This window comes from Lycium barbarum, chromosome 11 (genome assembly GCF_019175385.1).
Source record: "Lycium barbarum isolate Lr01 chromosome 11, ASM1917538v2, whole genome shotgun sequence".
Lineage (NCBI taxonomy): Eukaryota > Viridiplantae > Streptophyta > Magnoliopsida > Solanales > Solanaceae > Lycium > Lycium barbarum.
In genome coordinates, this window is record NC_083347.1 from 102,719,898 (window position 1) to 102,864,076 (window position 144,179).

The 144,179-nt window shown below is 37.8% G+C and overlaps 1 protein-coding gene and 2 pseudogenes across 4 annotated transcripts; all 3 read left to right on the forward strand.

Annotated features, from left to right (window-relative positions):
- The first annotated feature begins 13,157 nt into the window (after positions 1–13,157).
- On the forward strand, positions 13,158–57,120 carry LOC132620035 (RNA-dependent RNA polymerase 1-like; annotated as a pseudogene).
- LOC132620617 (small nucleolar RNA R71) lies at positions 17,184–17,277 on the forward strand (annotated as a pseudogene).
- A 15,996-nt stretch (positions 57,121–73,116) lies between the features above and the next one.
- Positions 73,117–87,932, forward strand: LOC132619057 (probable RNA-dependent RNA polymerase 1). Of its 4 annotated transcripts, none has more exons than XR_009574490.1 (6): positions 73,117–73,279; positions 74,900–75,442; positions 82,392–84,256; positions 85,484–85,634; positions 86,684–87,693; positions 87,846–87,932. XR_009574490.1 is itself a non-coding variant. In XM_060334034.1 (5 exons), exons 1-5 carry the CDS (start codon positions 73,357–73,359, stop codon positions 87,500–87,502), a joined length of 3,408 nt encoding a protein of 1,135 aa, XP_060190017.1. In that variant the 5' UTR covers positions 73,342–73,356; the 3' UTR covers positions 87,503–87,932. The 4 variants fall into 4 exon arrangements, 1 of the variants encoding a protein (XP_060190017.1); XR_009574489.1 differs by lacking the exon at positions 73,117–73,279 and adding an exon at positions 73,342–73,386; XM_060334034.1 differs by lacking the exon at positions 73,117–73,279 and adding an exon at positions 73,342–73,386 and having other exon boundaries at positions 86,684–87,932.
- Positions 87,933–144,179: the final 56,247 nt, after the last annotated feature.

The following is a 144,179-nucleotide window of genomic DNA, read 5'->3' on the forward strand; positions in this document are numbered from 1 at the left end:
AACTTCTTTTATCTATAACTGTCATGGCATGTGTGCATGGCAACTCGTCAGTTTGGAACTCCAAGCAGTCACCACTCATTTTCTTCAGGTCTACCTTGTATTGATATCCTTCGTCTTTCACGACATATTTGACCGAAGTGATGTTTTTTACCTGTGGAAAGTGGTAATATAAATTAGTGATATTTTTGTGGAAATTTTCTTGTCCGACATATAAACTCAGATTATGTTAGAGTTTTCAAAGTTTTTCCTTGTCCGACATATTTTGTATGTAGTTAAAAGTAAACAAATCCCCTTTGTTCTTTTGTAAGTTTGCCTCCAATGGCAGACTTTGTACTTTTTTGTAAACTGAAGTTCTGCCCCTTACGGCAGACCTTAAATCAGCAATTAGACAAAATCAGCAACAAACACAATCTTATGTATAAAAATAGTGTCATAGTTCTGCCTTTGTCTGACATAACTTGTTTGTGTAGTTAAACTTAAACTATGCCTTGTTCGGCAAATGATAGAGAAGCAGTAAGGGAAAATGATAGGGAAACAGTAAGAGTCAAGTGTTGTTGGTAAAATGCACTTACTTTCTTTGTGAAGCCTTTACTTATTTTTTCAAGAAGAATCTTTTTAGCCCAACGTGTGAGGATCATGGGACGGTTCTGTTGCATCCAACCTTCTCGTGTAAAACCAATTTTGCAGCTTGTTTTGTATGTAATCTATACAAGCCATTATTGATAGCTCCCTTGCTTTCCTCAACATTGAATTCATTGTCTCAACATTATTTGTTGTGAGCATATTGCAACACCTAATAGTGTGAAACAAACGTGCCCATCTTCTGATGGTTCTTCTTCTATGTATTTTGCAGCTTTTGGGTCGATTTGTTGTATTTGTGACATGTAGCTATGAAACTCTACTTGTTTGTAGGTAGTTGCTGCATTGTAGAACAGTGATAGGATTGCTTCGAATGGAAAATATTTCTGTAAGTTTTTCTCCGTGTGGTAGATGCATATTCCATGTTGGCAATCTAGATACACTTGTTAACTGGGTGGTGATCAGAAATAATTGATAGGTCTTCTCGTGTGCCAAACACTAACTTTAAATGGCTAAAGAACTACCTGTAGGATTCATTGTTCTCAGAGTCTACAATTCCAAATGCGAGAGGGAATATGCTGTTGTTGCCATCCTTTGCTACTGCTATCATGAGGACACCACGGTATTTTGATTTTAAGAACGTTGCATCCACCATCATTACTGATCTGCAGTGTTTCCAACCGTCAATGGATGCTCCATAAGCGAAGAAATCATACATAAATTTATTTTTATCGTCCCATTTGATGTTAACAAATGTACCAGGATTTCTTTGTTTCTTCATGTGAAGATATTGTGGTAGAAGTTTTTAGCTATTTTCTGGGCTCCCTCTTATCACATAGTTTGTAGCTATTTTCTGGGCTCCCTCTTATCACATTGTAAGTTTGTTAGAGGGAACACCATGCTTTATGGTAACCAATGTGCAACCTATATCTGCTTCTCATTTCTTCAATCATAAATTTGGGTGTTATCTCTTGTAATGTATGGCGTACTAGGTTTGTAATGTACTCCGATATGACTTTTGATGTTGCATTCCTCATGTCAGAGGTGATGAAATCAATTGAACAACTATGTCTCTTTTCAAAGTTAACCACTTTGAAAAGTTCTGATCCTTTCAACCTTGAACTATGGAAACACCAAATGCAGTTTGAGTCAAGACATCAGATGTAATACTGTTGTGTGCATGACTTTTCTACCTTGTACTGTTGATGACGTGTAATGGCAATGTTATTCATGCACTTCTTCACAACATCTTTGTCTTTGGAAAAAATACCAACTTGTATTTCATCCATGGGTGCACTAGGTGTCAAAAATTTTGTTTCATTTTGTAACCTCTTCCTCTTTACTGTCTTTCTTTATTTGGATGACTGTATTTGTGTTTCTTCAACTAACGGACTCGGAGTAAGCGATACAATATTCATTGAAGTTGGATGCTGGGAAGTGTGTTGGTCATTGTTTACAACTTGTGCAATGTTGGATGGTTGTGTTTGTGGTTGTTCAGGTGTTTGGTTTGGAGTTAGCAGTTCACTCTGGTAATGTGGAATTCCAAGGTTTTGTTCAATAGGGCTGGGTTATTCCTCATTAAAGCCACCTACAAACATGTCTTCTTCATAAGCAATGCAGAGTTGTCTGATAATTTTTCTATGGTTTGCCCTTCCATCATTTGGACAAAGTTGTTATGATGTTCTTGTAATGGGTTGTGCTCCGCATCAGCTGTATTGAACTCTACTATGAAACGAGAATTTTTGAAGTTCTTGTTATTGTTGACCAAGTACAAGAAAGTGTAATGATCCTTGTCGTTTGTTACCCGCATTCCTTTGGATGTTTTATCACTAGTGTCAAACCATATGTTGGCCTCTTTGTGCTGAGTATGTTGTGTATGTGCCTAAAATGTCTGTTGAATGAATTCGTGAAAAGTTACACCATCGGTGACCAGTATTAGCTTGGTCTCAGGATTGACATAGTTGTAGGTGGCGTCCCATTTTTCGTTGAAAGCTACGTAGATGCATCTTGGCGCCATTTTTGTTAAAATTCTTGCATAAAGAGAAGAAAAAAATCAATTGACTTATTAGTCAAACAGGTGCAAGGAATAATTTGCTCAAAACTGTGTAGGTTCAAAACTCTGGTTGATCTGCCTTATCAGGCAGAGTTTATGTTTTTGGAAACTTAAGTTGTGCCCCTTCTGGAAGACTTTACTAGGTTTGACACAAAAGAAAGCTTGCCTCCAACGGCATGCTTGGTTCTTTTTGTTAACCTAAGTTCTGCCCCTTCCGGCAGACAATGTTGTTCTTAACACTTATGTACTTTTTTATTTTGCTTATGAAAATGAAATTTTATTACTTTGTTGTTTTGTAAACTTAAGATGTGCCCCTTCCGACAGACTTTCTAGTAGTTAATACAGACTTTCTAGTAGTTAACACTGTGTGTACTCTTTCGTTTTGCTTATGAAAATGAAAGTTTGCCTCTAACAACATGCTCTGTTACTTTGTTCATTTGTAAACTAAAGTTCTGCCCCTTCCGATAGACATCAAAATGGAATAACTATTTTTGCTAAAAAAAAAAGAACAAAAAATAAAGGAAAACGAAAAAGTGACTATTCTTCCAATTACACTCTAGTAGGTGCAACAGTTACTCCAATTCAAAATGCAATAACTGTTTTTGGTTTAAAAAAAACTACTTATATTCTCATACAATTGAAAAACCGAAAAACTACCTATATTCTCATCCAATTGAAATCCAATCGGTGCAACACTTGCTCCAATTCAAAATGGAGTAATTAAAACATCCATATAAAGCAACACAACTTTTGAAAAAAGAAAAAAAAACACTTTACATTCTGAAAACAAGATATACTCATCTACAAAATGTCAAATCAACATATTGTACATGCTAATGGTGGGCAAGCACATGAACATCCCGTTTTAATTATCATAATGGGCAAGCACATGAACAAGCCCATTTTAACCCTAATACTGCATATCTCCAAATGACTCAAGAAATTGCTGATCTGAAAAGAGGCGTGGATCTTCTAACGGCTCTTTACGGTGCTCTCAGCGGAGATAATGATGATCTACGAAGAGAACTTCGATTTGTGAGGCAGAAGTTGTTTCAGCACAGTGGCCAAATTGATGATGGGGCAACATATAATGGGTACATGTGAAGATAGTATTGATGATGGTGGCTCGGTACTTTTGAAGTTAGTGTTTATAGGTGGTGGCTTGTGTGGTTGTTATTATGTTTTTTTTTTGGTATGTTTTTGTGGACATTGATATTAGATGCATATTTGTAATGAAGTTTCAGTTTGTTTAATTTTTAATCTGTTCTTGTTATGAATTTTCATATTGTAATGAAGTTTCAGCTTGAACAACCTCTGCCAAGTAAGACTGAGATAAACGTACCAAACTTTCTCAAAACTCTGCCTGATTTGGCTTTTCAGATATAAACTAATCAAATCAGATATCAGCAGTAGATGTGATCAATTCTACGCAATAAGCATTGTATACTAATCCAAAGATATGTATAAACTAATCAAAATTAGAAAACTTTGTTAACACTCTATGTACTTTTTGTTTTGGTTATGAAAAATGAAAGTTTGCCTCTCACGGCATACTTTGTAATTTTGTAAACTGAAATTTTTTCCCTTCCGACAGACTTTTCTAGTTCTTAACACTTGCATAAATTTTTGTTTTGCTCGTGAAAATGAAAGTTTGCCTCTAACAGTATACTTTGTTCTTTTGTAAAGTGAACTTCTGCCTCCTCCGGCAGACTTGTCTAGTTCTTAACACTTGTGTACTTTTTTATTTTGCCTATGAAAATGAAAGTTGCCTCTAACAGCATACTTTGTTCTTTTGTAAAGTGAACTTTTGCCTCCTCTGGCATACTTTTCTAGTTCTTAACACTTGTATACTTTTATGTTTTGCTTATGAAAATGAAAGTTAGACTCTATCGGCATACTTTGTTCTTTTGCAAGGTGAACTTCTGCCTCCTCCGGCATACTTGTTCAGAACTTTGCCTGATTATTTTTTGTCAACTGAAGTTACTATAATTTCAAGTCTAAGTCATTGAGCATTGTATACTAATCAAATGGAACGTATAAACTAATCAAAATCAGAACAAAGCAATAAATTTGATCAATTCTATGTTGTTGAGTAAAATTATGATTCGCAATGTTGAATCTCAACTGAATATCAGTTGTTTAGTTCATAGAAGATGATTTGTTGTTATTTTCAAATATTAACAAATCTAAACTTAATAAAGCATCAAATTGAGTTGAATTACGTTCAATTGAAATGCTATATATTATGTATTTACCTTTTCCGACGTGGTAGCAGCAAAATCAATGGAGATTTCTCCGGTGAAATGTTGGAACGATGGAACGATTGAAAGGTTTGTTGTTGGAATGATGGATAGGTTTAATTGGATGTTTGGGGTTCGTTACAGACTTTCAGGCTTTTATATGTTATGGGTAGGGGTAGTAACGTCTTTTTCTTATTATCTTTTAGCTCGGAAGGGAAAATATTAAAGACGACGCATTACAGGGGCAAAAATTAAAGACTAGCGCATTTGAAGGGCATTCGCACCAATTGCCCAAGTCTCATTACATCAGCAAACATTTAAACGAATCGAAAGTTTTCACAATTGAATCATTGTACCTTGTTGAGAAACAAAGAGAAACTATTATTGTAGGGTCATTGGCACTTCTGTCCCTATTTTGTGCTGATCTTTAATTTTTGTCCCCCGTAACAAACGTTTTTTTTTTTGCGAGTCCGAAACCTAAATGAGCCAAGAAAAAATCAAAGGAATAAAAATATCCCAATTAAAAAAATGTATAAAACTATGTTTAACGCAACAAATTGTTGCGTTAAAGGAGTTAACTGTAACTGTTACGTTAAAGGAGTTAACCGTAACTGTTGCGTTAAAGGAGTTAACCGTAACGGCACGGTTAACACTTTAACGCAGTTGCATTAAAGGTCCTTCAACGCAGGAAGGAGTTATAAATTTTCCAACACATAGTTCCCTAATCGTCTATATTTTCACTATTTTTTCAACACGTAGTACCCTGATCGTCTATATTTTCACTATTTTTTCATACTTTGGTCAAAGATTAGTCATGTATAAAGACTCCGGAACGTCAATATTATATATGGAATTCGTTATCTTTTTGTGCGAACAATAATGTAAGGCAAAAGTTTATATGTTTACATAATAATAAGGAAACATTTCAATAATGTACAATCCAGCATAAGAAATTACATCCACAATAGCCATATTTTAAATTTACATCTGCATAGCCACTTTATCATGGTATGCGATATTATACAACCATATACAACTTTATACACCTGAAGTAAAAAAATGTATCAACGTTATATAAAAATGTATATACAATATTATACAATAGTATACAACTATACAGACTTACTGTAGATAATGTATCTATTATAAGTGTATAATAGATGTTTATACATACTTTTACACAGTTATACAAAAATTGATTTTCTCGCCCACGAACTTCAACTACGAAATTCCATCCGGAATCGGTCAAATCTTTTGGGAATAGCTTCAAATCTACATATATCCTTAAAAAAAATACCATCTCTACAAATCTGAATATAAGAATCATTAAAAAGGAAAAGGGAAAAAGAAGTAGCACTAAAGATCTTTCGCCGGAGTTACACCGGAGTTTTGGCAAGGACGCAATAATCATTTTTCTGCAATCTTTACTTCGATCTCACATTTCACGAATCCAAAGTTCAAATTTTTATTGAATTTTGTGATTTGCAGGTTCAACAATGAATTTCATGAAGGTCTTCGATGAAACCGTACGCGAATTGTAAGCCCTTTTAATATCGCGTGTTCTTTTTTTTTTGGGGGGGGGGGGGGGGAGGGGGGCGGGGACGGGGATGGGTAATTATTTTTCCCTAACTGACATAGAGTGTAAAAATCCCGAATAATAATCCACAAGTTATGTCCTATGTGCTTAAAAAACTTGTGCCACGCTAGGCATAAAGTTCTACCACTAAAGGGCAAAATTTAAAGACTAGCTTATTTGAAGGATGAAAATTAATAATCAATCCAGTTGAAGAGCAAATCGTACAATTTCTTCAAAAAAGAGAACTGCAATTATTGTACCCTGTTCGATTTAATACTTTGAAAGCAACCTAATATGTAAAGAGAAATATTCTTTACTTGAAAAGAGGTAATTTCATATGCATATTGTTTATGTTGGGCATTGAAGGGTTGAAAAGAGGTCAAACATAGAGCCAAAGTTTATTTGTGGAAATTTGCAGGATTGCCCTTCGCTGGGGGTGGTCTTTAATTTTTGCCCCTTCGCTGGGGGTGGTCTTTAATTTTTTCCCTTCGCTAAAAGCCTCTCGATTTTGGGTTCGAACCTCCGCTTAGTTAAAAATTAAAAAAAATAAATCGCAAGGGATAAGTTGGGATTCACAGGGCATAAGTTTGACCCCAACTTAAATGCATAAGTTGGGTATCAAACTCTGCCTTAAGGCAAAAAACAAATTGCTGGAATTTTGCAAACCCAAAGTTAGGCCTTAAGGCAAAGATTTGCCTTAAGGCCTAATTTTAGGTAAAAGTTTGCCTTAACGATTAAGTTGGGGTCCAACTTATACCTTGCGAATCCCAACTTCTGCCCTGCGAATCTCAACTTATGTCTTGCGAATCACAACTTTTGTCCTGCGAATCCCAACTTATGTCTTGCAAATTTATTTATTTATTTTTACTGAGCCTGAGTTTGAACCCAGGACCTCTGAGTGTTAAGCGAAGGGTAAATATTAAAGACCACCAATTTGAAGGGCAAAAACTAAAGACCCCCCCCCCCCCCCCCCCCCCCAAAATAAGGGCAATCCGCGCAAAAAAAAAATGTTAAGTAATTAATCATTTTCTTATTGGGTGGGTTAAATGGGTATAGTGGATACGAGGTAAATGAATTTTATATTAAAAAATAGATTTTATCTTTACAAAAAGGTTTTAAATATGACATGACCCGTTAAATAGGCATTTTTTATTTTCTGAGTCAAATAATAATAGTTGGGTGATTTCGATAAAGAATTAACTCCGATTATATAGAGGGTGAATCGACGTTGCAATAAAATTGTTCCAATAAAAGTGGTCGTTGAAGAGAGAGTAGAAGAACTAGTCGTTGCAAAGAAAGTGTAAAAAATTAAATAACGTGGAGGATATTTTTGTAAACAACCAATTTGTTTGAGAAATTATGCAATATATGTTATTTTTAACAGAAAAGGGCCAAAACTACCCTCGAACTATTCGAAATAGACCACATATACCCTCCGTTTGGTTTTATTTTTTCATCTAAGAGCTTTTGATGTGCAATATATATCATAATAATCTAGCAGATGCACAAAGATGAATTCCCTAAAGAGGATATGAAATATATGTTAATTTTTCTAACATAAGGGGGAGAGAATAAGCAGCTGAGAAATATGTTATGAATTATCATTAGTATAATCTTTATTCATAAAATAATTCAAGTCAAATGCTAGAAGCATTTGCTGACCCAAAATTAATTCTAATTTCAGCTGTAAAATGCTCCTATTAAATTCATGTCCCTGAAGGACAAGAGTCTACAGCATGCATGAAGCGGGGTAGACTAATCGGTTCCAAACACAATAATCATTGAAAAGAAAGAGGACCAAATGATCAATGATCATTATAAGGAGGCAATATGCTCTTGAAGAGCCTACGACATAACACTTCATGAAACCTCATGAGAGGTTTAGGTACCTAAAAATAATGGAAGTGATGAGATCTCAATAAGTTATGTCCTATTGCAGACCGATACAAGATAATATATCGTAGACGATATTTTTGATACAATATAGCGTGCAATATTGTAAAATACTGTGATGATCTAACTTCTACGTCTATTAAAGCATGCTAGCGTAGAAATTATTATCAAGTAAAATGATGCAACTTGGTAAGCGTAAAGATTATTGGACCTGCTGTCCAGACACCAGAAGATGTCACATCATTTAAATAAAAATGGATGTTGTCACAGCCTATATGAATTACTTGACAAAATTCATATGAAAATTCTTGAAGAAATTTAAATGCCTGAAGTATTTACAAGTTCTAGAAATTTGTTCATAATTCTTATATGAATTAAACCAAGCAAGGTGAATGCGATTTAATTACCTTAATGAATATTCATTAACTAAGGGTCTATTTATCCTTACATCTTTGTTGAAATCAAAATCTGTCATATTGTTGGTGCAAGTTGATGACTTGAATATTATTGAAACTCTTGAAGAGTTCTGAAAAGCAGTATATTATCTGCTGAAAGAAGTTGAAATGAGAAACTTACAAAATTCTTTGGTCCTGAAGTGTCATATTTTTATGCAATTGATGCATTTATATATTTTGCTATGATTATGAGGGATTACAATCATACGATATTGTTCTACGTGACAGTCAAATCATATAAAGATAACATTTGCTTATAAAGCAAGTCAAGAATGCACTTAGAGTGATTTCAGTAATATTATATGCCGATGCAACTCTATCCAAAGACTGAAGATGCAGCAACACACATAGCCCCAACTAAAGAGAGGATTCATAAAAGGACAAATCATATTTCACTAAAGGTGTTCTTCATACACGATCTCCAAAAGAATGGTGATATCAACGCGCAACGGATTCATTCATGTGATAATATAGTTGATTTGTTCGCCCAGTCTCTACCAACTACAACTTTCAAGAAGATGGCGCAAAAAGATTGGGATGCGAAGATTCAAGTTTTGGATTGATGTTCTCATCAGGGGGAGTTAATATGCGTTGTAGTCTTTTTCCCTTAACTAAGGTTTTGTCCCAATTGGATTTTTCTGGTAAGGTTTTTAATGAGGCAGCCAAAATGCTTATTATTAGAAATGTGTATTCTTTTTCTTTCATTAGAATGAGTTTTTTCTAGTAAGATTTTAATGAAGCACATTATCTATCAAATAGACATTCAAAGGGAAGCGTTATAAATATTAGTTATTATTATGGATGTCTATTTTTAGGAGAAAATAGATTATAGTAATCTTAGGTGACTTAATCGATTGGATGTCTTATGTAAGTCTCAATACATGCGCAAACATCTTAATAAATCTCAAAGTTTTTGCAATTGAATCATTGTACCTTGTTGAGAAAAAAAAAAAGACAATTCACAGTTATTGGACCCTGTTCAATTTAATACTTTGAAAGCAACCTACATAATATAAAGACACAAAAAGAAATACTCCCTCCATTCCAAAATAAGTGTCTCTTGTAGCTCATTGTCATGTCCCAAAATACCCCCTAGACGTGATTGGCACCCAACACACACCACCGGCCAAGCGAATCACATTTTCATATCTTAACCATACTTTTGCAGCATTAACCAAATTAAATAAACACTCAAATAATATAATAATTAATTACGGATAATTAGTGTCTCAAAATGTTAACCAAATACTCTTGCTCAAATCTCACACTAGACCATGGAGCATCTAAGAGAATTACAAAAGACTCGGGTTTGTAAATCCCAAAAGAAAAAAAAAACATTAATAAATAAATGATAAAGACACTTTTGGTAGCCTCCACGAACAAAGCAGCGGTTCACCTCAACCAATAGATTAACTCTAGCAAACTCGTGAGCTACTAGCTTCGTCGTCACCAATAGTATCTGCATTGACATGCAGGTAAGGAGTGAGCAATACCCCTTGAACATGTGTTAGAAAATATAACCCAATAAGATCCTCGACCCACCACTCTAAATACCCCTTGAACAAGTGTTAGAAAATACAAACACACAACAAGCACTTTATATTATGCACAAGAATTATATTGTAATATAAGACAAGGTCCAAACAATCGTTTATCAAGAATAGTATATATCTCAACACAATTTACGCTAAGGACCTGTCATAATAGCAGTTAAAGAATTTATCAACACCATGAATCCACAACAACATACACAATGTGTCAACAATGATCAAGAAGCATACACAATGCCTCAATAAAATCAAGAAGCATACACAATGCTAAGGGGAGCATACACAATGCCCAATAAAATTAAGAAGCATACACAATGCCAAAGGGAAGCATGCACAATGCCTCAATCTCATGGCTCACAACCTTATCACATTATGAAACAATTTATAAAGAGAGTTTTAGAGTATTTGAAAATAAAGTATATGCGACTGGCCTGAAGGACCACCGATTCTGTCAAGCACACGCTCGTCCCAATACATAGACCAGGCAGACAAAACATATTTTTAAAATGGGTTTTGAAAAGCAAGTATCCAAAACTTAAAGTCTCACTTACCTCAAATTCACAATTCAAGCACACTTCCAATAAATCAAAACTGCTTTCTCGACTCTCCGGATTGCCTCAAACTACACAAAAACCGTTTAGAATGGTCAAAACCCTTAGGGTAAATCGCTTCTATATTTTTAGAGGCTAAAACGGTTAAAGCCAAATTTTAAAGGACGAAAACGTCCTCTGGTCAATGTTTTCAGAACCTGACAAGACATATGTTTTCGGGAAGGCCTTAACGAGAGGATTCTAACGATATATAGAAGTCTAAAATCCGATACTATTTGCCTTATCAAATCAATGATTTTGATTGAATAATCCCAGAGCTAAACTTTCTCAACTCTTCAAAATATCTCCATGTTTTCACCATAAAGATTCATTCATAATTATGTAATAAACTTAAATTAAAAAATTAGAGTCATTACCTTGATGATTCGGGATAAAAAATCTTATTTTTATCCTTTCTTTTTCTCCCTTTCTTGTCTTTTCTTCTACTAGTTTTTCCCTTCTCTGTTTGCACGTTCCCCTTTTTTTTTTTTTTTTGTTCCTTTCAGATTGTTTCACGTCTGATGGTTCATCGGAATTTTAAAGTCTTCTTTTTTTCCTTTTCCTTTTTCTTTTCCTTTTTGGGCTTGACCCGCTAACTTCTTTCTTTTTTATTTTCTTTTTAATTCTTTTTAGCTAAAATTATCAAATAAACTCTTATTTAAAAATTGAGTTATTACATTTATACACAGTTTTAAAAAAATTACTCACTCTTAGAAAATTTTAAATGTTTTTATCAACTTATTTCTAATTAATGCTTAGAAAAAAAACTTATTTAATGATTCTTAATAATAAATAAGGATAATTTTGAATGAATAAAATTAATTTATTCTTTAAAATTCTAAAGTGTCACTTATTTTGGAACAAAATAAAAAGTGAAGAAGCCACTTATTTTGAAATGGAGGGAGTATTCTTTACTCAGGAAACAATTGACTATAAAATTGACCATCACTCCCCAAAGAACTGTTGTGCTTCAGTTTCTACAACTACTAGTAGGATAGTTAAGCTTGTATAGTAAGTCTCTTCAAATACCCTTGTAGAATTTAGCTTTGACTCAGTTCTTGATCATCATCATTGTTATTGTTATTGTTATTGTTATTATGTGTTGTTTATGTGTTTGAAGTATGTTATATATTGTTGGGTGAGTGTTTTCTTGATTGTTTCTTGGGCCTTCTTTTTTGTTTTTCTTGTTTGAATATTTTTCAGGGTTTTGTGAGTGATATGATCATGGGTGGTAAAATTTTAGTAAAAGTCCTTAATGGAAGAATAAAGAAGCAAAAGTGATCTTGAAAAAAGAAAAGAAAAAACTAGACTATGGGTGTGTTTAGTAGGAAAATGTTTTCTTGGAAACTATTTTCTAGGAAAATAAGTGGGTTTATTACTTATTTTTTAGTGCTTGGTGAATAAGCAACAAAATATTTCAAAACACTGTGGAGGTGGGATAGGGTGGGGAGTGGGGATTCGGAGTTGCCGGGGGGAGGGTGTTGGGGGCATTGAGTGGCTGGGAAAGACACAATGAACTTGAAATGTCACTTATTAAACTTGTCTTTCAAAACATTTTGACCAACCAAAACTATGTTGAAAAAAACTATGTTGCTCGGACTCTCTAAAAATGTTGCTGCACTCGTGTCGGATTCTCCAAAAATGCACTACTTTGGAGAATCCCACACGCACCCGTCGACATTTTTGAAGATCCGAGCAACATACCAAATATGAGAAAATTGGAATATACTTTCTGGAAAATGTAAGCACACCTTATGTCATCTGTGCAAAAAGCAGTATAAAAGAGTGTGTAAAAGTACTAGATATTGTTAGTTTATATGATAAGGCAGTAATTTGCTAGACAGGAAAAAGTAAAACACCCGCCATTTAGCCAGATGATTGACTGAAATTGAGCAAAAAATATCTCTATTTAATTAGGTTGATTTCCCTCGATTCTTCTTCTCTGATGTGACCTATTTGGTTAGATTACAGATAAACAAGCATAGCAAATGCACTGAACACTTGACAACTACATTAACATCTTACTGTATTAGTAGTATAAGAACCTACATTTTTCATGTCTCACAATATAGGTTTGTTCTCCATAATCCTGCATATATATTGTTTTACCCAGTAGCAGTTTTACCTTAGTGTTGTTATTTTATTCTTATGTTCTTTGTTCTTTACAAGTAGTCTTACTTGTGTGTAGACTTCAGAGGCTTTGAGAGTTGAATTTGGCTAAATGGGAAAGACAATTCAGGTTTTTTGGATTCCCTTATCTTGTGTCAGCAGAAGCAGTCAAGTTATTCTTAAAGATGGAACTGTGTATGCATTGGAGGTTAAACAGTCGAAAGGAGGACCTAGAGCATTTGCCAGAGTTCAATTTACCAACAGCAGAAACGTGGATATTATCATCAATTTGGCTAGTACAAGGCTGTATTTTGGCTCTTCTTATTTGAAGGCTTGGGAAATGAAAACTGATATTGTCCAACCGAGGACGTATGTGCAGCAGACGGATGGCATAACTTTGAATTTTGGATGTCAGATATCAGACGACAAGTTTGCAGTGTTGGGAAGTAATATAGAAGTTTCAATTAAATTTGGTGTTGGATTGAAGAGAGTGTACTTCCTTTTATCTTGTGGTTCAGTTGATTATAAACTTCAGCTTTCATATGAAAATATATGGCAGATCGTGCTTCGTCATCCATATGGTCAGAATGCTCAGTTTCTCCTATAAGGTAATTATTCCGAACCTTTAGCTATTCTTTTCATCCCTGCTGGTCTTTGTGACTATTTGATTGTTGGTTGAATGGTACACAATTCTTTGTCATGTATTGTTTTTGGTCCACAGCAAAATCATTTCTGTATACCTGTTATGCATGCAAAAGTTAGATGCGTACCAGCTTTGCACATAAGGCTGCGTAGTGTTTTAGAACTTTCTAGCAGATGATGACTCTGAGTATGGGCCTATATTATTTGCAATCTGTATGTGGTTCACTATAATATCTCTGCAGCCTCTTGATTTCCTTTACGGGAGAAGGCCTCAGTCCCCAAACATATCCTTGTAAAAAGGCGGTGGTCAGAAAAGCCAAAGATTTCCCTGGTTAATGAATAATCATAGAATATATGCTAAACATTGGCTTCAGACACAAAGATCTAAACTCTAACAAGTTCTCTATCCCAAAATAAAAAGATCTAACAAGCCTCTATGACGCAGCAAGAATTTGCAGCTATTTCTTGAGCTTTGATATTGTGCTATTTAAAGTCTGAAAGTGTAGGAAATTGATAGTTTCAATCTAGGCCAAATATGCAGATAACCACTCAAAGTTGGCACGAAATGTCAATTAGACGCTAAAACTTTACTAGTGTCCAGATATCAGACGGAAGAGTCATAAAAGGCTGTGCCTTCAGTCAAAATCATGTGCTTTTATTTTCTCTGTTTAGCTTAGGAGGGTGTTTTCTGTAATTTTGTATTCGTTGTCCTTCCTCTTTGGTGGATATAGATGGGTTGCTGTAGTTTCTTTCTAAATTTTTGATGTGTTGACTGTTTTATCCTCTTTGGTTTGCAGTACTTGTAATTTATTTGTACTGAGGAATTGCCACATTGCATTAGCTGCATCACGACACAGAATGCAGCAACTCATATACCTATCGGTGAATCATAAATGAAAGCAGCCACTGCTAGTAACCATATAAAAGGCAACTAAAACTCTGTTAATTTCGTTGGGAGTAATGTGCTTTGTCCAAATTTACCATATTGTGTTCTTTTAGTGTTCGATCAGTACTTGGAGTTTAGCTTTGCAAGTAATTTTTTTTAATTTTTTTAATTTGGTGGTTAGTGATATTTGGTACAAATATCTAGATTTAGTGTCATTTGCACTTCACTTCTTAGCACTTTAATCGCAGTTTTTAATGCAAATTGATTGTAGCCAGAGTAACCATCCAGAAAACAATAAAACTCTTGCCCGGCTAACCTGTCTAGCATTTGATCTATGAAGGGAATAGGATAGTGATCCTTTCTGGTTGCCTCGTTCAGCCTGCGATAATCCATGCAGATTCTCCATCCAGTGATTGTTCTAGTAGGAATGAGCTCGTTTTTGTCATTTGTCACAATTGTCATCCCTCCTTTCTTCGGGAAGCATTGCACCGAGCTCACCCACTTACTGTCCGAACTGGGAAAAATAATGTCTGAATCTAACCACTTGATTACCTCTTTCTTGACAACCTCCTTCATCACAAGGTTTAGTCTCTGTTGATGCTATGCGCTAGGCTTATGATCATCCTCCATGAGTATCTTGTGCATGCACAGCGCGGGGCTAATTCCCTGAATATCAGATACTGCCACCCCCAATGCTCTTTTGTGGGACTTCAATACTTTGAGACAAATATTAACCTCTTCGGTGGTCAACTCTGCTTCCAATATCACTGGCAAGGTATCCCCCTCACCTAAGAATGCATATTTAAGATGGGCGGGCAGGGGCTTCAATTCCAACTTCGGAGGCTCTTCAATTGATAACTTCGGAGCTACTCACATTGTCCTGTCTAAGTGCTCAAACTCGCATGCCCGAATATAAATACTCGCCATATCCAGACTCTGCACCATCTCAAATGTCGCTGTGTCACCAAAAATATCATCCCCCACCAAGGCTCTCTTCAAAGGATCATGAGAAGTGATGAGTGGCCTTCGTGTATCATCATTCAGAACAGTAATAGCGGACAGCTCCTCATAGATTGCAGGCATCTTCAGAGCTTGGTATACATTGAAGACCTCTACTTTATCATGTACTCGCATGGTAAGCAGCCCAACAGCTACATCAATAAGTGCTCTCCCTGTGGCCAAGAACGGACGCCCCAAAATAAATGGGACTTCCGGGTCTGGCTCGAATCCAATATCACAAAGTCAGCAGGAATTATCAACAACCCTACTTGTACCAATACATCTTCAATAATGTCTTCGGGTCTTGCTAACGATATGTCTGCCAGTTGAAGAATTATAGTGGTTGGTCTGGGCACTCCCAAACCTAGCTTCCGGAAGATAGACGAAGGCATTAGATTTATACTTGCACCTAGGTCACCAAGTGCTCGAGCAACAACCTGTGTCCCAATAGAAATCTCAATAGTGAAACTTCCAGGATCCTTCAATTTTGTGGGCAACTTGTTCTGAATACGAGAAGCGCACTCCTCAGTAAGTGCAACCGTGGCATACTCTGTGAAACGGCTCTTGTTTGCAACAATATCTTTGATGTACTTAGCATACTTTGGAATACCCTGCAGCATATCGACCAAGGGGACGTTCACGTGTACCTGCTTAAGCAAATCAAGAAACTTCTTATAAGTAGCCTCTTCTTTCTGTCTCGCCAGACGTTGAGGGAATGGAGGCGGTGGCTTTGCAACCACGGCCTGTGGCTGCTTTGCCACTGGTGCCTCGACTGCCTTCTCTTTTTCAGCCACTACTCGACCAGTTTTCTTTGAAGTCACTTCCTCTAGTTCTCGCCCATTTCGCAGAGTTACAGCATTGCAAGGCTTGGGATTCACATCTGTGTCACTTGGAAGTCCTCCAGGTAGTCTAGTATTTTGTGCACCAGCTATCTGTCCCATCTGCCTCTTTAAATTCCACACAGCCAAATCGCGATTCTGATTATCTGCTATCAACTTCTGCTGGTCTATCATCATCTTCTGCATGTCACCCATCATCTTTTTCATCATCTCTTCCATACTGTTTGTGGGAGCTTGAGGAGCAGGTGCTGACTGATAGTTCTGCTTCTAATTACCTGAGTTGTCACTCCACCTGAAATTCGGGTGGTTCCTCCAATTTGGGTTGTAGAAATTTCCGTATTGATTGTTGTTTCCTTGCCCCTTGCCTACATTACCCACAAAGTATATGGATGCGGGATTTGCAGGGCATTCATCATTGTTGTGACCCTCTCCGCAGACATCACAAAAGGCTATGGCTTGCTGCACTGCATGCACCTGTGGTGGCGCTTGCGACGCAGCTAACTTCCTGAGTTCGGTGCGCATGGCATCAATCTGTGCTGATAATGTTGTAAAATTATCTACTTCAAAGATGCCCGGTGCTTTCCTAACTAAACTGCTAGCTGCATTATTCTGCCAGTCTGGCGTGCTCTGAGTAAACCTGTTCAATAATGTGAATAGTTCTTCATAGCTTAGATCAAGAGCCTGCCCTCCTGCAGCAGTGTCTAGTGATGACTTATGTTGGGCATCCAGACTCTCAATAAATGTGTGTGCCATAACTTCATTCGTCTGATGGTGGTGAGGACAATCTCTGAGAAGACCCTTAAACCTCTCCCAGGCTTGATACAAATTTTCTCCATTTTTCTGCCTGAATGACATGATCTCCCTTCGGAGGCGAGCGGTCTTTGCTGGTGGTAAGAACCTTGTCAAAAATTTTGTCGCCAAGTCATCCCACGTAGTGATAGAATTGGCGGGCTCTGCTAATAACCAGTTACTTGCATGCCCCAATAGAGAGAAGGGGAACAGTGTCAGTCGCACATATTCTTTAGTGACCCTTCCAGTAGGAAAAGTATCGACAATCTGCAGAAAAGTATGGATGTGACATTGAGGATCATCATGTGACATTCCCGTGAATTGCCCACTAGAGTGAAGTAGCTAAATCATAGGATGCTTCAGCTCAAAGTTCCCTTCGATGGTGGGCTTAACAATGCTTGAAGTGACATCCGCCACACGAGGCACTGCAACCTCTCTCACTTTCGCCGGTTGATTATTAGCCATGACCACAGGTAATTCTGCGACAGCCTACGGGTTCTGCAATAAATTCAAATCTCTCCTGCGCCGATTGAAAGTACGTTCAGGCTCAGGATCGAATTCCTCAAGATTGTTTTGACTCACAGTCCTTCGCATTCGAGTAAAGTACCTGCAATCAAGTAGCAGCTAAGATCAAGCGTTAACACTTGGATAAAATGAAGCAATAAAATTTATTATGGCAAAAATAATTGATTTCTAAGTCCCCGGCAGCGGCGCCAAAAACTTGTTGCGTCCAAATGCACACGCAAGTGTACGTGGTCGTACAAGTAATAGAGTGATTTTATAAAATCGGATATCGAACCCACAGAGACTTATGACCAATATTTCACGACAATAAACTATTGCTTACTATCTATGCAAGTGAAGAATAAAAATGTTGGTTCTTTTATAACTAAATGCTATAATGTTATTGACTAATAATGTATCCAGAAATTGTGCTTAGAATGTAATTGAGAACGGGTTTTATCAAGATTATAGAAGTATTCCAGGGTCGTGGTTGGTTCACCAATCCTATTGAGTCAGTCAAGTATCACACCTTAGCAACTTTGTTCACAATAGCTAATCAATCGGATTATTAATCTCGTAGTATTCTTCCGAACCACTACTCGCCGATTCAAGATAATTCTCCTCCTATATTCCTATGGTATTGACCTATCAAGAATGTAATAAGAGCACGGTTTATGATTTATTGCGGTAACTAAGTATATTCCTATCCTAGTCACAAATCCTAGCCCAACTTTAGGGATATTCAGATCACAATCTCATTACTTCTTCTCCAAATTAACGTTTTTCCCAAGCACGTATATCAATGAGTAAATAGAACTCAACTGTTGCGTAGACAATCAAGAAATTAAACACAGAAGTAACGAAGCAATTGCATACGAACACGCTACTAAGATTGTAATACTTGTCAAACGTCAATATTCATGGATACGCCACAACCCCAGAATTTAAGTGTTTAGTTACACATGATTCGATAATGGAAACAAGAATTCATGATTAACATAGGGTTTTCATGTAAAGAAAAATAATAGAAGAGGAATAAAACCTAGAAAGAGTTTCACAAGTCTCAAAATTCGTCCAAGCCGCCTTTCTAATTTTAAAAATGGCTATTTATATGCTAGGGTAAATATGAGATAAGTTGGCCCAATCCCGATCTAAATAGGACAACTGACGTCGCTTGTGCGCTAGTTGTGCATCGCATGGCCAGCGCATAACCTCCTTTATGTTCTTCTTGTGCGGCGCATGACCAACGCATGGTCTGAGATTCAGGAACGGCGTTTTTGTGCGCTGGCTGTGCGGCGCATGGCCAGCGCATGAGACCCTTCAGTGGTCAGATTTTTCCTTCAAGTGCTGGAACTTCCTTCGCAACGTTCAATCGACGTACCCAGCCTCGGAATCACTCAAAACTGCCCAGAATACCCTTCGTTGGTCCTTGTTGTACCTATTCATATAAACATACCAACATAAGCTCATATACAACAATTCGCATTCAAAACTGCGATGAAAGTGCTAAGAAGTAAAGTGTAAATGACACTAAATCTAGATATTTGTGCCAAATATCAGTGTATATGATCTTATGTTGGTATGCTTGTATGAATAGGTACAACAGGGACCAATGGAGGGTATTCCGAGCAGTTTTTGATTGAATCCGAGGCTGTGCATGTTGGTTGAACATAGGAAGGAAGGAAGTTCCAGCACTTGAAGGCAGAATCCGACCACTGAAAGGTCTCATGCGCTGGCTATGCGTCGCACAGCCAGCGCACAAAAACCCCATCTCTGAATCTCAGACAGGCCATGCATTGGCCATGCGCCGCACAAGCAACACACAGAGGAGATCATGCGCTGGCCATGCGACACATAGCCAGCGCACAAGCGGCGTCAGTTGTCCCACTTGGATCGGGATTGGGCCAACTTATCTTATATTTACCCTAGCATATAAATAGTCGTTTTGAACATTAGAAAGGCGGATTGAACGAATTTTGAGACTTGTGAAACTCTTTCTAGGTTTTATTCCTCTTCTATTATTTTTCTTTACATTGAAACCCTATGTTAATCATGAATTCTTGTTTCCATTCTCGAATCATGTGTAACTAAACACTGTAATTCTGGGGTTGTGGCGTAGCCATGAATATTGACGTTTGACAAGTATTTCAATCTTAGTAGCTTGTTCGTATGCAATTGCCTCTTTACTTCTGTGCTTAATTGCTTGATTGTTTGCGCAACAGTTGAGTTCTAATTACTAATTGATACCCGTGCTTGGGAAAGACGTTATCAATATGGAGAAGAAGTAACGAGATTGTGATCTGAATATCCCTATAGTTGGGCCAAGATTTTTCACTAGGATAGGAATATACTTAGTTACCGCAATCAATTTCATGTCGTGCTCTTATTCCATTCTTGATAGGTCAATACCATAGGAATATAGGAGGCGAGTTATCTTGAATCGGCGAGTAGTGGTTCGGGAGAACACTACGAGATTAATAATCCGGTTAATTGACAATTATGAATAAAGTTGCTAAGGTGGGATACTTGAATGATTCAATAGGATTGGTGAACAGACCACGACCCTGGAATACTTCTAAAATCTTGCTAAAAGCAGTATTCAAATACGTTCTTAGCATAAATTCTGGTTACATTGTTGGTTATTTTTATTACAGCATTAGTTTACGAAACAACCAAAACTTTTATTCTTTACTTGCATAGGTAGTAGCAATAGTTTATTTTCGTGAAAGTATTGGTCATAAGTCTCTGTGGGTTCGACATCCGATTTTATATAATCACTATATTACTTGTACGACCACGTACACTTGCATGTGCATTTGGACGCAACAGTTAGATTGTTCATTAATAATCTTTCTTAAAAAAGACGGTTCACTAAGTAATTAGGGAATCTCTAGGTATATCGTAAGATTTAACATCAATATGGCTCTTCATTGTCCATTCAATAATTGCAGAATTTCTGTAAAATTTAACATCAAGATAATCACTTGGTGCAAAAATGTGTATTATAGACTAGAGCCATTTGGATGGCCATTTAGTTTAATTTTATTATGTGCTTAGTTTCGATTAAAGCAGAAAACTCGAAAAACGAGGAAAGAACATTGACCTTTAAAATATATATATATATATATATATATATATATATATATATATATAACTGTGGTATCCAGGTCAGCTTGCGTGTACCTCGATGAAGTCCACGGAGTACCCTGCTACCTCCCACCAGCACAAATACGAATTAAAAATTTCTTTTTAACAACTAAAATTTCGTGATGATAAAAAAAAATATGTTAGGTAAAGATATTACAACAGTTAAACTTGGGTCTGTGCTCTACACGGGCTTGGTACCACTAGTTAATTACATAAACCAAGCTTCTAACTTGCACATTTATGTAAGTTGACATACATAAGTCCACATGCTTCGAGACTTATGACTTGTCTGCTCACGATCTTTTAAGTTAAATAATGTGAAAGCAACTTTTATACTGTATTTGTAAAATTTCTTCATGAGTATGGTTGCATCATTAATATATCCCTTCATATAATTGAATTCTGGTTAGATGGGTCGTTTACAATAAGATTCATTATTGATTTGTTCATTCAATTTCTATGATTTAGTTATTTGGTGGTCCTCGAATCTATATGAGACTTGAAGAATCCTGTCATAGCTTCTTTAAGGAAACTCCTAATGATCAGTGGGCGAGGACAACTGATTTCACTCCAGCTAATTGGATAGGGCTATCTTCTAGCTTATGTTTGGAGTTTCATAATGGTGTAACGGTAAGTTATGTCATTTTGTGTTTAGATGATTTGACAAACATTCGAGGAACCAGAGAGGGACCAGGTACAATCTGGTCCCCTGAGGGTCGTGTTGGGTCGATCCCCTTATTTTGAGGAAGAAAACACCTCCCTCATTTTAAGGAAGAAAACATCTCCCTTGTTTTGAGCAAGAAAGCATATTCTTTGTATTTGGCAAATTATCAAGTGTTTGCTTGAGTCACTAATGACATCAATAGGTTCATCTCATCTCTATAAATAGGGAAGCTTTCTCATTTGCTAGATACACCAAAAATTGAAGAAGACAACACATCCCATAGAGAGAAAAATCTAAGAGAAATACTCTTAGTGAAAGGCTTAAGAGAAGTCTTTGAGAGAATTTTTAGTAAAAATTCTTGAGTGTAATTGGGATTGGGGTTGTGAGGTTGAGTATTGTAAACACTTGTAACATTTCTTCTTTAATAAGATCTGCAGCAGCAACGTGGACGTAGCTCTCACATTGAGGGTGAACCACTATAAATCTGTGTGTGCTATTTATTCTTCGCTTACATCACGGCGTAAGTAGGTTCTGTCTAAGGAGGTTGGTATTTAAGTGGTCCAGCTGTGACCCTCCAATCTTTCCTGGGAAGCTGCTTACAAAGGTCGGATTTGGGATTAAAATCCTAACAACTGGTATCAGAGCAACAGGTTGTGTTGTGATTTAGAAACGATGGGAGGCGAAGATGGTACGACGCACGACATCGGTAAATTCGATGGTACAGATTTTGCGTTCTGGAGAATGCAAATTGAAGATTATTTATATGGCAGAAAGCTTCATGAACCTTTGAGTCCGAAACCAGAGGAGATGAAGCAAGCAGATTGGGATCTCCTCGACAGACAAGTTCTGGGAGTCATTCGGCTAACGCTGTCAAAGAACGTTGCTCACAACGTGGCAAAGGAGAAGACCACCGCAGATATGATGAAGGTATTGTCTGACATGTATGAGAAACCTTCGGCAAATAACAAGGTATTTCTCATGAAGAAACTATTTCATCTAAAGATGATGGAAAATGCTCATGTTGCTGCACACGTAAATGAATTCAATACCATTGTAAATCAATTGTCATCGGTAAAAATTGATTTCGATGATGAAGTGCAAGCTCTAATTTTGTTGGCATCCCTACCAAATAGCTGGGAGCCAATGAGAGCAGCGGTTAGTAATTCTGTCGGCAGTGACAAACTAAAGTTCAACGATGTTAGGGATCGTATCCTTGCTGAGGAGGTACGCAGGACAGATTCTGGAGAGACATCGACAAGTTCTGCTTTTAATGTTGAAAACAGAAGCACAAATTATGACATAAACTACAACCGAAATAGGGGCAGATCGAAGTCAAGGAATGGCAGGGATCAATCCAGACCAGGACGAACACTTGAGTGTTGGAACTGTAGAAAATCAGGTCACCTCAAGAAGAACTGCAGGGCGCCAAAGAAGGAGGACAATAAGGGGGCTGGAATCAACGCTGCTACGGAAGACATTGGCGATGCGTTGTTGCTATCGGTTGACAGCCCGATAGACTCTTGGGTGCTTGACTCAGGGGCGTCCTTTCATACCACCCCACATCATGATATAATGACAAATTACGTGGCTGGGAATCTCGGCAAAGTTTATTTAGCCGATGGAGAGCCGCTAGATGTTGTTGGCACGGGAGACATTAATTTGAAGATGTCAAATGGATCCTCGTGGAAGATTACAAAAGTTAGACATGTTCCAAAGCTGATGCGAAACCTGATCTCAGTAGGTCAGCTTGATGATGAGGGATATGATCTCAACTTTGGTAATGGGTCTTGGAAGGTGGCGAAAGGTGCTATGGTAGTTGGCCGAGGAAAGAAGATTGGCACTCTCTCAATGACGACTAGCTGTCGTGATACTGTTGCTGTGGTTGACAACACAAAGAAAACAGATTTGTGGCATTGTCGGCTGGGGCATATCAGCCAGAAGGGGATGAAGCTGTTGGTGACAAATGGCTTAATTCCGGAGCTAAAGACGGTGGACCTTCATACGTGTGAGAGCTGCATTCTCGGACAACAAAAGCGAGTAAGCTTCTCAAATGCAGGCAGGGAGTTGAAGGTCGAGAAGCTGGAATTGGTGCACACAGACGTGTGGGGACCTACCACTGTCCCCTCTCTTGGAGGATCACACTACTACGTGACCTTCATTGATGATTCAACTAGGAAGGTATGGGTTTATTTTATGAAAAATAAATCTGATGTGTTTAGTGTATTCAAAAGATGGAAAGCCATGGTCGAGAATGAAACAAATCTCAAGTTGAAGTGTTTGAGGTGCGACAACGGCGGAGAATACACCGATGGTGATTTCAAACGGTACTGTCCCAATAATGGGATCAAGATGATGAAGACTATTCCTGGAACGCCGCAACAAAATGGAATAGCCGAAAGAATGAACCGAACGTTGAACGAGCGTGCTCGGAGTATTATAATACACTCTGGACTGCCTAAGACATTCTGGGCAGATGCAGTCAATACCGCGGCCTTCTTAATTAACTGAGGACCGTCAGTTCCCTTGGATTTCAGAATTCCAGAAGAAGTCTGGAGTGGCAAGAAGGTAAATCTTTCATTTCTGAAAGTGTTCGGCTGCTTATCATAAGTTCATAATGATGATACGGCTAGAAGCAAGCTTGATCCAAAATCAAAGAAATGTTACTTTATTGGCTATGGTGACACCGAGCTTGGTTACCGATTTTGGGATGAACAAAATCGGAAGATCATCCGAAGCAGGAATGTTGTCTTCAACGAGGAGGTACTGTACAAAGACAAGTTGCAAAAAAATTCAGAATGTCAGGACAAGGAATCGGAAATAGTCGATTTGAGGGACTTCCCGACACCTGAGCCACAGCCAGGTACAGCCGAGGCAGAGGAACAAACAATCTGAGAAGGTGCTGATGAAAGTGCTGATTCTGAAACAAATAAATAGACACCAATCAAAGAACTGTGTAGATCATCCAGGATCAGGAAGCCGATTCACAGGTACTCTCCATCCCTCAACTACATTCTACTCACTGATAAAGGGGAGCCGGCATGTTATGAAGAAGCAATGCAAGTCGATGAATCGACTAAGTGGGAGCTGGCAATGAAAGATGAGATGGATTCACTATTGGCAAATCATACATGGGAGTTAGCCGAGTTGCCAAAGGATAAGAGGAAATTGCAAAACAAATGGGTTTATCGGATAAAGGAAGAACCCAATAGAAGAAAGCGTTATAAAGCAAGGCTGGTTGCAAAGGGATTTCAACAGAAAGAAGGCATCGACTATACGGAGATCTTCTCTCCCGTAGTCAAGATGGTGACTATCAGAACTGTTCTTGGACTGGTAGCAAAGGAAAATCTACATCTGCAACAGATGGACGTGAAAACTGCATTTCTTCACGGTGATCTAGACGAGGAAATCTACATACGACAGCCGGAGGGATTCAAAGTCAAAGGAAAGGAAAGTCTGGTGTGCAAACTTCAAAAGAGTCTGTACGGACTAAAACAGGCTCCAAGACAGTGGTATTTAAAGTTTGACAGCTTTATGAAGAAAGCTGATTTTTCAAGGTGCGAGGCAGATCACTGTTGTTACTTCAAGAAATTTGAAGACTCGTACATGATACTGCTACTCTATGTCGACGACATGCTAATCGTAGGAGCAAACCTACAGGAGATTGATCGGTTCAAAAAAGGGTTATCGGAAGAGTTTGCAATGAAGGATTTGGGAGCTGCAAAGCAAATCCTTGGGATAAGAATCGACCGAAGCAAGGAGGGCATCAAACTCTCACAAGAAGAATATGTGAGGAAAGTTATCAAAAGGTTCAACATGCATGATGCCAAGCCAGTCAGCACTCCCTTGGCTGGACACTTTCGGTTGTCAAAGGATCAGTCGCGAAAACCGAGGATGAGAAGAGGCAGATGGACAAGATACCTTATGCATCTGCAATCGGTAGTCTTATGTATGCAATGATATGTACAAGGCCAGACATTGCACATGCAGTAGGAGTTGTCAGCCGATTTATGAGCAATCCGGGAAAGCAACACTGGGAGACTGTGAAGTGGATATTCAAATATCTGAAAGGCAGCTCGAGTTCAGCTCTGTATTTCCAAAAATCAGAAACAGGATTGCAAGGGTATGTTGATGCTGACAACGGTGGTGATGTTGATAGCAGAAAGAGCACATCCGGGTATGTTTACACCTTCGGAGGTACTGCAATCTCCTGGGTTTCCAAGTTGCAAAAGATAGTAGCTCTCTCTAGTTGTGAGGCTGAGTACGTTGCTGTGACGGAGGCTACAAAGGAAATGATGTGGCTACAATCTTTCCTGCGGGAATTGGATCAGGACCACGAGGGAAGTGTGCTATATTGTGATAGCAAAAGTGCCATTCATTTGGCAAAGAACCCAGTCTACCATGCTCGAACGAAGCACATACAATTCCGGTACCATTTCATTAGATTAGCTTTGGAAGATGGAGCGTTAGTGCTTGAGAAGATCGCAGTGAGTCAGAATCCAGCAGACATGCTGACAAAGGCAGCGACGATAGACAAACTGAAGCTATGCTCAGCTTCAGTTGGCCTGCACGAAGTATGAAACTAGGAATGAGCTGCTGCATCGATAAAAGTGTGAAGACAAATTAAAATTAGTCTTCAAGTGGGAGATTTGTTGGGTCAATCCCCTTATTTTGAGGAAGAAAACACCTCCCTCATTTTAAGGGAAGAAAACATCTCCCTTGTTTTGAGGAAGAAAGCATATTCTTTGTATTTGGCAAATTGTCAAGTGCTTGCTTGAGTCACTAATGACATCAATAGGTTCATCTCATCTCTATAAATAGGGAAGCTTTCTCATTTGCTAGATACACCAAAAATTGAAGAAGACAACACATCTCATAGAGAGAAAATTCTAAGAGAAATACTCTTAGTGAAAGGCTTAAGAGAAGTCTTTGAGAGAATTTTTAGTAAAAATTCTTGAGTGTAATTGGGATTGGGGTTGTGAGGTTGAGTGTTGTAAACACTTGTAATATTTCTTCTTTAATAATATCTGCAGCAGCAACGTGGACGTAGCAAGCAGATTGAGGGTGAACCACTATAAATCTGTGTGTGCTATTTATTCTTCGCTTACATCACGACGTAAGTAGGTTCTGTCTAAGGAGGTTGGTATTTAAGTGGTCCAGCTGTGACCCTCCAATCTTTCCTGCGAACCTGCTTACAAAGGTCGGATTTGGGATTCAAACCCTAACAGGTCGTACAGTCAATATAACACTACAGCTGTAAAGCTGCGGTACTGTTATTGTGTCGACTGGCAAAACCACAGCAGCACAGCTGCAGTTTGCTAGAGGCCAAGCCAAAAGGTGGAACGTCCCTATCCATGGTCACATGACCCTCACATGCTCCCTATATACAACATGTTACAATGCTTAACCTATCACTTGCCAAATTAGAAAATCATATTCTCTCAAGTGTAGCCGCCACTGCTCCTTTAGTGCTCCCAAGAACAAATCTTCATCAAACTCAAGGACCAGATCCCAACAGCTGAAGATGTCTTAAGTGTTAGGTTTGTTAAGTCTTTGTCATTTTGTTCTTCATTTGTAATCCTACTCTACTTTCGAGAAGTGTCATTGTAGGAAGGTTTCAACCTTTGTTATTATGGTTTCTTGGCTATAGTTAGTCAAGGTGTGTTTGGGTGCTTGGCTAGAGTTAGTCAGGTTGCTTAGCTAGAGTTAGTCACGGGTTGTAGCTTACAATAGCGTTATTGTAAGGGGTAAGGAATTAAGAGGTTAATTCCTATATTCGTAGGTTGCAAGAAGTTGTAATCTTTAAGTTGCTCAGTTTAGTGAAGTTGAAATCCTACTCCGGTGGGTCGTGGTTTTTAATCCCTTGAGAAAGGAGTTTTTCACGTAAATATCTTGTCTTATTTACTTGCTGTTTGTTTACTTAAGGGAGCAGATGGAGAACCTGGTTCTCTATGCTGTTTGGTGGACGCTTAGTTTCTATCATGTTCAACTTCCAAATTTCCTTGAGCGTTTTTCTTACTATGCAGAACGTGAAAACCAAATTACTTTACAGTAGACTGGTTTCACCTCTTCTTCTTTCTCCCAAAAATTGGCTCTGGTTCCCATTGTCCAGCCCCCAGAAGGAGTTGCGTATCCCTACAAGATATTGTTCAAAATTAGCTCTATGGTACAACGTGGATGCATTCCTTGGCTAGCATTAAATGTCTACTTTTTCCGATTAGTTGATCCTCAAAGGAGAAATATTGCTTGCATTGAGCACGCCTTAGAGAAACTGTACTATTTAAAGGAGTGTTGTTATGATCCAGTGAGGTGGATCACTGAGCAGTATTATGAGTATCTCAGGCGTAAACTAGTTCCAAAATCTCCGTTCATCACTTTAGATGACGGATTGTTGTACGTAAAAAGAGTCCTAGTAACACCTATTATACCCCATTTTAACTGGGTCAAAGTAGAGTAAAACATATTGGTGATCCCTATATTATTTAACTTAAGGAGTCGCCAACTAATTATTTTTTAAGGTGAATTAGGACACCTATTTTAACTAAATAAATGCTTAAAATTAACTCTGATTAATGGTCTACTTAACTAATGCGATTCTAGGCAAGAGTTCTTAGTTATCCTAAAGGAAAGGGGTTAAGCATCCTTTAAGATCCGTTGACTACAGTTAACCGGCCAAACTAAGGTTTAACAAAATATAGGACTTTATAAGTAAAATATAGCGTTTTAAAATATTCCATTAAATCTAAAGGGAAGGCAAAGTCTGTTGCTAGTATAATAACGCGATAAGCAATATCTATGTGACGTGATTAAGCAGTACTTATACCTTTGTAACGAGAATTTTTTTTTAAATCACGGAGGGCTTTAGCTTTGAACAATTTTAACTTGAAAAAGCAACAAACAAAGGATAACTTTAAATTCTAGGCCAAGGGGACAAAGATTACTCTCGTCGAGCTTCCACTGAATTACGAAAACCAGAAACTTGAACACTTCTTTGAACATACTACAGTGAAATCATATCTTTTAAAGGAATTTTAAAGACTTATCTAAGTGATCAATAAACTTGTCCTTCTACTCAAGGGGAAAATATTTATCCGATTATAAGCTCTTTTAGAGTCATAAAATGAACTAAAATAGAGTTAAAAAACAATTACTCTTCGTTACTCCACTGAAATAATATCCCCGTTAGCCCCACTAAATTAGGTGTTCTTATTGGGTCCATCCCCTTATTTTGAGGAAGAAAACACCTCCCTTATTTTAGGGAAAAAAACACCTTCCTTATTTTAGGGAAGAAAACACTTCCCTTGTTTTGAGGAAGAAAACATCTTCCTTGTCTTTGAAAAATTGTCAAGTGCTTGCTTGAGTCACTAATGACATCAATAGGTTCATCTCATACCTATAAATAGGGAAGCTTTCTCATTTTCTATACACACCAAAAAATTGAAAAAGACAACACATCCCAAAGACAGAAAAATCTAAGAGAAATACTCTTAGTGAAAGGCCTAAGTAAGAGAAGGTCTTTGAGAGAATTTTTAGTAAAACTTTTTGAGTGTAATTGGGATTGGGGTTGTGAGGTTGAGTGTTGTAAACACTTGTAATATTTCTTCTTTAATAAGATCTGCAGCAGCAACGTGGACGTAACTCTCACATTGAGGGTGAACCACTATAAATCTGTGAGTGCTATTTATTCTTCGCTTACATCACGGCGTAAGTAGGTTCTGTCTAAGGAGGTTGGTATATAAGTGGTCCAGCTGTGACCCTCCAATCTTTCCTGGGAACCTGCTTACAAAGGTCGGATTTGGGATTCAAACCCTAACAACTAGATTTGGGATTAAAATCCTAACAACTGGTATCAGAGCAACAGGTTGTGTTGTGATTTAGAAACGATGGGAGGCGAAGATGGTACGACGCACGACATCGGTAAATTCGATGGTACGGATTTTGCGTTCCGGAGAATGCAAATTGAAGATTATTTATATGGCAGAAAGCTTCATGAACCTCTGAGTCCGAAACAAGAGAAGATGAAGCAAGCAGATTGGGATCTCCTCGACAGACAAGTTCTGGGAGTCATTCGGCTAACGTTGTCGAAGAACGTTGCTCACAACGTGGCAAAGGAGAAGACCACCGCAGATATGATGAAGGTATTGTCTGACATGTATGAGAAACCTTCAGCAAATAATAAGGTATTTCTCATGAAGAAACTATTTCATCTAAAGATGATGGAAAATGCTCATGTTGCTGCACACATAAATGAATTCAATACCATTGTAAATCAATTGTCATCAGTAAAAATTGATTTCGATGATGAAGTACAAGCTCCAATTTTGTTGGCATCCCTACCAAATAGCTGGGAGCCAATGAGAGCAGCGGTTAGTAATTCTGTCGGCAGTGACAAACTAAAGTTCAACGATGTTAGGGATTGTATCCTTGCTGAGGAGGTACGCAGGACAGATTCTGGAGAGGTATCGACGAGTTATGCTTTTAATGTTGAAAACAGAAGCAGAAATTATGACAGAAATTATAACCGAAATAGGGGCAAATCGAAGTCAAGGAATGGCAGGGGTCAATCCAGACCAGGACGAACACTTGAGTGTTGGAACTATGGAAAACCAGGTCACTTCAAGAAGAACTACAGGGCTCCAAAGAAGGAGGACAACAAGGGGGCTGGAATCAACGCTGCTACGGAAGACATTGGTGATGCGTTGTTGCTATCGGTTGACAGCCTGATAGAGTCTTGGGTGCTTGACTCAGGAGCGTCCTTTCATACCACCCCACATCATGATATAATGACAAACTACGTGGCTGGGAATCTCGGCAAAGTTTATTTAGCCGATGGAGAGCCGCTAAACGTTGTTGGCACGGGAGACATTAATTTGAAGATGTCAAATGGATCCTCGTGGAAGATTACAAAAGTTAGACATGTTCCAAAGCTGATGCGAAACCTGATCTCAGTAGGTCATCTTAATGATGAGGGATATGATCTCAACTTTGGTAATGGGTCTTGGAAGGTGGCGAAAGGTGCTATGGTAGTTGGCCGAGGAAAGAAGATTGGCACTCTCTACATGATGACTAGCTGTCGTGATACTGTTGCTGTGGTTGAAAACACAAAGAAGACAAATTTGTGGCATTGTCGGCTGGGACATATCAGCCAGAAGGGGATGAAGCTGTTGGTGACAAATGGCTTAATTCCGGAGCTGAAGACGGTGGACCTTCATACGTGTGAGGGCTGCATTCTCGGAAAACAAAAGCGAGTAAGCTTCTCAAATGCAGGCAGGGAGTTGAAGGTCGAGAAGCTGGAATTGGTGCACACAGACGTGTGGGGACCTACCACTGTCCCCTCTCTTGGAGGATCACACTACTACGTGACCTTCATTGATGATTCAACTAGGAAGGTGTGGGTTTACTTTATGAAAAATAAATCTGATGTGTTTAGTGTATTCAAAAGATGGAAAGCCACGGTAGAGAATGAAACAAACCTCAAGTTGAAGTGTTCGAGGTGCGACAACGGCGGAGAATACACTGATGGTGATTTCAAACGGTACTGTGCCAATAATGGTATCAAGATGATGAAGACTATTCCTGGAACGCCGCAACAAAATGGAATAGCCAAAAGAATGAACCGAACGTTGAACGAGCGTGCTCGGAGTATGAGAATACACTCTGGATTGCCCGAGACATTCTCGGCAGATGCTGATGAAAGTGCTGATTCTGAAACAAATAAACAGACGCCAATCACAGAACTGCGTAGATCATCCAGGATCAGGAAGCCGATTCACAGGTACTCTTCATCCCTCAACTACATTCTACTCACTGATAGAGGGGAGCCGGAATGTTATGAAGAAGCAAGGCAAGTCGATGAATCGACTAAGTGGGAGCTGGCAATGAAAGATGAGATGGATTCACTATTGGCAAATCATACATGGGAGTTAGCCGAGTTGCCAAAGGATAAGAGGGCATTGCAAAACAAATGGGTTTATCGGATAAAGGAAGAACCCAATGGAAGAAAGCGTTATAAAGCAAGGCTGGTTGCAAAGGGATTTCAACAGAAAGAAGGCATCGACTATACGGAGATCTTCTCTCCCGTAGTCAAGATGGTGACTATCAGAACTGTTCTTGGACTGGTAGCAAAGGAAAATCTACATCTGCAACAGATGGACTTGAAAACTGCATTTCTTCACGGTGATCTAGACGAGGAAATCTACATACGACAGCCGGAGGGATTCAAAGTCAAAGGAAAGGAGAGTCTGGTGTGCAAACTTCAAAAGAGTCTGTACGGACTAAAACAGGCTCCAAGACAGTGGTATTTAAAGTTTGACAGCTTTATGAAGAAAGCTGATTTTTCAAGGTGCGAGGCAGATCACTGCTGTTACTTCAAGAAATTTGAAGACTCGTACATGATACTGCTACTCTATGTCGACGACATGCTAATCGTAGGAGCAAACCTACAGGAGATTGATCGGTTCAAAAAAGGGTTATCGGAAGAGTTTGCAATGAAGGATTTGGGAGCTGCAAAGCAAATCCTTGGGATAAGAATCGACCGAAGCAAGGAGGGCATCAAACTCTCACAAGAAGAATATGTGAGGAAAGTTATCAAAAGGTTCAACATGCATGATGCCAAGCCAGTCAGCACTCCCTTGGCTGGACACTTTCGGTTGTCAAAGGATCAGTCGCGAAAACCGAGGATGAGAAGAGGCAGATGGACAAGATACCTTATGCATCTGCAATCGGTAGTCTTATGTATGCAATGATATGTACAAGGAACACAAATTAACTAAGCAAGCATAAGATCAGTTAAACAATCACACATAAGAACACAAATTAACTAAGCAAGCATAAGATCTGCTAAAAAAATGCAGCAGCCATTCTCGTCCTCTCCCCTCTTCCTCTTGCTTCTGCTCGGATTGTTTTTCAGGAGAGTGAGAGAGAACCGAATAAGAAGCCGATATGACTTCAGGATTTCATCTCGATCCTCATTGTTTGCGTTCGGATGAGTTTAGAAGGAACTAGAGACACAAAGTGAAGCAGTGATGTTTTTTTTATCTAGCGGCGGAATCGAGTCTCATTTGAGACTCCTCGCAACTCCGGATGTCATGCAAAATAAATAGATTGGAAAAGAGAAATTAGGGAAGAGGCATATGATTTTGTAATACGCAACAAAAGTAAATAAAATGCAGTAAAGATCACTTAACTACAACATGTTGAACCAAATTTTAGAAGAATATTTTGCACCTAATACCTACGGGAAAAATATGATTCGGTTCATATTCTACAAAATCTAAATACTCAAGAAAACATTATTTTTCAGAAAATAAGTTCTTTCCCTTGCATTTTTCAACACTTTGGACAAAGAGAGAGAAAAAAAAAAAAGATTACAGTTTCGAGAATCCTTCTCTAAATCATAGCAAATAGTTTTATGAATTGTACACCATATTAAAGCCTAGCTACAACATCCATATTCTAATACGGACAACAACTAAGTCACGCACAAAACATTTTTTTTTTTTGAGTAAGTAGTAATTTCTTATAGGCATGGTTGTAATTCACAAGCAAACAACACGGGTCATGATCCTTTAAAACAAAATGAGACGAGAACGAAGCGCGTGATTTTATAAATATATGATCCCTAAAATCATAATATCTAACTACAGGACAATAACTGGAATCGAAACATCATCAAGGATTGACTAAAGACGTGCTGGTTGTCTATTATTCATGGTATTTAAAACGAAAAGCCAAAAAATAACACTAATGTTATGACCATCAGACAATCTATTCATATATATATATATATATATATATAGTTCAGTCAGTCTCTTTTCTTTTTGCTCGACTAACATGTACAAACAAAAAAAAACATAATCCCTTCATGATGTATGTATACAAACAAACTTCAAATCATGTTTTCTACACAGAAACTAAATAAACTGCAACTCACATATTCAAATAAACAAACATTTATTAAAACCAAAACTCAATAAACAGGGGAAGGAATTTAAAGTTACGGAGCTTTTGTGGGTGCAGTGAACAGGGGCGTAGGTCTCGGGTCACACCGTCTACGACCTTGATTCGAGCAAAGGTAAAATGCCTCTGTTTTGGTTAAGCAACCAACAGAAGCAAAAAACAACTAGATTTTCTTAAGAGAAATCTTTTGGAGGGTAGAATTGTGAGTATTAGAATAAGAAAATGGCTGATAAAAAATGTTCCCTAAAACGAGTAGCAAAGCTAGTATTTATAGTGATGGACAAGGGTTTTTGTTATGCACAGGATTTCAAAAGTCTCCGATTTTCATTTCAAAATAGTCCTTTGAAGATCAGTCCAGATCATGACAGAAAAAGCTGAAGAAATCTCTGTCACCAGATTCAATATTTGAAATGTGGGCGTTATATCACCAAAGGAATAGAAAGGGTTCTGATAGATGTTGAAACCAGTCAAGTTTGCACGGAAATGGGGTGAACAACCTCTGTCCGTGGCTAAAGAAAGGAGTAGGTTTAGCCAAAAATGGAGATGAAGAGAGAGCAAGCGCAGCTGATGGGTTTTTTTATGAAAGTGTTTGCAACCCTAGCTGATTTTTAGACGAAAACGGGTCGGGTCGGTTTTAAAAGAATAGTGGGCTGCATATTGGACCTATTTTTTAAGAAATTTTCAAATGGGCCATTTATTTGGCCGAATGGGCTACTCATTTTGGGCTATTATTGACCAAATTAGGATCATATTTTATATGAATTGGGCTAGTATGAAGCCTATTTATCTTGGACTTAATATGCTTTCTTCCTTATAGTAGTTGGGCTCCTAAATTAAGATGAAAGACACTTCTTTAGTTAATTATATATTAACGCGTGCTAAAGTATTACCTAATATAAAAATATATTTATTAGTACTCAAACAAAATTATACGATACCGTAATAACCGCGCAATAATATTTTTTAAAGTTTAAAAGTAAGTAAATGCTATCGTCTAAATATATAAAATAAATGCGATGCGTAAGATGTTAAAAGTGATGCAATATAATGAAAATAATAATCATAATAATAATAATAATAATAATAATAATAATAATGTCACGACCCGACTAGGGGCCGCGACGGGTACCCGGGGCTAACCACCGAGCACCGCTCGTTCTATTACTCGTCATACTCATTTACGCTCTTTTATCAAATTATATTCAAATCATAGGAAAATCATCTTTCATTTGAAACATACACAATCTCGTATACATTGGCCTTTCGGCTATCAAAACAATATATATATATATATATATATATACATATATCCAAAATAGCAACTTCGTGAGACCATATAACCCACACTGCGTATCTACGAGCCTCTACTAGAGTACTAGACATATGGACAGGACAAGGCCCCGTCGTGCCCAAAATACATATACATATATATATATACACAAAAGGATAACCCCGTCAGCACCTCCGGAATAATGGAGTGCTCCTGAAAATCTGCTGGTAGCTCCTATAGGTCTGCGCCGTCTCCCTGTCTACCTGTGGGCATGAACACAGCGTCCAAAGAAAACGGACGTCAGTACGAATATTGTACTGAGTATGTAAGGCATGAATGAAATAAACACGATAAAGAAATCATAAGTCATAAAGTGAAGGCAAAACCTGCGCGACCTTTAAGGATGAATACATTTCATACACATATCACATATACATAATCGTCGTACATGAACCATCATAGCGTATACATCATCATGTCGTATAATTCATCATCGTAATACCGTATCTGCTCATACACATAAAACATTATCCGTATTCGGCCACGTAGGGCTCGACAATATCCGTATTCGGCCACGTAGTGGCTCGACAGTATCCGTATTCGACCACGTAGTGGCTCGACAATATCACATACACAATATCCGTATTCGGCCACATAGTGGCTCGACAGTATCCGTATTCGGCCACGTAGTGGCTCGACAGTATCACATATATATCTTCCATATTCGGCCACATAGTGGCTCGACCATATTACATACATCGTAACATGGATCGGTATATCTCATCATCATCATTGTCATCACATACATCTCATAAGCGTATCGTAACCTTTCATTACTGCATACATCTAGATTTAAAGATAATCTATGAAAATCGCATCATATTCGTAGCATGGACTTCGTATGAATATTGTAGGATAGACTTCAAAATCTCTAGGCTTAAGCTCAACATTACCACTATCGTTTATATAGTATATCTCTTACCTTTATCTCATATGAAATCCTCTATGAACATAGACTCGCAATTTTTCGGAACATTGGTCATAGGACGTGCATTAAGGCTTATGGACAATCTATAACAATGTCGGGGTGACATGAGGTCCAGAACCCCCGAGTCCATTATGGAGCATTTAGCATATAAGGTGAGTGTAGTCAATGAACAATATCAATAGATCGTAATATGGATCATTAACCTTGTAGAACCATGATATTATAGGCCTTAGTATCTTTAGGCTTAGACTCATCATCATCATTATCTCATTCGTAACATGCCTCTTACCTTATCCCATATGGCTATTCATGAACATAGGCTCTTAGTTTTTCGGAAAATAGGAAAGTCATGGAGAGGTAAGGAAAATACTATCATAGGAATCATATAAGGATCATTAACTTCGTAGGAATATCATATCATGAGATTTATGACCTCTAGACTTAGATTCATCATCGATATTGTCATGTTCATAACGTATCTCTTTTCTTTTTCTCGTATGAAGTTCTTTATACTCGTAGTTTCATAGTTCGCAATATGTAGGAAAATCATGGAGAGATAGGAGGATTCATACCATAAGATTCATGCCTTAGAAAGAAAGGATTTGCCTTACATACCTTTGTCGTTTACTAATATGTCGCTTGCTTGTTCTCCTTAAATGCCCACGTTTCTACCTTTAAAAGAAGTCGTACTAACATTAGTTAATCAACTATAAGAACGCACCACTATTTCTAGAGAAAATTGGGCAGCACTTCCTTTGTTTATACTACTTTTCCCTTATTCCATATCAACTCCCAACACTCACAACAACAATTACAATATAGCAATTAACAATCATCATTCATATACAATGACCATGATCCACCATTTCTCTTCATTTTTCCCACATTTATGGTTTTTGGGTTCGCTATCGTATTTTCTCAGGTATCACACTTATCTCATGGTCTACATGTCATTTATAACGTATTCATACTCACCACACACTAACATTCATGTTCCCTTCCAACTACCATTTAATCATGACACTATTCACTCTTGAATGACCCATTTGCTATGCTTTTCTACAATTCGGGTATTTTAACCTTCCAATACCTTAAACAACATGAAAAGGTCATGAAACTTACCTTGGATGATGGTTGAACAAGCCTCGAGTGGAGTTTCCCTTCTAGCACCAAAACCCTACTTCACCTTCCTTGGGCTTTTCTTGATTAGATGAACTTTGGCTAGGTTTCATACACTTGGGTTCATGGATTTGGTGTTATTGATCATGTATTTCCCTTGAATTTTCGTGTGGATGAAGGTTAGAGAGTATTCTAGAGGTTTCTATGTCAAAAATGGTGAAAAATATGATTTTTGGTCGAGCTTGGTCTATGTAAAGTGGTCCAGAAAATTCTGGACCGACACAACATGCGGCACACTTTGCGAGACGCAAAGCATGCTCTGCGAGCTGCATGTTGTGTCGCAAATCTTGCCAGCTGACCAACTTCCACTGGCACACTTTGCGGTGAAACTGCGTGGCCGCATGTTGCGCCGCAAGGTGCGCCAGAATGTGATATTTTGCCCCAAACTGTCTGTCGTAGAATGGCCATAACTTTTGATCCCGATATGCTGTGAGGGCCCACGACCTATGGTTGGAAAGCACTTTAAATTACCTACAACATTAATTCTTGGTGTTTTTTCCAAATTCCAATCTTATAATAGCGTTTTGGCCCTTCCAAATCGGACCATCCGAAAACGTTCCCTTAAATCGCCTTTTTGGATGGCTTATGCCCATAATTGGCTTATGGGTCTTTCTTGAAACTTACTTAACACTTCATTACCAATATAAGAGACATTATAATTCTTCTCCAAAATGTCATTAAGCCATCATTAATTTGATACTCGTAATTCTTGCCCAACACACAACATATACCTTGCTTCCCTTAAAAACTTTCGCCTCCTTCCTCAAATGTCCTTGAAATCTCATTTAGAATCATTAAATATTATTTCTTACTTATCGAAACACCGTATGCATCATGCCCTTCGTCAGTCAATTCACTGTGCATGAGTGAAAAAATTTTCGAGGTGTAACAAATAATAATACTAATAATAATAATAATAATAACAGTAATAAAAATGATAATAGCTAATGACTATAGTAGGATAATGAAAAACGACGATATTAATAGAAAGCTAATAATTGTAGTAAAGTATAAATAACTATTCTTAAGTTGTCAAAAATATTAGAAGCGCAAATAAATATTTTGGAAGAAAGGAGGGACAAAATTGGGTGTCAACAACTTGTCCCTCTTTGGCCGGTAATGATGAAAGAATTTTCGGGAAAAGACGTTGACTTAGTAGCCTATTTTTTCCCTACTAAAATAATTTGGGAGACTGTAAGGGTAAAGAAAATTTGAGAGAATTGCGGCCGAACTCCGGTCTCCGAGTTACCTACATATCCCGAGTTGCACGAGAATCAGGCCGTGTGTAGTTCTGGGATAGCTACGACACCTGCGAATAGCGAGTCACGATTGGTGTGAATCTTTGAAAAATATTGTCCCAGTGTTGAATTATAATGAAACTGGGTATTATGATTGCGGAAATATATCGAACTTGACGAGCGTTCAAGGTAGACCCTTGACCTTTGTCAGGAAGTCTGATTATCCTTCCCAACAAATTACCCCAATTCACTGCCGAAGAAATAGTTCCACGTTGTGCTAAAGCTCCTGCGAAACTTGAGCTAGACAAAAAGTTAATAAATAAATATTGAAGGTAAAGCGATGTAAAATAAACACATGAAAATGACACATCTCGAGTGTTAACTTATGAGAATATGGCCCTGTGAGCTGCAATGATTTAATAAAATGATAGCCTTAGCTAAGGATAAGGCTAATGCAAATGAGGTTCTGGGCCGATGATTCATGAGAATGATGCCTTTGGCGATGATTAATGAAAATGAGGCCTCAAACCGGATATAAAGATGAGGCTATTTGAGCCGAATGATTTATGAAAATGAGGCTTTCTAAGCCGACATAATGAGGTTTTCTTTAGAACCCAATGATTGATGAAAATGAGGTTTTCCAAACCAACATGATTCATGGTGTAAAGCATTTATGCAGTGAATTTTAAAGCATTTGTGCGGTGCATGTGCGTTTGAAAGCATTTGTGCAGTGCGTGTGCAGTGTTTCTTAAACCAGGCATGCAAAGCATTTGAAAGTAGTTATGCAATGCATGTGCAGTGCATTTGAAAGCAGTAGTGCAATATATGTGCAGCGCATTTGAAAGAATTTATGCAGAGTGTTTGAAAGCGGTAGTGCAATGCATGTGCAGTACATTTGAAAGCGGTAGTGCAATACATGTGCAGTGCATTTAAAAGCATTTATGCAGAGCATTTGAAAGCAGTAGTGCGATGCATGTGTAGTGCATTTAAAAGCATTTATGCAGAGCATTTGAAAGCGGTAGTGCTATGTGTGTGCAGTGCATTTGAAAACAATAGTGCGATTCATGTGCAGTGCGTTTGAAAGCATTTATGCAGAGCATTTGAAAGCAGTTAGAAAATATTTGTGCATCGATACATTTGAAAATCTTTGTAAGACTTAAGCATTAATTTATCGTAAATCTCGAGAATTATTGACACTTGAGAGGCATAATTTCTCCTAAATGTTATAAGAAAACTCAAACCGTTCGACACATAGTCCTTGCAAGGCTGAAACATTACATATTTTCAGTTTCCGCAATTTTGAAAACCTGCACTCAAATAAAATTTGTAAGTCTCGGGGGTGGTTGATTCGCGTTGACTTTGAAGATCCAGCTCTTGATGCTTCGTGCTTCTAGCTTTGTCTGGACTTGTAACCTCCGCCTATTTCTAAGTCTTGGCCAACTAATAAAACTATTTGATTAAAAATCATATTATTTAAAGGAAATATGCATAAATTTATGGTAAATATGTATATAGTGATAAATAATTTCTGCGGAACTTTGAACCGTGACACGTTGTGAAACAAAGCAAACGTCCTTTCTCCAAAGTCCTTCCTTTGTTTGATGACTCTGTTGACTGTATACTCTGTCATGTCTCTCGATGTCGTTTTGCAATGATGCCCTTAAAAAAATTGTCCCAGTTTCTGGCATAGGAGGATATTGAACTTTTAACATGACGAGACCGAGCCTTATACAGGCTGCCTACGTATCCCACCAAGGAAATCAGGTCTAGCGTAGTTCAAAACATACAAGGCAAAATAAAATTGAGGTTTTCTAATAATGTGACCGAAGCCTATGTAGGCCGCCTACGTATCCCACCACGGGAATCAGGTCAGGCGTAGTTCATATTACAAACAAATGGATTTTTTTTAGAAATTTCTATCTTAAAAAGATCAAACCCGATATAGGTTTCTTACGTATCCCACCGAGGGAACGTATTTTTCATTACATAGAAAGAAATTACAGGATATTACATATAAAATAAACAAAAAAATCCTAAATGTAGTATCTCTTGACGGCATCTGCATTGATAGCTTTCGGCCACACTTCACCATCCATTTCTGCTAGAGTTAGTGCTCCTTCAGTTAGTACTCGATGAACCATGTAAGACCCTTGCCAGTTAGGTGCAAATTTTCCCTTAGCTTCATTTTGGTGTGGGAATATGCGTTTTAGCACCAATTGCCCTGGTTTGAATTGTCTCGGTCTTACCTTCTTATTGAAAGCTTTGGCTATTCTGTTCTGATAAAGTTGTCCATGACAAACTCCATTCATCCTCTTTTCATCAATGAGCATCCATTGTTCATATCGATTTTACATCCACTTGGCATCACTCAACTCAGCTTCTTGGATAATTTTCAAGGATGGTATCTCTACCTCTGCAGGTAACACAACCTCTGTTCCATAGACCAAAAGATAAGGTGTTGCCCTAGTTGAAGTCCTAACAGTGGTGCGATAACCGAGAAGGGCCAATGGCAATTTTTCCTGCCAATGTCTGTAATTATCAATCATCTTCCGCAATATTCTCTTGATGTTTTTGTTGGCTGCTTCAACTGCTCCATTCATCTGAGGTCGGTATGGGGTGGAATTGCGGTGAGTAATCTTAAATGTTCCGCATATCTCACGCATCAGACCACTATTAAGATTAGCTCCATTATCTGTTATAATTGACTCAGGGATTCCAAATCGACAAATAATGTTATTGCGAACAAAGTCTACCACTACCTTCTTCGTCACTGACTTGTACGAAGATGCTTCTACCCATTTTGTGAAGTAGTCGATGGCTACCAAAATGAACCTATGTCCATTTGACGCGGTCGGCTCGATAGGACCAATGACATCCATGCCCCAGGCTGCAAATGGCCAAGGAGAACTCATCACATTTCATTTGGTGGGACTCGAATCAAATCGCCATGAATCTGAGATTCGTGACATTTTTGCACAAAACAAATGCAGTCTGTTTCCATAGTCATCCAGAAATAGCCAGCTCGTAGAATTTTCTTAGCCAGAGTAAAACCATTCATATGAGGCCCACATGTACCGCCATGCACTTCTTCAATCAACTTGACCGCTTCTTTGGCATCAACACACCTTAACAATCCTAAATCTGGAGTCCTCCTATAAAGGATTTCTCCGTTTAGAAAAAGGTGGTTTGCTAATCTTCGAAGTGTTCTCTTCTGAACACTGGTTATGCCTTCTGGATAGTCTCCTGCCTTGAGATACTTCTTAACGTCATAGTACCAAGGTTCTCCATCAGGTTCTTCAGCTACATGGAAACAATAGGCTTGCTGATCTTGCACATTCACATTGATAGGATCTATGTAATTCTTGTCCGGGTGCTGGATCATAGAGGACAAGGTTGCCAAAGCATCAGCGAACTCATTTTGAGTCCTTAGGACATGTTTGATTCCACCTTGATAAATCTCTTACACAAATCTTTCACACAATGCAGGTATGGAAGTATCTTCACATTCTTAATGGTCCATTCACCTTGTACTTGATGAACCAATAGGTCAGAATCGCCTATAACCAATAATTCTTGTATGTTCATATCAACGGCCATTCTGAGTCCAAGAATACAAGCCTCATACTCTGCCATATTATTGGTGCACGGAAACATAAGCTTTGCTGAAATTGGATAATGTTGTCCTGACTCCGAAACTAAGACTGCTCCAATGCCAACTCCTTTGGAGTTTGCAGCCCCATCAAAGAACATTCTCCACCCTGGATATTCCTTTGAAATATCTTCTCCGACAAACGACACCTCTTCATCCAGGAAATAAGTCTTAAGGGGCATGTATTCTTCATCTACGGGATTTTCAGCAAGATGATATGTTATTACCTGCCCTTTGACAGCCTTTTGGGTAACATATACAATATCGAACTCACTTAGCAAAATTTGCCATTTGGCTAACTTCCCAGTAGGCATAGGCTTCTGAAAGATATACTTAAGTGGATCCATCCTTAAGATGAGATAAGTAGTATATGCAGATAGGTAATGTCTCAACTTTTGTGCAACCCAAGTCAAAGCACAACAGGTGCGTTCCAACAAAGTATATCGGGCCTCATAAGGCGTGAATTTCTTGCTCTAATAGTATATTGCTTGCTCCTTTTTTCCTGTTTCATCATGTTGTCCCAACACGCATCCAAATGCATTCGCTGACACAGACAAATATAATAACAAAGGTTTTCCGGGTTCTGGAGGCACCAAAACAGGCGGATTAGACAAATACTTTTTGATTCTATCAAAAGCTTGTTGGCAATCTTCCGTCCATTTGGTAGCAGCATCTTTCTTCAACAACTTGATTATTGGCTCACATATCACCGTCGATTGTGCTATGAACCGACTAATGTAGTTGAGACGACCGAGGAAACTCATCACGTCCTTTCGACTCTTTGGGGCAGGCCAGTCTTGAATAGCCTTTATCTTCGAAGGATCCAATTCTATACCCCTCCTACTCACAATAAAACCTAACAGCTTCCCAGCAGGAACACCAAATGCACACTTTGCGGGATTTAATTTCAAATTGTATCGCCTCAACCTGTCAAAGAACTTCTTCAAATCCGTCAAGTGATCGGAACTCTTCCGAGATTTGATGATGATATCGTCCACATAGACTTCAATCTCCTTATGGATCATGTCATGAAAAATGGTAGTCATGGCTCTCATATAGGTGGCACCTGCGTTCTTGAGTCCAAAAGGCATCACTCGATAATAGTATACTCCCCAAGGTGTGATGAATGTCATTTTCTCAGCATCTTCTTCATCCATCAGAATTTGGTGATATCCTGCGAAGCAATCAACGAATGACTGCAACTCATGCTTCGCACAGTTATCAATAAGCATGTGAATATTTGGGAGGGGGAAATCATCTTTCGGGCTAGCCTTGTTGAGATCCCGACTATCCACGCATACCCTGACTTTGCCATCCTTCTTTGGTACAGGCACCGGCTAGCGAAGTGGGATACCTTGTAGCTCAAATGACCTTTGCATTAAATTGCTTGGAGACTTCTTCCTTGACTTTTAAACTCAAATCCGGTTTAATATTTCTTTTCTTTTGTTTCACCGGAGGACAAGATGGATCAATAGGCAACTTATGCGAAACAATGTCTATGCTTAGACCCGACATATCATCATAATACCAAGCGAACACGTTTATATATTGTCTCAAAAGGTTGATCAATTCTTCCCTTTGTGACAGAGTTAAATGGACGCTAATTCTTGTTTCCCTCACTGTTTCTGAATCCCCCAAGTTTATGGTCTCTGTTTCATCCAAATTTGGTTTCGGCTTACCCTCAAACTGTTCAAAATCTTTAGTTAACTCTTCAGGTTGCATGCCCTCTTCATATTCTTCAGAGTCTTGTTCGGCATTTACGATGGGTTCGCTTGTTTCATCACGTGTCACATTCACAGTATCAACAGATTTACTAGTTTGATTGCTAAAAAATAAAAGAGAAATTAATTAAATAAAGACGGAATAAGAAATAGAAAATCATAGTTTGGATTTGGCATTTAAGCTTTCAAAAGGTGGAGGCAAAACACAACAAAAGCATAAACACGATTCAGGCCTCAATTTTGAATCGCGTTGTTTCATCAAATACTAATACAAATCATCTACCAAGACTCCCGAAGAACCGGGGGCGGGGTACAAGTCCAATTGTTTAAAGTGTCTCCAGGCTCAGCATCCCAGATAGTTGGAGTTTCAGGGCAATCATCCAGAATCACATTGCATTCGACTTCTTCCTTGGAAATGAATAGATTGCTGAGACCTTCCACGAGGTTGTCTTCAGCAGCTTCCTCTGATACTTGGGTGACAGACGCCTTGAAAAATGACTGATTCAGGAGAGGGACAGGCTTTAGCAAGGGAATGTCACCTTTTATTTTGAGACTAGCCAATGAGATTTCTTCAAGAGTGGGCTCATATCCAAGACCAAAAATATCCTTCTGATCGGCTAATTGAATTGGTTCTACTATTCCATTCAGGTTCACTCCGAAACCTCGACCAGGCTTAAAACCATTCTTCAACATTTCCCAAGCCACCATCATAAGCACACGTGGCAACTTTACCCTTTTAGCTTGAGTAGTACACATGATTTCCTTAATATGGAAAACAGATCCATCTAGCCTTTCTACACTTTCAATAACAGGAATTGAGTTTTCGGGATAGATCGAATTGTTGCCTTCTCCATGGATCAATATTTCCTGATGATTCCAAACAAATTTCAAATTTTGGTGCAGGGTAGAAGGGACTGCACCAGCCATATGGATCCATGGCCTTCCTATCAGCAAGTTGTAACTAGCAGATATATCCATCACTTGGAATTCCACTATAAACTCCACGGGTCCAATTTTCAATGCTAAGTCAATTTCCCCTACGACACCCCTTTGAGCTCCATCGAAACCTTTAACCCTCACGTGACTATCACGAAGTTTCTCGGTATCAATTCCTAAAGCTCGGAGAGTAATGACAGGACATATGTTAACAACTGAACCCCCATCAATCAACACTTTAGAAATGAATTTATCTCTGCATTTGACTATAATATTCAATGCCTTGTTGTGCCCCAAACCTTCAGGTGGCAACTCATCGTCATGAAAAGAGACTTTGTGGGCTTTAAAGACTTCTCCAACCATGGCTGAAAATTTCTCGCTAAAGGTCTCAGCTGGAACATAAGCTTCATTTAGTACCTTCACTAAAGCGCTCCAATGGGTTTCAGAATTCATCAACAATGACAATAAAGAAATTTGGGCTGGTGTTTTCTTTAACTGTTCTACAACAGAATATTCCTTAGTTGGCATCTTCTTCCAGAATTCTTCTACTTCAGCTTCTGTCACAGCTTTCTTTTGGTTGTTTCCTTACTCGGTGCTCCTCGTGCTACCTCTTCGGGGGCATAACATCGCCCAGATCTTGTTATTCCGGCAGCAACAGTTTCTACAACCAATTTTGCCTTTTCTTTGTTCCCTTCATCAGACAAGTAATTCCAAGGAACTACTTTGGTGTTGAAAGAAGGTTCCTGAGCAACTAAGGCTGTGATACTAGGCCTTGGAGTGAGCACTTCCATTTCAAATGGTGCCCTCATTTGGATTGTGATCACGGGAGCAATAAAGGCTGATGATTCAACCTTTTCCTCTTTTTAGACCGATACAATAGTCCCTTCCAAGTTACAATCTTCATCCATGGTAATCATGTTCACATTTGCATCACCATGATTGGGTAGGGGGTTGTTGTTTATATTTGGGGGAGCTCCTTTGAGCTGGATGACTCCTTCTTTGATTAATGTCTCGATTTTATCTTTGAGAGTAAGCCAATTTTCAGTATCATGTCCTGTAACTCCTGAGTGATACGCACAATGTTTAGTCCCATCACACCATCCAGGAAGAGGGTTAGGAACTCTTCCTTGAATCGTTTGGAGTATCCCTACGGTTCTCAACCTTTCGTATAATTGGGCTAAGGGTTCGACTAATGGTGTATAAGTTTTGGTTGGTTTTCTTTCAAAGTTTAGGCGAGGTCTGGGTGAATTTTGTGGACGGTTTTGTGGTTGGTATTGGGGTTGAGGCGGGTAGGTTGGTTGGTATTGTGATGGGCTTTGATAGGCAGGTGCTCGAGGTGGGCAATATGCTGGTTGGGTGTGGTAAACGGGATAAGGAGCGAGCGGAGGTTGATAATAAGGCGGAGGGACTTGGGCGTATTGGCTGTAATATGAAGGCTGGGATGAAGGGTATTGGTATGTTAACATCTGGTTTGGTCTATGTTCCTGGATGGTCATGACCGCGGACACTCCGTCCTTCTTCTTCTTAGCTGCTCCCCCAATTGAATCTGATTGAATTGCCTTATTTGTTGCTTGCAAGGCTGCTAAATTTGTGATTCTTCCCGTCTTGATACCTTCTTCAATGAAATCTCCCATCCTAACTACTTCAGAAAACTTTTGCCCGATGACTCTTATCAGCCTTTCATAGTATGTTGCATCTTTTAGAGATTGTACAAAGAGCGTCGTCATCTCACTTTCCGCCATCGGGGGCTGGACTTTCACGGCTTCTGGTCTCCACCGCATAGCATACTCTCTGAAAGTTTATGTTGACTTCCTTTCTAACTTTATCAAATAGAATCTATCCGGGACAGTCTCAGTGTTGAACCTGAACCTATCCATGAATTCTTGCGCCATCTCTCCTCAACTACGCCATTTCTGCGGATCTTGGCATGTGTACCAATCAAGTGCTTCTCCTTTCAAGCTCCTTATAAACAGCTTCATCCTAATGGCTTGATCTTTCCCTACTCCAACAAGCTTATCGCAGTACGATCTCAAATGAGCCTGAGGATTTCCTTTTCCATCAAACATATTAAATTTGGCACCTTATATCCAACAGGCAACTCAATATCGGGATGAATACACAGATCCTCATATTCAAGTCCTTCACATCCCTTGTGGGTTTGGATTCTTCTAAATGCTTCATTCAGACTTCGAATCTCCTTTGCAACATTCCCGTCCGTTTTTGCCCTAGCTTCCCTTTCCATCTCCTCATAAGGATCAGCCTCTGGATGCTGCACGGCTTGCAATGGGGTAGTGAAAGGTTGAGCTTCCGCGACATATATCGGTGGTACATACTGCGTGTTATGATTAGCGGTGTGTGCCAACGGTATGTGTTGGGTTTCTTGGTAGCTTTGGGTAAGTGGGGTAGTTTGGATAACTGAAGGCTGAGGAACATATGGAGTGGTGAAAGGTAACGGCTTGGCTTGTGAGATGGTTTGTTGCAGCTTAGTTTGTTGTGGGATGGGGGCGAATTAGTAGCGCTTGGATTAATTGTGTGAAGTGGAGGGTTTGACGGAAAGGGTTGAGCGGCAGGCGAGTCAACAGGCGAGAAGGATGGTGGGATTGTCGCACTTGTTCTCTGTTCGTGAGGAGGAGTGTTAAGGGTAATGGACAGGTTGGTGAGATTTCGCAGTCGCTCAATTTCACTTTGCATGTTGGCCATTTGTTTCATCAATTGGGCGATGAGTTTATCAGCATTCCTTCCCTCCGAAGCCTCAGGTTCGTCTCTCGGAACGGTGATAAGTGTTACACCCCGCACTTTCAGAGCATGAGCATGACATGTACATCACCGTAGTAATGGAGTGTCGGGGACGTCCCATGATGTTTTGGACGGCACAAGCCATGGGAAGTATGTAACGATGAAGTAAAGGATGAATTGCGATCTCGTAAGTCGTAATCGGGAAGACTATTTTGAAACACAAGAACATGGCCATTATTAAGTATAATAAATGATAAATATTATATATGGAGAGTTTCGAAAGATTTCGAGATCAAGCAAATTGAAGAAAATAAGTTTGACGAAAATTTGAGAAATGTTGGGCATATTTTTAGTAAACTTTGGAGAGGCATATCTCCTAGTATATTAGGAGTTTTAAGGTGAAACACAAGCCTAAAATGAATTCCGTCGAGTCTAGTTTATAATGCAACAAACCGCTCGTCGATAGGACATCGGAGCAGAGAATTATGAACGTTACAAACTGAACTGTCAACGCAGAAACAGGGTTGCTACAGTACCGCTACAGTATTGCTACAGTGCAGCCGACTTCGCCACTATAAAAAGGGGTTAAACCCCCATTTTGCATCATCAAAACTCTCCAGAAAATTCAGCCAAGAAAAGGGGCTCTTATGCCACCTAAAAGTGAGGATTTTGAGTGAAATTCAAGCTACGGAATATCAATCGAGGTCCGGACAACGCGTAAACGCGATTATGATTTCATTGTTGTGTTGGAGTAGCTTAGGAACAAGTAAATATTGAAGATCTTGCCACTTTAGTAAATATAAGGTATGAATCATTGAATCTTTCTCTTTATCAACCTTGATAAAGGAATATTTGCAAGAAATAAATGTTGTAGTTGTTGTGTTGTTGTTGGCTTATGGATTGAGGTTTGAGGAGAATTTTGGATGAAAATATATATAATTATCTTGTAGAATGTTGAGGGTATTGTTGTTGTTATTATTGGTATTAATTTCGGCTTCTTTACGGAAATAAAGTTATTAAATAGTCGTATCACAAGTTGGTTAGTTGAGGAATTTAGAAAACATCGTGTGGGATGTTTTAGGAGATATATTGGCATGGATAATGGTATCGATGATGTTGGTATTGTTGTTGTTGATTGGTTGTTGATATTATGATTTCGGGCTAGGCATATAAACAGGGGAGATGCTGCCCGAATTTCGACAGAATCTAAAAGGATTTTAATTAAAGGTTTGAGACGAGCATGATGACGAGCCTAACAATGGTATGAATGGTTGTATGTGTAGATTACGAGGCTACGAATAATCTTAAGTGAATTGCGAGACAGGAAGTAAGTTGGGAGTCGAGAAATTATCGTCCAGGTATGTTAAGGCTCGTCCCTTTCTTTCAAAGGCATGATTCCTATGATTATAATTCCATAAATGTTTTCATAGCCTCCGTATTTCAAAAAGTTAGATGTTCATGATTCCAAGGCATAACCCCTTTCCTAATAATTCATGAATGTTTCCAAAATGTTCGTATTTCCTAAACCAGAGGTTTATGACTCCGTAAGCTTTTATGACAACAACGATGGATATGTTTTACAATGACATCGATGATGTCAAGGGTGAGAATATTTCAATGATGACTATCATGAGAATGATTTCATGTTTAAAGGTTCCAAGTTTATGATTTCAATAACGATATAAGAATGTTGAACTATTTCTTGATGTCTCAATTTTATTCATGGATGATGACTATTTTTTTTAAGATTCCAAAAGTATATGAATCGATGCCTTATGAGATTTATGATCTTATTCTATGTTTTCTCTTAATGCTATTCTTCATTGATAGTCTCACCTTATAATAATTGTTCCTTCAAGGTGAGACAAAGCGACAATGATTATTCCATAACACAATCGGAGGTTACCGACCTTACGTCACTCCGATGTATTTATAGCTTTTACTTGGCTCTCATGCATGCTTTATATATATGTATGTATTTTCTCACACCGCGGCGCGCTATAGTCGGTCGGGCATGGCACGTAGATGTGCACACCACTGCAGTGGGCATGTTATGATATTGCCCCGGATGCGGGAGGCCTGGACGCAGGCTAATGATGATAACACCGAGCCTTAATGGCCAGGCATGATACTATATATCTGACACCGAGCCTTAATGGCCGGGCATGGTACTATGTATATGTATAAAAATGTTTTTTTTTAAAGGCTAAGCATGCATGACATCCGCCTTACGAGGCATTCAGAGGTACATGTTGTCTTTCTTATTCCTTGTTACTTTTCGTATCTATGTTATGTTGTTACTCATGCCTTACATACTCAATACATTATTCGTACTGACGTCCCTTCTTGTGGACGCTGCGTTTCATGCCACGCAGGTGTATACAGATGAGTGGAGGATATGGCTAGAAGTTGTTCCAGCTAGATTGGCGAGCTCCATTTCTTTCCGGAGTGTTGCCGAGTCAGAGTATCTATGTTATGGTATATTGATTTATGTTAGAGACTTTGCAGACAGAGTCGCGTGTATAGCATGTCAGTCTTGAAAGCGGCTCTACAAGCCGATGCATCATTATGCCTTATGTTACAAATTTCATATGATTACAGATTTTACTTGATTTGAGAAAGACGAAAAGAATGTTTTTGAAAAGCTTTCATTATGCATTTCATATCGTGATTTAAGAGTCCAGTGGGATTATGAATATAACGAGAACCAGCGGGTTCGCTCGGCTCTAAGTAAAGGGTCGGGTGCCCATCATGCCCTATCAGGACTGGGGTGTGACAAATTGGTATCAGAGCAGTTCGTCCTAGGGGTTGTCTGCACAGTCGTGTCTAGTAGAGTCCTGGTTATGGTGTGAAGCGCGCCACATTTATAAACAGGAGGCTACGGGGCATCTAGGGTGGTTACACTTCTTTCTCATCTTAGATTGTGCCATAGAGCTAAATCATAGGATATGATGTCCCTGATTCTTACCCCAAATGTTTTGATTATGTCGCTACGAGGAAATTGCTTCGAATTGAAGTTGTTCATTCGAAAGGTATGTTTCCTGTTTTATTAATATGGATAGACGTTGATATAAGAACTTGAGCAAGATATTATGGGTATTTGTGATTGCACTGTGGGGCATTGGATGTGTTTTCTGGGCTGTGTGCAGGAATGAGGTAGTATGAATTATAGAGGAAACTCTGTCGAAATTTTTGCAAATTGAATTGTTTGCATGTCTATAGAGGAAGAGTAAAGGGAAAATGTGACCATCAGCCGTTTGGTAAGTCACGATTGAAGGAACAATTATGGGACCTATTGGAAACATAAAGAAAGTTGACATTAGGAACTCAAATACAGTATTACGATTTATAGATTAGATTGGTTAGTAAGTGATAACAAAGAGATATCGATATGGGAAGGAAGTTAACGAGTACGGGAAAGTCCACCCTAGAAGTATATATACATATATACGAGATCAAGGTGGGTTTGTACTCATAGTGGAATGTCCTGCAAACTTCTAAGTAGATATTAAGTGGCAAACGGGAAAAGAGCACTTTATGAGCAACGAAAATCTAGGAGGACCTTTAGGGCAGAAGTACGAGAAAGTGCGGTTATCAATTGATTAAAGGAAGTTATGTGATTGGCGACTATAAGAAGAAGGTTAATAAATTAATAAGGTTGGCCAAGGGTAGACAGTGATGGCATACAACAGTGGACTTGGGATAGAGATACGATTATAAAGGAAACAAGACGAATATACGAGAAATAAACACATACGAGCAAGCTATGCTATCGTAAAGGGAAAATAGACGAAAACGGGTCGGGTCGGTTTTAAAAGAATAGTGGGCTGCATATTGGACCTATTTTTTAAGAAATGTTCAGATGGGTCATTTATTTGGCCGAATGGGCTACTCATTTTGGGTTATTATTGACCAAATTAGGATCATATTTTATATGAATTGGGCTAGTATGAAGCCTATTTATCTTGGACTTAATATGCTTTCTTCCTTATAGTATTTGGGCTCCTAAATTAAGATGAAAGACACTTCTTTAGTTAATTATATATTAACGCTTGCTAAAGTATTACCTAATATAAAAATATATTTATTAGTACTCAAACAAAATTATACGATATCGTAATAGCCGCGCGATAATATTTTTTAAAGTTTAAAAGTAAGTAAATGCTATCGTTTAAATATATAAAATAAATGCGATGCGTAAGATGTTAAAAGTGATGCAATATAATAATAATAATAATAATAATAATAATAATAATAATAATAATAATAATAATAATAATAATAATAGTAATAACGGTAATAAAAATGATAATAGCTAATGACTATAGTAGGATAATGAAAAACGTCGATATTAATAGAAAGCTAATAATTGTAGTAAAGTATAAATAACTATTCTTAAATTGTCAAAAATATTAGAAGCGCAAATAAATATTTTGGAAGAAAGGCGAGACAAAATTGGGTGTCAACAACACCATGCAAAGTTTATTTTTTGTGGTCCAGAGGTTATGATTCCAATCGGGTTCTGCGCAATTATTCTCAAGACATAGATAACTTTCTTCGAGTTTCTTTTGTTGATGAGGAGTGGGAGAAATGTATTCTACTGACTTATTACCTAAAGCAAATGGTATCAGGACAGACATCTGTGAGAGGATCCTATCAACTCTGCGGAATGGCTTTGTAATTGGTGATTAAAAAATTGAATTTCTTGCATTTTCATCGAGCGAGTTGCGGGATAATTCAGTGTGGATGTTTGCGTCAAGACCTGCACTTACTGCAAATGATATAAGAACATGGATGGGTTATTTTCAGCAGATCAGGAATGTCGCAAAATATGCTGCCAGACTTGATCAATCTTTTGGTTCCTCCAGAGAGACATTGAGTGTTGGTAGGGATGAGATTGAACTTATCCCTGACGTGAAGGTTCATGGAACCAACTATGTCTTTTCTGATGGAATTGGAAAAATATCTGTTGACTTTGCTTGTAGAGTTGCCACAAAATGTGGCCTTCAATATACTCCATCTGTTTCCAGATTCGTTATGGTGGATATAAAGGTGTTGTGGCTGTTGATCAATATTCATCAATGAAGTTGTCTTTGAGAAAGAGCATGCTGAAATATGAATCAAGGCACAGGAGGCTTTGGAATTGATGTCTACACTTGGGGTGAAAGATTATGTTCTCGAACAGAAGCAAAATGAAGCCGTAGAGCAGCTTGATGCTATCTTGCATGATTCTTTCAAGGCACACGAGGCTTTGGAATTGATGTCTCCTGGAGAGAACACCAATATTATCAATGCTAAATTGTGGTTATATGCCTGATGAGGAGCCCTTTCTTTCAATGATGCTGCAAACTTTCCGGGCATCCAAGTTGCTCGATTTGAGGACTAGAACAAGAATATTTATTCCAAATGGAAGAGCAATGATGCGATGTTTGGATGAATCCAGAACCTTGGAATATGGTCAGGTTTTTGTTCAATTTACTGGCGCTGGACGTAGACAGTTTTATGAAGATTTGCATCCTTTTAATGACAGTAGATCCGCCAACTATAACTTCATTCTCAAGGGAAACGTTGTGGTTGCAAAAAATCCATGCTTGCATCCTGGTGATATTCGTTTTTTAAGGGCTGTAGATGTTCCAGCGTTGCAGCACATGGTAGATTGTGTTGTATTTCCCCAGCAAGGAAAAAGGTAAAAAAAATGTTACGTTGGAACTGTTTGATTTACATGCAATCTTATAGAAGGATTTACCATTTCTTGCCTGGTCTTACCAACTATCAACATGTTACTTCTTTTAATGGGTGCATTCAAAAAAACTTAAAAAATAAAATGCACCTACCCTTGTAAGAAGCTTATATTTGGAATCTATATAGTCATGAAATTTCATTCTGGAAAGAAGCATATAATCGAAATTTTTGTAGCTTTACATGACCGCTATGGAGTTACCCACTGAAAATAAAGTGGAGTTTTTATTGTTTTATAGTATTTATTGCTGGCCTCACCAATAAAAAAAACGTATCTACTGTTGGCCTCTTCCCTACACATATGCTTGGTATGACTGAAATGTTTTCTGAAAACATATGCCATTCATACCGATGCACCCTAGTCTCTCATTTTTCAGCCCCATTGGTTCAATGTATATGTTACGAGTTTCATAGAGTTGAAGTCTGGATGACATTCTACATAGTCTTTACAGTTCTTCATAGAAAACAACATATGTCCCTGATGATTGTGGAACTGATGCAACTTTATATAATTATGGGGTCAACACTTTTTGTAACTATAATTCAGCAGTATTTCATCTATCTGGAATATTCTCAATTTGTCTTCAAATGTGAACTTTATTAATTGTTCTTTGTAGTAAAACTAGCTTCCATCCTTATGAACTCTTTCTATCATTTTTCATGGCATTGTTAATCAGTGTTAAAATTTTGATGACTGACCTCATCCAAATGAATGTTTTGGGATTGATAGGGATGGGGATATCTACTTTGTTTGCTAGGATCAAGACCTGATTCCGCCAAGGCAAGTCCAGGCGATGGATTATAGTCCAGCACCCAGCACAGAGTTGGATCATGACGTCACAATTGAGGTACCCCTAGTTTCGAACAACTAGTTAGTTTTACTTCCAAAAATATCATGCTTCTGATGCATCACTAGGAGAATTGGCATGGTCTTGATAGTATTCTTTCCATTTTATCAAGGCTTAATACATAGACAGCCCCTCAAACTTGCTAGCAAATTCATCTAAGACACTCGAACTACGACTTGTTCCAATTGAACACCTGAACATGTGATAAAGTGTTCTTATTAGACACTTTCAGTTCAAATTTTGAAAACTTTTGCGTGTGATCTGAAGTGTCTGTTGCGTAGATAAATTAACCACTTAGAATATATTATCTCCTTTTGTTATACACTTCATCTTCAATTGGAACATGCCTGAGGTTTTACGGCTTATTGAGACTAATTCATATAATTAAAGGAGGTGACATATATTAGTGCTAACTTATCTACGTAATGGGACGCGCTAAATAAAATTCCAAAATTTGCACAGGAGGTGTCTAATATAAACACTTCATAGAACAAGTCGTAGTTCGAGTGTCTAAATGAAATTTGCTGGCAAGTTTGAGGGGCTGTCTATGTATTAAGCCTTTTATCTACGTTTCACATTAGTCCACTTATTCTATTGCTGACAGTATCTTCTCCAAGACTTAGATTCAGTTGACTCTAGTCTGGTGTGTAAGTTAGGATTGTTAGTATTTGTTTTACTCTAGTACCTCAACTAACAGATAGTTTTAGAATCTTACGCTTCTGCTCAGTTGTGAAAGAATAGCTAGCCTTAGGCTTGAATAACCTGTTTTGTTTCAGCTGCAACTCTAACTCTTTTCGTCGACAATACTCAGGCAAGTCCATTCTAGCCTTAACATTATCTTTGGTCTTGTCATTTACATCCATCACTGTGTTAAACAAATTATCAAAGTAATTTTTTTCAATGTGCATGACATCAAGATTATGTCGAAGAAGATTATCCTTCCAATATGGCAACTCCCAAAATATGCTCTGTTTTGTCCAGTTATGGTAAACCCCATACCCTTCAAACCTGTACGGTTCTTCTTCAGTAACCTTTGGGAGGTTCTGAACTCTCTCCCAGATATCCTCACCAGACAATATTGGAGGTGGACAGTCTTGTTCAATTGTATTCTTCTTGAATGCATTTTTCATTCTCCTAAAGGGGTGATCCATCGGCAAGAACCGACGGTGACAATCAAACCATGAATTTTTTTTCCGTTTTTTAAAATGAAAGACTTAGTATGCTCCATGCTAACTTTCCGGCTGTCATCCACCCGGACAACATCCCGTATGCAGGAAAATCATTAATAGTCCACATTAAAGAAGCCCTCAAATTAAAATTCTGCTTGTGCGAAATGTCATATGTCTCAACCCCTACGGCCCACAATTGTTTCAGTTCATCAACCAGTGGTTGCAAGTACACATCAATCAAAACTTTTGGATTACGAGGGCCAGGAATAATGCAGGTAAGGAATATATATGGACTAGTCATACACATCTCAGGAGGAAGATTATACGGGGTTATGAACACGGGCCAACAAGAATACGGAGCAGCAGAAATAGAATGCGGAGTGAATCCATCTGAACATAAACCCAACCTGACGTTACGTGGTTCAACTGCAAAGTCCGGATAGGTTCTATCAAAATGCTGCCAAGCCTCACCATCAGATGGATGACACATAACACCCGGTGGCCTTCTATTTTCACTGTGCCATCTCATATGAGGGGCAGAACTATTAGAGGCATACAACCTCTTTAACCTTGGTATAAGTGGTAAATAATGCATCGCCTTAACAGCAACTCTCTTCCCACTGCGAGTCTGCTTAAACCGATTACTACCACAAAACTTACAAGATTCTAGACCGACATCGTCCTTATAGTATAACATGCAACCATTTTCACAACAATCAATTCTGACCGACGACAGTCCCAACTTGGACACCAATGTCTTTGCCTTATAGTAATTATCGGGTATCTCTAGAGTGGAGTCAACTAATTCATGCATGAGGTCAATGAAAGAATCCATTGCCCCCTCAGAAACATTGTTATCTGCTTTGATACTCAACAATCTAACGGCGACAGACAACTGAGAGTGCGGACTCCCATCCTTTAAGGGCTGGCTAGCTTTATTTAACTTTGCATAAAAATGTTTGGCCTCTTCATTGGGAGCTTCTTCAACATGGCCACCAGATTCAAATTCCGAATGCATGCCATATGCATCCTGAACCATGTCGTGCATTCTGGAATTTTGGACATTACGTTCTACCCTCCTACTACTTTCACCGACTTCAAAGTCTGAGATCTAACAAAATTGTTGTGTGTTTCTCCGTGACTAGTCCACACTGTATAATTACTTTTAAAGCCTTTTTCGTACAGATGAAGCGTAACAAGCTCTGGGGTCTCGTAATTCATACATTCACATTTAGCACAAGGACACCTAACCACACCATGAACTATAAAATCCTCAAGTGACTTTGCGTATTCAACGCATAGACACCAGCTATAAATTCATCCCTCATCCCTAATGGATCATCATAAGATCTATTGTACATCCATCTACACAAATAGCACAATGTTTGAACTTGTTAAACTAATACTTAGTTTATATGTTATTAGTAAAAGAATCACCAACCATAATTCTCAAAAAGGGCATCATAATTAGCAAAAAAAGATAAGAGAACAATGAAGAATTCACATTCAAGCTAAGCACCATTTAACTAATTGCTTAAACAAACAAATCTCTTGATACATTCGTAGAAGCTCATATGAGTTGCTCAAAAAAAGACAAAGAAGCCGTGTACAGTATGTGCCAAAAAGCTAGTGTACAATAAGCAATGTAAGCATCATTTCCTCTTTTTATAAGCTAAGCCTTTGTTTCTTATGAATAGAGTACAGATTTATGATGGGAAATTTCAACGCTAATGTCCAGCGGTAACTGAATATTCACCTAAGAGAACATGTAAGCTTATAAGATTCCTCCAATTAGCAATATTGTTGCCAGATTTCGACCTCATGAGGCCGAAATTCAAAATGTTGCCCAGGTTTTCGACCTCCTGCGATCGAATTCTAATTTGTGGGTACAATTTCGACCTCATGAGGTCAAAAATTATCAATATCTTCGACCTCATGAGGACAGATAGGAAAAGAAACTCATCAAATAGTCCTTAATCACACAAGTTGGCCATAAAATTTAAACCCACATATAAAAAGCTGCTTAACCCACACAAGCTGCTAAACCCACATATAAAAAGCAAAATCCTGGTTATCTAGCCATCAAACTTTAAGCAATGAGGGACAAACTAAGAAACCCACATGGATATTCTAGGGAAAAGAGAAAATAACTAAATAAAAACAAAAAAAAACTTACAGTGGGGTTGGGGCGTCAGTGGCAAGGAGGGGTGTGGTGGGGGTGGAGTGTCGGCGACGGCGTAGGGTCTGGTGGGGTGGGAGTTTTAATTTAATTAGCTTTTGGTAATTGGTGGAAATGGAGTACTGTGGAAATGGCGTAGGGTCTGTTGAAGTACTTTTGTAATTAGCCAGATTGAAGTTTAATTTGGGGGAGTATATTACTGTTGCAGGTTTTTGGATTTCGACCGCGTGCGGTCGAAATGTGTTTCTTCTTTTTTTTTTAATTAGTTATTTTATTTATATAATTTAATTTTTAAAAATGTTTTTTCTCATTTACTATTTGTACAAAAATAGGTTTCAACCTCATGAGGTCGAAATCCAAAAAAAAATAAAAAAATCTGAAAATTTCGACCTCATGAGGTCGAAATCCAAAAAAAAATAAAAAAATAAAAAATTCTGAAAATTTCGACCTCATGTGGTCGATTTTTTTTCGACCAAAAAATGAGGTCGAAAATATGCGGTCGAAAAAACTCGTTTTTTTTAGTAGTGATTGATCTTGGCTTTTTTAGAATTACATGTTCTTCATAATTGATCTTGGCTTACTATAATTGTGAAATTATACTTATGTAAATTTCTAATGTGTAAATATTTAACAAGCAACAATTAGTGAAATTAAATTTAATATTGTGTATAGTCACCTTAGTTCCCACCTGAAGTAGCAAAAAGAAAGGAAGAAAAAAAAATAGGCAAAAGTACCATATTTTTGCCCTTCGCTATTGGAAAACTAGGATAATAGACTTTCCAAAGACTGGTGTTCCTGCTGAAATACCATCTTCGTTGCGCCCTAAAGAATACCCAGACTTCATGGAAAAGCCAGACAAGCAAACGTATTACTCGGAAAGAGTTATTGGCAAGCTTTTCTAGAAATGAAGGATAAAGCCCGTCAGTCTAGCTCTATGGCGACCTTCACAAGGGATGTTGCCAGGCGATCATATGATGCTGATTTGGAAGTTCATGGATTTGAAGATTACATCGACAAGGTTTTGATTACAAAACTGAGTACGACAACAAGCTTGGTAATTTGATGGACTACTATGGCATAAAAACGGAGGCTGAAATACTTAGTGGTGGCATCATGAAGGCATCAAAAACTTTTGACCGCAGAAGAGATGCAGAGGCCATTGGTGTTGCTGTGAGGTCTTTGGGGAAGGGGTCAAGGACGTTGTCCAAGAGGCGTAGTGATATAGATGACATGTTAGCAAAGGCTTCCGCTTGGTACCACGTTACATATCATCTTAGATATTGGGGTTGCTACAATCAGGGGTTGAAAAGAGATAATTTCATTAGCTTTCCTTGGTGTGTTTATGACCAGCTGATCCAGATTAAGAAGGAGAAAGCACGCAACAGGCCGGTTCTCCATTTGTCATCTCTCGGGCATCAGCTGAGTCGCATGGAGTTGATATAAGGCTTCCAAGCAAGCGTTAAGCTGATCTATATATTGTAAGAAAGGTAAGAGAATTGCTACGATTGATACAATGTAAGGAGGACATACTTTAACATGCCTATTTGCCTAAACACTTATATCACTCTGTCAATATTGTTTTGTGAGTATCGTGTGTGAATTGGAAAAACTCTTGTTCTGAATTCACCAAAAATGTATATTGTGGTGGTGTAAACTTGGTTGACTTTGTTGTAAATCTGGTAAAAGATGTTAGTAAAAATTGAAAAACGACTTATGAAATCACTGAGAGCTCCAAATATATAGGTATAGAAAATGGCTGTTCAGGGAAAAGGAAATAAATCGGCCTAACGGCTCACTTAATTGTATAGGTTACAAATCTAAATAATTAATTCCATGGAATGAATCTGGACACAGTAAGATAAAGGATATATTTGGCTAGTTTCTGGTAAGGCCAAAATATCAAAAAATAAAAATCAGATTTAATTTGCACCTCACGTATACTTCGCGCGCAGTTTTGGGGGGTGGGGGGGAGGGGGGTGCAATTCGCAGGAATGCCCTTATTTTGGGGCGGTCTTTAATTTTTGCCCATTAAATTGGTAGTCTTTAATTTTTGTTCTTCGTTAGAACCCATTGATTTCAGGTTAGAACCCCCGCACAATCAAAAATTAAAAAAAAAAATCGCAAGGCAGAGTTTTGAGGCAGAATTTTGCATGATTCAGGTAGAGTTTTAAACTGTGTCTTTCCTTTTTTTTTATTAAGCTGGGGTTCGAACCCAGAACCTCGGAATATTAGGCGAAGGGCAAAAATTAAAGACCACCCCAGAAGAAGGGCAATCCGCGCAAAAAAAAAATTGGTTGGGGGGGGGGGGGGGGTGGAGCCGCAAATTCATCACTTTTGCCTACGAAGCCCAATTCTCATGTGTGCGAGACCCATCTCTTGTTCTAGCCCATTTACTAACCCGGCAACACACAATCTATATATAATATAAAGCTAGGCATAGACAAGGTGATGTGGCACCTCTCTATGGCCTAGAAAGCTATTTATCTTTTTTCTCCTTTTTTTGACATTTTATCTTTATATTTCCTATTAATTATTTATTTTCTTCTTCGTACAGAAAAAATGTATTAATGGTCAATTATAAGGGTTGTAACGTTTTATTATGAATGGGTGTAACTGTTCTTTTTATTAGGAGAAGATAATGGTGAAGGGTGGTTAAGTGACAATAACTGCACACTCTTCATGTTCCCTTTCATTTTTTTACCACTTACTATAATTTTAGTTACCCTCCCATTAACAACTCCAAAGCTATTAGGAAGATATGATCACATTCCTGAAGACCATGTTATGGCTTTGGATTCGGTAAGTACTATATTTTTCTTTACTTATCTTATCCCTTCCCTTATGTAATTGTCTATGTCTTCTTAGTATTTTTTTTGTTGCCACATGTTTACTTATTGGACAGGGGCCGGTAAGATTCGACGTATCTATGCGATTACAGATAAAGGGAAAAATCTCAGACGATAGATATGGTGCAAATTCTGTCCGAAACTATATTTTCACCATTTTTTCGGTAATTTATGTCTCTTTGGAGCTTGTGTCTAACAGATCTTGACAGTGGAAGTACTTAGGGCGATACTTGCTGAAAAGGTTAGCCATCAACAAACTTCTTAAGTCTCATGGAATTGCAAACATTTTTCAGTGGTTGTCCCTTTGTTCTTTAAAAATTTATTTGAATAGTATTGAGGTCATACCATAAAAAAATAAAATTTATCCGAATAATATTGAAGTTATTGCATTAAAACATAGTGCAGGAGAATTTTATAAGAATCACAACAATTCTCAAGGCATATATATGGCCTGAGAAAAAGAAATCTAGAACGTAAATTAATTATAGTACTTGAGTTTGTCTTTTCTATCATTGCAAAAATTGTTTCATCTTGATTTTCATTATTAAATCTTCACTATCAATGAGGTGAAGAGCACTTTGTTATCCGCTCTTCAAATATCCAAAGCTGCAACAACGTAGCACCTTTTGTTGTTTGTGGTGGTTCACCTACTAAGGTTCTCTAAAGTAATTGTTAATTCTTTTTATTGTTATTACTTCTCAATTGACGAGTTGTCTTTTTCTTAATTTTTTTTTTCTCACTTCATTTATATGCTTAATTACGCTATTCTCTTTTAATTTGTTCATAACAGCTATTAAGGGAATCATAAAGTGGTGACGGTACTTACTTGGCTTGGTATTAGGTGCTTGACTTAATATTCAGGTTCCAATGTCGATTATTTGACTACATGAGCCATGAGATGCCACTGGCATTTTCGCTTGCATGAAGTATAAAGCATAACATGTACTACCTAAACATTATCCATGGAGATTTATTTGCCCCCACTCCCCTTTGCTTATCTATGCTTTAAAGTTTCTTATTGGATTTTATTTTAATGTATTTTTTCCTTTTGTTTTTTCACTATTTGTTGAATTAACTTTTTTCACTCTTATATCAAGCCACAATCAATCTAAATTTAATAATGGCATATGACTGTACAAATAACTTGTGTGTGCTATCCTAAAGCCTCGGTAATTTGGTAACACGAGCGCGCATATATATATATATATATATATATATATATATATATATATATATATATATATATATATATATATATATATATATATAGCAGTGCATATTATATCTAAACACATTATCATAAAAGAAAACATATTATATTGATATGACCGATTATGATCCTCTTCATTCTCATAATAAAAGAATAGTGGTTTGCTTATCATTTCGTAATACTTTTTTCTTTTTAATGTTAATTATATCATCGTTTTTTGATTACTCATTTTAATTTAAGAGTGCTCTTGAAAGAGTAAAGAAGGGTTTGACTCACGGGATTACAATAATGATCAGAGATTGCGCATTTTTTCCACGGGATCGAAGTCGTGAAAGCGGTTTATAATGTCAGTGATATGTAGTAAAGATTCCGTTTTTGTGCAGTGGTGAGTGAATACTTGCAACAATCAGTAATGGAAAGGAAATATCCTTTCAAATTGAATAAACAATTTGAAAAAACAACCTTTTATTCAATTTGATCTTTTTTCGTTGTTGCTTTTCCTCAATATTTAATGTTTCTTTGAACCTAAGATCAGTTTGTTTTGGTCTTTGTTTAAAGTACGCAGTAGATATTGCATTTGATGAGAATGTTCCCAATTACAAACAGATTACAACATTAGTGGGTTAGTTGAATATACAGTAGTATGTTATCATTAGTTAGATGTGGTGCAGCATATGAACTGCTCATCTCTTAATCATAGGTCTCATGTTCGAGCTCTAAGTACGGAAAAATCTTTGGTAGGGGGCGTTTTCATTCGAATGAGACCTAGGCGGCGAATTCGGATATAGTCGGGCTCCAATGCGGGTACCAGACACCGGGTGAAAAATTAAAAAAAAAATTAGTTGAATAAATTTATGTTTTATTCAACCGCGCAAAGCGCGGATAAATTTACTAGTTCAATATAAAGAGGAAGGAAAGACTTTCCACCAATGAGGGACATTTGCACTTCATGTTTGAAAAAAGATGAGTAAGAAAAAGAACCCACAAAGAAACTTTAACTTTGCATTACCAATAACGAATTGACTAGAATAGCAATACATGACTCTCACATAAGATTTTTGTGCTACTTAAAGGTGAGAAAGTGCTCCTTACCTTATTAGGGCCTAAGAAGATTCAATTCATACCTGTAGAGAAAGGGATTCCATCGAAATAATCCGCTGTGCATTTTAGTGATGGTTTTCCCTTTCAGAATATTGCCATTTGTATGCATGTTCGCTCATTTTGTTCCATTAAACGTTTGATAACTTTCCATGTAACGTAGAGTTTAAATTAGGATATCTACCATTTATTAGTCAAATTGTTTAGCTCAGAAATCTGTTCCTTCTGTTATCATGCAGTGCCCTTCTCTTCACTGAATAGCACATTTGCAGATAAACGTTTTAATTGTTTTATTTGCTATACTCTGGTTTAATTATTTATTTGCTACTCGATTTAATAATTTTACTCGCTACTTGTTTATATGTTCTAATTTTTTTCATGCCCAAATAGGACAAACATCTAGTTAAATTTAAATGGTATTAGATACATAGATTAGTGAAATACATTCTTTTCACGTGTACTTAGGAAATTATTTAATTAGTATAAGTCTTAAATACGTAGAGCCTAAACGAGATGTCATTTATTAATTAGTTACATGATTGAGTGGTTTAATTAGTTGAGTTGTTGGAAAATAATATCAACAGGAGCATTAGTCACTGCAAATTACAAGAACAAGGGCGTACAAGTCATCAAGTACTTTTAATGTAAAAAGTATAATACTCAAACTGAGCAATATAATATCACTATGTGAGAAATTTAACACTTTTCATAATCTCATAAAACGCCTCCTTAGAATACTACTCTTCTACAAGAGACCAAACTTGGAGCCCAAGTACATAAAGAAAATGGGAAATTTTATGTATAATTCTCCACCACATATTCATCCTTTGGCTCCAAGAAACATTAACAGCCAAATCTTTCATTATAGGCACACGTATTTGGTATGGACCCCAGAGTACCTGATATATAGTACTACTATGCCTGCTTGCTGCATTGACATATTTTAGTACATAGTACATCTCAAATTTATCCGAAGCGCCTATTTAATTTGTATTGGGGCAATATATATCTTAGATTAAACTGTTTGATCAGATGCCTAATTATAGTTAATTTGTTAAGTTAGCAACTAACTAGCTTATATATTTGGTAGAATGGCTTGGAACTCCTGAACTTACATCTTTTATTTAAGGAATTTTTACTCATTGTAGCTTCTTTTAAGACCTAATTATTAATATTAACTACCCTTTTATTTAATTATATTTAGTAGCTAATTAACTTTTTTAAATTACAAATGATAGCTATATCAAAAAATACATATTCAAACACATATATCTTTCTTTTTTCTCAATCACTACCCATTTCAGATTTTTTATTTCTCAAAACCCTAAAAAATCTCTCAACCACCACCACCATGGCCGCACCGCCCCCCTCTCTCTTCTCCCTCTCCCTTTGTGCTCACCCCTCTCTCTCTCTCCGCCGCCCCTCTCTCTCTTCTCCGTCTCCCTCTGTGCTCACCCCTCTCTCTCTCTTTTCACTCTATCCGGTGAGGCGATGGCGCAGATCTGACCGTGTGCATTGTTGGTGGCGGCGGTGATGGACTGATTTTGAGATGGCGGCGGAGAAGATGACATAGAGGTGGAGAGATTAGGGTTTTGTTGGTGATGGAAAGATTTGGGTTTTTGGTGGTGGTGGTGTCTCAGATTAAGATTTTGGTGGTGTTGGAGAGATTAGGGTTTTTTTGTGGTGGTAGTGTCTAAGATCTGGCCATGTGTATTTGTTAAAAGTCAAATACAAATACATTCAAAAATCTACATCTCACAAATACACTGTTTTTGAATGTATTTGTCTTTGTATTTTTTGAGTGCATTTTTTAGTGTATTTTATTAATAGCCAAACACATATTTTTTTTAATGTATTTGTCATGTATTTGAATTTTTTGGTCTTGTATCTGAATGTATATGTTGAAATCCATTCAAATACACGAAAATTTGAATATATTTGGCTTCATAGTAGTTGGAATGTACATAATTTATTTGAAATACATAAAAAAAAGCCACTGAAATACTTCAAAAAAAAAAGTAAAATACATAAAAAAAAAAATCACTAAAATACATAAAAAAAAATCACTAAAATATATATTAATATCTAATTTAATAGCTCCACCGTTAAAGGCTAAAATCAAGGATCATGTTTTTTTTTACCTTGTTCTCATGTATTTGTTGGCAACAAATACACGCGAAAACATGCACTATTTTGCCAAAATGTAGCTACAAATGGTAATATTTAAAAAGGTAGCTACAAATGGTAGGAAGCTACAATAAGGTAGTCATTTGAGTAAGCCTTTATTTAATGTACACTTAAATTATGCGTTGGCTTAACTATCCTCCCCCCCCCCCCCCCCCCCCTCACACACACACATCCCGAACTTCATAATATAATAGTCTCGACCCCCCCTAGACGTTGATGTGGCAAAGAGCGTGAATACACTCTCTTTTAGGAGCGTGGAAGGGTGAAAAAAGAATCAGCTTCGGGATTTTTCAACTGCTAATTGCCACATAATCAATATAATGATTTATTTGTTCAAATTGAATTTCTTTTTATTTTTTCTTAGTATACATTGCATATTTTATCTCAAATGTGTTTTTTTAGATATGATGATTATTCATTTCAACTATGTTTTTTTTTCTTTTTTCTTTTTTGGATCCAAATCTACAAAATATAGTTGAAACTATTTTTATTTTAGCCAAATAAAAGAAGGTTTAGCAAAAATAATAAAGCTTAGACGGTGTATTTTCTACAAAATCTGTGTATTTTTATTCTCATGCAATGACTACTTATAATTATTTCAATTGTGCATTATTTTTTTGTTCCAATTTGTAAAATATTTGGTTGAGATTCTATTTATTTATTTTTATTTCTTTTTTAGATGCAATGATTATTTGTTCTAATTATGTATTTCTTCTTTTCGTGGTCAAATATATAAAAATAACTTGATTAGAATATCATTATTCTTAGTCAAATACAAAAATTATAGGCAAAATATTGTTGTTTCAGGTTTTTTTTATACATATTTGGCCCGAAAATGATGATTTAAAAATTGGTGAAGTTAAAAAGGTCAAAAAATATATATATTTTATCCTTAAAAAAATACCACATGGATGAAAAAATTTATATGGCAGCGCGTGTGTCCCACGTCCATGGATTGTCAGCGTACAGGGGTCGTGCCTATCATATTGTCAAGTTAAGGCAATAACTAGACCAATGTAAAGTTCATGTCTGCACTGAATAAAAATCGCCAAGTTTAGGGGGCTCCTGATCTATTCTGCCTATATTTTTTTCAAAAAAAAAAAAAAAAAAAAACTTGAGAACGCTTCTGATGTAAACTTCGATAATTGAACTAGTAGATCATTCTAATACCATTTCAAAGTAGCGATTCCTTTTCTTTATCATATTTAATACTATATGTTACCATTCTCACTTCTGAAAATTATTAAGAACTCATGGGAAAAAGTGTAAAAACTAGTAAGAGATTGACAATGTAATTCTTTCTCTAAAGCCGGAATATTTAAAAATAACACTACGAATGCAGTCACATTTCTACAAAAATATACACATTTCTAAATAAAAAGGTAATAGTTGTAAACACTTGATTTTGATCATCCCATCTCAATTATTTTCTTAAGATTTCTATCGTAACTATCTTTAAGAACTTTGTTTTCAATCTTTTTAGGAATTTAACAAAGATAAAAGCAACGAAAAAGAAGTTTTTCATCTGATCATATTCTCATTACCTAAACTCTAATTCTTTTTACGTTAAAAGAAATTATTTTACCCTTTATGCAAATTTTCTTCTTGATTTATCCTTTATTTGCTTATCTTTTTAATTTTCTATTGTGTGTCCCATGTTGATATTTCTCTCATGCAATTGCACCCCTTCCTTATATTCATTCCAAACGTTATTTTTTCAGTTCTCATCTTTTCTCTCTTACTTTTGCTTTTCTTCACTTTTGCTTGTATTTTTAGATTTTATTATTTTTATTTCTTTCTCGTGTTCATAATTATATAACCAAGTCAACTTTCCATTCTCTCTTTGCTAATTTTTATGGAAATCTTCAAAAATCAGTTCTCTCTTTATTGACTTTTTGTTATATTTTTCATAATTTATGTTAAATTTAAAATGATTAGTCCAAAAAACCCTTCATAAATAATCTTAGTTATAATTCTCTATCTTCATCGTCTTTTTCGTAAATCTCTTTTAGCTTATATATTTTATTTCCTTTTTCACCCTCTTTGAAAATTAAAAAAAAATATACAAAATAACATATCAATTTTGAAAGCTAAAACGTCAAAATCACATCATCCTACTTGTTCAATAAACATAATTTGATTTATTTGTACAGCTCAAGTGACGATTGTTACTATTTTAAATTTTAATTCATCCAATTATTAATTTATTTATTTTTAGTTTTAAAGGATTTACAATCTAATTATCTTAAATCATGCACATATAACAACAACAACAACAACATACCCAGTGTAATTCCACAAGCGGGGTTTGGGGAGGGTAGAGTGTACGCAAACCTTACCCCTACCATGGGAGGTAGAGAGGTTGTTTCCGATATTTAGACCCTCGGACCTTACCCCTACCGTATATATATAACATATATATACACCCAGTGTAATATAATCCCACAAGTGGGTTTGGGGAGGGTAGAGTGTATGCAAACCTTACCCCTACCATGGGAGGTAGAGAGGTTGTTTCAGATATATAGACCCTCGGACCTTACTCCTACCATATATATATATATATATATATATATATATTATTTCTTTATTTTATTTTTCTATGAATCATATCAATTATGTTGAGATGAAAGAAATACCTATACTTTCTAAAGATCTCATTTGTTTTGGGATCATGCAGAAAATCATACTCATCTTATTTATTTATTTATTTATAAATAATGAAAGAATAACCAAAATCCAATATGAAATTAATACAATTATTCCTAAAATCTACAATAGGGCATTTATACATAAAATTATTACCTTTGAATTCAAACTATAACTACGTACAAGCTTGAAACAAACAAAAAGATTAACAAAAAATTGATACATAGCTAACGATAGCGTAATCTTCAAGCTTGAATTTGCCGAATATTTCTTACAACTAAGTCCATATGCCATTCCTGCACTTTCTAACAAATAAAAAATAGTAAATAAGATCAATAATATTGGCAGAAACATCAATAATGGGAAGAAAAAAAAGTTTTTGTAAGAAGAATTTCAAATGAAAAGGAGCAGAATTATAATAATGAAGAATTGATAAGAAAGTTATGGAATGTAAAAGGAAGAATGTTATGCAGTGAAAAAATTCGCTTTGGTATTTATAGTAACCAAAGGAATTAGTAACATCACATGAAATGAAAACTAACGTATTTGAGTTATTAAATTGAATGCAAACAGATTTAAATTAGCAATAAAGGGGTTCTAAACGTTGGCTGGTTCAGGTTTTATTGAGCTTTGTTGCATTTGATTGCAACGCTTAATTGGGCTTAAGGAGACCTTTATTAATAATCCATTAGTTAATAGGAGAAATGAACCAAAAAATGCAGAAAAAGGGAGAAATTTTCCAAAAAAAAAAAGGAGATAAAAGATAAATGCAATTGTTAGACATAGAGAGGTGCCACATCACTTTGTTTATGCCTACCATTATATTATATTATATTATACTAGTAAAACTACTAGCGCTTCGTGCGGTAATTAAAATATTAGAAAATTTCTAAAAAGACCAACAGCTAATCATGAATTTAGATATTTTCTTTCCATTTATATGAGAAAGTAAATGTTGGAAAGATAACATGTGTTTGGATTAACTCGTAAACCAGCCTGATCTAGTGAATAAATCATAAATACAAAAACAACAATTAAACCAGAAAATGTGAATTTGGTCTATTTAGAGCAAATACTTCTAAATCACATATGATTAATTATTTATTACGAATAAAGCTTATTAAGATTTTATCTAATTAAAAAAGATTTAAGCAGTATCAAAATAAACAATTAATAAGATAAAGTAAAGCTTAGTAGAAATCCAATTTTTGAATGTCCTTTTCGATTACAAGTTAAATATGTCTTGAATACAAGATTTCTCCTCTCTTGAAATTTTAAAAAGAAAAAAGAAAAATGATAATCAGAGTATAGAAAAGAATAAAAGAAGAAAGATATTGCCTTCTTCAACGATTGAACCTGGAGTACCAGTTGTCAAACTGAAAGTTTTTTTTTAGGTTTCCTTTTCATTTTTCATCCCCTCCCTAACATTTCAGTTTCCTTTATTTAGTCTTCCCTCCTTTCATCCTCTTTTTTTCCTTCTGTTACTCTGACTTAGAAAATTTAGAAAATGTTATCCTTTTTAACTAACCAAGTTGATTGAAAATAAAACCACGTTGATGGCAAACACCAATATAAATCCTCTTTTTCCTTCAAATAGATCATCCTACTACCATTCTATTATTTTCATCACCACCCTCTAAATTCAACAGACAACTTTTCTCAAAATAAAATAAAATAAAATGAGTGTTAACGAGATGTTACACAATAAAAGAGAGCCTAAAAGAAATACTAAAGAATCAAGTGAAAATAGCACTCGTATATAAAAGCGGTCGCTACATTGCTCCAATCATCATCGTGTATCGGCTATACTCCATCAAATTATTTTCTCTTAATCAGACACATCTTAGTAGCTTGTTCAGATTTTTTTTTTCATTGCTTACCGGTAGTTATCAACAACATACGCAAAGTAATTATGAAGAAAAAAATGGGATAAAAGATGGGTGTGAAGAGGAAGATTGCACGTTGCAGCCGTTTCAATCCCTATAGAATTCTGAGAGATCATTTGTTACAACAATAATTGTTCTATTATGCTCATTACGAAAGTAGTTACATACATTATTTCTTTTGGAATGGATGATTGTTTATTTAACAAGAAATATTAGAAGAAAAGACAAAAACTTGAGAAAAAACAAAAATGTGATTGCTGGCCATATATATATATATATATATATATATATATATAAAAGATGAAATGTTGGCCATGTCCGGGTGTGGTTAAAGAAGAGAGTTATTAAGAACAAAGGTTAAGAGAAAGAGATAAATAGAGTAAAGAGGATCCTGACTGGATTGAGTCCAAATTAAAAAAAAAAAAAAAAAAAAAAACTAATGCTTTTGTTTAGATTGCCACTCCTTAACATAGGTAACTAATAGCCTTTTTACGATGCTCTATGATTTGGTTATTATTTTAACCGATAGATGGATCGATAACCCACTGGTAACTGCTGAATAATACTAAACTATATCTTATCGTTTCGATTAGAAATTTAGCGCATCTAAAACCGATGACCGATATCCATGTGAAGTGTTCCACCGCTATTATGAGTGTAGACTTCACCATTCTGTAAACAGACGCATCAAAAACATGAAAAATTTGAATGATTACAACATTTTGTTTCTTGTGTTAAAAAAATGAAAGGCATAGATGAAAATGAAAGAAATAGAAAGCCTCGTACTAACCTCAGTCCTCCATCGCGAAAGGAGTGGATTTTTCACTTTGTTGAAGAAACATTCTTCATTTCTTCCCACTGCTTAAGGCGGTGGAACTCTTGCCAAAGGAGCAAGCTACATTTATTTTGGGGTAATAATATAATGATGAATTGAATAAATGAGGTTTAATTATGTAAGGTAACGAAGAGACGTGGCTGTTGGAAATTTTCGAAGAAGTGGGTTTTGGTTCTTCCTGGAAAGAAGTGACTTTTTCTTTTTTAGAAGAACATAAATAGGAAAAAGAGAGAAAGGCCAAAAATCTGAGAAAAAAGAGAAATACAAATCCTAGAAGAGAGTGTCACGTTAGCGGCTTTATGTCCTGCTTTTATATATATATATGTGTGTATATATATATATATATATATATATATATATATATATATATATATATATATATATATAAGATATAGATACTTCAAAATAGCATTGGCTTTTCATGAGTGAATGTCAGGATGCCATCCTTGTTTGAGCTCCCGAGGGTATGCCTTATTTTTGGACATTGCTTCATTTCAATGTTTTAAGAAGCAGGGGTGTGAGGCACGGTTAAATAAATCCAATGTATAACCAAATGTGAAAAATAAAATTCATATCCAATCTGGCACTTTAGTTTTAGATGACAATTGATTGGGTGTCTTACATAAGTCTCAATACATCAGCAAACATTTAAACAAATCCAAAGTTTTCGCAATTGAATCATTGTACCTTGTTGAGAAACAAAAGAAAACACTATTATTGTAGGGTCATTGGCACTTTTGTCCCTGTTTTGTGCGGATCTTTAATTGTTGCGTTAAAGAGTTAATCGTAACGACACGGTTAACTCCTTTAATGCAACAAGTTGTTGTGTTAAAGGTCCTTTAACGTAGGAATTTCTTGCGTTAAGGGAGTTATACATTTTCCAACCCTGATCGTTTATATTTTTGCTATTTTTTCATATTTTGGTCAAAGATTAGTCATGTCTAAAGACTCCGAAACGTTAATATTTAACGATATCTTTTTATGCAAACAATAATGTAGGGCAAAAGTTTAAATGTTCACGTAATAATAATCCACAAGTTATGTCCTATGTGCTTAAGAAACTTGTGCCAAGGCATAAAGTTCAACCAAAGGACAAAATTTAAAGACTAGCCTATTTAAAGGATAAAAAATAAAAATCAACGCATTTGAAGCATTGTTTTAAAAGGCAGTGTCAGGACTCACCTCGGGGCTCGCCTCGGGGCAGGGCAGTGACAAAACGTCCTGGGGCTAACGTGCGGGGCTTAGTTCCTATGAGGCTTACGCCCTAAGCGCCCAACCGTACGCCTTAAACACGCCTAACGCCCAACGCCCAGGGCTCGCCTAACAGTTCTTACACAAATTATATTTTAAATTTCTTAATTAAAATCATTCACCCTCATAATTGTTTAACAAAATAATGATACTTAATAGTTTTTCATCTATAGAAATAGAAGATTGGGTGTAACTCATATAACAAGTCGTAGTATTGGATATTTACTATTTGAAAACGTCGTAAGGGTGAATATCACTTATTTAAAAAAAAAAAAAAACACATAGCGGAATTGTACATTTTCACTTGTCATTGGTCATAAGTCCTATGTATCAGAATTATCATATAATTTTATTTTTTGTTCATGAAGAAGTTATGTTTTAATTGTAATATTGATAAATTTTATTGTTTATTTGCTTATAGGGAGATAAAATGAATAGTATGATAGTAATAGTGTTTTAAGAAACTGTGTTTTTTTCCGTGTTTGAAAGTTAAAATGTTAGAATTGTTTTGCATTTCATAATAGCTTTTATTTCATTGTATTGTTTATACTTGTAAAATCATGTTATATATAATTATAAGTTATAAGCGGTGTATAATGGGCTTTGATAATTTTTTTTGTGAGGATCAAGCGCGCGCGCGCTCACACACACACACACACACACACATATATATATATATATATATATATATATATATTTCATTTATTTACAGTTTTCTTTTATTTTTTTATGTAATTTTACCTATTTAAAAATATTTATTGTAATTATATTATTTTAAGAAATACTAAAAATTAAATACCCATGGGGCTTACGCCCCGTGCCTCGAGGCGTATGTAAAACGTCCCGCCTTACGCCCCCGCCTTTTAAAATACTGATTTGAAGAGCAAATCGTACAATTTCTTCCAAAAAAGAGAGCTGCAATTATTGTACCCTATTCGATTTAATACTTTGAAAGCAACCTAATATGATAAAAAGACATAAAAGAAATATTCTTTTTTGAAAAATCAGTCTAATCTAATGTATAATATTTTAAAATTTGTTTTTTGAAAAAAAAAATATTCCTGTCCAAACGGGCCCTATAGTCTTAGATGACTTAACCGATTGGGTTTCTTACGTAAGTAGATACATCAGCAAACATTTAAACGAATCCAAAGTTTTCGCAATTGAATCATTGTACTGAGAAATAAAGAAAACACTATTATTGTAGGGTCATTGGCACTTTTGTCCCCATTTTGTGCTGAACTTTAATTTTTGCCCCTCGTAACAAATACTCTCTCCGTTTCAATTTGTGTGAACCTATTTTCTTATTAGCCCATGCAGAATGACTTCTTTCTATTTTCGGCATTGAAGGGTTGAAAATAGGTCAAATATAGAGACGAAGCTTATTCGTCAAGTACTTAATCATTTTCTTCTTGGGTGGGTTAAACGGGTGCCAAGGATATGATGTAAATGAATTTTATCTTTAGAAAAAAGTTTTAAATATGACATGACATGTTAAATAGGTATTTTTATTTTTTGAGTCAGATAATAATAGTTGGGTGACTTCATTGTCCTAAAATAAATAACTTTAATAGGTAATTTTCATAAATTGAATGACCATATAAGGAATTAACTCCGAATTATATAGAGAATGAACCGACGTTGCAATAAAATTGTGCCAATAAAAATTGTCGTTGAAGAGAGAGAACAAGAACTAGCCGTTGCAAAGAAAGTGGAAAAATTAAAGAACGTGGAAGATATTTTTAAAAACTTGTCAAACCACGTCTTAAAATTTGAAACTCATCTGCAAAAAATAATTTAAAAATCAATCTAATATATAACCAAATGTTATTTTAATTTTTCATTTTAATATCCAAACGGGCTATAGACTATGGTAGTCTTAGATGACTTAATCTATTGGGTGTCTCACGTAAGTTTCAATACATCAGCAAACAGGTCAATAAATCCCAAAGTTTTCACAATTGAATCATTGTGCCTTGTTGAAAAAAAAAAGAAGAAAAAGATAAAAGGAAAAGACAATTCACAATTATTGTACCCTGTTCAATTTAATACTCTGAAAGCAACGTGCATGATATAAAGACACAAAAAGAAATATTCTTTCCTTAGAAAACAATTGACTATAAAATTGACCATCACTCCCCAAAGAACTGGTGTGCTTCAGTTTCTGCAACTACTAGTAGTATAGTTAAGCTTGTATAGTAAGTCTCTTCAAATACCCATGTAGAATTTAGCTTTGATTCAGTTCTTGATCATCATCATTGTTATTGTTAATATTATGTGTTTGAATTATGTTATATGTTGTTGGGTAAGTGTTTTCTTGACTGTTTCTTGGGCCTTCTTTTTGTTTTTCTTGTTTGAAATTTGAGTTGTTTGAATGGTTTTTCAGGGTTTTGTGAGTCTGATATGATCATGGTTGGTAAAATTTTAGTAAAGTTCCTTAATGGGAGAATAAAGAAGCAAAAGTGATCTTGAAAAAAGAAAAGAAAAAACTAGACTATGGGTGTGTGTTCAGTAGGAAGGAAAATGTTTTCTTGGAAACTATTTTCTAGGAAAATAAGTGGGCTTATTACTTATTTTCTAGTGCTCGGTGAGTAAGCAACAAAATATTGCAAAACACTATGGGGGTGGGATGGGGTGGAGAGTGGGGATTCGGGGTTGGCGGGGGATGGGATGGTAAAGAGGTGGGGGTTGGGGGCATTGGGTGGTTGGGGAGGACTTAAGTTGCTCGGACTTGGGTGTGGGTGTCCAATACGGGTGCGGATCCTTCATGATCTAAATTTTAAGATTCGGGGATACGGTTCCAAGTACGGGTACAGGTGCGGGGATTCGGCTAAAAATAATTCAAATATCTAAAAATAGAGTTATAAAACCTAAATTATGAGATATTATGTGGAAAACTTGAGGAGAATCTCGCAAGGAGATAAAAGGAAAAGGAGTGACATAGAAATTTCTATATACAAGGTATTCCATTTTCTTTAATTTCACCTTAGCTTTTGTTTAGATTACATAAATCAATGAATCTATGCGGGATTTCTCTGTCGATCTCGGTCAAAGTATCCAAAATTGGTTGACCAGATCGGATACGGATCCCCCACACACACCCACACCCACGTCGTGTCGACAGGGTGTGGCACCGAAAGTGAAGAGTCCGAGTAACTTTGGGGAGGACACAATGAACTTGGAATGTCACTTATGAAACATGTTTTCCAAACATTTTGACCAACCAAAACTATGTTAGAAAAAAACTATGTTGCTTGGACTCTATAAAAATGTCGCCGCACCCGTGTCGGATTCTCCAAAAACGCACTACTTTTGGAGAATCCGCACGCACCCCTCGACATTTTTGAAGATCTGAGCAACATGCCAAACATGACAAAACTGGAAAATATAAACACACCCTATGTCATCTATGCAAAAAGCAATATAAAGAGTGTAAAAGTACTAGATATTGTTAGTTTATATGATAAGGCAGTAATTTGCTAGACTGGAAAAAGTAAAACACTCCCCATTTAGCTAGATGATTGACTGAAATTGAGCTAAAAATACGTCAAATTAATTAGGTTGATTTCCGTCTATTCTTCTTCTCTGGTGTGACCTATTTGGTTAGATTACAGATCAACAGCCATAGCAAATGCACCGAACACTTGCCAACTACATTAACATCTTACTGCATTAGTAGTATAAAAACCTACATTTCTCTTGTCTCACAATATAGGTTTGTTCTCAATAATCCTGCATAAATATTGTTTTACCTAGTAAAACTTTTACCTTAGTGTTGTTTATCTTTGTTCTTTACAAGTATTCTTACTTGTATGTAGACTTCAGAGGCTTTGAGAGTAGAATTTGGCTATATGGGAAAGACAATTCAGGTTTTCGGATTCCCTTATCTTGTGTCCGCAGAAGCAGTCAAGTTATTCTTAGAGAAATATACAGGAAATGGAACTGTGTATGCATTGGAGGTTAAACAGTCGAAAGGAGGACCTAGAGCATTTGCCAGAGTTCAATTTACCAACAGCAGAAGCGCGGATATTATCATCAATTTGGCTAGTACGAGGCTATATTTTGGCTCTTCTTATTTGAAGGCTTGGGAAATGAAAACTGATATGGTCCAACCAAGGACGTATGTGCAGCAGACGGATGGCATAACTTTGAATTTTGGATGTCAGATATCAGACGACAAGTTTGCAGTGTTGGGAAGTAGTAGACAAGTTTCAATTAAATTTGGCGTTGGATTGAAGAGAATGTACTTCCTTTTATCTTGTGGTTCAGTTGATTATAAACTTCAGCTTTCATATGAAAATATATGGCAGGTCGTGCTTCATCATCCGTATGGTCAGAATGCTCAGTTTCTCCTCATACAGGTAATTATTCCAAACCTTTAGCTATTCTTTTCATCCGTGCTGGTCTTTCTGACTATTTGATTGTTGGTTGAATGGTACACAATTCTTCGTCATGTATTGTTTTTTGGTCCACAGCAAAATCATTTCTGTATTCCTGTTATGCATGCAAAAGTTAGACGCGTACCAGCTTTGCACATAAGGCTGCGTAGTGTTTTAGAACTTTCTAGCAGATGATGACGCTGAGTATGGGCCTATATTATTTGCAATCTGTATGTAAAAAGGCGGTGGTCAGAAACGCCAAAGATTTCACTGGTTAATGAATAATCATAGAATATATGCTAAACATTGGCTTCAGAGACAAAGATCTAAACTCTAACAAGTTCTCTATCCCAAATTAAAAAGATCTAACAAGCCTCTATGACACAGCAAGAATTTGCAGCTATTTCTTGAGCTTTGATATTGTGCTATTTTGTGTCTGAAAGTGTAGGAAATTGATAGTTTCAATCTAGGCCAAGTATGCAGATAGCCACTCAAAGTTGGCACAAAATGTCAATTAGACGCTAAAACTTTACTAGTGTCCAGATATCAGACGGAAGAGTCATAAAAGGCTGTGCCTTCAGTCAAAATCACGTGCTTTTATTTTCTCTGTTTAGCTTAGGAGGGCGTTTTCTGTACTTTTGTATTCGTTGTCCTTCCTCATTGGTGGATATAGATGGGTTACTGTAGCTTCTTTCTAAATTTTTGATGTGTTGACTGTTTTATCCTCTTTGGTTTGCAGTACTTGTAACTTATTTGCACTGAGGAATTGCCACATTGCATTAGCTGCATCACGACACAGAATGCAGCAACTCATATATCTATTGATGAATCATAAATGAAAGCAGTCACTGCTAATAACCATATAAAAGGCAACTAAAACTCTGTTAATTTCGTTGGCTGTAATGTGCTTTTATCCAAATTTACCATATTGTGTTCTTGTTATGATCGGGAACCCGGGTAGTGCAGAATTTAGCCAAACAATGTTGTAAAGACAATCACAAAGACAATAGAAGTTGAGAATAATGACAAGTAGAGAAAATAAAGAAGACACAAATTTAACGTGGTTCGGTCGGTGTGACCTACGACCACAAGCGGAGAGGAGCAATTTTACTATACCAAACGAGAGTACAATAGAGAGTACAAAATTAGAGATAATACTCTAATTAACCCAAAATATCCCAAGAGAATAACCTCACAAGATCACTCCAAAGAAGGGTTCACACAAGGGTTTCCCAACATTAACTCTCACAATTATAAAAAAAAAAGGGGAGAGAAAAAGAAACAAGATTGAGTTTACAATTCTTGTTGGTGTGTTTAACAAATGATGAATTTTCAACCTATTTATAGAAAGGATTAACCTCTTGATGACATCAACAAGAGTTGAAAATCAACTTGTCTGTTCACTTTGCTGCATATATAGCAAATCCTTGGTTTGACAATATGGATTTGGACGGTTGCACATTTGAAACATGCTAAAAAACAAAGGCCACTTTACAAATCTCCACCTCGGCCGAGTTTTTAGCTGATATAAAATCTTGCTCCATCTACTCCGCAAAAGCCCATATGGGCTAAATCATTCTTCATGAACGGCAATCAATTTCAAGCAGAGCTTGAATTTGCCAACTGGAAGAGGCTTCGTAAACATGTCAGCAGGATTGTCTCTGGTGTTGATCTTCTGAACAGAGACCTTTCCTTCAGCGATGGTTTCACGGATAAAGTGATACTTGACATCGATATTCTTTGTCCTCTCATGATACATCTGATCTTTAGTCAAGTGAATGGCACTTTGACTATCACAGAAAATGGTTATATCACCTTGGTCTAAACTTAGTTCAGTAAATAGACCCTTAAACCATAGAGCTTCTTTGATCGCCTCGGTCACTGCCATATATTCTGCTTCGGTAGTAGATAAAGCTGCTACATGTTGTAATGTAGCTTTCCAACTGATAGCGCAACCACTAATGCAAAATACGTAGCCTGTTAGTGATCTTCTTCTTTTGTCAAGATCACCTGCATAATCAGAGTCTACAAAACCAACCAAAGTGTTAGTATTTCTCTCAAACTCCAAACATGCGTTTGAAGTACCTCGCAAGTATCTGAGAATCCACTTCACAGCCTGCCAATGTGCTTTACCAGTGCAAGTCATATACCGGCTTACCACACTTACTGCTTGTGAAATATTCTGGACGTGTGCACACCATCGCATATATAATACTGCCAACTGCACTAGAATATGGTACCTCCTCTGACTGCGGTGATTGAGCAGCTGATAACTTAAAATGAGCAGCAAGAGGAGTACTCATTGGTTTAGCATTTTTCATGCCAAACCTCTCCAAGACCTTCTTCAAGGTACTTCTTCTGGGTCAAGAATAGCCTGTTGGCTCCTCGATCTCTTTTTATCTCCATGCCAAGTATTTTCTTAGCTGCTCCCAAATCTTTCATTTCAAATTCACTTTTCAGCTGACTTTTCAAATTGTGAATTTCTGTCAAATCCTTAGCAGCAATGAGCATGTCATCAACATATAACAACAAGTAAACAAATGAACCACCATTTAACTTCCGGAAATAAACACAACTATCATACATGCTCCTCAAATAACCATGACCCAACATAAAAGAATCGAACCTCTTGTACCATTGTCTTGGAGACTGCTTTAATCCGTACAAGGATTTCATCAGCAAACAGACATGATCTTCTTTTCCTTCAATCTCAAAACCTTCGGGTTGATGCATGTAATTTCCTCCAGTTCGCCATGTAAGAAAGTTGTCTTAACATCAAGCTGTTCTAATTCCAAATCATACATGGCAACTAAGGCAAACAAGACACGAATGGAGCTATGTTTAACAACATGTGAGAATATATCATTAAAATCAACTCCTTGTACCTGACTATAGCCCTTTGCAACTAATCGTGCCTTATACCTTGCATCTTCAACTCCTGGAATTCCATCCTTTTTCTTGAAGACCCATTTGCAACCAACAACTCTCTTTCCTGATGGCAGCTTCACAAGAGACCAAGTACCATTGTTGTGGACAGATTCAATTTCTTCATTCATTGCAATCAACCACTTGGCTGGATCAGCACCAGAAACTGCTTCTGAATAATTTGATGGTTCTCCAATTTCTGTAGTTTCCTGTGCAACTGAAAATGCAAATGCAACATAATCTTCCATACCTTCTTGGTCTTTGAATTTGTCTCCTTGGTCTGTGTATGGCTATGGAACACTCATTTGGTCCAACTTCTTGAGCTTCAGCTTCTAGATCAACTTCTGGAGTTTCAACTGTATTTTATTCCACAATTGATGAGCTTTGCTGAGAAGGAATGCCAAGCTCAACCTCCACCTATCATGTATACCCTGCTCTTTATTCTTGTTACAAGAACTAGAAGACTCTTTTCTGGGGTGTAACATAGAGGGTTCGTCAAAGGTTACATCTCTGCTCATTATAAATTTTGGTGACTTGGGATCAGGATACTAGTATCCAAGGAAAATACACTTTTTAGCCCTTGGCTCTAATTTTCCGTCATTCACATGTATGTACGCAGGACAACCAAAATTTTTTAAATCAGAATAATTAGCAGGAGTACCAGACCACATTTCCTTCGGAGTCTTAAAGTTCAAAGGTGCAGAAGGAGCACGATTAACAATATAACAAGTTGTACCAATAGCCTCTGCCCAAAAGACATTTGTCAACCCAGCAATTGAAATCATACAACGAACTCTTTCCAAGAGAGTTCTGTTTATCCTTTTTGCAACACCATTTTGCTGAGGCGTCATCCTCACAGTGCAATGTCGAGCAATTCCTTCATTTTTGCAAAATTCGTTGAACTCATCATTACAAAATTCCAAGCCATTATCTGTTCTAAGCCGCTTGACCTGTTTTCCTGTTTGCTTCTCAATCAAAACTTTCCATTGTTTGAAAGTTAAGAAAACATCACTCTTATTTTTCAAGAAATAAACCCAAACTTTCCTTGAGTAGTCATCAATGAAAGTTAGCATCTACCTGGCACCGCCTTTTGACGGGGTACGAGAAGGACCCCAAAGACCTGAATGAATGTAATCCAAAGTACCTTTTGTTTGATGAATTGCCGGAGATTTGAAGCTGACTCTTTTTTGCTTCCCGAACACACAGTGTTCACAGAACTCCATATTTCTTGTACTTTGTCCACATAGAAGACCTCTTTTGTTGAGGATGGAAAGACCTTTCTCGCTCATATGCCCCAATCGCATATGCCACAATTTGGTGATGTCGGAATCAGTTTGATTTGATGTGGAAACTGCAGCAGAACCTGTAACAGTGGATCCCCAACAAAGTGTACAATGTACCAGATCGGCATGCTTTCATGACTACAACAGCACCTAAGGTGACTTTTAGAACTTCACCTTCACCTGTGTATTTGCACCCAGGAGATTCTAGAGTGCCCAATGAGATGAGATTTTTCTTTTAAGTCAGGAACATGCCTAACATCGGTGAGGGTTCTCACAACACCGTCGTGCATTCTGATTCGGATTGTACCTTTACCAATAACTTGGCAGAGAGCATTGTTGCCCATCAAGACAACTCCGTCTCCAACAGATTCATACGCGGTAAACATATCCCTATTGGGACACATATGATAAGAACAACCCGAATCTAAAATCCACTCATTGTTAGATTTAAAGCTATTGTTAGTAGCTAAAAATATTGTTCCTTTGGTCTCATCTGCAGCTACACTTGCTTCAGCGGTGTTAGTATTTGGGTGCTCATTTTTCTTTTCCTTATGCTCTTCTTTGTTTTTTAACTTATAGCATTCGGAAATAATATGACCTTTCTTATGACAATATTTGCACACAACATTTCTATATCTAGACTTTGACCTTGATTTAGACCTCTCATTACTTGATTCTTTCTTATTAGATCTATCTCTTACAAACAAGCCTTCCCTGTGGGATGTACTACTTTCCCCAGTAATATCTCTATCTATCTGTTCTTTTGATTTCAAGATAGATTTGATTTCTCTATAAGAGATATTATCCTTTCCATAAAGTATGGTATCTCCTATATGCTTAAATGACTGGGGTAAGGAAATAAGCAATAACACGGCTTGATCCTCACCTTTAACTTCAGCATCAATATTGGTCAAATTCGTAAGAATGGAATCAAATGCATCAAGATGTGAGAGTATAAAAGTACCTTTAATCATACGAAATGTGTAAAGCTTTTGCTTCAGGTAAAGTCTATTTTCCACTATCCTCTTCATATACAGGGTTTTTAGTTTTTCCCACGTGCTTTTGGCTGTGGTTTCTGCAGAAACTTCACGTAAAATCTCATTTGAGAGATTTAAAATGATACCTGATTTTGCCTTTTTGTCTATGATGGCAAATTCGGGATCCGTCATACTCTGTGGCTTTTTCTCCTTTCCTTCCAGTGCTATATCTAAGCCATCCTAAATTAGGATAGCTTCCATCTTCAATTGCCACATCCCGAAGTTTGCTCTTCGGTCAAATTTCTCAACGTAAGTCTTTGTTACAGTCATCTTTGGCTACTGAAATTAACCCGGTTAGATCCGGTTCTGATACCAATTTGTTAGGATCGGGAACCCGAGTAGTGCGGAATTTAGCCAAACAATGTTGTAATGACAATTACAAAGACAATAGAAGTTGATAATAATGACAAGTAAAGAAAATAAAGAAGACACAAATTTAACGTGGTTCGGTCGGTGTGACCTACTTCCACCTACTTCCACAAGCGGAGAGGAGCAATTTTACTATTCCAAACAAGAGTACAATAGAGAGTACAAAATTAGAGATAATACTCTAATTAACCCAAAATATCCCAAAAGAATAACCTCACAAGATCACTCCAAAGAAGGGTTCACACAAGTGTTTCCCAACACTAACTCTCTTACAAATACTCACAAGTATAAAAAAAAAAAGGGGAGAGAAAAAGAAACAAGATTGAGTTTACAATTCTTGTTGGTGTGTCTAACAAATGATGAATTTTCAACCTATTTATAGAAAGGATTAACCTCTTGATGATGTCATTGATGACATCAACAAGAGTTGAAAATCAACTTGTCTGTTCACTTTGCTGCATATATAGCAAATCCTTGGTTTGACAATATGGATTTGGACGGTTGCACATTTGAAACGTGCTAAAAAACAAAGGCCACTTTACAGTTCTTTTAGTGTTCGATCAGTACTTGGAGTTTAGTTTTGCAAGTTAAGTTTTTTTTTTTTTCACTAAATAATTAGGGAATCTCTAGGTATGTTATAAGATTTAACATCAATATGGCTCTTTCATCGTACATTCAATAATTACGGAATTTCTGTAATAACATCAAAATAATCACTAGGTGCAAGCAGTTTGTATCATAGAGTAGGGCCATTTCCATAGCCCTTTAGTTTAATTTTATTACGTGCTTAGTTTTGATTAAAGAAGAAAACTCGAAAAACGATTAAAGAACATTGACAGGTTTTTTAATCTATAACCGTGGTATCCAGGCCAGCTTGCGTGCACCTCGACGAAGTCCACGGAGTTACCTGCTACCTTCCACCAACACAGATAACGAGTTAAAATTTTTTATTTAACAACTAAAATTTCATGATGATAAAAAAACATGTTAGGCAAAGATATTACAGCAGTTAAACTTTGGTGTGTGCTCTACACGGGCTTGGTACCGTTAGTTAATTAAATAAACCAAGCGTCTCGCTTGCATATTTATGTAAGTTGACATACATAAGTCCACATGCTTCAAGACTTAATGACTTGTTTTCTCATGATATTTTAAGTTAAAGAATGTGAAAGCAACTTTTCTACAGTATTTGCTAAATTTCTTCACAAGTGTAGTTGCATCAGTTAATATATCCCTTCATATAATTGAATTCTGGTTAGATTGTTGGTCTACAATAAGATTCATTATTGATTTGTTCATTCAATTTCTATGATTTAGTTATTTGGTGCTCCTCGGATCTATAAGAGACTTGAAGAATCCTGTTATAGCTTCTTTAAGGAAACTCCTGATGATCAGTGGGTGAGAACAACAGATTTCAGTCCAGCTAATTGGATAGGGCTATCTTCTAGCTTATGTTTGGAGTTTCATAATGGCGTTCAACTTCCAAATTTTCGTGAGAGTTTCCTTTACTATGCAGAACGTGAAAACCAAATTACTTTACAGAAGACTGGTTTCACCTCTTCTTCTTTCTCTCAAAAATTGGCTCTGGTTCCCATTGTCCAGCCCCCCGAAGAAATTGCGTTGCCCTACAAGATATTGTTCAAAATTAGTTCTATGGTTCAGCATGGATGCATACCCTGGCTAGCATTAAATGTCTACTTTTTCCGATTAGTTGATCCTCAAAGGAGAAATATTGCTTGCATTGAGCACGCCTTAGAGAAAATGTACTATTTAAAGGAGTGCTGTTATGATCCAGTGAGGTGGATCACTGAGCAGTATGATGAGTATCTCAGGCGTAAACAAGTTCCAAAATCTCCGTTCATTACTTTAGATGACGGATTGCTGTACATAAGAAGGGTCCTAGTAACACCATGCAAAGTTTATTTTTGTGGTCCAGAGGTTAATGTTTCCAATCGGGTTCTGCGCAATTATTCTGAAGACATAGATAACTTTCTTCGAGTTTCTTTTGTTGATGAGGAGTGGGAGAAAATGTATTCTACGGACTTATTACCAAAAGCAAATGGTATCAGGACAGACATCTATGAGAGGATCCTCTCAACTCTGCGGAATGGCTTTGTAATTGGTGATAAAAAATTTGAATTTCTTGCATTTTCATCGAGCCAGTTGCGGGATAATTCAGTGTGGATGTTTGCATCAAGACCTGGACTTACTGCAAATGATATAAGAACATGGATGGGTGATTTTCAGCAGATCAGGAATGTTGCAAAATATGCCGCCAGACTTGGTCAATCTTTTGGTTCCTCCAGAGAGACATTGAGTGTTGGTAGGGATGAGATTGAACTTATTTCTGACGTGAAGGTTCATGGAACCAACTATGTCTTTTCTGATGGAATTGGAAAAATATCTGCTGACTTTGCTCGTAGAGTTGCCGCAAAATGTGGCCTTCAAGATACTCCATCTGCTTTCCAGATTCGTTATGGCGGATACAAAGGTGTTGTGGCTGTTGATCAATATTCATCAATGAAGTTGTCTTTGAGAAAAAGCATGCTGAAATATGAATCAAACAACATAAAGTTAGATGTCCTGGCATGGAGCAAATATCAGCCTTGTTATCTTAATCGTCAACTGGTTACTCTCTTGTCTACACTTGGGGTGAAAGATTATGTTCTCGAACAGAAGCAAAATGAAGCCGTAGAGGAGCTTGATGCTATGTTGCATGATTCTTTCAAGGCACAGGAGGCTTTGGAATTGATGTCTCCTGGAGAGAACACTAATATTCTTAAGGGGATGCTAAATTGTGGTTATATGCCTGATGAGGAGCCCTTTCTTTCAATGATGCTGCAAGCTTTCCGGGCATCCAAGTTGCTCGATTTGCGGACTAAAACAAAAATATTTATTCCAAATGGAAGAGCAATGATGGGATGTCTGGATGAATCCAGAACCTTGGAATATGGTCAGGTTTTTGTTCAATTTACTGGCGCTGGACGTAGACAGTTTTATGAAGATTTGCATCCTTTTAATGACAGTAGATCCGCCAACTATAATTTCTTTCTCAAGGGAAACGTGGTTGTTGCAAAAAATCCATGCTTGCATCCTGGGGATATTCGTGTTTTAAGGGCTGTAGATGTTCCAGCATTGCACCACATGGTAAATTGTGTTGTATTTCCCCAGAAAGGAAAAAGGTAAATTTTTTTTACATTGGAACTGTTTGATTTACATGCAATCTTATAGAAGTATTTACCATTTCTTGCCTGGTCTTACCAACTATCAACGTGTTACTTCTTTTAATGAGTGCATTCAAAAAAACTTAAAAAATAAAATGCACCTACCCTTGTAAGAGGCTTATACTTGGAATCTATAGTCATGGAATTTCATTCTGGAAAGAAGCATATAATCGAAATTTTTGAGCTTTACATGACCATTATGAAGTTACATTGTGTTTGCACTGAAAAAGAAAGTGGAATTTTTATTGTTTTATACTCCCTCTGTCCCAATTTATGTGATACATTTTCCTTTTTAGTTTGTCCCAAAAAGAATGACGCATTTCCTTATTTGACAACAATTTAACTTTAAACTTTACCTTTTACGCTTAACGAGATGATCTATAACCACACAAATATCTTTGGCTTATTTTAGACCACAAGATTCAAAAGTCTTCCTTTATTTCTTAAATTACGTGCCCAGTCAAACTATATCACATAAATTGGGACGGAGGGAGTAGTATTTACTGCTGGCCTCTTTCCTACGCAGTATGCTTGGTCTGACTGAAATAATTTTTCAAAAAATGTTTTCTGAAAAAATACATCATTCATACCAATGCACCCTCGCCTCTCATTTTTCAACCCCATTGGTTCATTGTACTCCCTTTGTCCCAATTTATGTGACACACTTTCCTTTTTGGTCTGTCCCAAAAAGAATGATACATTTCTATATGTAGAAATAATTTAACTTAAAACTTTCTCTTTTACCCATAATGAAATGATTTACAACCACGCAAAATATCTATGGCTTGTTTTAGACCATAAGTTTCAAAAGTCTTCCTTTCTTTCTTAAACTTCGTGCCTAGTCAAACTATATCACATAAATTGTGACGGAGGGAGTATATGTTATGAGTTCCACAGAGTTGAAGTCTGGAAGGATGACATTCTACATAGTCTTTACTGTTTCTTCATAGGAAACTACATATGCCCCTGATGATTGTGGAACTGATGCAACTTTATATAATTATGGGGTCAACTTTTTTTGTAACTATAACTCCGCAGTATTTCATCTATCTGGAATGTTCTCAATTTGTCTTCAAATGTGAACTTTATTAATTGTTCTTTCTAGTAAAACTAGCTTCCATCCTTATGAACTCTTTCTATCCTTTTTCATGGAATTGTTAATCAGTGTTAAAACTTTGATGACAGACCTCATCCAAATGAATGTTCTGGGAGTGATCTGGATGGGGATATCTACTTTGTTTGCTGGGATCAAGACCTGATTCCGCCAAGGCAAGTCCAGGCGATGGATTATAGTCCAGCACCCAGCACAGAGTTGGATCATGACGTCACAATTGAGGTACCCCTAGTTTCGAACAACTAACTAGTTTTACTTCCAAAAATATCATGCTTCTGATGCATCACTGGGAGAATTGGCATGGTCTTGATAGTATTCTTTCCATTTTATCAAGGCTTAATACATAGACAGCCCCTCAAACTTGCTAGCAAATTCATCTAAGACACACATGATAAATTGTTCCTATTAGACGAATTTTGAAAACTTTTGCGTGTGATCTGAAGTGTCCGTTGCGTAGATAAATTAACCACTTAAAATATATTATCTCCTTTTGTTATACACTTCATCTTCAATTGGAAAATGCCTGAGGTTTTATGGCTTATTGAGATTAATTCATATAATTAAAGGAAGTGACATATTTTAAGTGGCTAATTTATCTACGTAATGAGATGCGCTAAACAAAATTCCAAAATTTTCACCGGAAAAGCACTTTATCATGTGTTCAGGCGCTCAATTAGAACAAGCCATAGTTCGAGTGTCTAAATGAAATTTGATGGCAAGTTTGAGGGGATGTCTATGTATTATTAAGCCTTTTATCAAGGCTTCATATTAGTCCACTTATTCTATTGCTGAGATTACCTTCTCCAAGACTTAGATTCAGTTGAATCTAGTCTGGTGTGTCAGTTAGGATTGTTAGTATTTGTTTTACTCTAGTACCTCAACTGACAGATAGTTTTAGAATTACATGTTCTTAATAATTGATCTTGGCTTTTTTAGAATTACATGTTCTTCATAATTGATCTTGGCTTACTGTAATTTTGAAATTATGCTTATTTAAATTTCTAATGTGCAAATATTTAACAAGAAACAATTAGTGAAATTAAATTAATACCTTGTCTAGTTTTATCAGAGAATTGGCGTTTTGCACCTTAGTTCCCACCTGAAGTAGCAAAAAGAAAGAAAGAATAAAAAGTAGCCAAAAGTACCATATTTTTGCCCTTCGCTATTGGAAAACTAGGATAACAGAACCCAAAAAAAAAAAAACACTTCTGCATAGCTTCATGATGTGTAATGCAATTACAAGTACTGAGGAACTCCTTTTCCACTGTCAGGAAGTTGAAGAGTACTTCACCAACTATATTGTGAATGACAGCTTGGGAATCATAGCAAATGCACATGTCGTAGTTGCAGACAGAGAACCTGATATGGCCATGAGTGATCCATGCAAAGAACTTGCTCAGCTCTTTTCAATTGCTGTTGACTTTCCAAAGACTGGTGTTCCTGCTGAAATACCATCTCAGTTGCGCCCTAAAGAATACCCAGACTTCATGGAAAAGCCAGACAAGCAAACGTATTACTCGGAAAGAGTTATTGGCAAGCTTTTCAGGAAAGTGAAGGATAAGGCACCTCAGTCTAGCTCTATCGCGACCTTCACAAGGGATGTTGCCAGGCGATCATATGATGCTGATTTGGAAGTTGATGGATTTGAAGATTACATCGACGAAGCTTTTGATTACAAAACTGAGTATGACAACAAGCTTGGTAATTTGATGGACTACTATGGCATAAAAACGGAGGCTGAAATACTTAGTGGTGGCATCATGAAGGCATCAAAAACTTTTGACCGCAGAAGAGATGCAGAGGCCATTGGTGTTGCTGTGAGGTCTTTGAGGAAGGAGGCAAGGACGTGGTTCAAGAGGCGTAGTGATATAGATGACATGTTAGCAAAGGCTTCTGCTTGGTACCACGTTACATATCATCCTAGATATTGGGGTTGCTACAATCAGGGGTTGAAAAGAGATCATTTCATTAGTTTTCCCTGGTGTGTTTATGACCAGCTGATCCAGATTAAGAAGGAGAAAGCACGTAACAGGCCGGTTCTGCATTTGTCGTCTCTCGGGCATCAGCTGAATCGCATGAAGTTGATATAAGGTTTCCAAGCAAGTGTTAAGCTGTTCTATATAATGTAAGAAAGGTACGAGAATTGCTATGATTGATATAATGTAAGGACATACTTTAAAATATGCCTATTTGCCTAAACACTTAGATCACTCTGTCAATAGTGCTTTGTGACTATTGAGCGTGAATTGGAAAAACTCTTGTTCTGAAATTCACCAAGAATGTATATTGTGGTGGTATAACTTGGTTGACTTTGTTGTAAATCTGATTTTTGTGCTACTTAAAGTTGAGAAAGTGCTAAATGTATATTGTGGTGGTGTAACTTGGTTGACTTTGTTGTAAATCTGATTTTTGTGCTACTTAAAGTTGAGAAAGTGCTCCTTACCTTATCAGGGCCTAAGAAGATTCAATTCATACCTGTAGAGAAAGGAATTCCATCGAAATAATTCGCTGTGCATTTTAGTGATGGTTTCCCTTTCAGAATATTGCTATTTAGATGCGTGGTCACTCATTTTGTTCCATTAAACGTTTGATTACTTTCCAAGGATAGTACTGCCTCGTTCTTCAGCATCTGCTTGACACGTGATCACTTTGTTATAATATTATGAATGTTGTGTTAAGGGACCTAGTTTTTCCAACAGTGTTTGTCAATCATCAACAGCCTGAAGATATTTGTCGTGTTTTTTTTTTTTCCAGTGAATTTCTAGCCTTCCAGTCTGGAATTATTTTGTTAACCTGTTTGGTATTGAAAGGCTAGTCGACTCCATATTTCTTGTTATTGCCCTGATTGTGAAGATTATCCTTATGGTGATTATTTGGGAATTATGGGAAAAATAGGTGCAGTGGCAGATATGAAATTAAAAAAAATCATATCTTCCAAGACTACTGTTACAGATCTCTCAAGTTAGTACAATGTGTGCAGCTTTATGTCTAGTGCTACGTAGGTTGTTCATGGTTCGGTTTGGTTCGGTTTCTACCTAAAAAATAATCAGACCAATCAAGTCATTTTTTGAAGTACTAGAATAGAATCAAACCAATTAAGTCGGTTTTTTATTTAGTCGGCTTTAATCAGTTTTTTCGGTTTTTAATAAGATTGATTGATTTGTTAAAATATAAATGCTCATTATACGCTAATATGTGTAATCTTCTGAGTTGGTGACTGTTAAATAAATTGCTAAGCATTCTTTGAATGAATTCATATAATTCAAATATTATTGATTCTCATGCTTATTACTCTTCGTTAGATATCCCTAGAGACTTCAGTACATGACAATTAAATTAGTACATAAGTAAAGGAAGTATAACACTCTTCATATAATATAGATATTACATAATACAGTCATATTATCCTAGAGACTGATCATACATAATATAGATTTTATAATTAAAACTGGTAAAAACAAACTAATGGAAACATATACGTAAACCCAATAACGTTACCTACAGAAAGCTCAAAAGGTTTGGTCTTCTAATTGCTCTTGAGCTCGTCCAGTAGAGAGGACGTGAATAGTAAGTGCCGAATGCCAAAGGTCCCCCTATGGGCTATATAGGGACAATTTTGTTCTAAAATTTTCTTGTTAACTTACTGTGAAACTTTTAAAATAAAACCCCAAAGAAAATATGTGTGCACGTATGTGTGTAAAATTATAGTTTCAAATAAAACCCAAAAGAAAATATGTGTGCATGTATGTGTGTAAAATTATAATTTTTTAGATAGTATTTGTATGATAGGTTTGATTCGGTTATTTTTTACTTAAAATCAAAATCAAATCAAATATTGTCGATTTTTAAAATTAAAAATCAAACCAAATCAAACCTAAAAAATATTTATTTTTCCCGGTTTGATTCAATTTAGCAGCTTCCCGTGAACACCCCTAGTGCTACGGCTTAGTCATACCTCTCGTACATGTATTTCGCTATTGGTCGTTAATATACGAGGTAGGGGTGATGCCAAATCGCCTACTCTGAAGGTGGCTTTTAATAATAATTAAAAAATATATATATATCTTCAAAATTTTGCTATGATCCCTACATGGCTACAATATGCTATTTATAGATACCTATATACATTGTATCAAAATGAAAAAATAACTTTGCATGGAATATACACTCAAATTATAAGACAAAGATAAAAGGCTTAGCGTATTATTCGAACCATAATATGTTGTGTCAGCAACAGATACTGCTCCTGAGCTAGCTCCATTGCTTTACTCCATAAGGTATAATTCTCCATTCCAAGTAATTGAATTCCAACAGATACCGCTCCAGGTGTATCCGATGAACTCAAGTAAAGTGGATGATGATGATCAATACTCATTCCTGTAGTTCCATTTCCTGATGATTCTTTTGTAATCGCCATAGAATCAATTGCAAAGATTGAGAATTACACTCAATCTCAAACAAAAATCGATCAATTTCATGAAACAGAGATCGCGAATCAAAGAAAAATTGAAGAAAAACACGAAAAATTGTAAACAGAATCTTCCCTTGAACAAGACTCTCGATTTCCTCTCACAATCCTTGAGATTAATCCCTAGATCTGCTCAAATTTCTCTGATACCATGTAAACTTTATCAATTGAAGCAAAGATATGAGACAGTTAATAAAATATAGAGAGATTGAGAGAAGATATTTTCATCTCTATCAAAATGAGTGAACTGTTAAAAAACTAACTGATTACATACAATATCAAAATGAATGAACTATACAAAAACTAACCGATTACATACAATGATTGCCTATTTATAGCTAAACTAACGAGTCAACTAATCACCAATTATTAAACTTAACTAATCATTGTTTAACCGACTAACTAAGCACCTAACTAATTGTGCCAGCTGTCACAATCATTAGTGGACAACTGTACATTTAAATAACTGCTCAATAGTTTGAGGGTTGTACATTTACTATTTTGTTATTGTTTGTGTTTGATACTGTAGAGTTTTAAGAGGCGGGGGTGCGAGGAGAGGCATTTTAAGTAGCAAGGGGGGAGGCGTAAGCCCTTAGACACGGGGCGTAAGTCCCATGGATATACGGGTCGTATGTCTCATGTATCCTCAATTTAATAATTTTATTATTAAAAATAAGCAAAAATAAAGTTTTCAATAAAATTTTGCAAATAAATTTAAATAAATCATTAGTAATTTAAAAAGAATTATTCTAAATATTGTTTGAGAAAGGTAACAACACAAAACATGATAATTGCCTAGATAATATTTAAAATGAAATCTTGATTCACTTCATCATCATTCTCCAGATCTATTAGTCCTTCCCATCCTCAACTAATATTTGCACTGACTTTTATTTATATATTCAGAGAAGGAGAAGGAAAAAAAGTGTAAGAGAAATAGCAAAAAACGGATAAAGTTGCTTCAGGAACATAGTGATATGAAATCTCTATTATATCAATTTCATGCATAATCATCTAAAAACACTATTTATGGTAGTGTTATTTTCTATGATAATTGCTTTCTCTGTTTATATATGTTAAGAAAAATCACTACAACATGATAACATAAAGTATAAATATCATTATACTAATAATGAAAATCACAATTATAGCAAAAATACTTTTAAAACAATAAAAATCAAATTTAACGCTTGGGGCTCACGCTTTTGAGCCCGGGACTTGCGCTCCAATTTCTAGGGCGTATGAGCTATGGATCTACGCCTTTCATTTGCGCCCTGAAGTGTTTTAGGTACGCCCAGCAACACCTCTAAAAACACTGTTTGATATGATCAATTAAAATGATAGTATTCCATTGTCCGAATTTAAGTGTCGTACTTTTCTTTTTGGTCTGTTCCAAAAAGAGTGTCCTTTTCTAGATTTAGTAAGTTGACAATTCAAACATCCTACATGACAAGTTTATAACGACAAGATTCAAATGATATTTTAGTGCATGATACACATCTTTAATTTAGGACCACAAAATTCCTGAACTCCGTGTCTAGTCAAACTAAGACACTTAAATTGAGACGGTGAGAGTATTATTTTTTAGCTCAAACAATGTAGCTTATCTTTTATGTCAAAGATACATCACTATTATACAATTGGTGCCTGATTTTGTTTGTCTAGATTAATGAAACATATAATATTTTTTAAGAGTTAATAGTAGCATGTTTTATTAGTATTTTGCCAAAGTTTGAATTAATTGTCATTATAATTGTCTCTAAATTTGAATAGACAGAAATATATTGTACTTTTCATTTGCAGCTAAAAGTATGTATTTTTAGTGATAATTTAATTAGATTTACTGGTAATAAAGAAGGACCCTCTATGTGCAAGCATATGCTCATTTAGGGGATAGATTTTATAGCCATTACAACTGTCGCTAAATGATTGTCTTTAAAGCCTGTTACTTTTAGTGGCAATTCAAATTAAATTTAGCGGCAATTAAGAGACGCTAAAAGGTGAAAATTAATCCATTTTAAAACGAATTTAGCAGCCACTTTAATTGCTGCTAAAAAATTGCCGTTAATGCATGCGATTTTTAGAGACAATAAAACCCCTTTACCGATACTCCACTAAATAGCTGCTAAAGGATTTAGTGACGTCAATTTGAATGGCCAAAGTTTATTAGCCAATAAATGTTTTAGTGCCGCTAAAGACCTTTTTGTTGTAGTGTATAGACTCCTTACAAATAAATTCAACGATTTCCCTAATAAGCGAATTTTAAGCTAAGCACGAAATATAAAGAATTTACACCGAAACAATAATTCATTGTAATACATCCAAAGGACATAGTAGGCGTTTGGACATAAAAATCTGCTATTTGTAAAAAGTTGTAAAAAGGTATTTGCAAGTTTTAGTTGTGTTTGGACATCCATTTATATCGGAAAAGAAAAGTTTTGTGAGGGGAGATTTTTTCACTTGACAAATTTGTCAAAATCACGACTTAAAATTTTACATCCATCTTCAAAAGATAGTCTAAAAAGCAATCTAACATATAATATTCTATGTTCTTTTTTGAAAAAAAAAAAAAAGTTCATCTCCAAATGGGCCCTATAGTCTTAGATGACTTAATTGACTGGGCTCTTACGTAAGTCTCAATTTTTTATTTTTTATTTTTTTGTGTGGATTTCCCTTCTAACGCGCTGGTCTTTAAATTTTGCCCCTCGTATAGGTGATCTTTAAATTTTGCCCCTGTCCTCGTTTTAATGAAGCTTTTCGGACCAAATTACCCTTACCTCATTAAACCCTTTCTATTTGTTTCTGAGATCCATACTATTGAGAATTTCGTTGAAGTCCATCGTGAAAACAAATCATGTCTAGCTTGTGGGTCTGCTAAAAGAAAATCTGTTTTAGGTGATCTGCTGAATGATGTGGTCAAGTTAGATCCGCATTGTCAAGAAGATTTGCAGCCATTTTTGGAGGATACTGTGATACCCCGTTTTAATCGGATTGATTTAGGAGTACAACATTTTGGTGATTCCTATTTGTTTTGTTTTAAGGAGTCGCCACCTAATTAATTTAACGGTGAATTAGGAGACCTAGATGGTTAACTAAGGCAAAGTTAAAACTAAACCTCAATTAATAGTCTGCTTAACCAGTATGTTCTAGGTAAGGGCTCTATATTATCCTAAAGGGAAGGGGTTAGGCATCCTTTAGAATCCGTTAACTTACGGTTATCCGACCAAACTTAGGTTAATTAATATAGACTAAACGCAAATATAATATTAAGAAAATAATTTGTAAATTATTGCTAAGGTTTTTAAAAGAAGAGAAGAAAAAAAATGTAATAATGCTATTTAAAATGATACTTATAGATATTGCTAGGGGCTTTAAATGAGAAATATTAGCTAGAATAAGACTGATGGAAAATATGATAATTTACATAGAAAGGAGATTTCAAAGGCCGTTTAGCAAAAGAAGATTTAAAATGCTAAATAACACTTAAAGATATGTTGACATGATTTTAAATACTAATACTATTTTTAAATAAAACTTGCAAAAGATAGTTTGCATATGAGTAATAGTTTTTTAATAGAAGACTTAGCAAATTTGAACTTTGAATAAAATAGTGTGATATGAATATGACTGTGTAGAAAAATCTAGACTATTTTTATAAATGGGAAGCAAAGGAAGTGAGTTTTCTTTCTCTTTTAATTATCTTTTATTGACTATGCTTAATGCGTGATTGATTCAAACTTGGATATTTATTTATGAATATACTAGAGTTTATATTTGAGTATTAACAATGCTTTGAAATGTCTATGATAGCAAAATGTGATTCCCTTTATTTTAAATATCTAGTCATGTTATTTTGCAAATCAATTGTTTCAAATAAAATAGATATTAGACATTATAAATAGTTTTAACATGAAAAGAAGAGAATAAAACTTATGGAATTAATTATTGGTTTACTACCCGTTACTAAGACTAAACCCCACTAATTTCACTACGGTTCATCTAAATTAACAAGTGTTAGTCATGCGATACAAATTAAATGCATAAAAAATAAAATAGAGGAGTAAATAAGTTAAATGGGCTCAGCCCATTTCATGGCTGCTGTGATCAGATTGCTGTTGGGCTTCAGCCTAATAATTTCATTGTATTGCTGTGGCCTGCTGCTGTATGGGCTTAGCCCAGATTTTTTTTTCTATCTGCTGCGGACGTAGATTGACCCGAGAGGAGATTGCGTTGGGTTTTTAGCCCAACACCGAATGCGGAAGAAGACGAGTCACTCGGACTCGTATGCGATGGTCTTCTTCGGGTGCAGCGAAGTGGGTACGGGGCCTCGATATCCACTCGAACACTCTCGAATCCGAGCTTGCGATGCTCGGATTCAAAGCAATACCAATGCAAACGAAAGCAGAAAAAATTAATTTCGTGTTCTTAACTCGATATTCAGAACTATTACCACTACAGATTCAAAATCTTTCCTTTTTTAGGGGATTTTTGGCCACTGGAAAACTTGTTATTTTAGGGGATTTTTGGGATTCAAAGACTTAATATTTTAAAGGACTCAAGGGATTCGAGGTTTTCATTTTTCGATCTGTTTATTTTCGAGGGATTGCGGGTTCTTTTTTTCGGTCTGATCTCCTTCAAGGGATTTCTCCTTCAAAAATCTCCCCCCTTTTCAGGATTAAACTCACAACTATTTATAGGCTTTTTTAGCTTTTGCGTTGAAGAAAGAGAAAAGGAGCGGGGGGAAGTGCGGTGGGTGAAAAAGGAAGAGGAGCGGGGGGGCAAAACGAAGGTGGGGAACAGAGGGAAGTGGGAGAAAGGGAACGACGTGGTGGGGAAAAGGGAAGAGGAGCGGCGGTGGTGGGGAAAAGAGAGACGAAGGAGAGGAGAGAAAGAGGAAAGAGAAAGCGGCGGGTGAGGGTGAAAATGAAGGAAACCCTGGGGTTTCCTTTGTTAAAAGAAAACGGGTCGGGTCAAATGGGTACTGGGTCGGGTATGGTTTAAATAATGGGCTGATTATTTTTAAAATGTTGGGCTGGAGTTTTAAAATGTTGGGCTGGATGGAAGAAATAGTTTGGCTTCTAAATTTACATAAGAAACCCATTTTAAATTAATCATATACTGAGTGTGCTAAAATACCCCCCTTAATATAAAGTATGTGTTTACTAACATTTATATGAAAAATAAAATGACGCCGTAATAGTCGGGCGATAATATATTTGAAATTCAACAGTAAGTAAATGCAATTATTAAATTACGCGAAGATAAATGTGATGTGTGTGCATAAGCTGGTAAAATGCCAAAATAGATAAAAAACTGTGAATTAAAATAATAATAATAATAATAATAATAATAATAATAGTGGTGAATGCAATGGAATAATGAAACGCCGATTTTAATAAAGCTAATAATTATAGTAAAATATAAATATATATTTTTTTAATTTGCCAAAAAATATTAGAAGCGCAAATAGGTATTTCGGAGGAGAGGCGGGACAAAATTGGGTGTCAACAACTTGTCCTTCTTTGCCCGGTAATGATGAAAAGAGTTGTCGGGCAAAGACGTTGACTCAATAGCCTATTTTGTCCCGGCTAAAGGAAACTTGAGAGGATTATGACCGAACTCCGACCTCTGAGTTGCCTACATATCTCGGGTTGCACGAGAATCAGGCCGAGTGTAGTTCTGGGATAACTACGACACTTTACGACTAATGAATTCCGACTGGCGCGAATCTTCGCAAAATATTGTCCCAGTGTTGAATTATGATGACACTGGGTATTATGATAGAACTTAAGAATTCTGAAAACTGAATTGCTGGAATGCAAAAGAATACTTGTGATTAGAGACGAGTGTTCGAGGTAGATCCTTGACCCGTGTTGGGAAGTCTAATTATCCTTCCCGACAAATTGCCCCAGTTCGCTGCCGAAGAAATAGTTCCACGAGTTGATGTGTGATGCCAACTTCGATATTGTCAAAAGCCACAAGCTAAAAACAATTGTTAGCAACAAAGAAATATATGTGTAAATAAGACAGGGTTGGAGAAGTTTACACTTGTAACCCCTGTTTCGAAAGTTGAATTCACAATATACTTTGGAGATGAATTAAATTTATGGCTTCCAATTAAGTCGACATTGATATCCACTTTAACGAGAGTTAAATCCACATCCACAATTATTTTAAGGAAATATAAATATAAATCCACATCTACTGTACAAGAAATATAAATCCACATTCACTTCTGAGTTGAAATTTGAAATACCCGCATTATAGGGTGGGTGCCTGAATTGAAATTTGAAATACCCGCATTATGAGGTGGGTGCCTGAATTGAAATTTGAAATACCCGCATTATGAGGTGGGTGCCTGGATTGAAATTTGAAATACCCGCATTATAAGGTGGGTGCCTGAATTGAAATTTGAAATACCCGCATTATGAGATGGGTGCCTGAATTGAAATTTGAAATACCCGCATTATGAGGTGGGTGCCTGGATTGAAATTTGAAATACCCGCATTATAAGGTGGGTGCCTGAATTGAAATTTGAAATACCCGCATTATGAGGTGGGTGCCTGAATTGAAATTTGAAATACCCGCATTATGAGGTGGGTGCCTGAATTGAAATTTGAAATACCCGCATTATAAGGTGGGTGCCTGAACTGAAATTTGAAATACCCGCATTATAAGGTGGGTGCCTGAATTGAAATTTGAAATACCCGCATTATAAGGTGGGTGCCTCAATTGAAATTAAAATACCCGCATTATAAGGTGGGTGCCTGAATTGAAATTTGAAATACCCGCATTATAAGGTGGGTGCCTGAATTGAAATTTGACATTATAAGGTGGGTGCCTGAATTGAAATTAAAATACCCGCATTATAAGGTGGGTGCCTGAATTGAAATTAAAATACCCGCATTATGAGGTGGGTGCCCGAACTGAAATTTAAAATACCCGCATTATGAGGTGGGTGCCTGAACTGAAATATAAAATACCCGCATTATGAGGTGGGTGCCTGAACTGAAATATAAATCCACGTCCACTTCCACGGTACAAAAATGTAAATCCACATCCACTTCCACAGTGCAGAAAAATAAATCCACGTCCACTTCCACAATTCGAAATATAAATCCACGTCCGCATTTCACGGTACAAAAATGTAAATCCACATCCACTTCCACGTCCGTATTATACGGTACAAAAAATAAATCCACTTCCACGTCCGTATTATACGGTACCAAAAATAAATCCACTTCCACGTTCGTATTATACGGTACCAAAAATAAATCCACATCCACTTCCACGTCCGTATTATACGGTGCAAAAATAAATCCACTTCCACGTCCGTATTATACGGTACCAAAAATAAATCCACATCCACTTCCACGTCCGTATTATACGGTGCAAAATAAATCCACATCCACGTCCGTATTATACGGTGCCAAAAATAAATCCATATCCACAAATAAATCCACATCCACTTCCACCATGCAAAAATAAATCCACATCCACTTTCCACGGTGCAAGAAAATAAATCCACCTCCATTTTCGCAAACTTTAAAAATAAATCCACTTCCACGTCCACAATGTTCATATGAATCCACATTCCTTTCCACAATATAAATCTACTTCCCCGTCCACATCCACAATGTAAAAAATGTAAATCCACGTCCACTTTAAAAAATAGTATTGTAGAAAGGTATCCACGTTTATATCCACATCCTAATCCATGTCCCGTTGTGACGGAAGTTAAATCTATAATTATCCCCACAATTTAATATACGACGCAAGATTTCGATCTTGTTATCTTATTAAAAAACCACATTCTAAAAGAACTTGTTAGCGACTTGAAATAAATAAATATGTATAAAGTGATGACAAAATTGAGGAATTCTAACCAATAACAGGTGACCAAGGTTAGTATCCACTTTGGAGAAGGTTAAATCCACGATTATGTGTACTTGATCCATCGAGAAATGCTACGAGCTAAAACAACTGTTAGTGATAAGAATATGTAAATAGCTGAGTTTGAAAGAATTAAGCTCACAACCCTTGGTTGAGAAAATAAATTCGTTTCCACTGTTTAGCGCAAGCTAAATTTACATCCACATTGAAGAATATTTGCCTTTTGCAGAAGGCTAACTCTTTGTTCACGTCCATAACTAAAATTTGAAGGAGAGTCAAATATGCGCCACATCTATGTTAATTGAAACCTGTCTCATCAAAGAAAAGTCGTGAGTTTAAAGAAAATTGGTTGACTTGTGCTTGTTGGGGAACTTGGCCCTTGAATTGATTTTTGCTTCGGTCGCGTCCACGTTCTTCGATGTCCCACCAGATATTTTGCTTTGCCCGGGAGTTTCAGTTATAAGTAATAAAAGTGTATTTTGAGAATAACGAGATTTGGATGACTTCGAAGGGAAATACTTAGTGGCTCTAATAGATAAAATGATTGTGAAGACTCGAATTTGAATTTATCAACATTTTTAGAAAGATATGGGCGGACTTTTATTTAAAATCGTCAAACATTTAAGACCACTTTTGTGCTAACTTCTAAAAATTGTCCCAGTTTCAAGTCCTGGAGGCACTTGGTTCTAAACGATTGAAAAGTGAGAACTTATAATGAAAGTTTTTGGAAGCGATTTGACCGATTTCAAAAATTTGTCCCAGTTTCAAGCTACTAAGACATATGAATTTAAACAGTGGAAGACCAAAAAAAAAAAAAAATCCTTATGTATCTTATAGGAACCAAAATGGTTGGACAAACCGAAGATATTGAAAATTTTAAAATAGAAGGGCCGAACCCGCCTCGGGTTGCCTACGTATCCCAAAGGAATCAGGCCAGACGTAGTTCGTGAACAAAATAAGAACTTTTGATTTTTTTTTTTTTAATAAAAGGGAGGGCCGAACCCGATGTGGGTTGCCTACGTATCCAGAAGGAAATCAGGCCACACGTAGTTCAAACTACAAACAAAGACACTGAAATATTTTGAAAAGAGTGGCCGAACCCGATATGGGCTGCCTACGTATCCAAAAGGAAGTCAGGCCATACGTAGTTCCAACCACAAAACGAAGATACTGAAATATTTTGAAAAGAGTGGCCGAACCCGATATGGGCTGCCTACGTATCCAAAAGGAAGTCAGGCCAAACGTAGTTCGTTGCAAAACAAATGACAAAGTCTTAATTTAGAAAGGCCGTAACAAAACATAGAGGCAACATGACAAAAGGAACTAAGTGTTCTAGCTGATGCCTCCGGCCTATTACAAAAGGAAATTTAACTTAAACTACAGAAACTCCCGGTGGACCGAGGCTAAGATAGAAATCCAATTTTGCAACTCAGGTCCTGGCTCAGCAGCCTATAAGGTCAGTATTTCAGCAAAGTCTTTGACTACCACAGCATGATCATCTTCATCTTCCATGAACAGGTTCTTGATCCCCTCCACAATATCATCATAGGCAACTTCAACGGTCAGATCTGAAGTTTTGAAGCTGGCAGGTTTTGAAAAAGTTTGATCAATGGTAGGAATGGGTTTTGGCAGTGGAATCTCCTTCCCTTTATTCTTTCGTGCTTTCTTCATTTCTTCCTCAGTTGGTTTATAGCCCAAACCAAATGTAAATTGTTGTGTAGGGAGAACGACTGGCTCAACCCGCCCATTTAATGTCTTCCCTAGCCCAAATCCAGGTTGGTACCCATTTTTCAGCATTTCCTTTGCAACCATAATTGCGGCGCATGACCTTTTAAATTCTTGAGTTTGACACACTTCAACCACTTTAGTGACATTCACAACCTCCCAAGCATGGTAAGTTGCTCCATCGAACCCTCCTGTTGCCTCGATGAATGGGATGGACTGCTCTCGATAGATAGACGTGTCCCCTTCTCCATGTATACATATTTGTTGTTGATCCCACTCGAATTTGACAGTTTGGTGCAAAGTAGATGGTACAGCTCCAGCCAGATGGATCCACGGTCTTCTTAACAGCATGTTGTATGTCGTAGAAATATCAAGTACTTGAAAATCCATAATGAACTCAACAGGCCCAATCAACACTTTCAACTCTATTTCTCCAATAGGACGCCTTTGAGCCCCATCAAATGCTCGAATATTCACATCACTTGTCTTGAGCTCACTAACATTATATCCGATCTTCTTCAGACTTGTTAATGGACAGATGTTAAGTCCAGAACCCCCATCAAATCAACACCTTAGCCACAAACATGTTACGACAGTTGACAGTTATATAGAGCGCTTTGTTATGCATGCATCCTTCTGGCGGGAGTTCTTCATTATCGAAGCTGATTCGATGGCTGTCAAGTACGCGCTCAATCATCCCGGCTAACGCCTCACTAGTTGTTTCGCTTGGAACATATGCTTCATTCAAAATCTTCAAGAGTGCATTTCTGTGCACATCCGAACTCAAAAGCAAAGAGAGAATAAGAATTTGGGCATTGGTCTTTTTCAACTGATCCACAACTGAGTACTCACTAGCCTTAATCTTCCTCAAAAATTCTTCTGCTTCTGCTTCTGTCACGACCCTTTTGGGAGGTACATTGGTTTCCTTAGCTTGCCCCAATCTAGCTAGCTCTTCTGGAGTATAGCATCTTCCAGACCTTGTCATTCCTGATGTCTTAATCTCCATCACAGCTTGTTGATAATTCCACGGTACGGCTTTGGTATCGAGCACTGGTAACTGATTTGGTGCTTGAACTAATTCCACAGGCGTCGGCGAAGCTCCTAATATCTCGATAGGTACGCAACCCCTTATCACTACAGCCGGAGAAGCAACGACTACAAGACCATGATCTTCCACGCTATCCACAGGCACAATGAATTCGGCCGGATCGTCATCATTTTCATCTATTCCAATCATATTTATCGTGGCCCCGTCATGGGTCGGGAGTGGATTGTTAACCACGTTTGGTGCTGGTTGTTTGACCATGATCTGTTTTGCTTCAATAAGATCTTCAACCTTATGTTTCAATGCGTAACAACGATCAGTGGAGTGGCCTTTTACCCCCGAATGATATGCACATGTTTTAGTGGGATCAAAACTTCTAGGTAGTGGATCCGGAATTCTACCTTCCACAGGATATACTAAGCCTGAAGCTTGCAGTATTTCAAAAACAACGCTCAATGTCTCTCCCAATGGTGTAAAATTGCGAAACGGTTTATTTGGGCGAGGTGCGGATGCATTGTTTGGATGATGAGATTGTGATGGTGGAGTTGGGTATGTTGGTGGTCGTGGAGCTCGATATGCTGGTTGTGTGTTGTAAACGGGGTAGGAAATTTGTGGTGATTGAGGTTGGTGAGATGACAAAGCTTGGTTGTATGGATGTGGAGAATATTGGAAATATTGTGAGTGGTGAGCGTTAGACTGATATCGCGGGGGTTGTTGATGGTGGTATGATGTGTTTCCAAAGCCATTACCGATGCCGCTTTTTCTTCTTCTTTCCGTTTCCGAGAGCACCAGTTTGTATGGACCTACTAGTAGACTGTAAAGCCGCAAGAATTGTTATTCTCCCTGTCTTAATGCCATCTTCGATCATGTCCCCGGCTTTGATCACCTCTGCAAAAGTTTTTTCGCCCATTGTCAGCAAACGTTCATAGTATTCCGGTTCTAGTGCTTGAATGAAGAAAGTAACCATTTCTGTCTCCTCCATGGGCGGGTGTACCCTAGATGCTTCTTCCCTCCACCGTATAGCATATTCCCGAAATGATTCGATTGACTTCTTCTTTAATTTTGTAATCGAGATTCTGTCAGGAGCGATCTCAACATGAAACTTATAATGATCCACAAAAGCATTTGCCAAGTCATCCCAAGTACGCCATTTGGTTGTATCTTGCTTAGAATACCACTCCAAGGCTTTTCCACTCAAACTCTGATTGAATAATTTGACTCTTATCCCTTCATTCTTCCCCACACCAATCAACTTTTCGCAATAGACCTTCAAATGGAAGAAAGGGTTTCCCGACCCGTCAAACTTCTCAAATTTTGGAATCTTGTAACCTGGTGGCAATTCTACTTCAGGAAATGCACATAATTCCTCATACCTCACGCTTTGGTTACTACCAAGTCCACGCAAACTTCTCATAGCATCCTCCAAACTTTTGAGCTTTCTATTTACCATTTCATCATTAACTGCTCTTACCTCCTTTTCGACTTCGACATAATGATCAACATCTGTGTGACCTAGTCCTTGGGTTTGTGTCATGGGTGGAGCTGTGGTATAAGTATATACCGGCGGAACTTGATGTACATTGGTAACATCATGTGTCGGCGGTATGAACTGAGCCTTTGAAGAAGCGGCTGTAAACAAAAGAGGAGCATTTTGAGTAACTAGGTGGGCAAGGGGTTCAGAATGAGCTGGTTGAGAAGTGGTAAAATAGTTTGCTTGGTTAAGTTCATCCAAGTTTGGGAATGGAGCTGGCATAGGCAAAGTCTGACGAACCCCATGAGATGGAGTCATATGTGGTGGAGTTTGAGAAAATGACCGATTTTGAAGTACCATGTGACTTAGTTCAGCAACTCGTCGCTCCAGACGAGCAATGATCTCCAAATGTGTTTCTGGTTCATTAGAGGATGTGGGATCACTCGTGATCGGTAAACTAAGAGATGGCTCAGATGAAGTGGTTGCATTGATCAAACTTTGCTCCATTTTAGAACGAGTCTTTTTAGTTAACCAGGTGATTAGTGATGAGTCAGAGTCTGATTTCTTGGCTCTAGACCGTGTGAAATATGGATGCTCCGCCAGTTCCCCTTTAGCACAAGTCAACCTTTTTTTTTTGAAAAATAGTTTGAAAGAAAAAAGATAAAACAAGAAAGAAAAAGAAAAACGAGTCAGTATACGGTAAGGACATGTTATTGCACATAAACACATTATTGCACATAATACATCGCGTTCTATAATGCAAAGGGACCTCTTTATTGCCAGAGGTAGGCCTAACGAACATTTGAAGGACAAACATGTTTTTTATGTATCATTCCATAACTCTTCCTAAAACTAATTTACAAGAATAATAAAAATTTATTACATGCCAGTTTAATAATACAATTCAAAGTTAATCTAAGATATCTAACACTTCATCTCCACCAATTTCTTTTAGTTGTCTTCAACCCTTCGGCATTAATTGGATGCTCCTCGACAACCTGCAACAAAATGTCAGTTTTTTCTGAAATATTTATCTATAGAGTACTAGGTCCACATATTCCACACATTTGTCCTTCAAATAACGCACATAAATAGTGAATAGTGTCACTTAGAGTCATGGACTCATTTGGACATTTGGTAAGGTTGACTAATGAACTCAATACACCAAGGGTATTAAGCCTCCTAGGTTTAAAATGATGCATGTCCTTACAAGGTTTTGGTTTTCGCTCTACCCTAGGTAGACTAAGAGTGGGTTTACTAGACACAAGGTTCCCGAGCAGACTGCTCGAGTGAGAAGGCTACGCGGTCCCCGTTATTCGGGCACCCCGCGCATACGCCAACTCTCCTAAAATTTGGATTCTATGAAGAAATTTGCGGGTGCGCTAAGCACACCTCGCGTGTACGTGTGATAGTGTGAGTTTTCCAGAAATGGAGGAAATATGAACGGAATGCCAGTTTAAGGAAAGCAGTAACATAGAAAACTTGTCATAATAAAGCAGCCATTTAAAAGCACATAAGAAAATAATAAAGCAAAAATAAAGGCAAAACACCCAAATCATCCAATTAATTAATTATTAACCTAAGTTGTTATGGTTAAGAAACTAAAGTTCCCCAGCAGAGTCGCCAAGCTGTGATACCCCGTTTTAACCGGATTGATTTAGGAGTACAAAATTTTGGTGATTCCTATTTGTTTTGTTTTAAGGAGTCGCCACCTAATTAATTTAACGGTGAATTAGGAGACCTAGATGGTTAACTAAGGCAAAGTTAAATCTAAACCTCAACTAATAGTCTGCTTAACCAGTATGTTCTAGGTAAGGGCTCTATATTATCCTAAAGGGAAGGGGTTAGGCATCATTTAGAATCCGTTAACTTACGGTTATCCGACCAAACTTAGGTTAATTAATATAGACTAAACGCAAATATAATATTCAGAAAATAATTTGTAAATTATTGCTAAGGTTTTTAAAAGAAGAGAAGAAAAAAATGTAATAATGCTATTTAAAATGATACTTATAGATATTGCTAAGGGCTTTAAATGAGAAATATTAGCTAGAATAAGACTGATGGAAAATATGATAATTTACATAGAAAGGAGATTTCAAAGGCCGTTTAGCAAAAGAAGATTTGAAATGCTAAATAACACTTAAAGATATGTTGATATGATTTTAAATACTAATACTATTTTTAAATAAAACTTGCAAAAGATAGTTTGCATATGAGTAATAGTTTTTTAATAGAAGACTTAGCAAATTTGAACTTTGAATAAAATAGTGTGATATGAATATGACTGTGTAGAAAAATCTAGACTATTTTTATAAATGGGAAGCAAAGGAAGTGAGTTTTCTTTCTCTTTTAATTATCTTTTATTGACTATGCTTAATGCGTGATTGATTCAAACTTGGATATTTATTTATGAATATACTAGAGTTTATATTTGAGTATTAACAATGCTTTGAAATGTCTATGATAGCAAAATGTGATTTCCTTTATTTTAAATATCTAGTCATGTTATTTTGCAAATCAATTGTTTCAAATAAAATAGATATTAGACATTATAAATAGTTTTAACATGAAAAGAAGAGAATAAAACTTATGGAATTAATTATTGGTTTACTACCCGTTACTAAGACTAAACCCCACTAATTTCACTACGGTTCATCTAAATTAACAAGTGTTAGTCATGCGATACAAATTAAATGCATAAAAAATAAAATAGAGGAGTAAATAAGTTAAATGGGCTCAGCCCATTTCATGGCTGCTGTGATCAGATTGCTGTTGGGCTTCTGCCTAATAATTTCATTGTATTGCTGTGGCCTGCTGCTGTATGGGCTTAGCCCAGATTTTTTTTTCTATCTGCTGCGGACGTAGATTGATCCGAGAGGAGATTGCGTTGGGTTTTTAGCCCAACACCGAATGCGGAAGAAGACGAGTCACTCGGACTCGTATGCGATGGTCTTCTTCGGGTGCAGCGAAGTGGGTACGGGGCCTCGATATCCACTCGAACACTCTCGAATCCGAGCTTGCGATGCTCGGATTCAAAGCAATACCAATGCAAACGAAAGCAGAAAAAATTAATTTCGTGTTCTTAACTCGATATTCAGAACTATTACCACTACAGATTCAGAATCTTTCCTTTTTTAGGGGATTTTTGGCCACTGGAAAACTTGTTATTTTAGGGGATTTTTGGGATTCAAAGACTTAATATTTTAAAGGACTCAAGGGATTCGAGGTTTTCATTTTTCGATCTGTTTATTTTCGAGGGATTGCGGGTTCTTTTTTTCGGTCTGATCTCCTTCAAGGGATTTCTCCTTCAAAAATCTCCCCCCCTTTTCAGGATTAAACTCACAACTATTTATAGGCTTTTTTAGCTTTTGCGTTGAAGAAAGAGAAAAGGAGCGGGGGGAAGTGCGGTGGGTGAAAAAGGAAGAGGAGCGGGGGGGAAAAACGAAGGTGGGGAACAGAGGGAAGTGGGAGAAAGGGAACGGCGTGGTGTGGAAAAGGGAAGAGGAGCGGCGGTGGTGGGGAAAAGAGAGACGAAGGAGAGGAGAGAAAGAGGAAAGAGAAAGCGGCGGGTGAGGGTGAAAATGAAGGAAACCCTGGGGTTTCCTTTGTTAAAAGAAAACGGGTCGGGTCAAATGGGTACTGGGTCGGGTATGGTTTAAATAATGGGCTGATTATTTTTAAAATGTTGGGCTGGAGTTTTAAAATGTTGGGCCGGATGGAAGAAATAGTTTGGCTTCTAAATTTACATAAGAAACCCATTTTAAATTAATCATATACTGAGTGTGCTAAAATACCCCCCTTAATATAAAGTATGTGTTTACTAACATTTATATCAAAAATAAAATGACGCCGTAATAGTCGGGCGATAATATATTTGAAATTCAACAGTAAGTAAATGCAATTATTAAATTACGCGAAGATAAATGTGATGCGTGTGCATAAGCTGGTAAAATGCCAAAATAGATAAAAAATTGTGAATTAAAATAATAATGATAATAATAATGATAATAATAATAATGATGATAATAATAGTGGTGAATGCAATGGAATAATGAAACGCCGATTTTAATAAAGCTAATAATTATAGTAAAATATAAATATATATTTTTTTAATTTGCCAAAAAATATTAGAAGCGCAAATAGGTATTTCGGAGGAGAGGCGGGACAAAATTGGGTGTCAACAGATACTGTTTGTAATGGAACTTCTACGACAAATGAGCTTGCCCCCTAGCTGAATATGCTTTGTGATGCTGCTGGTTCTACATCAAATCAGTTGTCGGGAAAACTCAAACACTTTCTCAGGTTGAAATGGAACTTGCGAGAGAAGAGGAAGATGAGCGTGAAGAACGTCATGCATTAATTTGTTCAGAATTTAATGAGCAAGTTAGACGTGGACTTGTTGCATTGGATACACCTAGTTCTAATGAAGGGCTTCCGTCTCAAAAATGTACTTGAAGTAGTAGCAACTGATGAAGTTTCTTGAAAACGTCAGAGATGTGCAGATGGTTATCCTTGTTGGGAATTGATTACACTGGATGATAGCGTAGTTGAGAAACGGTTGAGTTCTGGGACTGATATATACTGTACTGCAGAAGATTGTAGGAAAGTTAATTGATTGTTTTTGTTTTGTTTTTGTTTTTCGTGTTATGAATACCACAATACTGTACACCTATTGGTGTTTTTATTTAGGCAAGTGTTATGTTATTGTGTTTCCCCTTTTTTTCCAATGCTGTATATTGGTTTTTCATTTCTATACATATAATGAAGTTACTACTTCCCCTATACCCACGTCCTTGTCGTTTTAAACATGTACACCCACGTCCTTCACCTTGTCTATTCTTTTTGGTTTTACTTATGAAAAAGAAAGTTTGTCTCCATCGGCATACTTGTTCTTTTGTAAATTGAAGTTTTGCCCCTTCCGGCAGACTTTACTAGGTTTGATACAAAAGAAAGTTTGCCGCCAACGGCATGCTTTGTTCTTTTTCTAAACTTAAGTTCTTCCTCTTCCGGCAGACTTTGTTGTTCTTAACACTTGTGTACTTCTTTGTTTTTCTTATGTAAACGAAATTGTAAATACTAGTGAATTTATCCGTGCACCCTTTCGACTATCATTTAGGTTAATACTAGTGAATTTATCCGTGCTTCGCGCAGATTAGACTTTTAAATATTAGATTTCTATAAATTTCTTTTTAGTTTTCGAAGTCAAATATTTCAAATTTCACCAACTATTATTAATACTTAATTGATATATTCTCCTATGATTTTCCATCACTTAAGAGTTTTTAATCTTCAAAAAATATTTGTGCAGTCTACATCTAAGCCAAAATTTAAATATGTGTGCGCAGGGGTCTTTGCCAATGTTATGCCTTCAACGACATACTTCTTTTTGTTTCTCACATAAACCTTGCCTCCTTCGGCATAGGTTAGCACACGTGCGACTTTTTAAGTGGCGGTAAAAGAGTTTGCTGTTTGCGGCATAGGTTAAGTGTATGTGAAAATTAATCTAATTAAAAAATTTCCTATAGGCATAAGCCCTGTGCACGTGGGTAGTTTTAAAATTTATTATCCAATATATAATTAGGCCACTCTTGATTTTTCTTTAGTTTTAATTGTTTTATTTCACTTTTTTCATTTTGTAAACTGAAGAAGGCAGTTCGTCTCTGACGATTTTCAAAATCCATTGTTTTCACTTTCAACTTCAATTCTCTTAGTGAAGTTCGATTATCTGTTACTCCCTTATTACTTAGGTTATGTGCTAAGTTATTTCCTTTAAGTTTTTGTGTATGTATTTTACTTTTATAGGGGTATCTTTGTTTTTTGTTTCCTCTTTTCCGTTTTCGTAATGCATGTGTCTATCCTGTTTGTGGTCATGATTTTATGTTCTTTTTTTTTTTTTTTTTTTTTTTTTGTGTGTGTGTGTGTTTGATTTGAATTTATTTTTGATGATGCCAATTTGTTAAATCATGAGTCGCCATGTTGAAGAAGTTGCTGACTATTATATTGTCCCGGGTGACTGGATACGCGCTAGTGCTACATGGAGAGGGGATGAAAAGTTTGTTAATAAGGTTGAGAACTTTCTTACAAAAGAACAATTGGTAATTTTGAAGGTACGTCCTTTTAGAAAATTTATGGAGTTGCGTAAAATGAAATTATCGGGTATTTTATTGAATTGTATGTTGTTGTCGGAAGTTCTCACTTCGGAGCCCAATGAAATGCATCTTAATGTGCAAGGTACAATAGGAAATTTATAGAGGAAGCATTTAAGAGAGTCACTGGGTTATCAATTACTAATCCTCCTAGGTCTTTCTATGAAAAATTAAACACAACCAATGGCAGTTATCTGTTGAGAAGGTATTTTCAAATTGAAGATGGTCAAAATAATTTGGAAATGAGTCTATTAAGGACGTTGATGAATACTCATAATATACAATTTGATAAAGACCTTGATGCGGTGATGTTAGCAGAGATATGCATTCTAGGTCGTGTATTATTGGGGGTTAGGCTTGATAAGATTGTGATGTGGCAGCATATTGTTTATATAGAGGATATTGAATTGTTTGAGAAGTTTAATTGGGGGTCTCTGTGTTTTGGTGAACTTGTGAGATGTTTCAGAACTATTTATGTGCGAGGGATAATGAAGCACAAGATAAATTATGTTGTTGTTGGTTTTGTTCATGCATTTGTGATTTGGGTTTGGTCTAGGTTCAATGACTATTGCAAAAAATATGTTGATGTTGTTGGCGATTGTGTTGAACCTCTGATGCTGTCGTATGTCAGTAATGGGAAATACCCACAATTTTCTACCATGAAGGATATGCTTGTCTCTGAAGATTATATCAGAAAGGTAATGGTGTTTATTTCCCCGTTTTAATTACCATAACGGGCAAGCACATGAACATGGCCATTTTAACCCTAATATTGCATATCTCCAAATGACTCAAGACATTGCTGATCCGAAAAGAGACGTAGATCTTCTAAGGGCTCTTTACGGTGCTCTTAGCAGAGACAATGGTGATCTACGAAGAGAACTTTGATTTGTGAGGTAGAAGTTGTTTCAGCACACTGGCCAAAATGATGATGGGGCAATATATAATGGGTACATGTGAAGATAGTATTGATAATGGTGGCTCGGTACTTTTGAAGTTAGTTTTTATAGGTGGTGGTTTGTGTGGTTGTTATTATGTTGTGTTTTTTTTTTTTTGTATGTTTTTGTGGACATTGATATTAGATGCATGTTTGTAATGAAGTTTCAGTTTGTTTAATTTCTAATTTGTTCTTGTGATGAGTTTTCATATCGTAATGAAGTTTCAGTTTGAACAACCCCTGCCTAGTAAGGCAGAGGTAAACATACCAAACTTGCTCAAAACTTTTCCTGATCTGCCTTTTCATATATAAACTAATCAAATCATATATAAGCAGTAGATTTGATTAATTCTAATCAATAAGGATTGTATACTAATCCAAATATATGTATAAACTAATCAAAATCAGAAAACTTTTTTAACACTTTATGTACTTTTTGTTTTGGTTATGAAAAATGAAAGTTTGCCTCTCACGGCATACTTTGTACTTTTGTAAACTAAAGTTCTGTCCCTTCTGGCAAGACTTTTCTAGTTCTTAACACTTGCGTACATTTTTGTTTTGCTTATGAAAATGAAAGTTTGCCTCTAACGGCATACTTTGTTCTTTTGTAAAGTGAACTTCTGCCTCCTTTGACAAACTTTCTAGTTCTTAACACTTGTGTACTTTTTTGTTTTGCTTATGAAAATGAAAGTTTGCCTCTAACGGCATACTTTGTTCTTTTGTAAAGTGAACTTCTGCCTCCTCCGGCATACTTTTCTAGTTCTTAACACTTGTGTACTTTTTTGTTTTGCTTATGAAAATGAAAATTTGCCTCTAACGGCATACTTTGTTCTTTTGCAAGGTGAACTTCTGCCTCCTCCAGCATACTTGTTCAAAACTTGTTCAGAACTTTGCCTGATTGTCTTTTTTCAACTGAACTTACTATAATTTCAAGTCTAAGTCAATGAGCATTGTATACTAATCAAAAGGAACGTATAAACTAATCAAAATCAGAACAAAGCAATAAATTTGATCAATTCTATGTTGTTGAGTAAAATTATCATTCGCAATGTTGAATCTCAACTGAATATCTGCTGTTTAGTTCATACAAGATGATTTGTTGTTATTTTCAAATATTACAAATCTAAACTTAACAAAAGCGTTAAATTGAGTTGAATTACGTTCAATTGAGATACTATATATTATGTATTTATCTTTTCCAATATTGTAGCAGCAAAATCAATGGAGATTTCTCTGGTGAAACATTGGAACGATTGATAGGTTTGCTGTTGGAACGATGGATAGGTTTAATTGGAGGTTTGGGGTTCGTTACAGACTTTCAGGCTTTTATATGTTATGGGTAAGGGTGGTATCGTCTTTTTCTTATATCTTTTAGCTCGGAAGGGCAAATATTAAAGACCACGCGTTACAGGGGAACAAATTAAAGACCAGCGCGTTTGAAGGGCATTCGCGCCAATTGCTCAATTTTCAATACACCAGCAAACATTTAAACGAATCCAAAGTTTTCGCAATCCCTTAGTAAATTCACGGAGCAACTCATCATCGCCTTGGGAAATTTTAAATATATCTGCTTTCCTTGCTGATACTTTTTTTGCTCCAACATGCGCTTTGATAAAGTCATCTGAAAGCATTTCGAAAGAATGGATCGAATGCTCCGAAAGCAATGAGTACGACGTCATTGCCCCTTTGGATAATGTTTCACCAAATTTCTTGATCAAAACAGATTCAAATTCATCTGGCTGCGCATCATTTCCTTTAATGGCACACGTGTACGAGGTCACATGCTCTTGAGGATCTATGGTCCCGTCATATTTGGGCAGATCCGGCCTTTGAACCTCTTTGGGATTAACTTTGGTGTTGCGCTCGGTGGACGACAACTGCATGTATCTTTTTGAGTCCGCTACCTTCAGTACCGGTGGGGCTCCAGGGATTTGATCTATCCGGGAGTTGAACGCTTTAAATTCTTTTTCATTCCGCCCCAAACGACTATTTAATTCTTTCTCATTTTTCTCCAATCGATTAGAAAGTGCCTCCAGGTACTGCATAACCTTAGGTGCCGCCCCGTTGCTACGGGCCTCACCACTGCCTTCTCCGTGTTTTGCCCCTGCATAGGGTGGATTAACCCTAGCATTATTCCTCCCTGCTTGCAAGTCCGTAAAAACTTTCTACTGCTTTTCCAGCAGGTCCAGTATTTTGCTATCCCTGAGTCCGCCTTCGCAACCACTTCTTCTACATGATCATCATTATGGATCAAATCATCTCCAAAGTGCTTGCGAGGTGAAATCGGGGCCTTTTGGTTCCTCGCCCTGTCCCCTCCAGTTGTCGCACTTCTCTCCTGAGCATCAGAGTTGTTCAACACTCCATCTAAATAGTTTCCAGTGTTTGTCATTTTCAAAATTTTCCTGGTGACAACGATTTAAAAGTGTTAAGTAGAATTATTAGAGCAACAAAATAATATCACTATTATCCTTAGCCCCACGGTGGGCGCCAAAATGTTTACCTAAAAAGAGAATAGTTGAATTTGCATGTGGTTTAAAGAATACGTGATTTGATTTGTTATTAATAACAAACAAATAGCCTATGAAAATTATAGAAATCAATTGAATACAACTAATATGAAATAAAAAGTAGTAATGAAATAATTAAGCCTAGGCTTCTTTGATCCTTAGAATGAATTCTTCGATGGGAATCCCTCCGGTTGAACAATAATGAGCTCAAGCCTTGCAAAGTATTCCGGCGCAAAAAGGAATGACTAAGTAAACAAATTATTAAAGCTGAGCTATGCAATTGAGTGTAAGTAATTGATAACCCCCTCTTTCAAGAGCTATTAGGCTCCTTTTATAGTACAAATACATCAGGCTTTTAATCTGTGATTAAATTCTAATAACGAATAATAAATGTCGCTTTAATTCTGAATCGTAACTTTTGGTTCGAATCTGGACCACTCACACAACGTTATTCTTTCATTAGTGATCCGGTACAATTGCCTCGGTGGGCTTGCTCCGGATGTATCCGGGGTTTCTCATTTTAATTAAATGAAACGACTAGCAACGTTCTACCTTCCTTTGCCATGTGTTCCATTACCTCCTGCCACATGCCGAGCTAACTCTTGCCATGTATACAATTTCACTATCATGTTGGTCTTTTTATATCTTATGCTGATTTTTAATTTTTCCGTTTAATAACTCAATTTTTTGTTCTAGATTCTAGTGACCACACATGATCAAATGTGTTTAGCTGTCACAGTGATCACTCTCCTTGACATGGCTTTGAAGAAGTCCCAGCTTGCTACAGGAAAATAGTTCAAAATTTGGGTTATCTTTCTATTTTAATTTGCAAAGTTATGCCAGTCACTTGCTTCATTTCTCCTCTTCTTATTGCTCTAGCAACCTTCTTTTAGAAAAATCATCTAAACCATGTCCATGACATCGACTTGATTATGTGCTATTGTGTTCAAGGGCCTACATGTCATGGGCCATAGAAAGTATATTTAATTTCGCACCTAACCGGAGCTTATATTCTTACCTGTGATTAGACTTTAAAGTAATGTACTGTTCTAAGTTAATCTTATTGAGGTACGTTTTGTTGAATACTCCACACGTGCACTTAGGTAGTTAATTAATTAGTATAAGTCTTAGAAAACGAGATGCCTTTTTTTAGTTACATGATTGGGTGATTTAATTAGTTGAATATGTTTGGAAAATGATATCAACAGGAACTATAATCACGACAAACAACAGAACAAGGGAGTAACAAATCATCAAATATTTTTAGTCTAAAAAATACAATACATATTTTTAGTGTGAAAAATACAATATTCGAATTGAGCAATATAATATCACTATAGTGAGAAATATAACACTTTTGACAATCTCAAAAGACTACTACAAACTTAACAGAGATAATACTCTTTTATTTCACACATATAACTAAACACAACTCACACTTTCTATTTTTTCTCACAAATTATTTTCTCAAGCTGTTTGTGGATTACTCTCTACTAAATATTTCTCCTCACTCTTTTTGGTGTGTTTAGAAGTGAAAAAACTCCAATCCATCTACAGAAGACCAAACTTGGAGCCCAAGTACATAAAAGAAAAGGGAAAATTTATGTATAAATTTTTCACCACATAATATCCTTGGGCTCCAAGAAACATTGACAGCCAAATATTTCATTATAGGCACATGCCTAGCCGTATTAGGTATGGACCCCACAGAGTACCTGACTAGTACTATGCTTGCTTGCTGCATTGTCACATTTATGTATTTTTTAAATTTATCCGATATTCTTTTTCACGAAACTTGAGAACACTTCAGATGTAAACTTCGGATAATTGAACTAGTAGATCATTCTAATACCGTTTCAAATTAACGATTTCTTTTTCTTTGGGTCATATTTTAATATCATACTAGTTAGATGTAGGGATGGACGTTCGGTTTTTCGGTTCGATTTTATCAAATTTCGATTTGGTTATTTCAATTTCGGTTTTTGAAGGTGGACACCGAACACCAAACCAAACTAGGTCGGTTCGGTTCTTTCGATTTCGGTTTCGGTTTTTTGAAGTTCTGTTCGGTTCGGTTCGATTTCTGTTTTTTCAATTCGGTTTTTTTAATATGATAATAGAAGCGATTCCATTTGCCCTAATTCATATTCTCAAAAGCAATAAAACATAAAACTGATAAATTGAAATCAAAATCAAACAAACAGGATACACAAGAACAGAAAATCATAACCATGATATAAGATTACTAGGTGTGATATACATATAGTAAGAATAATTAAGAAACACATAAAGTGTAACACCTCGTACCTTTAACGTAAGCTTTGACTATGATCCTAGACTTAGAAAATCAGATAAAGAATGTGGGAATTGAAATTTCCCTGTTCAGCTGTAAGATGGGGGTTTACGCCCATGAACAGTGACCGTATTTTAGTATACGGACCGTATTTCAAGTCGTAAACTAGTATCAAAGATTTCTGAGCATTCTGGAATTTGACATTTGGATGTTACATTGTTAAATACGGACCGTATTTCAAAATATGGATCATATTTCAAAATGTATTTGGAATTTGGGAAAACTTCCTTGATGAAAGTTGTAGATCTTTGAAATACCTTTCCAACGGTATATTATGAGAGTCAAACGGACATCTGTGCAAAGAGTTATGGCCATTTTACTGAAGAGACGCAGTGCAGTCCATACGGAACACGACCCGTATTTCAAAATACGGCCAATATTTAACTGGGCGAAAAATTTAATTTTCCAGAACAGTATATATTCGTCCATATCAGTTCAAATCATTATTTTTCATTCCTTCAAGCCCTAGAACAACCTCCTACCCTCTTCCATCATCAAGAACACTAAGGTAAGCCTACTCTAATTATTCCAACTCAATTCTAACATATACTCTAATAATCTAAGCATGAAATTATTGTTCCTAATCTAGGATTTTCAAGAAAACCCATCTCAAGGTTCAAGAATCAAGATTTAGGAAATCTTCTCCAAAACTCAAGTCTTTAATTCAAGTTTTGGAGCAATAAAGGTATGTAAAACTTCCATCCACATGTGGGAATCTCTACGTTCTTCCCCATGCTCCATTTCTTGATATCCATGAAGTTTAAATCCTAAGGCATTAAACCCAACATATTGGTAGCCCGTATTTATGTACATGAATTTTGTATCTATATTCGTTATTGTATTCCTAATCTTCCATTACGGTTATTAGGAACCCTAGCTTAATCCATGAATCATGAATTCTTCCTCATGTGTTCTCATTATGTTTATATGAAACTTTATGATTTTATCTAGCAAGTTACAAGCATGTTTTCAAGTCAATTATATATATAATTATGAACTATTGTTATTACTCAGGAATCAAGAACATGTTTGCAAGACTATGACAAGTTATCTCATGAAACCATGTTACAAGTTATTTCACGAAAATCATGGGCTTCTTAGCCAACTATATCATGTTCATGTTTTTGAGATTTTCTTAGTTAACCGAGAAGGCTCAGATAGCCTGAAACTACGTAGCCACCATAGGATAAGGGTTGTCAGCAAGGAGGCAACACCTTCATTATGCAGTTTGGATCCTTACATGCTTATTATTACTTAAATCTCATATCCCTGACAAGGTGTGAGTGTTCTGCTGGTAGGACGCATGTACCAGATCATGTTGTCGGTTATACTATAGCATTCCCCACGTTACAAGCAGTTTTATATACATGTATTTCCATTGATTTACTGTTTTCAGACTTTACTCACGTTTTATGCTCATGTTCAAGTTACATTCAGTTTCAGTTCATGTCCTATACATATGTTGTGCCATGTTCTTCATTTCAGCAGGTTTTACATACTAGTACTATTCAGCATGTACTAACGTCCCTTTTGCCCGGGGCCTGCATTTCACGGTGCAGATACTGGTTTTCAAGAGCATACACCTGCGCAGTAGGATCACTTCAATTATCAGCTTATTGGTGAGCCCCACTCCTCTCGGGGTTCAACATGGAGTTTGCATTAGTATTCAGTTATGGTAGTCCAGGGCCATGTCCTGGTAGTTAGTATTCAGACAAGTTTTAGAGGTTTCATAGACGGATGTTAGTTCACAGAGTCGGTTATATTTTCATGCTTGCAGACTATTACGTTTTCATGATTTTTCATGCTATGAGATAACTTCAAGACTTTATTCCGCAAATTACATTTTCATGATTCATTTAAATTGCATCATATAGATTATATTATTTTGATGCTCATGTTGACAAGCAAGCCATGAGGTTCGCTCGGACACATGCAAGCAAGGCCCGAGTGCCGTGTTACGCTGATGTGCCGTGAATTTCGGCATAATTTATGTCTTTTTCACTAGAAGTGTTACTTGTTTTTAAGTGTTTTAACATCGTTTCTTATGTTATTTTGGTGTTTTGTAGGGTTGGTTGACTAAGGAACGGAAATGATAAGAAATGCTGAAAAACGGACAACTTGGAGCAAAAGTACGGTCCGTAACTCGAGTTACGGATTGTAACGTGATTCGTACCCAGAGAGGAAGATCCAGATACGTGCCGCTAAAAAGGATGGTCCGTAACGTGTACCGTAATCTGAAGAAAATTTCCAGTAAGAAGCCTAAGTAGTGTCACATGTTACGCCCAGAAGGACGGTCCGTAATGCAGGTTACGGGGCGTAACGTCATGGCGTAACGCATTGGCCACTGACCACTGAAGCCATGATCCGCTGGAAGATACGGACCGTAACCTGTGTTACGATCCGTCGCAAGAAGCCGTAACGGTTGACCTAATATCAAGCTGACAAAGGACGGAATCGAAGAACGGACCGTAACTTGTGTTACGATCCATAACGATGCCGCGAAGGGTGTTTTTGTCCAGAACTTTGGCGCGATTTTTGGCCCTATAAATACTTAAAGTTAGGTTTTTAACAATTATTCTGATTTTTTGGGAGCATTAACTTTAAGCCTTGGATATTTATGAAGTGGTTGGAGCATTTAAAGCACCAACTTCACCCTCATTCCACATTGTATTAGCATTGTAAGTACATTATGTTAACTTTTAAGCTTTCTTTGTTAACCAAAATGATGAGTAGCTAATTTTAATTCTAAGGTTGTGGACCCCATTATGGGAATTATGTGAATGGATTTCTACTATTAATGTCACGACCTGACTCGGGGCCGCGACGAGCACCCGGTGCTAGCCCACCCGGGCACCCTCTTAGCTTACTCTTAAGCTTTCATCTAGGCGAGTCATATAATTATACATGCATTTCCATTCATTCATCAACTAGTCCCATTTGGACAACAACACATTTATATCATCGTAGGCATCTATGTCACATTAATGTACATGGGCCGACGTGGCCGACAAAATGATATACAAAACATAGGCCGACAAGGCCAAACACATCTACCCACACACACACACATGTCTACGAGCCTCTAAGAGTATAACATATCATATTAGCGGGACAGGACCCCGCTATGCCCATAATTATATACACAAAAGAATGAGTACCCAAAAGATATGGCTCCGAAGGAAATGGAGCTCTCTATGTAATCTCCGAATAGGCAGCTATGGATCAAGTCTGTCTCCCTGTGCACCTGCGGGCATGACGCAGCGTCCACAAACAAAAGGACGTCAGTACGAAGAATGTACTGAGTATGTAAAGCATGAGCAACATCATTGAATAGCATCATGAACAACATATGAAATAACATAGGAGGGGGGGAGACAATAATATCATCGTCATCGCGTTTACCTGCCTTTCGTAGGACTTTCCATTTTTCATACGTATTTGTACACCTACGTCATCATCCGTATCCCGTAATAGTACTCGTACCATACTTGTGCTCATATTCGTATACATATCCTTATTCGTATTCTTATACATAGTCTTATCACATTCATATTTATATAATATATTTAGTCATTTCATATACATAGCATGTTACATAGCATACCCGACCTCATAGGATCGGTGTTTCATACATACTTGGCCAACCAAGGCTCAAGGTTACTCATACCTGGCCCTACCAAGGCTTCAGGGTTATCCGTACCATCTGCAGAGGTGTGCACGCGTTTCGTAATCGTATACATACTTTATACATACTCATATACATGTATCCTACCCGGCGTTATAAGCTCGGGGTGTCATTATAGCCCTTCATAGGCACATGTAAGTATAATAGCCCGTAGGCGCCTTTAGCATCATTATTATTATCATCGTCTTCACTATCATCATCATTTTCGCTACATCTATATCTTATGCTTACTCGTCACATGAGGTGCATAGTATAATCGTAGTGCATATCAAGGATCGTAAGCTTATGAGCTCGGAGTATCAATCATTTGAAGACGTCATACTCATATAGAGGAATTAGGAATTTGGCCAAAGAACCATGCCTTATGAAAGAAGGGTTAGCCTTACATACCTTTTCGTCGGACTATTCTACACTCGCACGCTTCCTTCCAATGCTATCGTCTATACCTTCATTAATATCATAGCAATGACCATTAGTCATTCACATTATCCACATTATTTAGATTCCTTAATTTGCCTCTAATTCACCCATATTCATGGTCATAACATCCAACTTCGTCCATTCGTCTAAAGTGTCTAGTTCATGATCTTAGTACCATTTATAATGCATTCATATCACAACACAACAACATTCATGATTCAATTCAAACTATTCCTCAAAATGTCACAATTCATCATTCATGACCTACTTGACCATATTTTCTACAATCCATGTATTTCAACTCTTCAATACCTTAAACATCATGTAAAAATCATGAATCTTACCTTAGAAGTTGTAGGAACAAGCTTTGGTTAATAATACTCCACTTTGAGCAAAACCCTAGTTTTTCTCCATTTGGATTTCTTGACCTAGATAATCTTTGATGATGTTCTTACTCTTGATTCACCTTGTTTTCTGTTGTTGATCCTCAAATATCCTTGAAAACTTATGAAATAAATGTAGAGAGAGGTTTTATAGAGAAGTGGTGTAATGTAGAAATGAAATAAAACAAGTCTTGGTCCTCATATTTAATGAATTGGAAATCTGTGTTGAGGTGAACAGTGGTCGTCCATGGAGGTTTACGGTCCGTATTCCAGTTTATGGACCGTCCCTCGTGGTCGTCTTTAACCCTAAGTAGAACCAGAAACTTTGGCTGCATGCATGGTGATTTACGACCATGGTTTACGGGCCGTAAATCACTTTACGGTCCGTCCACCAGGTCGTTTTTAACCATTTGCTCGACTGGCAGAAAGTTGAAGTTTTTTTATGCCAATTTACGACTGCCAGTTTACGGACTGTATTCCATTTTACGGTCCGTATTTTGCACTTTACGACCACTGGGCAGTTTTGCCAACTTTCAACTTTTCACATTTCTCGACTTTTCATTCTAATCATTCCCGTCCATATACGCACATTGCTCATGAAACATTATACACTCACACTCCTCGCACACATCACTTGTTCGTTTACTTGCGTACCAACGGGAAATTTTTCGAGGTGTAACATTCTTTCCCTCTTTGGAACATTCGTCCTCGAATGTTAAAGTCTCGGGGAATTCTACAAAAATTTCGCTAGAGTTCCCCTTATAATATGGCGCTACCATCCTGCCACAACAACCCATAATATCGATGCCACACAGGGCCACAACGTAACAACATAAAAATTTTGGCCCACATGACCCAAAAGCATAAAAGGAAATATACATACCTTATGATCTTGACGTCTCATCTTGGGCTTCTTCCACGGGCTGAAATAAATGTAGGTATTTAGATCGCATACTTTCTTCTGCTTCCCATGTCATCTCCTCTCGTTTACTCCTTCTCCATAGAACCTTAACCGAGGCCACCTCTTTGTTTCTAAGCCTCTGTACTTTCCTGTCTAATATGGCAATGAGTACCTCTTCATAAGTCAATTTCTTTGTCACTTGCACATCATTTACTGGGACGATCCTAGTGGGATCTCCAACACATTTTCGAAGCATCGAGACATGAAATACTGGATGGACTGACTCCAATTCCGGAGGTAGATCTAACTCATAGGCCACTTTGCCTATTTTGCGCACAATCTCATATGGTCCAATATACCGGGGACTAAGCTTCCCTTTTTTTCCAAATCTCATAACGCCTTTCATTGGCGACACTTTCAAGAATACCCAATCCTTCACTTTGAACTCCAAGTCTCTTCGACTATTATCCGCATAGGACTTCTGACGACTTTGGGCCGCTAACAACCGATCTTGTATAAGCTTGACCTTCTCTATAGCTTGCTGGACCAAGTCTGGCCCTATCAACTGGGCCTCTCCTGTTTCGAACCACCCAATCGGGGATCTACACTTCGCCCATATAAAGCCTCATACGGTGCCATCTGAATGCTGGAATGGTAACTATTATTATAGGCAAATTCAATGAGTGGCAAATGATCATCCCAATTTCCTCCAAAGTCTATCATACATGCTCGCAACATATCCTCCAGAGTCTGAATAGTACGTTCAGCCTGCCCATCGGTCTGTGGATGAAATGTCGTGCTAAGGCTAACTCGGGTCCCTAAACCCTCTTGGAAAGACCTCCAAAACTTAGCTATAAACTGAGTCCCTCTGTCGGAGATAATAGATACCGGGACGCCATGGAGTTTTACTATCTCTTTAAGATAAAGCTTCGCATAATCTTCTGCCTCATAGGTCGTCCTGACCGGTAAGAAATGAGCTGACTTGGTGAGTCTATCCACAATCACCCATATGGAATCATACTTACGTCGAGAACGGGGTAAGCCTGAAATGAAGTCCATGTTAATCACTTCCCACTTCCAAGTTGGGATTTCCATAGCTTGCAACAATACACCCGGCTTTTGGTGTTCAATCTTCACTTGTTGGCAATTAGGACACTGGGCTACGAATTCCGCTATATCTTTCTTCATCCCATTCCACCAATATATAGACTTAAGATCATGATACATCTTCGTCGCTCCGGGGTGAACAGAATAACGGGAACAATGAGCCTCCCTCAATATCTGGTGGCGTAAACTTGCCACATCGGGAACACATAATCTTCCTCTACATCGGAGAGCTCCGTCTCCTGAAATGTCAAATGATGACTCCTCTTTCTGAGCGAGCGTATCTCTGTACTGCATTAGCATGGGATCTTCATATTGTCGCTCTTTTACTTCCGCTACTAGCGATGAAACTGCTGAATTCTGAATAATAGCTCCGCTGCTACCTGAGTCCACTACTCGGACTCTTAGGCTAGCTAACTGTTGAAGCTCATGGGCCATCTCTTTCTTTTCTGGTCGTACATCACTTAGACTTCCCATCGACCTACGGCTAAGAGCATCAGCCACAACATTTGCCTTTCCGGGGTGGTACAGAATCTCGACGTCATAGTCTTTTAGCAACTCTAGCCATCGTCGTTGTCGTAAAGTCAACTCTTTCTGCTTGAATATGTACTGAAGACTCTTATGATTTGTATAAATATCCACGTGGACACCATATAAGTAATGTCTCCATATCTTTAATGCATGGACCACCGCGGCCAATTCTAAGTCATGGGTAGGATAATTCTGCTCATGTTTCCGCAATTGCCTTGAAGCATACGCAATCACCTTGCCATGTTGCATCAACACACAGCCTAGCCCAACACCTGAAGCATCGCAATACACAACGTATCCTTCCAATCCCTCTGGAAGTGTCCAAACTGGGGCAGAAGTCAATCTATCTTTCAACTCTTGGAAGCTACGCTCGCAGGCATCTGTACATTGAAACTTAGCTGACTTCTGAGTCAACTTTGTGAGCGGTGCAGAAACAGAAGAGAAACCCTCAACAAATCTTCTGTAATAACCTGCTAAGCCCAAAAAGCTACGAACCTCCGTAGGAGTCGTGGGCCTTGGCCAAGTCTTCACGGCCTCAATCTTTTGGCTATCCACCCGAATACCATCAGCTGCAACAATATGGCCCAGAAATGATACTGAGTTCAACCAAAACTCACACTTGGAGAATTTTGCAAACAACTCTCGAGCTCGCAGAACTCCAAGGACTATACGCAGATGATCCGCATGTTCTGCTTCGGATCTAGAATACACCAAAATATCATCAATGAATACGATTACAAATAAGTCCAGAAAGGACCTGAACACATTATTCATCAAATCCATAAATACCGCTGGCGCATTAGTTAGCCCAAATGACATTACCCGGAACTCAAAATGACCATATCTTGTTCTGAAGGCTGTCTTAGGGATATCTTTCTCCCTAACTCTCACTTGGTGGTACCCGGACCTCAAATCAATCTTTCAAAACCATTTGGCACCTTGCAATTGATCAAATAAATCATCGATCCTCGGAAGAGGATACTTGTTTTTAATCGTCACTTTATTCAATTGCCGATAATCAGTGCACATTCTCAAGGAGCCATCTTTCTTTCGGACGAACAATACGGGTGCTCCACACGGGGATGAACTAGGCCTAATGAAGCCCTTTTTGAGCAAGTCTTTCAATTTCTCCTCCAATTCTTTCAATTCGGCGGGTGCCATTCTATAGGGAGGAATAGATATGGGCTTAGTGTCTGGAAACACATCAATAGAAAAGTCAATCTCCCGCTCAGGAGGAAGGCCTGGAAGCTCTTCCGGGAACACATCCGGAAATTTGTTCACTACGGGAACTGACTGAAGGGTCGGCGATTCAGCTTCTACATCTTGAACTCGCACTAGATGATAAATACATCCTTTCGTGATCATCTTCCTTGCCTTTAGATAAGAAATAAATCTACCTTTTGGTGATGCCGCATTCCCTTTCCATTCTAAGACTGGTTCTCCCGGAAACTGGAAACGAACCATCTTCATTCGGCAATCAACATTGGCATAACAAGAAGCCAACCAATCCATGCCCATAATAACATCAAAATCTACCATTTCTAGCTCATGCAAATCAATCATGGTACGACGGTCACAAATCGTGACTATACAATCCCTATATACTCGGCTAGCTATTACCGATTCACCCACGGGTGTGAACACCTCAAAAGGTTTGATCGACTCTGGCTCAACTATAAATTGACCCACAATATATGGAGTAACATATGATAACGTGGAGCCCGGATCAATTAAAGCATATACATCATGAGAGAATACTGATAGTATACCTGTGACCACGTCAGGAGAAGACTCAAGATCTTGGCGTCAAGCCAAAGCATAAATACGGTGCTGAGGACCGCTAGTACTGGGAGCTCTGCCTTTACTTCTACCATGGCTGACTGGCGCATGTGAACCTGGCCCCGTAGGGCGCACAGATGCCGAAGATCCGGCTACCGACCCTGATGGTTGGGTCCTACCTCTACCATGTACTGAGGGGCAATCACGCATAATATGGCCTGGTCGACCACATGAATAGCAAACATCTGAACCCAATCGGCATTGACCCCAATGCGACTTCCCACACTAGGAACATCGTGGTATAGGTGACCTTGACTAACCTGAATCACCTCTAAACTGGGACCCCGAATAACTATGACTCGGCCCGGGATGAGTAGATCTATCAAGGCTCTAGCCTGAAAACCGTGGGGGTGCACTGGTCATAGAATAGCCCGAATGTCTAGGGAACTGTTGCCTGTGTCCGCCTCTGGACTCACTTATTGGGCCCGAAGATCTGGCCCTCTTGCTATGTCCCCTATCCTGTTCACGTTCACTTCTCCGCTGCTGTAGGCTTTCCTCTAAGTTCTGAGCATGTGCCTGAATGCGTGAAATATCCATACCTTCCTGAAGGGACGCAGTCAAGCATTTGTCCATCAGATGGGGCCCTAGGCCCTTTACAAATCGGTGTATCCTATCGCCCATATCTGCTACCATGGCCGAAGCATACCTAGCCAAAGAGTTAAAACGGAGGCTATACTCTAGGGCACTCATGCTTCCCTGCCTCAAGTTCAAGAATTTATCGGCCCTTGCTCGCCGAACTTCTGGAGGCATATAATGACGGAGAAAAGCATCAACAAACTCTTGCCATACCGGGGGAGGTGCATTTGCTCCCCGTGAAGCCATCCATACCGTATACCACTGAATCGATACATCTCTCAATCTATATGACGCTAACTCCACTGACTCGGTGTCCGAAGCATGTATCAACCGGAGCGTCCTTAGCATACCATCAATAAAGTCTTGGGGATCCTCCTCCGGCTTTGACCCAAAGAATTTCAGAGGGTTCAAAGTAATGAAATAACGGGCCCTCGCACTAACAACCCTATCACCACGCCCTGAACTTTGCCTCTGAGTCTGGGCCGCAACCAACTGAGTCAACAAATTAATGACCTCTTTCACATCTTGGCCAGAAGCATCCGGTGGAGGGGCTGGAAGTGCTGGAGCTGGGGCTGAGGCTCCCTCACGCTCCTCAGAGACGGGCACTGTGTGGGAGGACTGAGATTGAGCTGCACTCTGGGACTCATCTTCCTCTACTACCGGTGGCGGTGCTCTTTTAGCCCGCTTTTCGGCCACCGTCTTGCCCTTTTGGGCTGCTGTAGCCTTTTTCTTTTTAGGCATCTCTGAAATACACAACACACGATTTAGGAACAAGAATTTCTTACATCATAGCTCTATCGCACGATTCTTATGGAGAAAGAAGGTCAATCATTCCTAAAATGTCCGCAGCTCCTTGTTTATAAGTGTGGCGCGCAACACACCCATAACCAAGACTCTACTAGACACGGCTCGTAGACACACCCTAGGACTGAACTGCTTTGATACCACTTTTGTCAAAACCCGACTCGGGGCCGCGACGAGCACCCGGTGCTAGCCCACCCGGGCACCCTCTTAGCTTACTCTTATGCTTTCATCTAGGTGAGCCACATAATTATACATGCATTTCCATTCATTCGTCAACTAGTCCCATTTGGAAAACAGCACATTTATATCATCGTAGGCATCTATGTCACATCAATGTACATGGGCCGACGTGGCCGACAAAATGATATACAAAACATAGGCCGACAAGGCCAAACACATCTACCCCCCCCACACACACATGTCTACGAGCCTCTAAGAGTATAACATATCACATTAGCGGGACAGGACCCCGCTATGCCCATAATTATATACACAAAAGAATGAGTACCCAAAAGATATGGCTCCGAAGGAAATGGAGCTCTCTATGTAATCTCCGAATAGGCAGCTATGGATCAAGTCTGTCTCCCTGTGCACCTGCGGGCATGACGCAACGTCCACAAACAAAAGGACGTCAGTACGAAGAATGTACTGAGTATGTAAAGCATGAGCAACATCAATGAATAGCATCATGAACAACATATGAAATAGCATTGGAGGGGGGGGGGGGCACAATAATATCATCGTCATCGCGCTTACCTGCCTTTCGTAGGACTTTCCATTTTTCATACGTATTTGTACACCTACGTCATCATCCGTATCCCGTAATAGTACTCGTACCATACTTGTGCTCATATTCGTATACATATCCTTATTCATATTCTTATACATAGTCTTATCACATTCATATTCATATAATATAGTTAGTCATTTCATATACATAGCATGTTACATAACATACCCGACCTCATAGGATCGGTGTTTCATACATACTTGGCCAACCAAGGCTCAAGGTTACTCATACCTGGCCCTACCAAGGCTTCAGGGTTATCCGTACCATCTGCAGAGGTGTGCGCGCGTTTCGTAATCGTATACATACTTTATACATACTCATATACATGTATCCTACCCGGCGTTATAAGCTCGGGGTGTCATTATAGCCCTTCATAGGCACATGTAAGTATAATAGCCCGTAGGCACCTTTAGCATCATTATTATTATCATCTTCTTCACTATCATCATCATTTTCGCTACATCTATATCTTATGCTTACTCGTCACATGAGGTGCGTGGTATAATCGTAGTACATATCAAGGATTGTGAGCTTATGAGCTCGGAGTATCAATCATTTGAAGACGTCATACTCATATAGAGGAATTAGGAATTTGGCCAAAGAACCATGCCTTATGAAAGAAGGGTTAGCCTTACATACCTTTTCGTCGGACTATTCTACACTCGCACGCTTCCTTCCAATGCTAGCGTCTATACCTTCATTAATATCATAGCAATGACCATTAGTCATTCACATTATCCACATTATTTAGATTCCTTAATTTGCCTCTAATTCACCCATATTCATGGTCATAACATCCAACTTCGTCCATTCGTCTAAAGTGTCTAGTTCATGATCTTAGTACCATTTATAATGCATTCATATCACAACACAACAACATTCATGATTCAATTCAAATTATTCCTCAAAATGTCACAATTCATCATTCATGACCTACTTGACCATATTTTCTACAATCCATGTATTTCAACTCTTCAATACCTTAAACATCATGTAAAAATCATGAATCTTACCTTAGAAGTTGTAGGAACAAGCTTTGGTTAATAATACTCCACTTTGAGCAAAACCCTAGTTTTTCTCCATTTGGATTTCTTGACCTAGATAATCTTTGATGATGTTCTTACTCTTGATTCACCTTGTTTTATGTTGTTGATCCTCAAATATCCTTGAAAACGTATGAAATAAATGTAGAGAGAGGTTTTAGAGAGAAGTGGTGTAATGTAGAAATGAAATAAAACAAGTCTTGGTCCTCATATTTAATGAATTGGAAATATGTGCTGAGGTGAACAGTGGTCGTCCATGGAGGTTTACGGTCCGTATTCCAGTTTACGGACCGTCCCTCGTGGTCGTCTTTAACCCTAAGCAGAACCAGAAACTTTGGCTGCATGCATGGTGATTTACGACCATGGTTTACGGGCCGTAAATCACTTTACGGTCCATCCACCAGGTCGTTTTTAACCATTTGCTCGACTGGCAGAAAGTTGAAGTTTTTGCATGCCAATTTACAGTCCCAGTTTACGGACCGTATTCTATTTTACGGTCCATATTTTGCACTTTACGACCACTGGGCAGTTTTGCCAACTTTCAACTTTTCACATTTCTCGACTTTTCATTCTAATCATTCCCGTCCATATACGCACATTGCTCATGAAACATTATACACTCGCACTCCTCGCACACATCACTAGTTCGTTTACTTGCGTACCAACGGGAAATTTTCCGAGGTGTAACAATTAATATATGCATAATGGTTGTTGGTATTTATTTTATCCCAGGCCATGGTTCGGGGCGTGACATAAAAGACATACATTAATCCTAAAGACACATCCTAGTCACCTTCCTTTGTTAAGGATATTTGATTTTCTCAACTGAAGTAGAAAATTAGGGATACAAAAGCAAAAGTGAACTTGTTACAATTGGGTTTTTTTGGGGCTTAATCTAGTGACACGTTAGATTTGTCCTGTTCACAAGTATTCATAAGTATTAAGTTTTTTTTACATAGTTAGACAACTTGCAAAGAAAAGGGTATTTACGAAGAAGTTTGACTGGAGAATTAATAAATACCAAATTAAAGAGCACAAATAGAGCGGATCTGGGATTTTTAATACATGGGTGCACTACTAAAAAAAGGAGGTAAAAATATATTAAGTAGGAATTGATTTCTATTCCTCTTGATAAATAACTCAACCGTCAACCAAATATACTATTTAGCCTTCTAGCTAGGGCTGCTTATCGGGCGGATCAGGTGGATTATGACACTTAACGGTTTGGCTTATCGGTTATCGGCTTTTAAATATATAAATCTGCTAGCCAACCGATAAGATATCGGTTGGTTCGATATCGGGCTAGCAATTATCGGGCGGTGTATCGGTTAAATTATGTAACAACTATCACTTTACAATTCATAAGTTCCAGCGACTCTTAAAGCTAATCAAGTCGGTTCAAAACAGGCCAAATCAAAGTTCTTGTTCTTGCTAATACAAAAGCATTATGAGGAGTTAGCTACACAAAAAAAATATATATAAATGTTATTTACCAAAAAAAATATAGTATATATAAATTTTAGTGTATAAACTCTCCAGTGATTAACAGAAACTTTATCGAAAGAAAATCATTTGTAACTTCAAATCAGGCATGAAAGCAGGAGAACCAATTCTTTTGATATGTTTAAGCACAAACTTTCTGAAGTACCAAAACATAACAAAGACGAATGAAGAAAGATGAAAGAGGAAAGACATCCTGGATAATTGTTTCTGATTTGTTTGCCTTTAGCAACACTCACGTAGTTGCTGCTCTTTAGGGAAATTAGGTTCCTAAGGGGTAAGAAGTGGGGTTGGGCTTTAGCTTTAGACTTGTGCTTTAGGTTTACAATATATATTTTATATGTTTAGGAGTAAAAATATAAATATGATAAATTCTTAACGGGTTAAAGGTTTACCCGATAAGAAATTTGAGTAATCCGCCTCCGCACCGATAAGCCGTTAATAATAAAATTTTAACCCGTTCCCCAACCGCTAATTCGATAACCCAACACCAATAAGCCAATAAGCCAATTTTACGGTTGGGTTATCGGTAACGGTTTGATTTTGAACGGATCTACTTCTAGCAGTATGAGTGCTAGCAATTAAATATCGTACCAATTTTAGAAAATATGTAAATAAAATATCTATTTTTCCAGAGAGACCATAGGTCCACGTGCCCAATAATCTCGCCTATAAATTCGTCCATGAGCACAAGTCTTTCGATATTTTATAAAATAACATGATTTAAAGTATGTAAAATAATTACAACTCAATGAAGATCATAAACCGAAAATCATTAGTAATTTTATGAGTTCGTGAGCATATCATTTTTAGGTTATAGATAGAAATAGATCTCTTTTTATGTTTATTAATTTCACATCTCAAAAAGTGAAATGTGATAAATATTTATTTTAAAATAAAGAAATACAAAAAGTTTAATAAGGAGCAAAATAAAAATAAAAATCACAAAAGTCACTACGAAGACCCATGTTGAGATGTCTAAAGAAAGAATTGATAGCAAAATGTGACAAATGAAAGCAAAAGTGACAGTATGCAGGGGGGGGGGGGGGGGAAGCAATTGGTAACAGCCGCGTGTATAGCTTCAGATCAAACTGAGTTCAAATTCCATTTATATCCTTGTGGCCTGTGACTACTACGAAATTTTTCATCCTTGATTATATACCGCACTCCCTCCTAATAAAAAAAAGTGTTCATTTAACTATTTACACACCCTTAAAAAAATATTAGTAATTCCTATAAAAAAATAATAGGTAATTTAATTAAATTGTCCCTAATTAAATAGTTATTAAGATTTGATCACAAAACACTTAATAGGAGCAAATCTAAAAAAATAAAATTAATCATTTCTTGATTCGATAAGGAGACATTCTGTTTGACTAAAAAGGCTAAGTGAATAATCTTTTTAATCCGGAGGGAGTAGTAGTAATGTTACTGTTCTCTTTTCTGAAAGTTGTTGAGAGCTCATGGGACAGAGTGTAAATATACTTCAGAATAGCATTGACCTTTCAGCCCGAATCGGATTTTTTAGGAATGTATCCAGAGAGAATTGGATTTAATTACATAACTAGTAAATTTAACCGCACGAAGCATCAGTAAGTTTACAAAATAATACCAACAAAATAAATTCATTCGTAAAGTTATTCAAAATATAAGTGATAATTTTTACAAATATAAATATTTTCGGTTACGATAGTAATTTTAACTGCTCTTTGCGTGGTCGCGTAAAGCATCAATGAATTTACAAATAATATCAACAAAATAAATTCTTTCATAAATTCATCCGATAGATAAGAGATAATTTTTCACATATATGCATCCAAATTACAAATATAAAATATTTTCATTTACAATTCTTTGTTTTATAATAATAATAGTACACAGTTTTGCGAAAATGACTTTTAGGAATTTCAGTCAGTGGCGGAGCGACATAGAGCCGAGGGTGTTCATCCGAACCCCCTCGGCGAAAACAAATGCTATTTTTACAAGGTTAAAATTATTTTTTATGTATATATAGTAGACGTCGAACCCCCTTAGGCTTCTTTGTATGTTTATTTTTTTATATGTTGAAACCCCTCGGCGTCAAATCCTGGCTCCGCCACTGATTTCAGTTTATACTAATACTTTTTTATGCATTTCGTTATATTTTTCTTTTATATGAATTTTGTATATATATACTCCTAATAAAAGAAAAAACAAGTTAGAATGACCTAAATGTAGTAAAATAGAAATCCCAAAAAGGAAATGAAACTTTTCTCATTTTTTTTCCTCCATAAATCTCTTTTTCATTTCAATCAATGCCGTTGGCATCTTCCTGTCTTACCCAAAGCTTCCTCTTAAATCAGAAGACAACTCCCCTCTTATTTTCCTCATAACATTTTAAGAATATCTCAGTTTTTTTTTCCTTAAATAATATTCCCTACCATTAGAAAAACACATTAATATTCTCTATAAATTTAAGGAGACTATATATGGAATAAAATAACAATATATATGGAACGAACTAAATGAATCATTATTTGCTAATTAAACTCTCAGCCATATTGTATGGGATCTATCCTCCCCCCCCCCCCTATTCCCCTTTGTTTGTTTTCATTTTCCTTTTCCTTCTGTTCCTCCATAAATATGTTTTCAGTATCTCCTAATTTTATGCACATTCCTGGAAAATCAGTTTTTCCCAAAAAAACTATTATTTTGTCCTATAAAATCATAGTGCTTCAAAGAAAAAGAAAAAAAGGTAGACATGACAGAAGGAAAAAATAATTACATTCATACATGAGTGTATATTGTAAAATGCATCAAATTGGTTGTAGCTGCAGGCCAAAACTTTTGCAAAGGTTCTAATTCCTACTTCCTTTTTTCTTCTTGCTTCACCCTACTTATCAATGAGATTTTAAATGATTGGCAGAAGCCTTGGACCTTCTTTAATTTTGTTATGTCCAAATGACCGATGTTTGGTGTCTTGAAGTATGAAGGAAGAGTTATTCACATAATATAGTGTGTTGGTTGGTTCAATAGGAGCACAAGATAAAAGCAGTATTGACGCTTTGAAAGTAGAAAATGGCCTCGGTCCCCTGACCTCACTCTTTGTATGTTAACTTGTTTACCCCAACTTTGGATAATCAATTAAATTTATGAGTGAGGTATAAAATATGTGGTAGGTTTCGACCTATTCTTTGATTGAGAGAAAATGGAATAGAATCGACTATGAGTAATCTAAATAGGAAGGGATGGTATGCGCCAAACGTATATGCTAATATGTTGAATATTGTTTGATTGCACAAATCTAAGGATGAACACAATAAATCCGGACCAAATCTGATATTGAGATAGAGAGAATTTGTATATATTTGCTATTACAAGTGTTGTAGAGTTCAAGAAGCCAACCCCCTTAAAGGAGGGCAATGACCCCTATTTATAGTATTGCCCCATGGGCTTCATACAACATGAGGCCCTAAAAAATAAAGAAAAACTCTGAAAAGGGATTAGGTTGAATTAGGTGGGTCGTACGGTCTAACACCCGTACGATTGGCAGTTAAATATGGCAGAACGTTATCGACGCGTGGCAATCGCGCAACGGATATCCCGGACCAACGGCCACGATCAAAGGACCAACAGCCACGATCAACTCGGCTATGGAGAAACCGGACCAAATGAAGATCTTTACTCCCTTTGGTCCAAACATTCCTCCGGTCCAGAAAGAAACTCTTCGTGCATGTGCTCGTCCCTCTCTTCCTTCGGTCTCTGGTCTTACCGGTTTTAACATATATCCGATTTTTACCGTATACAGATAGTCCCCACACTTTCCGGACCGTAGTTTTATCAGAGTAACGGGAAGTGGATGAATCAAGAAACCGGTAGCTCCCTTTGTCCATTGTTATCTTTTCATTTTGGCAGGAACAGTTGCGTCACGTCCCTCTGCCATCGGCCACGTGTCTTATCCCGGATGGTCAGCTCTGACAACCGCCGCAACGCACGTCTCTTCAAGTCATTCCTCATTAATTATAGGACACGTGGCACTCCCCTATTGGCTGGGAACTGTAACCGCCTCGACCCCATGTCTATATAACGTCTTCCAACACTTCATTTTTTCATCCCTTTAATTTCATCTTCAATTCTTCACTTCATTTCTTACAACTTCAGTTCTTCATTTCATCTCCTCACTTACCGTCTTCCAATTCGCATCTCTCGTTGATTTGTTGCTTATAGTACGTAAAAAGGGAACGATTCTGCCAACTTCTCAACTGGTCGCTCTTGTGTGCTGCTGCTTCTTCCTCTCGTTCTTTATCATTTTTGAATTCTTCGACTGTCACCTTCACTTTTCAACTTCTTTTTCGAAATCACCCAATCTGTCTTTTCCATATTTTCAAATGTCTGCCAACACCGAAACCACTTCCCATGATGTCCCCTCGGTTTCTTCTCAAGGAACCGAGCCAACTTCTCCAGCCAAGGGGAAGGTCTACTTCGAACCTACCACTTCGGACATTGTACCGGCCAAACCTAATTTCAACAAAGACTTCGAGGTTGAAAAACCTTCTCCGGTATCCGATAGAGGGTTCGATGTGAGACGATATCCCTCATCCATTACGGAGGATAAACTCGACTTAGTCCGGGCTGATTGTGGATGGGACAGCCGTTCGGTCCAAGTTTTTTCCCCCGGGCCGAACGAATCAATCACCGACCATCGGGAAGGCTTCTTATACGTTTATACTTACCCTTTCACCCTCAAGCTCGACCCCCCGGTCGATCCGGTCATCTTGGACATATGCCGGACCTACAATGTGACCTTGGCACAGATTGGTCCAATTTTTTGGAGGGCCGTGGCCTGCCTCCGGCTGTTGGCCAATAACGCAGAAAAGGAATTCACGTTGGCCCACTTAATACGACTATACCTCACGAGGTTGTTCCGGGGTGGTGTAATAAAACTCGCAAAGCGTAGCCAGAATCTGATTTTTTCAAAAATGGATGAAGATAGAGACCGGGGCTGGTTGGAGAAATATGTCCGGGTGTGGACCTCAGACATCATTCTGGACAATTACATGCCTTTTCTAGAAAGATGGAACAATAAGCGTAAGTCTGAACTTTTTGAATAATTGCTTTTGTATGTTTTGTCAAACTTCGGTTCGACTTTCTCACTACTTGTCTTCTTATTTATATTAGCAGTGGGTTGGATTCCTCCGGTCGTCCGGAATCTCAACGAATGGTTCACTTCTCTCCTCAGCCAACATGCCCACGACGATCGGACGTGGGGTCACCTGTCACGTGACCGATGGGTCGCCCAGAACCACGGTAATACTTTGCCTCAATCCGTATTCATTGCATCCTCTACCCTTCTGTAACATCTTCGATTTTCAGGTTTACCTAAAGGCTCGGTGAATCCAAGGCCGGAGTCAGCAGCTGAACCAGCAACGTCGGCACCCGAGTTCGATTCAGCGAATGCATCTCGTATCCTTGCTGCCGCCGCCAAGAGAAAAAGGCCCTCGGACAAAGGGCAAAAACCAAAGAAAAGGGCGAGGAGTGTCGTTAGGACTTTAAGGGATGAAGCAGAGCCCGAGCTCCTCGTTCGGAGGATTAGTGTTGCCCCTTCCGTGGCTCCCCTTCTGGAGGGGGGCATTACCGTTTCACCACCTCCTTCAGCTGGGGAAGGACCTTCAGCTCCGGCATTATACACAGGTGAGGAAGAAATTCATTACCCGACTCCTCTAAGGTCGACTGAATTTATTGATATTTCAGGCGATGTTTCTTCCGAAGAGACCCCTCTGCAAAGGACAAGAAGACCTGGGGAGGCACCCGCTGCTGAAGCCAGTCAAAGGACTGAGCCGGTCCCCGAGACCGAAGTCCCCATTGATGTTCGTCTGATGCCCGACCATGAGACTGCTGCAACTTCGGAGATCCCTGCTTTTGTCGAAGCTGCTGAGGTCCTTCTGAGCTCTCCAGCCCCGGCTTCAAGATCGAATGATTTTGAAGACATGTTCTTGGACACCCCTCCTGCAACCGGCTAAGCTGCTGGTTTCGGACATCTCCCAATCCCTCAGGCCACGAGGGCGGCTAGTCGGACCACCGAGTCCGGAGCTAGGGATAGCTTAGTCCGCATCTTTCAGGCCCCAAGTGTGGAACCGAGGAGGACAGGTCGGTTGTGATCACCGTTCCCGAGGATTGCAGCTTTCTTTCTCGCCCGGTGGGTGTGGCGAGCTATCTGAGGCCCCTTGTCTCGGACTCGGACAAACAAAAGATGAACGGAGTCCCTTAGAAGTGCCTCATTAACGAAGGTATGCACGCGGGCAATCGGGTAAGTTTATCAATCATCTTTGCATAATTTCATTGAGAATTTTAATCTCACTTAAAGTTTTTGACTTCATTTGCAGAGTGTGGTGCTTGTCAACGAAGCCTTTGTCCACGCTTAGCAAGAGGTGTACGATCTTAAGGGCTAACTAGATGCCCAAGGCCGAGAAACGGAGAAATTTCAGCACCTTCTACTGGTGAAGGAGGATGAGTTGAACCTAGCAGTTACTCTGTCCAACCTCCAACCCGAGCTCGATGCAACAAAGGCTGAAAACCGTCGATTAGAGGGCGAGCTGGCCGAGATGGTCGAATATAACCGGAGTCTGGAAGCGGACAAGATCGGCCTTAGCCGAGATAACACTCGTTTTTCCTCAAAGCTTGGTGAGCTCGAAACCACCATCTCTCAACTCTGGGAGGAGCTGGACTCTGTCAAGTCCGAAGCTACGAGCATGGCCAAGAGGCTTCGGCTGCTCGAATCTGAAAGTGCCCGGTATAAAGAGCGTATGAGGGTGTTTGAGGAGAAAGCGGAGAAGAGGGCCCAGATATGTGATGATCTAAAAACCGAGCTCGCGGAGACGGTTGGTGCTAATGATACTCTCAAGGCCGAGCTTGAGTTGGCCACTCAAACGCAAAAGGTCCTCGAAGAAGATCGGGATACTCTCATGGCAAAGCTGGCCCAGGCCGAGGCCGATTTGGAAGAAGCTCTAAAGAGCGTGGAGGTCGCCGAGGCTAATACTACTATTTCTGCTGAGTATGAAAAGTGGAAGTCTCAGAGGATCACTCTTGAGCAAGCCGAGCATGGCTTTGCGGATCTTCCGGCCCTGATACTTGAAGTAAAAAGAGTCGAGGAAGAGGCTAAGGGTGCCCTCGGGGCTGACTCCGATGACTCCGAGCGGACAGTGTCCGCGCACTCCGGATCCAGCCATACAGGATAGATTAAGGCCTGTACTTAGCCTTTTATTTTCTTGTCTTTGCAAGAGTCTCCAATGTAAAATCCTTTGTATAAATAGAACATGCGTTTTTTCTTGGTTCTTTACTTTGTTTGAATGTTTGCTATGATTTCTGCCCGAATTGTCGGTCCGTTTTAAGGAGTCATTATTTCTAACTGTGTCTGAATATCGGCTTTTCTCTTCATCCGGTACATTTTGTCCTGGAATTTTATGGAGTTTTTTCCCGTGGGACTTATCTTATGCTTTGTGAATTCAGACGTCTCCGAATCACGATGGGCATTTTTAGGGCTGGTATGTTTCGGACACCTGAATCTCAACCTTAGCTGAATTTTGGTGTAACAGTCCCCGTTTGAGGAATTAACAGCTTTGGCTCGGTAAACTATGACTTTGTTGCCTTTGTCGAATTTTGACCGTAGTACCCGCCATAGGGTATATGAATGAAGTAATGCCGCAATACGGCGATAATCATCGGGGTAGTGTTTTAACAAGAAGACATCCGAGATATCGTTATCTGAACTTTCGATGATTTTTGTATTGCAAGTATTTGTACATACAATATGGGAATTATGTTTCCTTCTACTTTTGCCGTAGCAAATACTAAATGGACACGATTCATTCTGATCATTTGGCCCTTACATCGAAACCTACTGTAGAAGGTTCGGTCTTGGCTTTGCCGTAGCAAATATTGAGTGGACACGATTCATTCTGATCGTTTGGTCCTTACATCGAAACCTACTGCCGAAGGTCCGGTCTTGGTTTTGCCGTAGCAAATATTGAGTGGACACGATTCATTCTGATCGTTTGGTCCTTACATCGAAACCTACTGCCGAAGGTCCGGTCTTGGTTTTGCCGTAGCAAATATTGAGTGGACACGATTCATTCTGATCGTTTGGTCCTTACATCGAACCTAATATAAAAGGTCCAGTTTTGATTTGTTGAGCTTCTTCGTTTTCCGTTGACCGGGGTAAACTTCGATATGGGCGTAATAGTCCCCTAGCGCTTATCCGAGCTGCAAGGTCGGGTGAGTGCTATTAAGTCCCCACTCGTTGAGTGTGACCCCGGGTTTTCGGGCGGGCGTTTGACCTTTATCTTCGTCGAGTAACACGTTGTACTTGTTGCCTCATTAAAAACCTTGTCGGAAAACCCATTTTGGGACAAAACCTGACTAAGGAAAAGAGTGCAACACGTGTTTTCAGACCTAGATTCTTACTTTATCCGGTACTTGACTTACTGCAAAAAAGAGAGGTTAATAAAAAAAATACGGGGAGTCCATACCTTAGCAGTAGTATCTTTTCAAATGAGCCACATTCCAGTTATTGCGTAACCGTTGCCCGTCCATGGATTCCAACTGGTACGATCCTTTACCCGTTACCTCGGTTATCTTGTATGGTCCTTCCCAGTTTTCCTTCGTTGGGATTCTTGGTGTTCAAGGTAACTTTCCGAAGCACCAAGTCCCCAACTTGAAAATGTCAAAAATTAGCTCTCCGATTGTAGTACCTTTCCATTCTCTGTTTCTGAGCTGCAATACGGACCAACGCGTTTTCGCGAAGTTCATCCGTGAGGTCAAGTTTTACGGCCATGGCCTCCTCGTTCGACTCCTCGGTGGTATAGCTAAACCGGAGAGTTAGTTCCCCAACTTCTACGGGGATAAGGGCTTCAGCCCCGTAGACCAATGAGAAAGGGGTTTCTCCCGTGCTTGATTTCGATGTGGTTCTGTAAGCCCACAACACCTCTAGTAATATTTCCCTCCAGTGATGCTTTGATGCTTCAAGTCTTTTCCTCAGATTTTGGATTATTGTTTTGTTCGTGCATTCCGCCTGTCCGTTCGCACACGGGTGATATGGGGTTGATACAATTTTCTTGATCTTCAACCCTTCGAGAAAATCACTAACTTTGCCGCCCACGAACTGAGGTCCATTATCACAAGTTATTTCGGCCGGGATGCCAAAACGACAGATGATGTGGTCCCATATGAAGTCAATGACTTCCTTCTCTCTGATTTTTTCAAAGGCCTGCGCTTCAACCCATTTGGAGAAATAATCAGTCATAAACAAAATAAAATGGGCTTTACCTGGTGCCCATGGTAATGGACCGACGATGTCCATTCCCCACTTCATGAAAGGCCAAGGTGGCACTAACGAATGCAGCAACTCCCCGGGCTGATGAATCATCGGAGCATGTCTCTGACACCCGTCACACTTCCGGACAAAATTTTTTGAATCCTCCTCCATCCGGTTCCAATAGTAACCGGCTCTTATAATTTTTCGGACCAAAGCTTCTGAACCGGAGTGGTTGCCGCAAGTTCCCTCGTGGACTTCTCTTAAAACATACTCCGTTTCTCCGGGACCCAAACACTTGGCCAGGGGGCCGAAGAAAGATCGTCGATATAATTGGCCATCTACCAAGCAGAAACGCGTAGCTTTTGTCCTTAGCGACCGGGATTCTTTTGGGTCACTCGGGAGCTTTACATCTCTTAAGTAATTGATGTACTTGTTGCGCCAATCCCAAGTTAAACCCGTTGTGTTTATTTCGGCATACCCGTTCTCTATCACCGTATTCATCAAGCGCACCGTAGTACCGGGATTAATTTCTCCCCCTTCGACCGAAGATCCCAAATTGGCCAATGCATCGGCTTCGCTGTTCTGCTCCCTCGGTATATGCTGCATAGTCCATTCTTTAAACCGGTGTAGTATCACTTGGACCTTCTCCAAATACCTTAGCATCCGTTCATCTTTGACCTCGAAGATGCCATTCACCTGGTTAACGACCAAAAGCGAGTCGCACTTTGCTTCAATTATTTCAGCCCCCATACTCCGGGCTAATTTCAAACCTGCAATCATAGTCTCATACTCGGCTTCATTGTTAGTCAATTTAACAGTTCTAATGGATTGTCGAACGACATCCCCGACCGGGGTACTAAGGACGATTCCTAGCCCGGAACCTTTGATGTTCGAGGCTCCGTCCGTGTGTAGTGACCAAATACCCGAGGCTTCCCCTGAGGTTAGCAGAAGTTCTTTCTCAACCTCGGGGACCATAGTCGAGGTGAAATCCGCCACAAAATCGGCCAAGATCTGGGACTTGATGGTCGTTCTAGGTTTGTATTCAATATCATACCCGCTAATTTCTACGGCCCATTTAGTTAGTCTACCCGATAATTTCGGCTTGTGCATGATGTTTTTTAGTGGGTAAGTAGTCACTATACATATCGGATGGCATTGAAAGTAGGGCTTGAGTTTTCTAGAAGCGCTTACCAACGCCAATGCCAATTTTTCCAAGTGGGGGTAACGGGTCTCCGCATCTCCCAAAGTTCTACTTACATAATAAATGGGGAATTGCGTACCTGATTCTTCTCGGACCAAAACGCCACCTACCGCTACCTCAGAGACAACAAGGTAGAGAAAAAGTTGCTCGTCCGCTTTCGGTGTGTGCAACAACGGTGGGCTGGACAAGTATTTCTTTAATTCTTGTAAAGCTTTTTGGCACTCCAGTGTCCAAACGAAGTCGTTCTTTTTCCTTAGTAAGGAGAAAAAGCGATGAATCTTGTCCGAGGACCGCGATATGAAGCGACTCAGTGCCGCTATCCTTCCGGTGAGCCTCTGAACTCCTTTGACATTATTCACTACCTCGATATCCTCGATGGCCTTGATCTTGTCCGGGTTGATTTCGATTCCCCGGTTTGACACCATAAAACCCAAAAATTTGCCAGACCGGACACCGAAGGCACATTTTTTCGGGTTGAGCTTCATGTTGTTCTTGCGGAGTACATCGAAGCTTTCCTGCAAATTCTTTAAATGGTCCTCTATTTCCAGGGACTTGATCACCATGTCGTCAATATAAACTTCTATTGTTTTCCCTATTCGTTCTTCGAACATCCCATTAACTAGGCGTTGGTAAGTCGCACCGGCATTTTTTAATCCAAAAGGCATGACATTATAACAGTAAGTCTCATATCAGGTAATAAAGGATGTTTTCTCTTGATCCTCCGGGTGCATCCGAATTTGGTTATACCCGGAGTAGGCATCGAGAAAACTTAACATTTCATGCCCGGCCGTCGCATCGATCATTCTGTCGATGTGAGGCAAAGGAAACGAATCCTTCGGGCATGCTTTGTTTAGATCCTTGTAATCAACACACATTCAAAATTTATTACCTTTCTTCGGCACCACTACTACGTTAGCTAGCCAGTCCGGGTACTTTACCTCCCGGATAGAGCCTATTTTTAAAAGCTTTGTTACCTCGTCTTTTACGAAGGCGTGTTTTGCTTCTGCCATGGGCCTCCTCTTCTGCTTTACCGGGGGAAACCTCCCGTCTAAGCTGAGCTTGTGAGTTGTTACTTCCGGTGGTATACCTGTCATATCTATGTGGGACCATGCGAAGCAATCGACATTAGCTCGAAGAAATTCAATTATCTTGTTCCTGAGCTCCGAGGTTAACCCCGTGCCCAGGTATACCTTTCTGTCCTGTAGATATTCGAACAAGATGATCTGCTCCAGCTCCTCTACTGTTGACTTGGTTGCATCCGAATTATCTGGCATGACGAAAGATCTGGGTACACCGAAACCATCCTCCTCATGCCCCGGGTCCAACCCTGCGTGCTGTGATTGCTATTTGATGTCCGTTCCCCCCGGTTGAGTCTTTTTCCCTTTGATCCGATCTTTTGGGTTGAGGTGTCGCTTCCTCGACCGCGAACATCTCCCTTGCAGCGGGTTGTTCACCTCGGATGGTTTTTATCCCCTCCGGAGTCGGGAATTTTAGCAACTGATGCAACGTCGATGGCACGACCCTCATGCTATGTATCCAGGGTCTACCCAGTAATGCGTTATACTTCATGTCCCCTTCGATTACATAGAACATCGTTTGCTGGATAGTGCCATCGATGTTCACCGGCAATGAGATCTCCCCCTTTGTGGTTTAGCTCGCCATGTTGAACCCACTGAGGACCTGGGCTACCGGTACGATCTGATCGAGTAGCCTTAACTGTTCGACCACTCACCACCGGATGATGTTGGCCGAGCTACCTGGGTCACTCAAAATACGTTTAACCTGAGTTTTCAAGACAACTATAGAAATTACCAATGCATCATTATGCGGTTGAATGATGCCTTCTGCATCCTCGTTGCTGAAAGAGATAGAACCTTCGGTACATGATCCCGGTTGCGCTTCTCGCGAACAACAGAAACCTTGGCCCGTTTCATCACCGGCCCTCGTGGGGCATCGGTACCTCCGACTATCATGTTGATTATATGCTTGGGTTCGACTGGCTCGGCCATTTTATGAGTCTCCCTTTCCTTGTAGTGACCTTTGGCTCGTTCACTCAACAATTCTCGGAGATGGCCATTCTTCAATAACGGGGCTACCTCCTCTCTTAGCTGGCGACAATCCTCGGTTCTGTGTCCATGGGTTCCATGATATTCACACACCATGCTCGGGTCCCGTTGGCTCGGATCCGACCTTAGAGGTCTCAGCCATCTTAAATCCGGGATACGACCAATAGCCGAGACGAGATCCGAGGTGTTGATGATGAAGTTGTATTCCGATATCTTTGGCAAGTCTTTGTTGCCGGCAGATCTTCCGGCATCGCTCCTGAATGAGAGACCTCGACTGTTCGATGGACGCTCGACCCGTTTATCAATCCGACCGGAGAAATGGCTCGGGCCAACCCTGAATTTCTCCGACCAGAAGCTTGGTTTCTCCGAATGAGAATATGGCCGATACCTTTCTCTCGACGATCTGGCTTCCGGTTCGTAGTTTTTCTTTGTCTCTGAAAACTTTTGTTCATATTTATTGGCCCCGGGGGAAGCTCGAGTTGGTCATCCTCCACCCGAATCTTCAACTCGTATTGGTTATGGACATCTGCCGGTGTCACAGCCTCGTATTCCAGCAAGTTTTCCTTTAATTTGAACGAAGTCGTCAAGCTCTGAGGGTTGAGCCCCTCTGTGAAAGCTTGTGCGGCCCATTCCTCGGGAACCGGAGGGAGCTCCATTCGTTCCCTTTGGAACCGGTTGACAAATTCACGCAGCAACTCATCGTCTCTTTAGGCTATACGGAAAATATCTGCCTTACGGGCCTGCACCTTTTTGGCACTGGCGTGACCTTTTGTGAAGGCATCGGCGAGCATTTCGAAAGAAATGATTGAATGCTCGGGCAGATGGTCGTACCACGTCAATGCTCCTTTTGACAAAGTTTCCCCGAACCTTTTTAGCAACACTGATTCAATTTCATCTTCCTCCATATCATTGCCTTTTATAGCGCAGGTGTATGAGGTCACGTGTTCGTGTGGATCCGTTGTGCCGTCATATTTCTGGATATCCGACATTTTGAACCTCTTCGGGGTTAATTTTAGAGCTGCACTCGGGGGAAAAGGCCTTTGGATGTACCTCTTCGAATCCGGCCCTTTCAGTAAAGGTGGAGCCCCCGGGATTTGGTCCACCCGAGAGTTGTATGTTTCCACCCTCTTTTCGGTTGAATCTACCCGCTTTGCCAAAGTTTCGAGCATTTTCAAAACCTCGGTGGAGGAACCAGCTCCGAACCCATTGCTCTCAACCATCCGTGCCTCATCCCTTCTGATTTCAGCAACACCTTTAGTCTTCTCCAGGGTCGTTTTATCTCCTCCGCTTTGCAACCGGGCAATTGCGATTCCTTGTTTGGCAATCGCCGCCCTCTGCTCCTGCAACATTTCAAAAATTAAACGTAAGTCGATATTATCATTCGGGGTATCCGGTTCTTTCCGGCCCTGTGTCTGGGACAAAGTAATTGAATTGTGAGTATTTAAAGGATCGGTGGCCGGCTGGGCGGCATTCTCCTGGTTCACGGTGTTTTGCCGGTTGAGGCCCTCCCTCGAGTTAACGGGGTTCGGGCCAGCGGGGTTTGGTAATCCTCGTGGCTTACTGTCTTCATTTTTTGCCACGATCTCGTTGTTGTTGATGTGACCAGATTGCCCACTGTTAGCCATTTGGTCCGTTTTTTTTTTCCAGAGACGAACAAAAGATATCTTTTGATTTTGATGGGTAAGATAGAGATCAAGATCGAAGACCACTATTATCCTAGCCCCACGGTGGGCGCCAAACTGTTTACCCCAACTTTGGATAATCAATTAAATTTATGAGTGAGGTATAGGATATGTGGTAGGCTTCGACCTATTCTTTGATTGAGAGAAAATGGAATAGAATCGACTATGAGTAATCTAAATAGGAACTGATGGTATGCGCCAAACGTATATGCTAATAAGTTGAATATTGTTTGATTGCACAAATCTAAGGATGAACACAATAAATCCGGACCAAATCTGATATTGAGATAGAGAGAATTTGTATATATTTGCTATTACAAGTGTTGTAGAGTTCAAGAAGCCAACCCCCTTAAAGGAGGGCAATGACCCCTATTTATAGTATTGCCCCATGGGCTTCATACAACACGAGGCCCTAAAAAATAAAGAAAAACTCTGAAAAGGGATTAGGTTGGATTAGGTGGGTCGTACAATCTGACACCCGTACGATTGGAAGTTAAATATGGCAGGACGTTATCGACGCGTGGCAATTGCGCAACGGATATTCCAGACCAACGGCCACGATCAAACGGACCAACGGTCACGATCAGCTCGGCTGTGGAGAAACCGGACCAAATGAATATCTTTACTCCCTTTGGTCCAAACATTCCTCCAGTCCAGAAAGAAACTCTTCGTGCATGTGCTCGTCCCTCTCTTCCTTCGGTCTCTGGTCTTACCGGTTTTAACATATATCCGATTTTTACCGTATACATACCTATTTCTGCATATTCACATGCATAGATTATTTTACAAAGGCAAATGGTGAATTCATATTGTATATTTGTTTATATAGTAGTGCTCATAATTTAATGGTGAAGAAACCTATCAAATTCCTAATTGATGTAGGAATTCTTTCAACTTCTGTAATTAACAAATCCATGCATAAAGTTGTAATTGAAAGAATTTTTTAAGGAAAAAAATCCTTTATTGTAAAGGGTGAGAATTAATGTTATAACTGAAATTATATATAAAAGCTTTAAATAAGGAGAGAATTTAAATATGTTTGTAACTTGTGTGGGAAATAATGAAAAAAAACGTATTCATGTAACTGATATAGAATCAATTGACTTAAGGGCGCCCTTGCCTTAATGTGAATTGATTCTCAATAAATATTGTAGTAGGATATGATTAATCATTTAATATTTTAATTAGAAAATAAGGGAAATGGATGAGAAAAAAGTCAAAAAATGGAGAAAAAAGATAAATATCAATATTGGTCATAGAGAGGTGTCATATCACCTTGTCTATGCCTAGCTTTATATTATATATAGATTTGCTCGATGTTAGAATGTTATGCTGGTTTGAGCTCCTCAGGGTATGTCATGTGGTGTTTGGACATTGCTTCATACTAATGGTGTGAAGATTGCTTAAGTATCTTGTTGCAGAGGTCCATAGAAAGTCTTGGAATTACAGCTATTTTTAAGTTCTTATCAAGAAACAATTATTCTTAAAGTTTTTTTTATTATGATTTGTAGAGGAATCTAATCTTATTTAAATGACTCTCATGGATTATATTTTATACTATATGAGATACAGGTAGGATAATGTTTTGCTGTTTAGCTAAGTACTATCTTGACATGCCCAAGATATTTTGTTGTGGCCTATATTTTTGATCCACTAACTCAGTGTCTTTCCAATTGAATTGGTTGAAGTTAGTCGCACAACCTTTTTTTACATTAGATTTTATTTTTTCGACATTCAATTATTTTATTATTTCAGGTCATAATATGATGTTAAAAGATTTAGCATGTGAAGATTTTAGTAAGATTAAGAGTTGTAGAAGTTGTTTGAGAATTGTACATTTACTATTTTGTTATTGTCTGTGTTTGATAGGATCAATTAAAATAATATTATTTTTTAGCTCAAACAGTGTAGCTTTATCTTTTATGTCAATGATACATCAATATTATACAATTAGTGCTTGATTTTGTTTGTCTTGATTAATGAAACAAATAATATTTTTTTATGAATTAATAGTAGCATGTTTTATTAATATTTTGCCAATTTGAATGTTGTTTCAGCGTATAAAATATTGCTAAAAAATTAGACAAAGGGAAATTCAAATATATTATTAATTGTCGCTAAACTTGAACATTTTCAGCAATATATTGTACTTTCATTTACGACTAAAAGTATGTATTTTTAGTGATAATTAATTAGATTTAGCCGCAATAAAGAAGGACCCTAAATGTGCAAACATGCTCATTTAGGGGATAGATTTTATAGCCATTATATTATAATTGTCGCTAAATAACTGTCTTTAACCCCTGTTACTTTTAGTGGCAATTCAATTAAATTTAGCAGTAACAAAGAGACGCTAAAAGGTGCAAACTAAGCCATTTTAAAACGCATTTAGCAGTTACTTTAAGTGC

Bases quoted from the DNA above. Each gene is read 5' to 3' on its own strand.
- LOC132619057 (XM_060334034.1), top strand. From the start codon at position 73,357: ATGTGTTTGAATTATGTTATATGTTGTTGG. The intron at 84,257-85,483 runs GTAAATTTTTTT...CTTTGATGACAG, and splicing joins TTTCCCCAGAAAGGAAAAAG to ACCTCATCCAAATGAATGTT. The intron at 85,635-86,683 runs GTACCCCTAGTT...TTCCACTGTCAG, and splicing joins ATCATGACGTCACAATTGAG to GAAGTTGAAGAGTACTTCAC.